This window comes from Xiphias gladius, unplaced genomic scaffold (genome assembly GCF_016859285.1).
Source record: "Xiphias gladius isolate SHS-SW01 ecotype Sanya breed wild unplaced genomic scaffold, ASM1685928v1 HiC_scaffold_1481, whole genome shotgun sequence".
Taxonomy (NCBI): Eukaryota; Metazoa; Chordata; class Actinopteri; order Istiophoriformes; family Xiphiidae; genus Xiphias; species Xiphias gladius.
In genome coordinates, this window is record NW_024401812.1 from 87,278 (window position 1) to 230,000 (window position 142,723).

Genomic DNA, 142,723 nt, shown 5'->3' on the forward strand with positions numbered 1-142,723 from the left:
AGTATTGCAGTAAGTGATGTGACAATCATAAGGGTCCTTAGATGCTATGTGTAAAAATTTATGCAAACTGGACTTGCATATTTTTTAACTTTGAGTAAAAGTGCCACCTAGTGGCCAAATTTGCACCAAGTTATGCACACAACCTCAGTGTGGCACAGCAAACTACTTGTTCAAGTTTTGTTTTAATCGGAAAGATTCAAAGATATGACATCACTTCCTTTGTATGTTTACAAGTTGTTCCTTTATATCTTTTGATTTTTTTGGGGTATAAAATCTCTTAACAAGTTGTGATCACAAGAGTACATAGATGATATGTGCATGCAGTTCATGCAGATTACACTGACAGCCCAAGAGTAGTTTGGAAAAGTAATTATAGCACATTTCATGATTTGCCACAAAAGCACCACCTAACTTTTGCCAAATTTTGCACAGAATGGATGATGGACCAGTAGATGGGAACTTGGACCAGTAGATGGGAAACTACTGGTCCGAGTTTCGTGTTAATGGGAGTGGTTGTTGTCAGCAACTCTTCCTGTTTTGACTGTAACATATAGGAAGTATTTAGTAATTCTACGGTGCTGTCTCTGGGCTATGATGCACTTTACATTCTGACCGAAAATCCTCAAATAAACTATTATATATATATAGTAGAAAGTCACACAACTGATTGATTAGAGACAGCTTTCTCAAGGAAGGTTAGATATGGGTCTATCATTGGATAAAACATCTGGATCAAGAGTAGACTGTTTAACAAGAGGCTTCATTACAGCTACTTTAGAGGCCTGTGGTACATAGCCAGCCAGACAACAATCCCAAACATACTGCCAAGGCAATCACAGAGGTGAGGATATGGAATATCCTTGACTGGCCAAATCACTCACCGGAACTCAGTCCGACTGAGCAGTGTTCCACTTAGGGAAGACCAGGCATAGAGACCCCACAACAAGGAAGAGCGAGGAGCAAGGAGGCTACAGGGAAGCAGGGAAGCTCTAGGAGAGCATCACCAGATAATAAGTGTCTGATGATGTCTGTGGTCATCATCAGTGCGTGAAGTCACGGACTAATTGACTGCAAAAGATTTTAGATTTTACACTAAATATTAAACCCCCTTAAAATTTAGGCAGTATGTCTTAAAAGGGCTACATCTCCCACATAGTTCTTTCTGTATTGATGTAAACCAACTCAAATTAAAGCTGAGACTTGGCACTTTATTGCAGTATCCATGATTTTATTTCAGTCTTGACTGTATATAATAGTCATCTGTTCCTACCTCTTCTGCCCATTTCTTGCGTTACATGTGACAAATTTTGCCTGTTATAATTACAGTACTGTGTAACATGTTTGTTTTGTGCAAAATCAATGCAAAATGCTTAACTCTCAATTTGGGGCTCGAAATTTCACTTTGCATGCAAAATGAAAATAACTAACAAATGAAATAATTCAGCTTACATTTCTTTTATCACAGCAGTGTTGTACATTTATCACAATCATTGCAATAGCTGTAATTATTCACCATTATACATATTAAAACACAAAAACGGTGTTCGTTCATGAACAGTTTATTGTGTTTGTGACTCAGGAAGTGAGCATGTTCGAGACCTGCTCTACATGGCAAGTGCCCTGAGATAACCTCTGTTATGGTTTGGCGCTATAAAAATAAAATTGACTTGAATTGAATTGAATGGTGTCTCAGATAGTTGTGCGAACAAGTGGAGCAAGCTGTCGACGGCTGTCAGATCGATACAGGACTTCCAGTCCTAGGAAAACAGAATGTTTGGTTGTTGATATTTTGGCATTATAACAATCCATCCATCCATCCATTAGCTTATACTGCTTATCTTTTCAAGGTTGAAGCGCAAATGAGCGGAGCCAATCCCAGCTGACATTGGGCGAGATGCGGGGTACACCCTGCGCAGGTCGCCAGTCTATCACAGGGCCGTTATAGAGACAAACAACCAATGATGCTCACATTCACACCAAACCTGCATGTCTTTGGACTGTGGAAGGAAGCTGGAGTACCCAGAGGAAACCTACGCAGTCACTGGGAGAACATGCAAACTCCACACAGAAAGGCCGAACTGGTTTCAAACCCAGAACCCATCTAGCTAGGTAGCATGTGTTATTGGTACCTAAGCTAATGGTCAACCAGTAGCAAAGCTAATGTTATCCTCAAGATCTTACATTAGCAAGTTAACCTATAACTAATATAAACTAATATATAACTTATAACTTATATAAATTAAAACTGTGTATTTTAAAATGTGTAAATTAATGATGTGTCTGATATCCTCAATAGTAAAGCTGTTGTCATGCCTTGGTTTTAGGAACAGTAACTCTAAATAATTTTAGCTATCATTTTTAAAAATTCAACGCTAGCTAACATAAGGTGCACTAACATATTATGCAGGTTAGCTTACAATAATATAAATGTCACCAACTGCTACTGACATTACAATACCTTAAATTACCTTTTGGCATAACAGTCTAACTTTTATAGAGTCACAGAGGTAGTTACAGAGATAAGTAAAGTTTTGAGGAGAAAACTGAGTTTGGTGTCGCTGACTAAACAAGTTAGCTCTTCTGTAAATTATGTTTACTTTGTATTTTTGGCAAAAGCCCTGAAAAAGTTCCTGTTAATAACTTCTCTCAGTTTAGGAACAGCTACACAGACCAAGACATCACGTGAGTCACTAGTTGTATTGTCAGCTATACAGTTAGGAGCCACTTTCTATTAATATCTTTGTTAAGAGGTAAATGGCTGACTTTTTTGGAAAATATTCACTGAATGTATAACTGGAAAGCATTTGGTAGCTGCCAAAACACAACATTGCACATTATTACCAAACAACAATATTTATACTTTTAAAATTCTTACCCTGCAGTTATTACAGGGTAAGAATTACATATTTCACCACCATTACATTGTAATATGGTGGTTTTTTTGTATCTATTTTGGGATTTTCTAAATACTGTATTGTCACTTTTATTTAATCTTACTAATACATGGAGGAATCGCTGTCTGTCTGTCTGGCTGTCCTTCAATTGTCTCGACAACCGCTAATCTGATCGACTTCAAACTCCACGTGCTTATTGTTGAGGACCCAAGGAAGTGCATTGTCAACTGTGAAGTTTTTTGGATGAGCAGTTCTCAAGAAACATAAAAAGAGAAATATTAAATGACAAACAGTTAGGGCTGGGGCGATGCATCCACATATCTATGACGATTAGACAATGTTGCGTCGCACAAATGGCTGTGCCCAGTCAAAACCTGGATTCCCCATAAAAAACGCTGGTGCTACAAAACCTTGTACAGGATCATCTAAAGTGTGGGACTTCCACTTTTCTAGTCTTATCAACCACTCAAAAGCTTTTATACTACTGGCACGTTCACACACACATTCATAAAGCACTCTTTTCTATACATACTGCTCGTGCTACACACACACCGATGATACATTGGGCAATTTGGGGTTCAGTATCTTGGCCAAAGACACTTTGACATCTGGACTGCAGGAGCTGGGGATCAAACCACCGACCTTCCAGTTAGTGGACGACCCACTCTACCTCCTGAGCCACAGCCTCCCCCAACAAGTAATTCATGCACTGCTGCTCTTATGTGGGTATCATAACGTAATGATAAAACAACGTACACAATGCGACATCTAATGTTGTTATTCGGCTGTTGTGTATTTTCTGTTTCCTTAAACGGCCATGTATGAGTGAGAAAATGGCTTAAACTAACTTTACAGACTGTTGTTACAGTCTGTAAATCATTTAAAATATTTTCCTTGCTCATGTAAAAGTACATTTGCCAGTGATGTTTTTAATCACTTAAGAAATTAAGCAATTAAGAAATACTGAGAGGAGTTCCTAATATTTTGTCAAACTTAATTAATATAAATGGGATGGGCAAAATATTAGGAACACCTCTCAGTATAACCCAGTACAGTTCAACAGCACCACAAATTACAGCCTCCAAAATGACCATTAAAATAAATCAACACTTCTCTCAAACAGATTCAATAAACACTGAACATTTAAATCTTCATTAAGGGAGGATTTACTGCAGGTCTGTTTTATTATACTGCATTTGTTTTATCTAGGTGTACCAAATAAATTGGCAAGTGAGTGTATGTATCACAGCAATCCTTTTGAATTTGTGGTGTAGTATTTTCTGATCAGGTATCTAACAAACTGGATCTATTATTATTATTAATGTCATAACACAGCATAGACCATTAAATTAGATGATGATGATTACATGATTGAATAAAATTTTTAAATATTAATGAGATAAAAAAAACACATTTTGAATGGACACTGTCAAGTTAATTGCATTTGATCTATTAGATGTATTTCCCTATATTTTGATTGCAGTTAGATACTTACGGTAGCCTAGTAGTAGTGTTAATATTGCAGCAGCAGTGGTATGGGCACTGATTGAAAGCATGACTACTGAAGCAAAGGAAGATACGACGAAACTGGAAAGTTGAATCCCCAAACTCTGCAAGGAGCAGTTGCCACTACTGAACCCCTGGGATGAGCTGGAAGAAGTTGCAGGGAGAGGGATGCCTGAAATGGCCCTGTTGCTACAGCGATAGACAGCAGGTGAATTGATCCAAGAAATGAATGGATAGCTGAGAAGATTAAGACGGTTGTCACAGTCAAAAGTGTATGGTACCATATGTATTTTAAGGTACAAGCTAGTAAACAGTAATAGTAGAATCAGGACATTACAGAAAATAACCACAACTCGCCAGGAATGTTCCTGTTAAGTTCAGATAATTTTCTATGAACCTCCAGTTGTGATGTTTGTGGAACACCTCAATATGATACTTTTTACAAACTACATTGTATACCGTATAGGGTGCTATGTTCAGTCTACTTTGAAAATCATTGAATTTAGTGTTGTTTGCATTTTTCTTTCATGGGCGGTTATTGAGCAGCACATGAATACCAGAACATGTGCACCATAATGTCAAATGGATTGATTTAAGCATTTTACAGCTTCTTCGACTATAAGCTTTTACTCTGAAATTGTGAAAAATGTTCTTTTACTCAAGCATGCAGAGATTTTATATAACAATATAATTATATCAATTCAGCTTCTTGCATAAAATCAAAGCAAAGATACTGTAGATTATGAAAGCACTGACAAGCTGACCAAATATCTGTTTACATCTGTTAACATTTATTATAATTGATCAGTTGTTACTATAGCAGTTGTTATTGCTTTGCTAGCAGACTTTAAATCCATTATTCTTGGGTACCAAATCCATAAGTTTGACAGAATCTTTGCAAATGATCCCTCACTCATTTACTAAAGGAAAAAAACCTTACCTTGTAATTAGGATTTACTGTCTCATAATTATGAGAAAACTCTTATTATTACGATAGCTGGATGCAATACTTATGAGATAAAGATCTTGTAATTAAAAGATTATTTTTTATGAAATATGTCTCAAATTTTTTCTTTGGTGACTGCAATACACTTCACTTAGATGTAGGTGGATTCTAGTGCTGTGAATCTGTGTGTCACTCACCGTTGAACATTCAGTTATTTTTTTTTTATAAAAAAAAAAAAACTGTAACATAAAAGATAAAGGTTACTTTACAAAAATATCTTCCATAGGAATCAGGCTAATTGAAAACAGTTTTGCCAATTTAATCTGACTATTATTAACCAGATTATTCCTTTCCATGATAGTCCTTTCCATGATAGTCCATGATAGTCCACTGCACCATATCTGGCTGCAGTGGAGTGTAAAAACAATTACAGTCAAGGAGAAGCCACGAAGTAATGGATCAGAAAATGTCATTTTGCTTAGCCCAATAATGTACTTTGGAAGATACTGTAGAGCTGAATGACACAAAAACATAGACATGGCATCATGACCACCTGAATGTACCACCAGAGGAACTGACCCTACTCAAACCAAGTGTTGGGTCCAAACTTTGTTGTTCACCATGTGGACCTGTGTCAGACAATTTTTGTAACTTTCCAACTCAACAGTCCAACAATCACACCCATTTTACACAGTGATTAGCCAGCTGTGTGGAGCATTTTAAAAAGTAATAGCATCTCAGCCCATAGCAGGTTTTTGCTCTGCCTTCAAGTGTGGCTGTTAGGATCACCTTAAAACACTTCTGCCTTCTGAATGGTTGGCCAACACTTCATAAAAACTACTTTGTTTTCAGGCATAAGCTGTTTTAAGATTGAATTTTGGCCTAGCTGCCTTTTTTGGCCAACACAGAAGATTTTTTTCCATAATTGTTTTTAATACACATCTTGATGGAATCAAACAGTTGGCACTCATGGTGGTATTTCATCTAGATCCAACTGACAATGAGTGTACCTGCTGTCAGGTCAGTTTGGATTTGGGTCTTGTGTGGTTTAATTGGTTAGATCCATCTGTTTCAGATAGGATAGTCTTGGGTCCTTTCTGGGTCAAATTTTCCAGTCTACACAGACCTCTGACCCACAGTCACACTACAGCACACACACCACTGTCTGCATTTAATCAGAAGTGAGGTAAACTTGCATGGAGGGACCAAGGAGGCCTCAAATGTCAGGAGAAAGTTCTACTATACCCCATTTCTACATGTTTCTCCAGCCACAGCTCTGCTAACTGCATTGTCGTTGCCAACATACTTGCTCTTGACCCAAGACACAGTTTGTTTTGCTTCTGCTCAAGACTTGTGTTGCAGTGGACAGGATAATAAATGTGGAAAATTCCTGGTCCATGTCTTCCAATCCCCACCCTAGGGTTGAGCTGTCAAACGCTCTGGCTTTTAGTAAATCACTCTTGAAAACACAGGTGATTCCAAAGCCATAATCTTGCCAGAAACCACTTTTCTTGCTGAGAACAAATTTGTTTTCTCTTTGGACTTTCTCAGCATACACTATCTTGGGCTTGTACTGACTAAAGACAAAAGGGAAGTAGACCTGTCTCCCTAGGACAGCGTTGTCTCTGCAGCATTGCAAGGCATCACCGCCAAAGATTAGATCAACATCACAGAAAGGTGTCATTATCAAGATGTGAGTAGCCCTGCTCCAGAGCCAGTCCTCGAGAAAAGTTGCCTGACATGGTTTTTACAGAAAGATCAGCTGTGGGATACTTCCTGTAGTAGTCTTTTATTAACCGAATATGTTTTCTACTGTTCTGATTGCTCCCATCGTCCACTAGAACAATGGAGAGCTTAACATTTTGTTTGGCTATCAAACACACTTTCTAAAAATTCTCCATAAACTGGACAAAAGTGTCATAGCGACCAGATAATGGGACAAGAATGTTGACTGTCCTTTGGCTTTGCTTCCACATTTCCCTGGTTGATTCATAGAACTGGAAAGATGACAAAAACTTCCGAGAGTTGGATAGGAAAGGCAGGGATTGGGATTCAGAGTTGATGGCAGCCACAAGTTCAACCACATCTAACTCTTCAGTTTCAGTAAAGAAGGGTCGGCTAAAGGGCTGCTGAAGGTAAGAATGTTCCCTCACAGGCACTGTTATTTTGTGTCCCTTATGTTTCTTGCACAGAAGCAGTAAGTCAAAGATGTATTCTGCACCATGCATTGGATCCACTCTGTAGTAACCATACTGAATCTCTTTAAAGTCAATTACACGACCATGTGTTTTCGAATTCTTATTAATCATTTCCATGACCTGCAGTATAATGTCTTCTAGTCCAAAGCAAGTTCCCAAGACTTTGCTGGGCTATCTTGTTTTCAACAGCAGGATAAATACGTGGCCTGTCAGGAAATCTCACTCAATTACATAATTTCTCTCATTGGGTGGTGGAAATCCCATCTGTTGGTCCTCCCAAAGTACTTCTGTATCACTGAGGTAACTCATAATCAGGCATTCATGGTGGAGAAGGATGGTGTGGTAACACAGCGTTGAGATCTCACGGCTCAGTGTGAAGCTGTGGAGCCGGTATTGGTAGGCAGGGTTTTTGTTAGGGTGGAGTGTAATGGCATAGTGGATCTTGCTACTGTGAAGTTCTTCAATGAAACCTTTCTTGTTGTGTTCATAGTTCTCATAGAAGAGCTGCTGCATCTGTGAAAAGAGTAGTAACACCATATTAAGAGCATGGATGATGTCCAAGAATGAAAGTTACTGGACTTTATTATTTGTAAGCCACAGAAGACAATTCACAAATGTGTACCATGATCCACAAATATTTCACTTTCCACGGATATGTAGTATTTATTGCTGTTGTGTAAAGTCATATCCACAAAAATGTGGAGTCATTTGCAGATATGCATAACTTACTCTGTAAACATTTACACGTTTGTGGATCCATCTGTACATGTGAACGGGTTTTGCAAATTTGTGGAATGCTTGTCGCCTGTCAGTTTGTGGGCAACATGACATTTGTGTCCACAAAATCCAATCCACAAATGCGAGGTGTCCACTGAAGACAATTTACACATGTGTACCATGATCCACAAATCTCAGTATCTACAAACATGTATTTTTGATTTGTGTTGTGTAAAGCCATATCTACAAAATTAGAGCGATTTGCAAATACACATAACTTATTCTGTAAACACGTTTTAATTTCACATAAAAATTATGTAGGTTTTAAAAAAAAAATAGTTTCACCACAGAAATACATGTAAAGTGATATTTACACATTTGGGGATCCATTTCTACATGTGAAACATGTTTTGCACGTTTGTGGATCGCATCTTGTCAGTTTGTGGGCCATGTGACATTGTGACTTCCCTCTTATTTGTTTGCAGATTTTTGTCCGATTCATACCACAGCTGATCTGTAGAAAAAATCCCAAAATTTGAGATGCAGTTATTAGCTACACCAGCAACTAGCGAGTCTACCTAGCATCCGCATCCGTACAACCGGAGCAACCCAGCTCATGGTGGGCAGCCATCTGCCTAGACCGGCTGGGTTGACAGATAAATAGTGAGGGAGAGAGAGAGAGAGAGCGAGAGAGAGAGAGAGAGAGAGAGAGAGAGACCAAACGGATGTCATATGTAATCAACCCTCACTTGTCAGTCGCTGAGGGTTGATTACATATGTCAATGAGCGCATTCCCGGATGACTGGCACATAAAGAGGGCCAGTAAAAAGACAGACAGAGCTGGTAAACTAGGATTGATGGATTTTTTGACGGTCCACTGGCCCACATTATTATTTATGAAACTGCCAATCAGATTTATTTACTTATTAATCGAAGGAGCTAGAATGCTGTTCCAGATTATTCCAGCCCAAATTAACCCCTGAACTAGGAGTTATTGACTACCCTAGAATCCTCCACCACGTTTAGACTACTATAGTACTTTTTCTACTCATTTTACGCTATTATGCTATTATGCTATTATGCTATTATTACACTTGTATCACTGCTACTACACTCCTTTTACACAGAAAAGGAAGAAAAGACAAACTATACTGAACTATTCTTGAACTATTCTTTAACTACAGTGCGGTTTTACACAATAATCACTACTATTTTATTACAGTTATGGTATTATGAAAGTACTACTACTACTGCTATTACATTCCTTCCAACCTATTACTACTAGTACTAAAGCAAATACTTCAACTACTTACACTCATTCAACAACTGCTGCTAAACCATGAGGGGCCCAGCAGAATATATATAAAGATCAGCTGGTAAGCTGGTCTCCCAAGACACGGCTCCCTTGACTGCAGTGTATTATAGCTATAAAACAACGTAATGTAAACAGTTGACATATTATTGCTCTTAATACCTGAGCAAGCCAAACATGGAACAGGAAGTCATGCCAATGAAGCCTACTTTTAACTACATTTTGTTAAAACCATTACTTTTTTTTTTTTCAGAGAGACACTGCAACTTCAGTTTTAGAAGATTTTTCCACATGACCACTGTACTAATTCTGTATTATAATTTAACCTGAGCTCACTGTACTTACACTGTACGAGGACATTAACTGGGAGGAAAGTCGCCATCCACAAGAGCCTGATTTAGGACTCGTTTTGCCAGAAACTGACATCCCCCTGAGCAGCCTACAAATGGAAATGCTCAGGGCGGCAATAAATCCACTCCAACACTCAGATTATAATGGTGTTGATGTGTATTTGGAGACAGTGGAATTTGTCCAGCCCCTGGTGCATGACGGGTATGATGTAACACCTTACAGTTGAAATACTTGGGCCAAATTGTGGCCCAAATTGGTCATAAGGTGTCGACAACAATAAAAAAACAATATAACAATATAAAAAGTTGTGTTTGTGCTCGTATTGCGCAGCCCCCCCCACACACACACCTGCTGCTTCGACCAGAGTTGATTCGTCCTAAACTTATCACCAGTAAAAATAAAATACACTTAAATGTACTTAAAATATGAAAAGTGCATTAGCTCTCTGTATTAAATACTTATAATAACTACATTAATATGCAGTACTTTTATAGTTGTACTTTAATGTATTCATTAAGAAGTGTATTACTTCTTGATACCAAGAAGTGCATAACAAGTACAATACCTTAAAGCACACTTTTCATCATTTTAGTCATTTTACATAAAAGTATGCTATAAGTACACATGAATGAAGTACTGTGAAGTAGGTGTTTGTGCATGTTAACGATAAATCCTCCATTCACTCAGAAGTTAGTCAGGGAGTTCCACAAGGTTCTGTGCTTGGCCCAGTTCTATTTACCTTATATATATTTCTTTTGGGCAATATTATTAGGAAACACTCCATTGTAAAATCCAGAATAGAATTTGAAATCCTCCTCCTCACCTACAAAGCCCTTAATGGTCAGGCACCATCATATCTCAAAGAGCTCATAGTACCCTATTACCCCACTAGAAGACTGCGCTCCCAGAATGCAGGCTTACTTGTGGTTCCTAGAGCCTCCAAAATGGGAGAATGGGAGGCCTTCAGTTATCAGGCTCCTCTACCTTTGAACCATCTTCCAGTTTTGGTCCAGGAGGCAGTCACCCTCTTTACATTTAAGAGTATAAATAAATGTATACTGCACAAGTAGTAAGTAGTAATCAATGATCATATGGATTATACTTTTTTCATACAAACACAATTCTCAAAAGTAGGCTCAAACGTAAAAAAATACATTGTGATAAAGTATTCCAGATGTTTAGCTGGAGATGAAAATCAGAGAAGAGTGCAGCTAGCCAGCAGCAGTATAATGCAGTGTTTATGGTGGGTTGGAGTCCAGTGATGGTAACTGCTGGGAGATGAGACCAAGGTGCTGCTGAGAAGACAGGGGGAAGAAAGGGATAAAAGGGTCAGTGATATCTCTGAGAAAATCCACAAGTCACATCATTCCCATAATCATGTAGCAGAAACACACCAGTGACATCATGGCTTACAAAGCATTTAACCATTAAATTACTGTCACTAGGATAATGATCATTTTTTCATTGATCAGACCAACTGTCCTACTTATGATTCCATCACTATGCAATCAGAGCATATATCAATCACCTGACATTGGTAAATGTAGGCTCTTGAATTGACTGGTCATTCCAGTTGTAGTGTGAATTACCAATTATTGTGAAATCCATTCATACATTTATTACATCATGTCAAAGCCTTAAGCTTAATGTCCTAGCCTCACACAGCCCTGCGACCTTGCCAAAACAGAGTGGCTAATGCCCACCCCCACCCACCCTTGAAAGTGGCCATGCAAGTTTAGAGTTGTCTGCATCTATTGCTACTACTCATGCCTCACATACAGAATCTTTCTTTACCTAAACTAAATGATCTGACGTGAGCTAGCTTGTACACAACTACTACTGAAGGTAATGCTAGTAAGTAAGCAAGCATAGCATAGCACACTTACCCGGACATGACAATGATGAAGCCGATCCTGAATCATGATCGTTAGGTTTATTCATTAAGGTGCTCCCCTTTTTCTTTCACCTCCTGGTTGAAGCCAGGCTGCTGTTGTTATCTCCTGTTATACGGCTGTGGAGGCTAGGTAAGACTCAGAGCTGATGTGAGGGAATCTTGCCACCTGCTGGTGTAGCTAATTACCGCACCTCATATTTTTGGATTTTCTCTACAGATCAGCCGCAGTACGAATTGGACAAAAATACGCAAAAACATTAGAGGGAAGTCACAAATCTCACGTGGCCCAAAAACTGACAGGAAGCAATCCACGAATGTGCAAAACCCGTTTCAAGTGTAGAAATCGATCCAAAAATGCGTAAATATCACTTTACACGTATTTCTGTGGTGAAACTATATTTGTAAAACCATAATTGTATTTTTATAACCTATAAATAAAGGTAAACAGTGAAATTATTACTCAAACTGTCCAAACATCCATCACAGTTCACAGATCCACTTCCTGTTTCAACTTTGAACTACTTACTATCGTTGTGTGCACACAGTTTTCCTTTCCAATTGTTATTTTAATTTCAGTCCAATCAATTTCAGTTTTATCAATAAATACAATGTCTTAGATAATCTGGTTCTGGTTGGATAATCTAGCTCCCATTTTTTGCCCCCCTGGACTTTGGTTTAGTGATGTCACCATGTTCCCAATAAACCCCAGCAGATGTGACTGTTCAGCATTTCAGCTCCATTGCAATGGATAGAGACCATTTGCTGGGTTGATGTCAGGTGACCGACTTGGCCAATGAAGAATATTCCATTTCCTTGCCTTGAGAAGCTCTTGGGTTGCTTTCGTAGTATGTTTTGGGTCATTATTCATCTGTACTGTAAAGCGCTATCCTATCAGTTTTGCAGCATTTGGCTGAATCTGAGGAGATAGAATAGCCCTATACACTTCAGTATTCATCCTGCTACTTCTATCAGAAGTCACATCATCAATAAACACCAGTGACCCAGTTCCATTGGCAGCCATACATGCCCATGCCATAACACTGCCTCCACGTTTGATAGATGATGTGATATGCTCTGGATCATGAGCCATTCCTTTTCTTCTCCATATTCTGCTCTACAAATCATTCTGGTACAAGTTAATCTTGATTTCATCTATCCAAAGAATTTTGTTTCAGAACTGGGCAGGCATTTTTAGATGTTTTCAAGCAAAGTCTAATCTGGCCTTTCTGTTCTTGAGTGTTACCCGTGGTTTGAACCTTGTGTTAAACCCATGGTATTTACATCAATGAAAGCATTTCTTGATTGTAGACTTTAGAATCCTGTGGTCATCCACTTTAGTTGTAATCCATGATCTTCCAGGCCTTTTGGTGTTGCTAAACTCGCCAGTGCATTCCTTTTTTTTTTTTTAATGTGAAAGTGGTCTCAGACTTTTGGACCCACTGTATATATGCATATACATTGGCACACCCTACACTACTGATGTACACATCCTACGTCTTAACAAATTTTTGAAACAGTGTATCTCCCATCTAGCCATTTCCATATGGGCCAGGTTATGACATATTTGGGATTTAAGGGGGTTAATTTATCATTTTTGGTAACATAATTACCTCGAAGACATATCTGTTTGTTGTTTTTTTCATTTGTCAACAGGATTATGCAAAAAGTACTGAACAGATTTTCACCACACTTGCGGGAGGGTTGTGGCATGGCCCAGGGAAGTACTCGTTAAATATTGTGTATCTTATTAAAGGGGCAGACCCAGGATTTTTTTTAAAATAACTTTCCTTAACATTGCGAGACCGGGCATGTTTGTGCCTAGGTGGAGGTATGCGGTCCTTCTGCATGGGTCTTGGACCAGCTTTCAAATAATAGACAAGTCGGTTTCAGGTTTGGGCCTGACATTTCTCGGTTCTGCATGGGTATGGGTCCCAGCTTTCAAGTAATAGATTGGTCTGTTTTGATTCTGGATAGTCCATTTCCACATTACAGTAGTACATTCTTTTTGGGTTTGGGCACAAATTTTTGGACCCATGAAGACCTCTACTCTGTGAAAGTGTTTTCCTCCTTTGCTTTACGTCATTCTCTCTTGTAGTGTTGTTACAACATGGTTAGTGTCAGTTGTCTTTGGATAACTGTCTTGAGTGCACATTTATCAGATTGTGAAAACTATACATATATTTATATATATATATATAAATTAGTGACCACTGCAAAATTATCAGTTTCTCTGATTTTACTATTTATAGGTATGTGTTTGTGGAAAATGAGCATTTTTGTTCTATTCTAGAAACTACTGACAACATTTCTCCCAAATTCCAAATAAAAATTGTCCTTTAGAGCATTTATTTGCAGAAAATAACAAATGGTCAAAATAACAAAAAAGGTGCAGTGTTTTCATACCTCAAATAATCCAAAGAAAACAAGTTCATATTCATTTTTAAACAACACAATACTAATGTTTTAACTAAGGAAGAGTTCAGAAGTCAATATTTGGTGGAATATCTTTCACATTGCTGTTGGGTGACTTTATGCCACTCTTAGCGCAAAAATTCAAAAAGCTCAGCTTTGTTTTATGGATTGTGACCATCCATCTTCCTCTTGATCACATTCCAGAGGTTTTCAGTGGGGTTCAGGTCTGGAGATTGGGCTGGCCATGACATGGTCTTGATCTGTTGGTCCTTAGTCCACCTCTTGACTGACCTAGCTGTGTGGCATTGTCCTGTTGGAAAACCAATCCTCAGAGTTGGGGAACATTGTCAGAGCAGAAGGAAGTACGTTTTCTTCCAGGATAACCTTGTACGTGGCTTGGTTCATGCGTCCTTTGCAAAGATGCATCTGCCTTATTCCAGCCTTGCTGAAGCACCCCCAGATCATCACCGATCCTCGACCAAATTTCACAGTGGGTGCGAGACACTGTAGCTTGTAGGCCTCTCCAGGTCTTTGTCTCACCATTAGATGACCAGGTGTTGGGCAAAGCTGAAAATTGGACTCATCAGAGAAGATCACCTTACTCCAGTCCTCTATGGTCCACTCCTTATGATCTTTTGCGAACCTTAGCTTGGCTCTTCTTTGCTTCTCATTGATGAAGGGCTTTTTTCTAGCTTTACACGACTTGAGCCCTGCCCCTAGGAGCATGTTTCGAACCGTTCTCGTCGTGCACTTCACTCGAGCTGCCATTTGCCATTCTTTTTGTAGGTCTCTTGATTGCATCCTGCCGACGGTCATCCCGGTCAGTGGAGAGTCGTTTTCACCCTCTGTCAGTCTGTAGCTTTGTTGTCCCCAATGTCTGCTGCTTGACCTTGTTCTTATGAACCGCCGTCTCAGAAATTTTAAGGATGAAAGCAACCTGACACTCACTGTATTCTTCTCCCAGTAAAGCCAGAATTGAACCCTTCTTTTCATCACTCAGAACTTTTCTTTTGGCATGGTAAATATTTATTTTTTGATTCCAATTACTTTTGAGGTACTACTAGCACTGTTTTTGCCACCCAGCTGGTCCTATTCCAAGAGGATAGTGAAGACCACAGAAGTGGTTTTTATACTTTTTCTTGTTAAATAAGATTTGGTTCAGGTGATCACCTAATCAGTACCTCATTAAGTAGAAGGAGGTGTGCTTATGTTGGAATTCAACAGACACTGGCATGGAATGGCTGTCATGTAGAGATTCTGATTTGAGAAAAATTTGCCGTGGCCCCCTCATGCCTATGGGGCTTGTACGAAACACCAATAATATACCCCTCTTTAACTGCAGACTGAAGATTTTTTTGAAACATACAGATGAGTGACAAATTAAAGTAAAAACCTGAATAAATTAGTGGAGAAACATAACATACAGACGCTTCCACACAGTTTCACTGCATGGTACAATTAAGCAATTAACATTCAATTATGCTCTGTGGCATGTATAAAAATTCTGAGCAGGCCCAGTTGATTCTTATTTTGTAGCAGGAGGGCAAGAGGTATAGATCTACAAGACTTTAGAAGAGGGTTCATTGTCAGGGCACAGATGGCAGTAGCTTCAGTCACAAAGACTGCTGAACTTGCTATTGTTTCAATAAGGTAAGTGAACTAAAGTGACATCTGCCTTTACTCATATGGGAAAGACATCAATAAATAAGGTGGGAAACTGTGGTCGACATTCCACATTTGTAGACCGTGTGCCCGGTCAACTCTCCCTCAGGTGACTGAGAATGTCAATGCAGGACATGATCATACTGTTTTCAACAATTACATAGAGATGGATATTTTATTAGGGTAATCATGCATAAACCCCTCATTACAAAGGACTACAGAGACTGCAAGGAGGTGATCAAAGTTTTATCTGTGGTGAATTGGCCTGGAGGGGTAGAAGGAGTGTGAGCAGGAGAACGGGAGAGAGATGTTTCTCTTGTTAGGCTGGTGAGCCTTCGAAGGTCCACTTTCCTGGTCCTTTTGCAACTACGATCAGGCGTGGAGGGAGAACCAGCTGGAGAAGCTGAGTCTCGCCAAGTCAGAATCAGATACTCTTATCACAGTCAGAATACAGCTCATTGCTTGGACTGCCAACTCATGGACCTGGGAAAGAGGAAGGCCTGGGGCTGGAGTGATGCCACAATCTTGGACTTGACAGTAAGAGATCTGGCTCATCCGTTAGAGAGCCGCTGCATAAAGGTAGGTGAGCACTCCGAGTGCCCAAGGAATTGGATGCAATCTCCTGCAGCATATCCGTGCTTGGATCCAAAACCTCATGAGAGGATGATGGTCTGAGTCAGACATCGGCTTAAATGATAACAACGAGATACAACACAGGGTGAACAGAGCGTATGCCATTCGCAGCAATTCATACTGAAATGAGCACTGACAGCAGAAGAGAGGAGAACAGATTTAAAGTTTGACCGCAACAACATGATTGACTGATTGACATAGGGGGTGAAATCTGATTGATTTACTGAAAACACCCATGGCTGATTAGAAGGAGCATGGAGAGAGAGAGAGTGAGAGAGATTTGTGAATAAATGAGGCATAAAGATAGTCTTCCTCATTTAATTTATGCTGAGCTCCATACCCTCTTTGCCATCTCATTTATAAGAAAGTAACAGTCTCTAACGAAATCGGTTCTTTTTTAAGTTATATGTTAATATACACCTGAAAAGTTCACCATAATTAATACTTGAATTCCCACAGAACTGATCAAATTCCCCTCTTGTCACTAAATACAGGCTCCATGATATTCCAGGAACCTGATTGAACAGAAAGCACATTGACTCAATCCATAACTCATAAGACCACACGCACTGTGTTCCTCTAAAATTTCGCACACAGTGGCCCACTTCCACATCCTCATGGGTGGTATACATCTCCCTCAGACAGGTAGTGATGTGAGGGACCATCCTGCGTAGCACCTCTCTACTGAAGATCATCCCGGGGCCTCCCATGCAGAAGTTCTCTCCGGGTTCTAGGGCCAATCTGCCCAACTCCTCAGCCATGCCCAGGCCTGTTTGGCCATGGTAAAGGGGCTTGCTGCTGTTCAGTGACCGCAGGAACAACTCTAGCTTCTCACCTGAAAGAGGGTGAAGTGGAAGAAATTAGATGGTCTTTTTCATTATACAGTCATCCTGGGCTAGGTAAGGTTTGAAACTTGTGGAAGATGTATTCTTTTTCATATATATAATTTTGCGCAGTATAAACATCTCTTTTTGCAGAAAAATACAGTTAAAACTAAGAAATTATCATACATTAGTATTACATTATTTATTTATTGACACCAAAAAATAATGTTGCAGAGGTGCAACATTTGTCAAAACTAAACACGAATCCTTACATTACAAAGAAAAAAATTAACTGCACACACAGAGAGACAAATAGAAATTAGGAAATTATTTAATAATTCAATGCCAATTTACAGTACTCAACGGGTTTCAATAATTAGTGTTATGGACGTTTAGTACTGAAAAAACACTGCGGTTCTATATCCAGCCACTGCTGAGCCATCATTAACGACCCTCCTGGCCATCATTTCTAATAACTATTATAATTTGTCCTCATCAAAGTAATTGTTTAGATCTGGGACAGGACAACTTAACTACAAAGTCTGACAGGGTAAGAAAGCAAGCAGTCAAACAATCAGACAAGTCGGAAACAAACCAACAGTTTAGCCAGTTTATGAGGTAAAACTGAATGTAACTGCACCTAAAACATTAGTAATAATCCCTCATTGTACAGGTAAACTTTGTGTACACAACTACAGTTAGTACAGTTGGTCATAGTTGACGGGGTAAGTGAGTCTGTAAACCTTGATGGAACGGACAGTTTGGGTGATAATATTACTGTTTACCTTTGTTTTCACTTGAACACAAAGTTTGTCTGACCTGCTGGTTTGTCCCCAACCTGTCTGATCGTCTGACTCCTCATGTTCCTTGACCTGTCGATTTCTTTTAACATCTGGGAACATGTGGCTGCATTCTCAAACTTTGTGAGCACAGTGTTATAACTCCCAATAGGAAGCATGTCACAGCTACAAAAATAAGCCAAGATTACCTAGCTGCAGACATAACGGTGTACCTCAGCAAGAGGCACCTCCAAAGTTGACAGGAAATCATGTGACCTCAGCATCATAAGTTCATCTTCTTCTTGTCATTTTTTTCCCGTGAAGTAACACACGGATTTAAAAAAAAAACATATACTATTTATCTATTAGAAATATATTTTTAAAGTCAATTGATGCTCTTGAGGTTTTATACAGTATTTGAAATTAAGTTTGCAATTAGTACAGATTTTTAAAATGGGCCAATATAAAGTTAATTCAATGAGTCCTTTAAAAAGGTGCCTTTTCTTTCAAGTGTTTTATGTAATGTTTAATCAAATCTATTTATTAACAATTTCTCATAAGCAATTTATTAAACAATGTAAATAGGCTATAATTAACTGGAAGATCCTGTGAGCTACTGATGAAAGACAATGACCCTTTTGTACTTTTACTGCATCTTCTGTTGCCAAAATCAAAATGAACCCAGTTATTATTTTAAAATAAACAGACATCTTTTATGTTTGGGGCAATTTAAACCTACAAAAAAACCCCCCCAAAAAACAAACAAACAAACTGTAACATCACAAGGAGCACATAATTCAGAATCAGAATACTTTTATTGGCCCAGTAGTGAATATCTGCTCATACAAGGAATTTAGCTTGGTGGTTGAATGTGTTAATTTAAAGACAGAGAGAATAAAACAAAATGTAAACCAATAAATACTGTATATAAAAAAACATAATAGGAGGGATAAAACGATCTCCCTCTGGCCACGGTGACCTCTGCTTGGTACTGGGTTTGTCCTTGGGTCTCCAGGATTTTTTTGGTAATCTGAAAAACAATTAGCAAATGATCCAATCATTTCTTGTGCTGTCTTAGGTGGTGCACTTTTTTCTAAAGGGTTAAAAGACTGACCACCTTAACCCTGTAATAACCTCCCAGTTCTCAGTAAAATTCCTGAAAAGACAGTTTACAAACAATTACTCTATTACTATTATCCACTAATAATATCTATAATGGTTTACAAAGCTCTAACTGGCCTGGCACCAAACACTCTGTACTCAACAGTACGGTATCCATTTTAAACTAATTTAAACTCAGTATTAATTGAATTTACACAAATATTTTTTAAAAAGTGCTTACACGACCTGCAACAACAAGACAAAAAATGACAACGTTAAATGCTGGGAGCCACCTATTCTTCGATATATTAAACTTTGATAGACAACTTTGAATAAAAACTTAGAGAAGCCAACAAACCTTTTAAAAGATCCTTAATAGACTCTGTATCCTACTGCTGTAAAGTCCTCCTGCCTTCTTGCTTTTTCTGCCACAAGTGGACTACCCAGATGCACAATGCAGATGTTTACGCAAGAACTACAGGAAGACCAACTTCTCTTGCTGAGATTACGTGATTTCCTGTCAACTGTGGAAATGCCTCTTGCTGAGGTCTGCCATTTTGTTTGCATCCAGGTCCCTCTAAAAATAAGACCAAAATTGCTATAAACTGAATTATCTTTTAAGTATGGCTGGATTAATCCATGAGCAGACCCATGGGTTAAAAATTAGCTGTGGGCCCCTACTGGCCCTGTGGTTGTAGTAATTTGGTTTAACACATTTTGGAATAAGCACCATGTACATTTTGACACGGAGCCCCTCTACAAGACAGGCAAGAGTGATCTGCATATCTGTGATATGCATCAAATCAGTCCTGCCTTTAATATTAGTTAAAATGAGGTTAAGAGTTTGGTAAGGGTTTAGGGTGATATTATTAAAAAAAAAAAAAAAAATAGGCCTTAATAAAATAAATAACCTACTGTGGTTCATTCCAAATAGTCAAAAAATGTTCATATATTTTTGACTACAGCAACATAATATATCCTTATAAATAAGAGGGAAAAACCCTCTAAATTCGGACTATGAGGATATATTCCATACTTCAGAAGGCTGTATTTCTCTCACTCTTACAAACACGTACTATCTCTCACTCACGCTAACACATTAACTCAAATACCTGAGCCATCAGCTTCACTCCCAGAATAATCACCTCTTACATACACATCATCATCTGCCCGCATGAACCACTCGTATTTATCTAGATAGTGGTCATGGATGTACTTCAGCATCATGAATCGCTTCTTCAGTAGGAGTCATCCACACCTGCCAGCGAAACCACGGGGACGGGCAAGTGGACAGTGCCAGAAGAACTCCACCTTCCCGGGTATGGAACTCGCCCAGGTCTTGTACGCAGCTACGGGGCGAGATCCCAGATATTTTTTGGCTGTCATCACGCCGACATAGAGGAAATGCCTTGGTCTGCTTACGGGTCTCTCGGTATCTCCGCTACTGTTTCCCGTACTGAATATCCCGTACGCCTCCTGACTGAACTCCGGGCTGTCCCGGTGTTTGTTAGTCGCGGTGTTACCGAGGATGGCAGGACCTTTACCGATGGAGGAGTCACTGTATTACAAACACACGGCAGATTTTGTCCTTTTACTCTCCAGAATCTGAGGTACAATGAGCCAAGAGGACGCGGTGAACCCGAGAAAGACGCCGAAAATTACGGTCGTCCACGGTCTTGATTTCAGAGCCATTACTGTTTACCCTGCAAAGAGTTTAGCTCTGCGGTAAATACATGAATGCTGCCGTTGTCTGGGGAGGTGCTGACGTGTATGGACATTCACCGCCTCGGTATAGCATTGGCCTATAGGTGTCCTACCTAATGTGGAAGGATACACTTCACCTCTGATAGCTTAATGCATGCGGCCAAAAATACATTTTTATCCCGTCTAGAATAGTCAGCCCCATCCTCAAGGCTCCCCTGTCCCATTTGAAACTGTATCTCACAGCCCCCTCCCCCAAGCTACAATACAGGCTACAGAATATAGCCAAGTTCCATTCCATCTTTTAGATGCCCGGACTCCCAAGTAGTGTCCTACTTTTTTGTTTTGTTTTTTGTTCGTTTGTTTTTTTGCATTATTCCCTGTAGTCTTAGGGCTATTGGTAACACTGTGTTTTACGTGGAATTAGCTAGTCATATAATTTGACAAGCATGTCAGTGTCCTCATTGTTCATTCAACAGTCACTGTGCTGTACCCCGCTTTAACCCGCCCCCGACTCGCCGTTGACATCATTTTTTGTGAGTACAGATGATTTATATCAAATTGTTGCAAGTCCCTTTTCAATTTTAGACAGAAAAACGCATAAAAACCAATAGGCAAAAGACTGCTAACACCCTAACTGTCAAAGACAAAACACAAAACACAAAAATTTCTCTTTCCTCTATAAAAAAACGATTTTGAAAATCACGGAATGTAATTTGGATTTAAATCTAAATGGCCTATTTTGATCATTCTGCATTGTTTTTGATGAGTTGTGGAACTGATACACCACCAGGTGGCAGCAGAGTCAATGTGGTGTTAAACTGAAACCCCAGAAAGAATTGTTAATTTGGCACTATCAGCAAAACTGCTTTCCAAGCCAATTGCCAATTCTTTTAGTGTCCCCAACCTCTCCTAAAGGGAAATTGTCTAAAATATTAGTGTTTTTGATGCAATTAGACCTACCTTAACTAAAACACCAGGATTCAAACTTGATTCGTGATCCAAATGGAATGGCCTTAGTTTTCCCTAAATGATGGGAAGTCAGGATAATAAAGCGTTATTGCAATATTCTGAGGCTCAGCACTCAACATATTCTCTACTGTAGTTTCATTTTTATGTACCATTATCAATTCTGTATCATCCACATTACGAAAGAGATCAGGTGAGCAGGCAGACTTTAAATCATTAATATATGATAAACAGAATAGTGGCCCAGAATGCTCCCTCAGGTTGTGAATTTAGAACTAACAACTACCCTCTGATATCTACCTGAAACATAGGATGGTATAGATTCACAACATATCCACATTGCCAATGCAATATGGTTTGATGATACTATATAAAGAACAATGTAAATGGGTCGCAGTGATGAACTTTCCAGGGAGCAAATTGCAGACACTGCAAGAAAAAATAGTCTTAGGTTGTATTAGGTGTAAAATATCTACTTAAAAACCTATTGCAGAGGGAATCTGTAGATAACCATTTTTACTTGAATTTCAATGTGTTTTTGTACATACGCCAAAGTAAGTACCACTTTCCAAAGTGCTCACCCTTTATAAAATTCTACATTTGTAAGTTGTAACAAATGGCTTTCTTAGCCTTAATAAACTGTTTACTAATGCTTTATAGATCAGTTCTGAGCCACTATTAAGAGCAACTTTTAGGTTATGGGGTTGTGATAAATTTCTTTAGCTTGATTTTAAGGACTTGGTATGCATTATACGAAAGAAGATAATAGTGCACACTTTCATACAGCCTCTCCAAGAAAGCATTCATTGCATTGCACTTGGTTGTTCACGTGAAAAGTGACAAAGGTAGTTGTGTGAAGAATGAAAAAAGAGCTTGACAGAAAAGTTTAAATGCTGTTGGATTGTCTGTTTCAGAAAAATTGTCAGACTCTACTGATTTTGTCAGCAGAAAAGGGGGATTCAGACACTGAAGAAGACTCCATTGACCATTTACTCTCTCGGAAAAGGCTGCAGAGCATCTGAACCAAAATTTTATTAACAACTTAGTAACATTTGCAACTGCACTAGATGAATTGCTGAAAAGAACAATTTATTAATGATATAACATTTGCAACTACAGATTTGTTGGCTCAATAGAAAGTAAGAATGTTTGGATTTATCTCAACCTGGAAACCCCAAAGATGTTCTTAATAATTGCTTATAACTGATCTATACACAATTAGTAAATAATTTAGCCATTTGTTACAACTTATGAACCCTTAATGCAGGATGGTGTATTAGAAAGTGGTACCACATTTAGGTACACAATAAACACTTTTTAGCTCAGATAAGTTTATTTAAAATGAAAATTTACAAAATGTACAATAACTTTTGCACAACTGTACAGTTCTCTCAAAATGATGCAATAGATATATCACAGTAGCAAAGTAAAACCCCAATTTCTTACTTACTTGTTCTGGGACACCATTGCATGGATTGAGTCGGTTTCGTTCAATCAACAAAGTACATAATGAGTACACTCTTAAAAATTCAATTACAGTATAAGTTTAAATATTCGTTATGATATCAAAATAACTAAATAACAGGGTGGACACTGCCCTAACAAGGGGGTTAAAAAAGTACAACTGTGGAGTTCCAACATGTCTGTCTTTTCAAATTAAATGTCAGTGGTTTAAATAAATGAAGCAACATTTTGCATTAAACAATATCAACATGAGTGAGTAATTTAGGTTTTTTTTTTCTATCTTTAACATGAACTCCAATTTAACTTGTGAATGTGGGAGAGGTCTGAAAGAAGAATTGAAGAAGAGGATGCAACAAAATGATGTAATTAAAAGACCACCAGTGAAACCTTGGGGAGTAAAAAAGAAATGTAGAAAAAATAATGTGGCATTATTAATTGTTTCATATATTCATTTGAGGAACGTTACATTCTCCTCACTGCTCCACAGATATCTGTTTTCCTCCTGTTTTGTCTCTTCAGTGGACATATAAGTTACATGCTTCATGTAGGCCTATGTCATGATTAATTCGTTTATGGTACAGTTAGACCAAAATTGGCTTCCCATTCATGTCTGTGTGGAATGGGGTGAGACGCATTCACTTCTGTTTGCGAATTGACATGTTCAATCAATCTGATTGAAATTTGACCTCTGAAATCTTAAGACTCTGCAATGTCCAGCTGTTTTGCAGAGGGGGTGGGACTAACTGTCCATTCAGGAAATATTGTTTGAATAAACCTCCATAGTGCAAAATCCCACTAATGAAATTCATATATCTCCAATTAAACAAACAAACAAACAAAAAAACGTTTGTATCAAACGTCATGTTGTTGATCCAACATCTAAAACAATTAGCTGTTAGATCAGGTGAAAGCCACCAACTGCCTGATGGCTTTCACCTGTTGACAGCAACTACGGTGGCTGGCTCCAAAAACTATAGCTGCCTTGTTATCGTTGCCTACGTTTTCATGACGTCAGAGCAAGTCGGGATCAAGTCGGGATTGAGTCAGCCAGAAATCTAACCGGCTGTATTGTGCGATGATCGCCATCGATTGATACTGCATAGACGTGGCTCATCTCGTGCGAACCTATTTTCATACTATTGAAATATGCAGGTCGATGACTGTCCGTCATTGGCGGAGAGGCTAGTGACGTCATGTAGCAGTCCGGCCAGTGTTTTGAGAATGGGGAAAGTTTTTCAGTGCGTTGACGAGACGCTGCTGGAGACTCCTCTCATCTGACTGAACGCTGTATAAACAGCGCGCTGAATGACTTCAGCTTAACGTCTTATGGCCTCTCAAATCCTTTTAAGCAGCACTGTTATTTTTCTTTATTAACTACTGGAAATATCACCATCACCACCAAAGGACGGATCCATGCGCCAAGGCAGGATCGTTATTTTCTCATAGATAAGGTAAACGTTTCTCTTCAAAAGTCAGCCAGAGTAGCCTACCTTTATGATCTGATTACAGACGAGATCATTTTTAATTTTTATATCTTTAACGCGTATGAATACAGATCAATTATCCGTCATTCATGAAAGACTTATATTAAGACTGAGGATTGGCATAAATGAAATTTCAAAAAGTGTTTTTGCCACCCTGAAAATTAACTTTTATTAACTAAGCAGAGGTGGAGGGGAAGATACATTTACTTAGGATTTGTAGTTAGGGTTTTTTAAATTCAAAATATACCATATAAATGTATATGTACATAAATGTATAATATATATATATACCATATTTGTATGTATACACATATATGTATGTATGGGGTCCAAAAGTCTGAGACAAGATACTTATATTTTGAATTTATTTCGAATGTAATCCTATTTTTTTCAATACAAATGATCATATCAGCTTAACAATTTGGGTGAAAAGTTGAATCTTGGAAAAATGTACATGAATTTCAGAATATCTTTGTATTTGGTATGTGCCCTTTTACTTAAATGAAAGCATTCACTCAAGCTCTCATGGACTCCACAAATTTGTTGAAAACCTGATGACCCACGTTATCCCAGTTGACAATGCTCCAAAGAGCTTCTTGTGATGTCACAGAATGCTTGGCTTTCTCAGCCTTCAGGTGCCCCCATAAATGTTCAGTGGGGTTGAGGTCACATGACTGTGGAAGGAAGTCCATGACAGTCAGGACTCCTAGGTCTTCAAGTAGTTCTTTAAAGTGTTTGGGGTCTTCATCCTGCTGAGTATGAATCCTTCTCCACAAAAGATGTAAACCAGAGGGTCTAGCTTGTCTCTGAAGAATGGAGTGGTACTCAGGCTGCACGTGTCCAACTCCAGAGAAGGCAAAACACTCCAAGACTTGAATATTCTCACCACCATGTTTTCACTGTTCGTTCCATACATTGAAGTACCGTGCTTTCTACTGTTTGTCTCCATACATACGCCCTTCTGCTACTGCCATAAATCTCAAACTTGGATTCATCAGTAAACAGGACTTTTTTCCAGTCACCCACTGTGAAATACTGATAATTATTAGCCCACCTCAAGTGTTTGGTCTTGTTATCCCTCCTGAGAAATAATTTAGAAACTGTTACTCATCCTCTGAGACCACTACAAGACAGCCTTCTTTTACCAATAATTTTGCTGATTGGAGTCTTGCGTTCTTTATTTAGCAAATTCTATATCTTTGATGAAGTTACTTTTCCATCTTTCAGGAAACTAAGCTAAATGTATTGATCTTCTGATGGTGTGGTAACTTTTGGTCTACCCTTTTTGTTCTTTGGGTACAGCTGATCCAGTTTCTGCAAAGCATTTTGGAGTTCCATGCACGGCCCCCTTAGAAACCTTTAGTCTCACCATGATTTGATACTGAGGAAGCCTCTCTTTGCTTAGAACAATTTGACTTCTGGCACTTTCATTTAGTTCTGATGCCATTTTCCCCACTATCATGATGCTATTTATCAAGCAATGATCTGCTGGAAACTTGAGGCACAGCCTTATTTATAACAGGTGAACACTGGCTTCAAGTTGAGTTACTTGACGGAGCCTCTGATGAGTACATCAAATCCACCTGAATCCATCTGAATGTATCCTTCAATGGAAGGGATTAAACTAAAGGAAATCTGAGCTCTGTACAAAGGAGTTAAGTTTGTCATTGCCCCAAATTTTTGCTTGAATTTGATTGCTGACCAAGAAATTGTGCAGAATCTTAAATATTTCTTCTTCATTTTACATGACATAACTTCTTGGGTTTTTAAATATTTCTGAATCCTCAAATTTTCTGATTATTTCAAGTTTTACATGAAAATATTAGAGATTTTTAGTGTGGTCTCAGACATTGGGACATTGGGACCCCCACTGTACACACATACACACACACACACACACACACACACACACACACACACACACACACACACACACACACACACAAACACATATACATATATATATATACATATATACATACATATACACACATATATACGTATATATATATATATATATATATATATATATATACGTATATATATATATATATATATATGCCTAGAGAGAGAACCTAAGATATAATCTCTGAAATGGACCTACATAATGAGAACATTTACTTTAGATGCTTTCCTTTTTTGTAAAAGAGTGTTTTGAAGTGTATTTTACTACTTCTATTTTAGTAAATAATCTCAAGTAATTGAACCCAGCACTGTCCAAATGCAGTATAATGATCTAAATGCTCCACACTAACAGGAATAACTTTCTGGTTGGAAAATACTGAAGTTATTGTCTTTTGGGTCGAAAAGTCAAACAAAACTGAGTGTAGAAATAATTAATATTACGTTTCAGAAACATTTAACTGTAATTCTAACTAAAAACTGTACCTTAGAAATGCAAAGCCTCTAAATTCTAAAAGTGATGATTATGACCTACATCCTACTACCTCTCTTATCCACTGACAGTTGGACAGCAGAGATCCCAGAAATGGTTACTACACCAATAAACAGAGACCAAACTGCTCTTTACAAATCACAAGATCTGACTATTTTAGGAGAGAGGATCTTGCCATGATGTTCTGGGAACAAAACTGGGTGCAGCAGTCCTTCATTCACTTTACAGTCAGGCAACACAGTGTCTGGATAGAAGACATGCCGATATTCTTCTGTAGTTTATGTTTGATATGCTCAGAGCTGTGGGTGCTAATACTATAAGTTCGATATTATTTTAGAATATTACATATTTATAGTTTTAATAAAGTTTGAAATAATGGGCACTACTTTGGTGTTGGTGGACAGTGTGGAATGTAGCATTGCACCGGCGTACTACCATTGACCTGGGGCACACTGAGATAATTTCCTTGACTGCACTGCACAATGCAACACAATGCAATCTGGGTGCCCTGGATGAGACTCAGGCAGTCAGCTGCCCTCCTGCTCAGAGCAGGTTGACAGCTGAAGGCAGCAGGTATCTGTTCCATCTACAGTCTTTAACTGGAGTCATGCTGAACCCTGTCAAGCCTCAATTATGCATGACAGATCTGCCTTTCCAATTTTGTGCAACAAGCAAAATAACCTGCTGTTGCAAAATAACCACAGAAACCTCTGTGCTTATCAAACTTGGCATTTTGATTCATTATTCTATTAATTCTATATCTACTGCAAATCAACTGATGTGTTGGAAAACAGTTCATACTATAACATGAAAAACTGAAGGTCAATTAAAAATTCTCACTCCGCTAATAACCCCCTCAGGACTGTCCATGCCTACAAGTCCTCTCCCTTTGTGTCCATCCAAAACACTAGGTAACCAGGGGCAATGGGTGCATGTTTCATCTTCTTTTTAACTATTCTGGCTGAGTGTCACCTGGAGCTCCAAATTTTTAATTACAATATAGGTACAATGAGAGAATACAAGTACAAATAGTTGTGGTGACAATTAAAATTGTGCACTATTACACACAGAAAAAATGATGACTTTAGGATCTCCAACTTGAGCAAAAAAGTGAATTCAGTTGAAAAAAGAGACAGTAAATTTGAGCTGCTGTATTCATATTTGGAGCTCTGTATATCGCAGACAACAACAAGGTTCCTGTGAGGAAAACATTTCACAGGATTCCCAAACTGAGGGTGTGTCATGACTGAGAGAGCCCTGTGCTTTAAGGGATGAAAGTAGCAATTGTGATAGGCCATGATTATTTCAGCCTCAAACATGCCCACCTATAATGAATGATAATATATTCTCTCTGTTCCCACCCCGTATCTTAGTGCACCATTGGTGAGTCTGTTTAGGACATTACCAAAACTGCATTTGGCAGGCCCCTAATATACTGGGCAGGAAACACTTATACACTTGAATGTGATCTACACTCCACTGCTAGGTTCACGAAAATACAGCCCGTATTCAATTATGATTTAATTATTTTCCAGAATTGCAACTTTTTTGTGTGTGGGTTTTGTTTTGTTTTTTGTAGCTATTATACTTGCAAATATTGTGAAGGTTTATTCTAATGGACCAATAGGCAGCAGTGCATGTTGTTTTTTTGTTTTTTGTTTCAAGGTATGGAACATATACTCACTGAGCACTTTACTAGGAACATCTGTACACCTGCTTATTCATGCAATTATCCAATCAGCCAATCATCTGGCAGCAGTGCATGCATAAAATCATTCAGATACAGGTCAGGAGCTTCAGTTAATGTTCACATCAAACATCAGAATGGGAAAAAAATGTGTTCTCAGTGACTCTGACCGTGGCATGATTGTTGGGGCCAAATGGGCTGGTTTGAGTTTTTCTGAAACTGCTGATCTCCTGGGATTTTCACACACAACAGTCTCTAGAGTTTACTCAGAATGGTGTGAAAAAGAGAAATCATTCAGTGAGCGGCAGTTCTGTGGACGGCAACACCTTGTTGATGAGAGAGGTCAGAGAATAAAGGTCAGACTGGTAGGACCTGACAGAAAGGCTACGGTAACTCAGATAACCAGTCTTTACAACTGTGGTGAGCAGAAAAGCATCTTAGAATGAACAACACATCCAATCTCGAGGTGGATGGTCTGTAACAGCATAAGATCTCGTCAGGTTCCACTCCTGTCAGCCAAGAACAGAAATCTGAGGCAACAGTAGGCACAGACTCACCAAAACTGGACATGGATGGTTGTGGCTCAGGAGGGAGAGCGGGTCGTCCGGTTAGTGGACAACATGTGGACTGGCTCCTCCAGTCCACATTTCGAAGTGTCCTTGGGCAAGATACTGAACCTTAAATTTCTCCATCAGTATGTGTGAGTGTGTAAATGGGTGATTGTGGCATGTAGTGTAAAGCACTTTGAGTGGCTGATAAGACTAGAAAAACACTATATAAGTGCAGTCCCTTGTCCAAATACAATATTAGTGCAGCTGAAGACTGGAAAGACTTAGCCTGGTCTGATGAACCTGGATTTTTGCTGAGGTACGCAATTGGTGGGGTCAGATTTTGACGTCATTAGCTTGAATCCATGGTTCCAACCTTCCTTGTGTCAACAGTCCAGGTAGTTGGTGGTTGTGTAATGTTGTGGGGAATGTTTTCTAGGCAAACCTTGGGCCTCTTAATACCAATCAATGATGGTTTGAATGCCAAAGCCTATCTGAGTATTGTTGCTGACCATGTGCATCACTTTATGGCCGCAGCTTGTGGAATCCATGCCACTAAGAATAGAGGTATTTGAGAGCAAAGGGAGGAACTACCCAATATTAGTACGGTGTTCCTAATGAAGTGCTTGCACAAGTGAGTAGCACATCATGTGAATTTGACCTGAAGTGACTCAAACAGAAAATGTGATGTGAATAAGTAAAACATAGTCAGAGAATACATTGTACTTTAATGAAATGCTTCTGTCCTTATGTAGTAGATGTTTGTCACAGACAGTGGTGTGAGAATGGCCAGTACATTGATTGAAGCCCAGATCATGATGTTACTCAGGGAGGTCTTGATCTATCTCAGCCACAGTATTTGTCCAGTTCAGCTGTTATTTTTAGGGTCGTGGGAGGGATACATCTTACTTCTCTTTTGGGATGTGTAGGCAAGCGTTGACAGTGGGTCATAATTTGGTTGAAAAATCAGCGTCTCCAACCTGATGCACGAGAATGTTTTAAAAAATTTGGGCATTAGAAACTTTTAGCTTTGGGGCATGGATTCTGCAACCACAAACCCAGAAGAAGATGGAGAATGGGGGGAAACGCCATAACCTCCCTGTAGTTCTTCCACCATCAATTGACATCAGAATATATCACAGTGCATGAAGCAGGATGCTAGCCACAGCTTGCTACAGAATCACAGCTCTCTAATAAAATTAAATGATGTAATTTATGTGGAAAGTGGAATGAAGCAGTAGGGAACATTAACATTAAAATAAACCTATAACTGAATGACAAAAAGCCATTATTTTAAGAGTTGCATGGGGATGCTTTCTGTGTTTACTTTTGGACTCAAAGACAAGCCGTTGAAGTGATTCATGTTTAAAAAAAACTGTTTTGCAAAATTCAGTATTTCCCAAATATAGGTGGCAAGTGCAAGATTTGCAATAGATAACAATGTTGGCCACAATTATGAGAATAACATCAATGTTTAAAAAGAACAGAATTTTCCTTTAAGATGTTACATGATAAAACCAAAGTGGGGCATTTTCTGTGACAAATTGTCACATTTCAGAGGCTCGTATTTAATTTCTACTTTTTCGCTGCTGTGGTTTCCATCTTTGACTTTGAATTTTCTGAGACTTTTGTAAGTACATGTCACTGGGGTCTTTTGGCAATCTTGAACTATAGACTTTAACCATGAATTGTTGTAGTTTACATTTTGTGCATGGATCCCTTGTAATTTCATTGCAGCTTTTCCAAATGTGCCACCTGTTCTTGGTAAGAGTAGTAAAGGACTCACTGGAGAACAAATATTGCCTGAGGGACTTTAATGGCACCTGCACTGGGCCATTTTTCCAGACCACCAAGCACAAGTGTTGTGAGATTTAAACTATGAGGAAAGGTCAGTGCCCATCAGGGGCAACCATGTTAACATGTTAACATGTTGCAGACCTTTGTTTGTTTATTTGCTTCTGTTTTGTGTCATCAGTATTGTTTTGAAAACTTGCTGGTCTGGGTAGGCTTACTATAGAATGAACCAGTGGTCCCAATATGTAATCTGCTTGTGAAATTGAGTTTTTAGTTTTCTATAATTGGTAACCCACATTTCTCTATACCGAGTTCACTTTTTCAACACTCTTCACACAGTTCTCTTTACTAACATGCAGCTCAGCACAACACTTAATCGTGCATCCGAAGTGCACTAAAGCATCTAAAACACTTTATACACATCTCAGGATAAGCTCTAATACCAGAACACTTGTCAACATTTGTCTCCCAACAAAAAAATTTGTCACTCAGAACACACTGACCTAACAAAGACGAACAAAACGTAGCATTACAATACTGTAATCACTGTTGTCTTTGACGTTTCAAATTTGGTCCAGAGCCATTAAGACCATCATAAGGTTGGAACTTACACTCCCATGGAAAGAGTCCATGGAGGAGGTGTTTGAAAAGAAGCTGCAGAAATACCAGCCAATGGTTGATGAATGTTTGCAGAAAGGGTGGAGGGCAAGATATCTGCCAGTGGAGGTGAGAGCCAGAGGCTGGATAAATGCTTGCAGAAAGGTTGGAGGGTAAGAATTCTGCCAGTGGAGGAGGGTGCCAGAGGTCTCATTTTAGACGCTTGGGATTGAACATCTAATGAAGAAGAGACTCATCTGAAGATGAGCCAGGGAGCAGCTATGCTATCAAGCTTTGTGCCAGTAGATTCCTCAACTGAATGTTCAGTGACTACCAGGAAGAAACTGGTTGGCATCCAGGAAAGCATCGTGACCGCTGACCGATAGCTAGCTGAAGCAGGCTGCCATGAGGGAGCACCCCATCACATTGCTATGGAATGTTATAATGTAAGACACCCTCACAGTTGCCCCGACAAGGAGGGAGGATAAGGACAGAACATGATACGGACTGTTCTTGGACAATCGATGTCGAGAATGGAGATGGACTCAAGAACATAAAGCTGTGGGAAGGTGTTAAACAATGAAAGAGGGCTTAGAATTCACCACACAAAGATTGGTTTCCTTGGAACACACCAGCCAGCTACACACACCAGGCATAGCCTTGATGAGATGAAGGAGGAGCCACACCAGGAGACAAGCCATAATGCAAGGAGCCTCCAGGAGCCGGTTGAGGTGAACACAGATGGCCCCAAGACCAAATGGCATTCCCCATAGGGTATACAAGAACTGAACCAGATTAACAAAAAGGCCCTGGAGGTTGCTATGTGTCATATGTCATATGGAGGAAGAGAGGCATGCCAAGCATGTGGAAGAGAGCTGAAGAATGACGAGGGATCAAGAGACCTTTCACGGTTCTGCACCATCTCTCCACTGAAAGTCGCAAGCAAGATATTCCTGGCCTCCTTTGCTCGCAGGATGACCCAGTACATGCTGGAATACAACTACATTGACACTACAGTGGTAAAAGGTGGAGTACTAGGAAAATTGGGATGCTTTGAACACATCAGTGCCTTCATCTAGATCATTGGAGAGCAAGAGAAGATACGGGGAACTTTGCTGTCCTTAGGCTGGACCACACCAGTGCACATGGCTCTATCCCACACTAGCTTCTGATCATCACCTGGGAAAAACTAGCTACTGCTTAAAGATAGTCTGTGACTGGGAGAGAAGAGTGAAACACATTATTCCATACAATCACAAACCTTCTGGATTCTACCACACTTACTACTATATCTTCAAGTTGAGACTGTCATCACGGAATGTGTGCTCACTAACACAGTGGAGTGTTTCCCACATGTTGAAAATTTCTTTGTGATGGGAAGCTTCAGATAACCAATACCTGAGATTCCGCTGCAAGATAGCTATCTTCCAGTCAGGGAGGCTGTTTTTCATTCTATACCACCATTATTTCAATTTTTCTTTTGCATCCTCAGTATGACAGTCATTTTAGCACATCATGGGCTCATTTTGTCAGACTCAGCATTATGTGGTCAGAGTTGTACTATAATCAGTCCAAGCTGTACTTTGTCAGGCTTGCTTAACATCCATTAGAGTCAGCTGTAGGCCTGCTTCATCAGCCTCAGCTGTTGTTGTGTTTGATACAACCAATGAGCCTTGATGGGAAAGTAAGAGTACTGCTTTTGACCACCCCTCTCTTGAAGAACCCCTCAAACTAAGTAAAAATAAAAAACAGTAAACAATAAACTACACGGTATAAAAAATGCTCCTGAAATTTGCTTTTAAAAATAATTAATCCTGAGAATTAAAGAAAAATGTCCCAGTTAATCGTTTAGAGTTTTGATTCTATTCGTAGCCTGAATAAAAATGTTAATGTGAACTGATTTTTGCACAGATGCTGTATTGGACATTAATATGTATTAATTTTTTTAGTTTCGTTTTAGTATCTTTAGCTCAGTTGTTCTTTGAGCTGTGCAGACCTCTTGCATTACATTAGCAAGGTGATGCATTATAACTAAAATTTGTTCTGACAAAGTAGACTTGTCGTTTTACTTCTTTGTATTAAGATGTGCATTGACAAAGGTGCGACAAACAGCAACTTTGGATTTTCAACGATTTATTGCTTTAAATTTGTTTTTGAAGCTGTTGGTATCTGTTGCATTGTGCAACAAAACTGCCCACCAACCATCCCCACACACTGAATTTAGTGTACTAACCAGTATTCCAGCCTGAAGATACTACGCTCTAAACATGGTTGCAATAGTGATAGAGTGTGGAATTGGGACACAAGCAAAGTGGAAGTGAGCCTTGAATGTCCTGAAATGATCATTATATCATCAGTAGCTGGCATGCTGGTAGGGAAAAGTACAACCCTATGTTTTTTATAAGCCCCATATTTTCAGTCATGTCACTGCTGACCCTCTACATACCACCACCAGGCCATACCTCTGTGAAAATAGTGGGCCCTGTGTTTTTATTCTTTTTTTTCCTGTAGTTTTGACCAAGTAGGTTGCAACAACTGAGCTTATTGCTGTTTTAAATACTGGATAGAAAGTTTTATCATACTGTTAATTCCTCAACTGCTGTCATTATTTCCACACAAGCTTCAGTTGAAAGTTTAAAAAACATTATTTAAATTCAGTTTTATGTTTATACGTTGAAAACACAAAATACACTGTCATGTAACTGGATGTATATCCGGCAGCACACATCATTGTAAATACGTTCCTCTGCGTATGGTTATGAACAGCCAACTCATAGTCATATTAGCCCTGTGAGGGGACAAACAACTCTCTGATCACTTGGTAGACATAAAAAATTCTTACCAAATACTAAAGTATTTACTGACATTGGAAAAAATAAGTAGAGAGCTAGCAATTAAAATCACACAACCTGTACGTCTCATTTAGCTACATTTGGATGCTTCTAACATTTGGGTTAGGGGCCCCAAAAACTGCATGTGTCTGCAAATAAATATTGGTCCATGGCTTGTGCACAGGCTTTGTCTGGTCCTGGAAGGACTTCAGACAGCAGGTCTTGGTTCCTGGCAGTCCTTTTTGAGTGGTCAGAGAGGTGTCAATACTGTGCTGCCTGGAACAGTGTATCAAAGTTGTGCAGCCCAGCCCAATCCGCTCCATTAGGGGTTGTGTGTCTGGAGCCTTTTCACACACACAGCATCGCCCTTGTTTGTGCAGCAGTGAAGTTGTCTTAGGGTGGGGAGGATTTCAGTGTTGGTGGGTGCAGCTGTGCCTACTCTTAGCTCAGTGAAACCAGAGAGGACCGACCCTGCTGGGCCATAAACCACATGCACAGACACACTGTCAACAGCCTTACAACCACTGGAGACATCTTACAGGCTTCCTCCATCAACCAACTTTGTAAAAAGGAGCCTAGCAAAAAGACACAGGACTAACCTTATTGGCCTCTTCAGATTCATCAAGCAGCTGGAGTAATAAAGTTGCCATATCATGTGCTGTAGTCACCAGCTGTTTCTGTACCATTAAGGAAGGAGACCAGACATACTGGGGACACACTGACAAATCCTAAAGATCCCTCCAGAGATTGAAGTAATACTTTTACAGTTGGTACTTTGGATTAGATTTTAGAACCTCTTGTGCACATCTCACATAATCTTTAACAGTGTACATGGAGTTTGGTTCATTTGATGTATAAACCCATCATTGAAGAAGATACCAGCATTTTTGCTGGTAACAATAATTTAAAAAAAAAGTGTGTGGATTTTTTCTTAGTAAAGTACTCAGACATATTTACTGTACACTGAAAGAGTTATTTGTCACTGTAATCATTCCTCTTGCCCGTCTTCACTAACTGTGAAGTGATGTCTTCTTAGCCTGACTCCAACAGCAGACAAAATCCATAGTCTCAGCCGAAACCAATGCGAGGCGTCAGCAATCTGAGTTAGACAAATCAAGTGGATATCTTTATCCAAGTAGTAGGATGTGGGATAAATGCTGGTGTTTTGTTCCAGTGGTGTGTTGAGGTCTGTTTGATCTTCAAATAGTATTTCCCATATTGCTATCGTCCATGTCTCAGGTTACAGCTTAATTTAGGTTGATGCGTAGGTGCCAATTTCTTGGATCAAACTACAACTCGTTAAGGACTTATCTCTGAATGACAGAAGTGATGCAGGAGGGAAAGCAAATGGGCTACTTATGCACCTGCAGAGATTTGACAGCTTTTTAACATTGGAAGTGGTGCGGATGTTTTTCTCTCTCACTGAAACAGTGAATGTGACACTGAAACACAGCAAACTTCGCCTACACAAAGCTGCGAAGAGAGGACATACAACATCTTTGTGAAGAAGATTTTGAAGACCTCCAACCGAGGCAGCGCATGAACTGGACCTGGAGGGTCCAACATTGCCCAGACCAAAAAATACCATGACAGCTAGATGATGGAGCGGCATCTCATGTCATTCAATCACCCAAATGGCTGTACAGGCAGCAATATTATGAAGTGATGGACTCCACATTAACATCTCTGGATTCACCTTTCAACCCCTCTGTGTTAAAACATGCAGGAAATCGGGGAATCTGTAACAGGACAAAACAACTTTGAACACATCCTGAGGTGTTTAAGGGATGATTTTGACAAACAGTCTGATACTGCATCAAGACATGTACATTGACATATCGAAACAAAGAGGTATTTCGCTCACTACCTTTCAAAACATAGTTGACCACCTGAAAGCATGGAGTTCCCTTGTGAACGATGTTACCTGAGCTGACAATACTGGTGAAACTCGCACTGACTGACCCTGTGGCATCTTGCACGTCTGAGAGGTCATTTTCAAGTCTATGGTCTCAGAAGATCGACATTCTTTCCACAATGTGGTAAGGGAGGCTGAACCATTTTGCTATGTTGAACTGTCACAAGAACCTCTCCAGAAGTTTAGATCTGGATGATTTTGCTGATGAATTCGTCAAGCGCACATCCTCCAGGAGAAACACCTTCCTTTTGAGGGACTAACAGCTGGACATGTTAATATGCCTATAAATTTATGAGTGTATGAATCATATTAACATTGGTTGCATTACTCTGCTTGTTGAAATGGCGATCAGCATACCAATAAGCATCATCTGTGTTGTATGTGTTGATTAACTGTGCTAGTTTCTCTATTTGACATTAAATTTACTTGCTTGGTGATAGAGGGAGTTGTTGGTTAATCGTTTTTTATCTGTATTGATGTGGTTGCTGGTTAGAAGAGTGACATCTGACCGACATTGGGTCTATAGTGATATGTCTTTGCACAGTTTAAAGCTTATTATGTTACATTCCAAGCCCCCACTGGGTAGAAAGTAAAGTCTGTAAAGTCTGTAAAGTCTCAAGTAACGGTTAGGTTGAGGTTAAACATACCATATTTGGTACATTTGGTACCCTGAACACAACCTTAACGTTTGTTTGAATATCGTCTATAGTCGTTTTATAATTGGTCACAAAATATTGTAGACATGGCAAAATACACATAAACTGCCATAACTGTTGAAAGTTTCATGTATTTGCAACCAGATTTGGCTCACCTGCACTGTGTAGAACAGTGGACAAGGCGGCACAATTTCATTTATTTTCAGCATTAGGGGGTGCTACAGTAAAAAAAAAACTAATTAAATAATACAACATGCTCATACTGCCACATACTATTAAGCAAATTTAAGGGAATAGTGTTTGTATTCATCATGTTGATATATGTTATCATTAATTAAATATTAATCTCTGGATCCATTCTAAATGCATTTAGTGGTCCTCATTGGGGATTGGATTAAATCATGAATATTTCAAATACTATACATGCTAAAGAAAAAATACTTTGTATAAAGGTACCTGATGGGGAAGTGCAAGGCATATTGAAACATGTTGCCAATAGCACCATCATGTGCGTAGTTATGAAGCTCTTAATCTGCAAAATTTTTAATCTCTCCTCCTTCCACATACAAACATGCTTCCACTTCTAACCATGGATTTATTTATGAGCTTGCTGCTTGTATTAATTAATAATTTGTAAAAACAGTTTTTCATGAATGCTGGTTCTGCGTGCATAAAATCATCAATATTTCAAGTACTGTACATTCTGCAGAGGTGAAACTTGTCACACAGGTGACCCATGGGGAAGTGCTCAACATACTTAAATGTGTTATCAATAGTGCCACCATGTGGCTAGTTACAAAGCTCTAATTCTTTAAAAATTACACACTTTACTACTCCCACATATTTGTAGCTAGAAACATTAATCCACTTCTAAATTATTCAGTAAGTTAAATAAATCTTCTAGTAGCAGCTGCTGCTACTTGCAGCAATCACACATATTTTCCTCAGGAAATGCACATTCCTGTTACGGATGTACTTTTCCTGCTAAGGAAAAATGTCTTCTGTGACAAAGGTCTGCTGGTTAGAGGTTTGTTCGCAAAAAATAAGTAGCACAAACACTATATGAACTCTGCTTTTTTAGAAGCCTAATGAATTTAAATTGAATATACTTTATATTACTGTTGACTATTTATTAAAGCATATAACGGTGTTTTAGATTTTTGAGTGTGTTTATACCTTCCAGGTTTCTATTGATTTCACTGTAGGATGAAAATCATCTTGCAGAGAATTTAAACTTGTTTGATTTTGTTCATTCATCACAGTGCACATACTTTCTTCTGTTTTGCTGCTTTGTAATCAAAGTTTTCCACATTGGTGGACAATAAAGCTGTATTCTGTTCTGTTCTATTCTATTCTATTCCATTCTATTCTATTCTAGAATTTTCTGATCAGTCTGCAATAACAACTGTATTACCATATTAAAAAGAAAGCTTTGAAACTGCTGCATGTATTGAATTGAAACCACTGTCTGTCTAGAATAAAGGAAAAACACATTCAAAATCGAAAATAATAAAGCATGCATGGGGTCACTTCTGCAAACAACACTCTGCCATTTACGAGTGCCAAACTCATCACAATAGACCTTTTTTAAAAGTTGATTTCACATGAACACACTGATATGTTTGAGGTAATCATCACTGCAATTGCTTTTCTGTTCTTGTTAAGTTAACTTTTTTCAACCTGGATTTAGTTGACTGCCCTCTGTCTCTCAGATTAAGTCCACACAGGTGATGTGACAGGACTACTGATGCTCAGGGTGTTTTGTAAGGCTGTTCACTAGGTATACAGAGAAATACGCTTTGCTGAATGGCTGAGAAAAACACACAGAGGCTGGGTTATAGGGCACACACACAAGGACTGGGTTTTTCTGTGTCCTCCTCCTCTCTGAATACACTTCAGCTCTGAAATACCAGTCAATCAAAGTCAGCTCACTTAGAGCAACACCAAATTCATTATGGTGGTTATAAAAAGATGAGACCCGACTGCCTTAGTTGAAGTTATGGCCAATTTAGACTAAAGGGGCTTGGTCTCACACGCCATCTTGGTTGTTGTTTCTAATTCTGAGTGGCAGTGTGGATAAAGCCCAGACTCTAGAGGAACACTGACTCAGAGCCTACAGGTGGATGCTGGAGCTAAAATGTTATATAAACAGTATCAACTGCGGCAGTAGTGACAGCACAGATTTCAGGTTAGCGGTGCAGCAGCAAAAGATTGAACAGAGTACTAACTGCTTAAGCACACTGACCGAATCAAAAGAGTGTGTTGGATTTATGTTGAGTGAGAAGAATTTGACATGCAAATGTAGCAGTCTGGCACTGACTGCCTAAACTAGCTCACAGGCTTTGCTACATTTTTAGTTTTTAGTTTTTTGTTTCCCACTTGAAACCCCCTCTTTCACTGAGTGAATTCAGCACATCACACAACGAAATTGAAGACTAGCTGATCTAAATTGAGTTTACAGTTCTCTGGCCCAGGTAAATTAAAAAAAATGAAACCAAGAAAGCTCAGTGTATATTGTGGCGTTAGAACTATTTGTGAGGAACCCCATTTGTCTAGATAGCAGATAGCGTAGATACAGGTATTTGTGATAATAATGACTGCACTTACACTAATTTCACCTTATCTGTATCACTTTGTAAAATCATGAGCAAAGTGATTTCCCTTGACATAATAGAACTGTAAAACTCAATTTAAATCAGCTAGTCTTCAATTTCTTTGTTCAGTTCAATGTCTGGGCTGACCAAATTGTCTGACAGCTGCTGATGGTGGTGGTGGGATCTGGGGTATCTTCCTGTAGCCATGTCTATGTGAAACAAATAACACTACACCGACGGAAGTCCCTCTGATTCCTTACTTATTGTCCAGCGATCTCATGTTGCTCATGACGATAGAAGGGAGATATGGCTCATATCTCCACCTCTCTATCAGCTGCTTTTGTGTGGACCCAGCTATCTTCCCTCGTCACTTCGTTCCTCCTCTGCATCCTCTGTGTGTCCTCCTTCTGATTTCTGGGGGATGTCCGTTTTTCTGGTCATCATGCCGGCCAGCTTCAGCGCAATCAGCTGATCCCCGGTGTAAACAATGAGGCAGTGGAGTTGCTGCGCAATGGTAGCGTAGCTGAATGGTAGCAATCAAAAAGGTAGCTGAATGAAAGAAGTAATCTCATTCAGTATACACAGTATGTGTATTATCCTGCAAATACTCTCACATACACACAACCCAGTGATGTGGACTTGAGTCGCATGATTTGGACTTGAGTCAGAATCCGTTGACTTTAGACTTGACATGGCAGAATCATAAAGACTTAATAGTCTTTATAGACTTTAATAGCAATGACTGGTAACCTCAGTTGGAATGGATTAAAGATTAATGACATACTAACTTGTTCACAATGACACTGCTAACATGGTGATGCTTAGCGGGTATAATGTTCACCATGTTCACCATCATAGTATAGTGTTTTAGCATGCTAGAATTTGCTAATTAGCACTAAAAGGGAATGTCATCGCATTGCACAAGCAGGAGCGAAAAGTGCATTTGTCAGTGCAGACAAACAGCAGATGAGACCTCAGATTATCACATTCAGACATTAAAACATTCTGGTACCTGACTTCTTATCAACTTGGTGCTAAACTCAAATTGGTAATTTTAACAGATTTAAATAAATCAGCAGTATTTCATATTATAGTCACAAGTTAATTGGCCAAAGGCTAAATGAAGCATGGCTATGTCGGTGCTCTGTGCTCTCTTCAGCTGCTGTTTGTACTTAGTCAAAGATAATTTGTGAGGTAAAAGAATCTCAGATCTCATTTGAATCTTTGAGTTTTAGTTATTTTTGGCTTTTGTTTCAAATGTTGAAAGCTGAATCCAAATGAATTAGTTAGGGATTTAAAACCAGATTCAATAAAAACACACCACAGCACACATGATCATTTTGCTTTTAAATGTTATAAAGTTTATTTAAAAATAATTAATATAATTTTTAAAAAGGTATTCATTGTAAGATCATGTTACTTTGTTTAGAATTTAGAATAGTACTGAATTTAGTGAAGGATGCAGAAAGACTTGTTCATGATTCAAAACACAAAGTTTAGGATTTGACTTGGAATTTGTTGCTCTTGATGTAAGACCTCGAAGCCAAGACTTGAGACTGACTTGCAAAACAGTGACTTTGTCCCACCTTTGACACAACTACACAATACGAATGTTTTTAGGGTTCTAAAACCCTTTTGTGTGTGTGCCTGATGATGATGATGATAATTATTTTTATAATTTGTTGTCTGCAGCAGCGGCTCAAATTGCGGTGAGCTGGAATTGCTAGAAACATGAAACACTGCGGAGTAACTGGAAATGATGTGCAAGTGCTTCAGAAAGAGACATGATTCCAAACGGCCAGATGGAAGCGCTGTTATTAAGGCCCAAAAATGCAATTCTGGAAAGGCCACGCCCCTCAAACAATAAGTCTGATTGGAACAAGGCAGAGACATTAAACTTGTCATCATAACTAGAAATGATGTGCTAATTCTTCCCGAGGAATATGATTCCACTCTGAAGTGATATTGTACACAGTTTACACAGTTTTCAAAAGCTAGCTAGATCCACAAGGCTACCACTCAATAGAGGCATGACTCTCATAAAGCGGGGCTGTAGCCTGCAATAGTTTCTCCATGTTTTCAGTATTTCAATCCATTTTTGACTAGTCTTACACAACCTTAAATACACGTAATACTTAATTATACAGTTGCGAAAATAACAATAATAACTGTAGCTGAAACAGGGCAAAAAAACGTTTGGCATCATAATAGCACCTTCTGTTGCATTACCCTTTTTAGCTTTTTATAAGCCTGTCATTATCTCCAGTCAAAGTATTTACTTTTGCTAATTCATTTTGAAGGAAAGTATTGATTAACAGCACTGAAGTAGATTTTTGCCATCAATGAGCTCCCCAATACATGTACTATATGGTAGACAAGATAAGATGTTAGTTACTACATGGCCACTTTCTTGAATTTAGAATTTTTCCTCTGCATACATTGTGATGATGAAAGTGTGTGATGTCAGGGTAGATGGCCACCCACCATGAGCCGGGTTCTGTTCAAGGTTCCTACCTGTTAAAAGGGAGTTTTTCCTTGCCGCTGTCGCCAAGTGCCTGCTCATGTGGGAATGTTGGATCTAACTATAAAGAGCATGATCTAGACCTGCTCTACCTGAGTGCCCTGAGATAACCTCTGTTATGATTTTGCGCTATATAAATAAAATTGAATTGAATTGATTTGAATTGATTGGTCTCACTTCCTCTTAAAACAGAACTAAACTAGCTGAATGACTTTGCTCGGCTTTGTCAAGCCTGAAACCTGCTCGTTGTGTCTTGCGGCTATATATACAGTTATTTTTTGGGGCAGTTTTTATATGCCTTTATCTCTATAGGAACAGGGAAGACACAGGAAATGTGAAGAAAAAGAGTAACGGAATGATATGCAGCAAATGGTCCGGCAGGCCAGAAATTGAACTGGGGACTTGGTGTGCAGGGCATTTATGTCCACATGGTATATGCCCTAACCACTTGGCTATTGGGTTGCCCAATATATGCATATTTTGATGTTCTCTTTATATGTATCATTGTTTATTTACTCTCTATTAAACAACTTCACTATGTAAATGTCTTTGTTATCCTTTTTATATTATTTTGTGAGATTGAAACCTTCTGATACATACAGTTAACTTGTGTCCTCTCTCGTCCTTCCTTATCTTAAGGTGCAGCTCTGACTGAGATGGCTGTGTTACTGCGCTGCCACAGGACAGTTGGCTGTTGGCTATTGGCTGTGGCCTTTTGTTTCCTGCCTTGCATTGCTTCCTCCCTAAGCCTGGAGGATCCCAACGTCTGCAGCCACTGGGAGAGGTCAGTCACAATGCTGCTATTATTTTTTAAGGGCCTTTGACCTCAGGGACCTGTGTCAAACCTGGCATTAACATGTATCTTGGGTGATCCAATCACAAGTGGACAGCTCTAAATGCAGGTGTGATTGTAACCAAGACACATCAAGAACGCATTTGAGATCCGACCTCATTTAGAGGTGGTCTGGGTTGCATATGGCCACATTGTTGGGGTGTGTACGCATATCTTTCCTGGGCCACAGTGAAGGACCGCCTACTCACCTAACGTCCTCTGCGTAAGTGGATGTACCTACTCTTTCGCAAACAATCATTGTACAAATCGTGTGAGTTGGCTTTGACCATGATTTCTGAAAATTTCTAAAAGCCCATATAGATATATTAGGCGTGGGTCAAACATCTTGGGTGATTTGATTTGTGTGGAACACGCCAAGGAATAAACTCAATCTGTAATATTTTGATTTCTTCTTTTTCTTTTAATTTCCAGCAGACTAGGCATGGGAAGTGCATTGCTGCCTCCCGCCGGTTAAAAACAACCACACATTTGGTCTTTGCAAACGCAATTGATGTAAATGTTTATTTGCATACAAAGTGGGAAGGTGAGATCCGTTCACAAATAGTCCCTCAAGACACATGTGGAGAAGCATTCTAATGCCTGGTGTGAACTGACATACTTAGAGTTATTCACGTGTGATTAGATCATCCAAGACGCATGTTAATGCCTGGTATGACCAGGACCACAAAGACAGCTCAAACCATATGAGAGAACCACAGGCCGCATTCAAACCTATTGTAGCCCTGTGTGAAAAAACACAGCCCTCTCAAAATGAAGTCATTCGGCAAGGCACTGCAACAGCCATTCACATACATACAAGGGCACGTTTCTGGTGGATTACTTTGTAATGTGAATTCTGTATTTCTACTGTTGACCTTGCAAAGAAGTGAGTTGCTGCCATGAAAACCTTCCAGAGTTGTAAAATCTTGTCTGTAAGTATTACAAACAGTTGTGCAGTATTTTGACTGATAAGCCTTTAAACACATTAATCTGTTACTCTGTTACAACTGAGCTTTCTAAATCATAGTTTATTGTCGGACTGGTACCTTAAACAACATATTGTCACTTACACAGCCCCCTGCACTGTTTTAACGCTGGACTGTTTTCAGTGTGAATCCCTGCTTAAGTATGAAGGTGGAGTCAGGACTTTGCCTAGTTTAGCATAATGACTTGAAGCAGGGGGAAACAGCTGGCTCGGTCCAAAGTTGAAAACATCATACACTACCAACACCTCTAAAGCTCACTTGTCACAATAATGACAATTTTTCAAGACAAAGGTGTTAAAAAGGTGAATTGATGCTCTTCACTGATTTTGAATTAAAAGGAAGCTTGGAAATCCATTAAGTGAGATGTAAAAGAAGAAAGGTGAAGGGAGATTTCCCAGCTATATTATCTTTCACTGACTAATCTGAGGAAACAGCTGCAGCATACATACTCAGAGCGTCCCTCAGTGTTGTTATTGTCCTGAAGACTGATGGCAGAGAAGGATTCAGTGGAAGACATGAGGGGGAAGAAGGATGGCCAGACACAAATGCAGTTTATCAAGTTAATGATAATGAGGCTTCATTAGAAAGTCTCAGTCCCATCAAGAGTTTAAGATTTTTGGGAACATTGTGGCAGAAAGTAAATGAACCTGCTGCGCCTTTTCATTTTAAAGTCAGCCAGCAGTAGCTGAAAAAAAATGCTTACTGTTCAAGGTACCTACTAATAACCATACAGTAGAATATAGTAATGAGTTCTTGTATGAATTGTAATTGTGGTATGAATCGTAAATTGTAGAGAATATTACATGTAAAGGTAATTTTTGCTGGTGCTAATCAATAACCACACGTCAACAGGCTGAGAAGAACAAATATAAAATACTAGTTTTTTTCTGTCATTCCTCAAAGTACACCGAGGTCTCAAAATTTATGGAAATGGTAACCCTTAATTTTATCTGTCCATAACTTATCATGACATTTCCTGAAAAGAACTATGTAAATAGAAACTTACTGTTGGGAAAATAAAAATGGCCTTGGAAGAAAATCTCTATTTAAAACCATCTAAATTTTTGTTCATTATTAATTTATTATTGGAAATGTTATTCTCTCTCTTTGTTCTCTGAATGTAGGCTTGCTTGCAGACACATTTCACATTTTTGCATGTTCAGTTGACTGGCTTTGTACTGACATTAAGACAATTAGTTGGAATTAATTAACTGTAAATGTACTAATTGATTACTGTCTCTATTTCCCCTATAATTAGAACCAAGTTCCATAGTAGAAACTTATTGGGAATTATAGAGATATTATTCAGAATTTAAAAAATAGAGCTTTACCAATTAAGGCTTCAAAAACGTTCATTGAATTAAAACCATCCGCTCTGTGCTGCTTGAAAAGCTTCTCCTGGAATTTTCTTCGAAGTTACCATTTAAATGTGAAAAAAAATAATTTTATAAAAATTTTATAAAAATTTGAAGAAGTATAAAAATCACAGTTAACTTAAAACTTAGCTAAGTTAAATTAAACCAGCCTTCAGTATGTAATTACCCGACTATTATTGACTATTATCATGAAAAGTAGATGTTGCTGTGGAGATTTTGCTCAATTTTTTTCATCAGTGGAGAAATTTTCCAGGAGCCTAAGATGTCTTATGCTGAAAATACTTATTGAAGCTTGGCCAAGGAGAATGGAGAAATTATCAATACGAGTTTATGTGCATGATGCCGTCTCCATTCTGAAGCTTGGTTCCCTTTGCTCAGTCTTTTAACCCCTACAGGTTATGCTGCAAATACTTTATGGCCAGAAATAGTCAAACTCAATGCCTCTACATTATGTGGAGTTAGTCTATTGGTTCGCTATTATGTAAACAGGGAAATGTTTTTACCCGTGTTAGTTCAGATCATGTTGCATGTAGCCTTCAGTATAAAGTCAGCGCATCCTGGTCTGGAGCCACTGTTATCTGGCTATGCCCATGGAATCCAGCAGACGCCAATCTGTGGTGTCTAGGGAGGCAGAAGCAGCTTTCTCCTTGAACTTGGCTACTAAAGCAACACTGCTTCACTTTTATCAGAATGGCTCTGTTTTCCCCAAATAACCTCAAACAGCTGCTCAACATCTCACGGAGAGAAGACAGTGTGCCTTTCAGAAAGATTTACTGCTGTTTCGCCTGAGACCTCAAGGCCCATGCTTTACCTGTGTAACCCAATAGAAAATTCCCTAACAGATGTGAATGGGCAGTGAACAATTCTGTAGGGGTTAGAAGACAGTAGTCTAGGCAGATAGTTAAACGTTCTGGAGAATGTGTTTTGCCCTGAAATAAGCCTGCAAGGTCCCAACAAGCACCAAAAACCAAATGGTTCATTTGCATTGTTAAGTTAGAGTTGGTTTATTTTACTGAAACAGTCTGAACTGGCGAAGCTTGCTGGAGTCAGATCTGCCTGAGCAGAAATTAAAGTGAGAGGAAGTAAAGTCTTTAGTATTTGTTGGGGCCAAGGTTGGATTTGATTTGACTCTGGCTTTTAATAGTAGTTGTATATTGGATGATTTTTATGTAGTAATGGTGATGATTGGTCAATTTGCAAGCATTCTTTGATTTTTTTTTTTTTTTTTTTTTTTTTGCATAAATGCTTGCAGATTCGTGTAGGAACTGATTAGTTTCAAAGATGTTATACTTATTAGTGTAACAATTAGTAAATAAAAAATTACTCAATCCACAGAAAATTAACCTGCACCAATTTTTATAATCAATAGTTATCATTGTATGATAGTTATATCATTATAAACTGACTATCTTTGGGTTGGGGTTATTTTGATGGGCATTTATCACATTGTCTGCCATTGTCTTGACTAAATGACCCCTAGTTTTACTCATACTAGGTGTGGATTTGAGTTCAGTCAGTTGACAGAAAATTCCTAACAAACAACCTAAAAACATTTTAGTCAGTGTGAAGATGTGCTGCTTTTCTCTGTTTCATATAATTTTTAAACTGAAAATTTTTGGCATTTTTGGCTGAATAAATAAATTATGTGAAGAATTTTTTTTTATTATTGACACATTTCATAGACTAAAGGCTGTGGATAACTAACCCTGCCTTGACCCACACACACACACGTTTCTTCCACTATCCCCATGGGGACAACTCATTGACATAATGCATTCCTTAGCCCCTTATCCTAACCTCAACCATCAAAACTAAATGCCTAACCCCAACCCTAACTCTAACCCTAACCTAAACATGATTCTAATCTGAACCCTAAAACCAAGTGTTAACCCTCAAACATAAGTTTGTGCAGCTATCTTTGTTGTAGGGCATTGCATTACTTCCGTTCATTATGGTCAGCGTAACCCAAACCCTAACCCAAACCATAATCTAACCTCAATTCACACCTTACCCCTAACCCTAACCAGGGCCTCAGAAAAGACGTTTTGCCTCATTAGGACCGGGGTTTAGTCCTCATGACAACTACTGGTCCCGCCAAGGTCAGTGTTTATTCCAGAAAAACTCCCAAAGAGGTAACAAAAACATGTACGCACACAAGCAGCTTAATTATACCCTGATTCAAACTGTCAGTGCTTAGTGAAGGCAGGGCAGAGGTGTGTGTCAGCTAATGGGAGTCCTGTGGGATAACCGTGAGTTTATGAAATCCCTGCACACACACACAAGCATACACTGATTCTGCTCCTCATATCTGATCTCTCTTTCCTCTCCCTCTTCCTGTGGTTTCAGTTACTCTGTGACAGTGCAGGAGTCGTATGCTCATCCTTTTGATCAGATTTATTACACCAGCTGCACCGACATCCTAAACTGGTTCAAGTGCACCAGACACAGGTAAGGACCACATCACTGAGGCCTGATGAAGACGAGAATGTGTATGTGTAAGTGTGGAGAGAGTGGTGCTTTGTTAAAGGACCATACCACTGTTTTTGACTGCTTTAGCCTACGTACCGTACCAACATACTGCCCCGATCTCTCAGCCATTTTCCATACCATACCACAGTGTTCTACCCACCTCCCAGGCTTGAAACTTGCTTCAGTCAGGAAATCCATCACAGTGAAGATCTTGTGTTCTTGTATTTTTGTCAAGCTTATGTTATTGTGGCCCGGTAATGCTGTATAGACAAATGAGTCTACTCATGAGCATGAGCAACTACATGACCAAACAGTGAGGACAAACAAAAATACAAGCAGACCGTTTACTGTCAACTATAAAACTAAAAATAGCAGTTTGACAAAAATTCATAAGGTCCACTGACTTATTTTTTTCCGGACCTTTCAGGCCACAAAAATGTGTCTTACACAGTAGTTTATACTACAGCCACTACAAGCACTTCCAGATGCAGTCTGAATGTAGTTGTAGGCCAGCATTGCATGTTGAAATGATACAGGCAACTCGGGTGTGTTTCCAAGTGACAATGTATTCATACAGCTTCTTATATAAAACTCTTCAAATGCAATTAGAACTACAAGCAGAATTTTTTTTAACAGCATTATAAGCAATAATACGATAAGTTATTTTATAAACAGCCAACATCTACTGCCATGTTTAACTTTATTTGTATGTAAGTGAATTATTTAGATATCCTGAAATTTCCATCCATGCATATTTCCATTCTTCTATCTACTACCCATTCATCATCTGTACCTGCTTATCCAGTCCAGGGTCGCAGGGGGCTAGAACCTATCCCAGCATGCTTTGGGTAAGATATGGTTAATGCATTAGACAGGTTGTCAGTCTATTGTAGGGCTGACACATTAAGACAGACAACTATTCTCACATACATTCATCGAACATGCAATTTAAAGTCTGTAGTTCCACATATCCTGCAAGTGTTTGGACACCACATAGAAATGTCCAAGTCAGACAGCATTTACATACACTCAGTGGGGACTTTATTAGATACACCTGTAAAATCGAATGCAATCCAATCAAACAGCTCAGCCATAAATTTTACTTTCACAAAGATAGTAACGTTCAGTTATGATTGACACTGTTTATGTTTATTACTGAGGTTGCAGTTTGTGATGTTTTTGGAATGCACTGCATTATATTGAAATGTGTTTCTAATATTCTTCTCCCCTCATGCTTGTGAATGAGGTGGGCAATGCATTAGAAACAAATTTCAAACAGCAACCTCAGTAATAAACAGAGTTAAATTAATACCTCTTTAACAGTATTAATTCAATTTCTAACTAAATAATTTAATTGTAAATCAAAACTGAGCATAAGTATCTTTATAAAGGTAGTATTTATGGCTAAGGTGTTGTATTGGATTGCAATAGATTTTACAGGTGTATCTGATAAAGCTAATTACATAATATAATTACATAATAATTACAATAATAATAACGGTAATTACTATCTTTGTAAATGTAAATTTTATGGCTGAGCTGTTGCATGAGATTTTAAAGTTGCCTCTAGGGTACCAAACTGAGGTGAAATGTTTCAAGGAGAGGGGGTGATACACAGTACAGGAGAAAATGCTTCACACGCATCTAAGTGGAGCAAGGTCATAATTACATAATATATTCTGTTTTATTTCCAGTTTTAAAGGTCCTGTATAATAAACAGCTTTACTTAATAATGCATGATTATGTTTTATAACACAGGTTGGTTTTGGTCTCACAGTGTCTTCATCAGGACAGAGTTAAAAGATTGACGATACGTGGTTCCAAATATAGACAATCCACTCTCCACTTTTCATTCCACAAATTATGTCATACAATGAACTAAGCACATAATAAACAACATTGTGTGCATGCATCTAGTAGAATTTCCTTTACTGACTCTATGATCCTGTGTTTGATCTCACTTCCTGTCTGTGTGCAGGGTGAGCTATCGGACAGCATATCGTAGAGGAGAGAAAACCATGTATCGGAGAAAGTCCCAGTGCTGCCCAGGCTTCTACGAGAATGGAGAGATTTGTGCTCGTGAGTATTGTCAATGAAAATGATAAAGTGGAAGAATATTATACAGACACAAAAGGTTCCAGTGGATACTGAAGGTACTGATGCAAAAACAACATACTGTATGTCAGTGGGCCACAGTTAAGATGTTGTTGAATACATTAAGCCAGAATTATAATCGATTGTTCTGCATCAATAGATTGATTTGACTGGGCTGTCTCTAGTCTGTTTCAAACAGACATCGTATAAAAGTACAGTAGTTTTTAGTAGTCTTTGTTATCATGCCAAAAAGAAAGTCTGCTTGTGTAACTATATGGAAGAAATACTCATTTTTTTGACAAAAAAAATTTTTTTTAAGCTCTTTTCACTCACAACTTAACTATTCAAATCTGTCAAAATGGATATACAGGATATGCAAACATGATTTGTTTCAGAGGTAAAAACAAATTGATTATTCAAAGGAAGGTATAACTGAAAACTGAAAAAATTAGTTGTTGAAGTTTGTCATTTTGTTACATAGAGACAGGTTACCAACTAAAGAAAAAACCTGGATAAATGATGGGAGTTATATAGCAAACGCACAATGCAGGTCACTGAATGGTTTAATGAGTATAAAAATAATGTGAATCATATGCTGTGGCTTTCACAGTCACCACACCTAAACCAGATTTTGGAAGAATTACATACTACTCCTACATAGGGAGGAAACTGGCAAACACGGTTCAACTGAATGACTGTCTCTAGTCAGAAAAACAGAACCTGTGTTTTCTACATGTGCTTTCATTACAGTGACCTCACTTGCCATTGAGGTTACTGTGGACCCCCCACTCCTCTCTGGCAGTAACCAGCAGGCAGTGACAGGTGTGAAGCCACAGTGGCCGGAGGCAAAAACAACAACTGTTGTTCAGCAGTACAACAGTGTAAAAGAAAGCATTATGTTAATACATAATATAAGAAGTTGGTGATAACAGACAGTCATAGTGTCTGAGTGTTTTGTCGGAGACCAAACACTGAGACCACAGTTTGATTCATGCAGGAGATGTTATAAAGTGCCCCGGGAGTTCTGACGGGAATTTATTATGGTGTGAAAAGGCTCTGTTGTATAAGAAACTATCACATGCTGATCTGACAATCTCACTGAGCTCTTCAACAAAGCACTACAGGAAGGCAGAATTGGCACATACTCTAAGCAACATGACATGCCCAAATGAGAAATTGCAGTAAGGTTAAATTTAGTGTATTTTTTTGGTTGGAGTCAGTTTGCTTGCGACACATTAGAATTTTAAAAGCTGCTGAGAAACCTAGTTATTGAAATGGATTTGTTTATTTCAAAGTGTGAATAGTGTGATTTTTCTTCTTGTTCTTCCTTGCCAGTGTTATTGTTTTTCCATGTTAGTGTTATTACAAAACAAACATTAGTGGTACACAAATCTGAATAAAATCACTGTAATTGAATATGATTTATACATCATCGTCAGTGCAAATACTTGTTAAAGTTAAAGTTGCATATATTAATATTTGTATTTTAACAGTGGATGAAAGACAATGTTTACTGTGAAGTTGGAGCTGGAGTTTGTAGTGATGAACCCACATAGTCCCTCCAGGAAGACATTCATAATGTTGCACCTGTTTATACACATGAAAAGTGGCACAAACAGTGTAGTTGTGTAACAAATGAAAAAAGAGAGCTAGAGACAGAAGTACAATGCCTGGGTCCTCTCTGCACAGCTGGCAAATCACAGCTTGATGTTGCTGAGTATGCTGGATCATTGGATTCAATAAGTTATAGAAATGGTCGAACACAGACGGAAAGGTGTGGGGGAAGGGTGGTCTGACATAACCATCCGACATGCACAAGGGGTATAAATCCCACTTTAGAAGCTGGCAAATTTAGCAGCTGAAGATCCAAATATTTTTCTCAGGAGTTGGAGGAGACCAAACCAGAGCTTAAAGGAGGGTAAATGTTGGACTTACATTCATCAGGTGGACACTAACACCACTCCTATTTAGCTGGGGTTTTCTTTTTTTTTTGTTTTGTGAACTGTAAAGCAATTTTTATGCCTGCTCTTGATTCAAGTTTTCAAGGGATTTACTTTCACATGGATTAAAATGCCATCATTGCATTTTCATACAATGAAAAAGAGTTTTACTCGCACAATGTTACAGAAGAACACTTCTGTAACATTGTGCCAGTAACTCTCAAATGAAAACAATAATTAAAAAGCTGAAATCAATAGACTTGAGTAATTAGAAAGTAAGGTACAGTGGGTTACTGACTACCGAGTAGAGTTGCAAGTCCTAATTTTACAATGCAAGTCAGATTCAAGAGCCATGTCATAACTCTACAGCTCTATTAAAGGGAAAATATAAATGAAAAGTTTTATTTATTTACCCCTCCATGACTAATTCTAATGCAGATATATTTTTAAAAGTCTTTGTGACTGTAATAATCACTAGCCTGTCTTCCTGTCGCCTCCATGTCCAGCTCATTGTGCAGAGAGCTGTGTTCACGGCCGTTGTATGGCCCCCAACACCTGCCAGTGTGAACCGGGCTGGGGGGGCTCCAACTGCTCCAGCGGTAAGTCCTCCAGCTGTTGCTGTCTGTTAGCATGTCTGTGAGTATCTCTGGTTTTCTGTGAAAGTACTCTGAACACACAAGAGAAAAAACAGACTGTTGTATTGTCTTACTGACAGAGTGTTTTGCCCCTGTGGCGTTTCTCACTGTTTGTGTTGGTGTGGTACAGTGCTACACTGTCGGAGCAAACACACGGCATTCATACATACATTTTGCGCAAGTACTGTCCTTAAGTAAAAAATATGAGATACTTGTACTATACTGTCTATTTCAACTGTACTACATTTCTGTGGCAAAAAAAAAAAAAAAATTACTTTCACAATTTCTGTATGTTAATAAAAAATATCAACATTTCAAAGGCAGATTGTCATGGATGTTGTCATGAACCTTCTTCTACCAACCCCAGCTGTCAGCTTGTGCTTCCATCACTGTTGTCTGGCTAAGCTTAATAAGCCCTCACTTGAAGCTGATATTACTTTTCAATTGAATTAGTCTGCACAGAAGCTCATTTACAGTTCTGTCTTTCATTCCGATATCAACATGATCCATGATACTCACACACACACAGTCTCTGCAGCAGTCCCCCATCAGATGCAATTTTTCACTTTTGGCCAGCTGCAAGTAGCTCCTTCATTTCCATAGCAGCATTGCATTATGGGGCAGCAGAATCCATTAACACTACTTTAACAATCTGTGGTTTTTTTTTTTCCAACTGTGAATGTATTGCATCCTCAACATGGGTAAAAGTGATGTCTTGTATGCAGTTTAACACAGCTATTAAAACTGTACTGGGCCACTGCCTCAGAGTTCATGTCTCTCCAGCTTGTTCATGTGGCTTTCTTCCAGGAAATTAGGCCCTTCTTGCCTGGTAACTGAGTTACCAGGCAAGAAGGGCCTTGCCTGCCTGAAGGACGACTTTCTTAGCAGCATTCCATCAATCAGGTCTTTATGGTAGGGAGGCTAGACAGAAGCTACTTTGATTAAAATTCATTTGACAGCCAGTTTTGAGTTTCACAAACCACATTTAAAGGACTCTGAGGGCATGAGGAAAAGATTCTCTGTCCAGATGAGCCAAAAGTGATCCCTTGGGACGAGCTCCAAACACTATGTCTTGTGAACACCAGGCACTGCTCATCACCTGGCTAATAACATCCCTATGGTGAAGCATGGTGGTGGCAGCATCATGCTGTAGAGGGGCTTCTCAGTGGCAGGGACAGGTAGACTGGTCAGAACTGAGGGAAGGATGAATGCAGCCCAATACAGTGAGGTTCTTGGAGAAAACCTGCTCCAGAGTGTAGGCGACCTGAGACTGGGGCGAAGGTTCACCTTTCAGCGCAACATTGATCCAAAGCGTACAGCTAAGACAATGCTGGAGTGGCTTCAGGACAAGTCTGTGACTGTCTTCAAGTGGCCCAGCCAAAGCCCAGACTTAAACCCCACAGAACATCTGTGGAGAGACCTGAAGATGTCAGTTCACAGACGCTTCCCATCCAATCTGACGGAGCTTGAGAGGATCTGCCAGGAAGAATGGGATAAACTGCTCAAATCCAGGTGCGCAAAGCTTTTCCCCAAGATGACGCGAAACTGTAATTTCTGCCAAAGGGGCTACTACAAAGTACTGAATTAAGGGTCCGAATACTTTTATAAATGAGAGATTTCAGGTTTTGATTTTTTAAAATTTGCAAAGATTTCTAAAAAGATGTTTTCACTGAATACTTGCTGAATTCACTGTACTCAAAGGAACAAAGAAATGTAAAAAAAAAAACATTGCTTTTTACTGGGGGATACCTTACTTCTTTCAAGGTCCCCTTACATAGTATGATTACATCCTTATTTTGATGTATTTATTTTGACACAGGATGTTCAGGGGAACATTAACAGTGACAAAGAGAGCACTCCTCTAGATTTATGAAGCGGGTTGAACTTCAGCAGTACACAGTTCTAGAAGCAAAAGTATAATTTTCTGCATAGACAGTGTTAGGTGACTGGGTAAAAAAAACAATGCTTAAAATATCTGGTTCTTTGATAAAAAGTCAAAGTGAAATAATAATTCCACTACAACACCACTTGAGCATTTGATAGGAAACATCTGATCAGCTTAGAATTCTGTTGTGTGTGCTGCTAAAGCTTACACTTATGAAACCTCATAACACATTCGGCATTTTAAATCAGTTCACTTTCTGATTCTGATGGATTCAGTGGCTATATAGCCGTGTGTTTTGTATCCACTTACAGCAATGAAGCATTCCGAATTTGCTACAGCTCAGATTCACACATCTGAATAGCTTCTTGCAGCCGTGTCCCTAGAAATTAAGTCCATATTGGCCAATTTATGGTCAATGCCAACTTTCAATACCAACACAGGAAGTAATGTACTATGTAGCAAACGAGAATGTAAGGTTGAGGTAGTCATGTAGCATGGCTCACATGCAGGAGACTGGAGTTCACATCCCATCTCAGGCTGCAATCAATGATTGTTTTTTTTATTAACCATTACTATGGTTTTTCCCTGACCTTAAACATCTGATAGTTGTCATGGACAAATATATTAGAAAGCAAGAATATAAAAAACGTGGTATTGGAATTGTTCAAAATTGACTTTCTTGTCTTGAGATGCAGTTGCTTTTTCTTGAAAGCAAAGATGGCTGAGGCTCATGGGTGTTCTCAGGACTGATTTTCAAAAAATAAACCTGCATTATAATTATATTTTCCAGGAGGCTCCTGTGCTTCCATGTTGAGGAATTTACAGTGAGATAACATACTTCTGGAACAGAGACACTCTCCATGGATCTCTCTCTGAGATATTAGTTATAGAGGGAAAGGAAGTTTGATTAACTACAACAGGCAAAAGGCAGGACTGTTGAAGAAACTGATGATTAATCTAACTTTTTAGTTATAACTACTAGCACAGCATGAGCTTGCTCCCATTTCATAGAAACTTTAAAGGGGCCAGTTTACTGATCATGGTTAGTACTACTCAGCCTGTGAAAACAGTTGTATAATATCCTCTGTGGCTCTGCTTTTCCAAATAGAGAAAATACCAGCAGGTGATGTCATAGTGATGTCATCAGGGTTATCTCAGCTTTGACTTGGAGACTTCAAATTTATGGAGACATGGAGTTTGAAAAATGGGATGAGAGACAGATAAAGAGACAATGTCCCCCCCAGTCTTGCTTTACCAGTAAAAAAAAGGTAGGCTAAAAAGTGTGCTAGGAATATTACACGGACCACACGCACACATTCGGGGTGCTGGAGTTTCCTTCCTCTTATACCTTGCTGAGGTGTCTCTGTCTCTGAATATAGTTCAGCACTGTTGGTGCTCCACTATAATAATTTTGCTGCTATGCTGTCCAATAGCAGTCCGCATGTCAATGTGTCTTTGGGCAAGATACTGAACCCCAAATTGATGATGACACCCTGATGTATCATCGGTGTGTGAGTGTGTGTGTGTTTGTGTGTAGAAAGCGCAGTTTGTATAGAAAAGAGTGCTGTATGTATGTATATGTGAATGGGTGAATGTGACAGTAGTGTCTGGCCAATCTGGGGCCCTTGGGCTGCAGCCTAGGCCAGCCCATGCATTAATCCGTGCCAGCAAAGAGATGCCGTTGGTTGCATTATGAGAAATGTAGATGGCAGTATTTTTGGCGCTTGAGTCATACTAGGGGCTAAAAGTCAACATATCTTGGCCTCTGTTGCTTTGATGTTGACCATTCTTCTTTTAATCTCTCTCTTTGTGGGTAGCACAATTTCATCGAAGTAAAATACTAAATCTCTGGAGAACCTTTATTAGTCATTTCCTCAATGGAGAAATATCCCAATGCTGATTGGGTTAGCACCAGAATTTATTTTGCATCAACATTTTTCTTTTTATTTCAGTCTTACTTCTGTGTTGCATATCTGTCACAGTAATAGCTTGAACTCATCAGCACATTGTTGTTTATGTTTGGGGCCTTTAATGTTCACTGGTTGAAACATGAGCTATTTTGTTTACATCAAACTTGCAGACAGTGTCCACACAGTGTCTGAAGGAGGTTATTTTTGTTTCTGCTTATGAGCTTGTGAATGTATCTCCATGTTAGCCTATAAGCTGATATGCACGAGGAGCCCACTGGGTGTGCCCCTGCTGTCTTCAGTTTCAGCGTGTAATAAAGAAGCTTATTGTTGTGTATGGGCCCCAGGGCTCTCCTGGGCCCCACTAAGCCTGGCCTGTCTGTCTGCTTTCACACACAAAGCACTCATCTATAAAAAAGAAGTTTCTCTTCTTTAACAGGAACTTAATGAAAGTATGAATGACTTGGAGATGTGATGCTTAATCATGGAAATAAGAAGTGTGTTTTGGGAACTGTGGGGTCATGACTGTTTTGTGTATTTCTTCTCATTTATATTTTCCATATTTTTCGCTACTATTCTGTCTTTTTTTCTTAATTTTCTTTTTCACTTATTTATTAAGCAATTAATGGTTGGTACTGTCATACATATTGTACAATAATCAAAGTTGGGATAAATGAAAAATATGATTTGATAAAAAAAATTTTAAGTTTTTATAAACAGAAAATGCAGAGGAGAAGAAAATGAAGAAAAGGAAAAGGATGTGGGTGACATTACTATAATAAAGGAATAGTACTGGTCTTATTAATCCAGTTAAGACAAAGACTCTCAGTTTTTTTAAGACTTGAATATGACTTAAGTATTGTTTGTTTTCATGGTGATGAAGCAACATGTCACCCAATGCAATGGTGTGGCTCACTGATGTATTTTTAATAGTTTTTGGGCAACAGTGGAGCTCTATGGCTCAGAGGAATAAGACATATCAAGCTTTGGATACACACACGATACTTGCTAGTAGGATACATTCTAAATTGGTTTGGCTCTAGATATGGGATTTGTTGGTGATAAGAAAAATATAGAATATCACCAGACTTTTTCTTAAAGGTCTCATTCAGCTGAATATGTTGAACTATTTTAAACTTTCCCATTTGGCCTAAATACTGCATCTTACTGTGTTTTCTAACTCAACTAGGTTCTCATATATCGACCAATAACCATGTTACTAGAGTAACCAAGTTTCTAAATTGAGGTTTTTCTGAATCTTATTTTAGCTCAGTACATCAAAACAGATGTACAGAGCACCATACCATCTTGTCTGTTAACTAGTACATGTTTTCTGGCCTTAGTGTCTCTTTATTGTGATCTCTTCCTTCCCAGTAACTACTGGTATGTGTCCCTGGGACAGTAAGTCAGTTCAGTCAGTCCACAGATAAATACCAGGCTGATGTCCAGACAAACCACCTGAGATGTGCTCTGTCAGTATCATTGTGCGACAGACAGGCTGAAAAGCTGCTTATTCTCCCACTGACTTCATGTTTGGGAGAGACGCGTGTGTGTGTGGGGGGGGGGGGGCTTCGGGGGATGTTCTCCCACTGATGTTCTCAGTCAGCCATGAGAAAACAGATTCAGTGGAACTGAACTTGTAATTATTCAATATTTTGGAAGTATTTTGGACATTTGGATAAACATTTTGTTGCTTTAGGAGGAATGAAGATCAATCAATATTCAGTACAGTGACAGCGCTCTAATGTACGTGTTTTTACCCGAAACGGTTGATTAAGTGAAGAACTGTATTTGTGTGTACATTTGTTTCTTTGAAAAAGCAGCAAATGTAGCTTTATTGTCACATAGAGCCATCAGCCACTGTTCATTCACCATCCGCTTCAGTAATGTGTTTAATTTCAGACTTCAATACATTGACTGTGCTTTTACAGGTCAGTGGGCTTCAACAATATGTCTGAAGATCAATTTGGGGGACAAGAACAGTAAATGGGGGACGGGTTTACTGATAAACAGAAATAATAGGAAGAGAAAACTGTGTGGCAAGAAATGACCTGGGGCACTGGAGCTTGTGATTTAGTACACATGATAACAGCACAAGATGCTCAGGCTGTCCTCAGGCTCAGTTGTGAGGATATACTGAACAACAGCACGTACTGTAAATCTTACAGAGTCTATGTGTAAGATCTTTTTTGTGTTTTAAGCTTTAAACCTACGGTACTTAACTTGTCATGATTTTGTGACTTGTTATTGGTCTTTACATCACAGTTTTTTAAAATTTAATTCAATATATATCCATCAAAATTACTCAAGTTGCACAAATTTTCTCCAGTATACCACACTTTATCCCCTTAAAGTTTTCAGCTTTCTCGTCTTTATCAGGTTGGTTTAGTATTGAGCCACAAAAACCAACAAAAAGGCAGTAAAAGGTTGTCAGAGGTGTTTCAAGCTAGCTGATCACGTCAATTACAGTCTAGACCTGCTCTATATGAAAAGTGCCCTGAGTTAACCCCTGTTATGATTTGGTGCTGTGTAAATAAAATTGAATTGAACTGGAGCTCACCCTGGTCTGCACCTTGTTGTTTGCATGTTCTCAGAATTAGACATTTTTATCCATGCATCCATCTATTCTTTTTCTTTTCCTTTACCTGTAACTTTATTTAAACTTTACAGCAGATTTGCTTAGTTATACTCAGCCTGTCAAACATTCTAGCCACTCCCCGGTCCCACACTTAACCCTGGACTTTCTCATGGTTTCTGTGTGGATCATGTGAACTTTAATCCAAGTTGACAGTGCTGCAGAGTCTGCTCCCTCAAACCTCTCTTTCTGAGTCACTCTCGCCCTTTCAATTCATAATCAACTCATTGTTTCTTTCTCCTTTGATTTCTTTCCAGTCCCAGAACATCTCTTCTTTTCAGTCTAGCAGGGTGTAAATTATTTTAAAAGACCTTGTGTAAATATTTAAGGTCTGTTAAAACTTTAAATATTTACACTATACACTAGAGTAAGTGTACAGATTTTAAAAAAATAAATATGAAAGAGTTAACATGTGCAGACTTAAAACTCTGTATTCTTGTGACTACATGAAGACCAGAAACCTAAAAAGAGCAGGAGGGAAAAGCACAGATGGAAGAAGAATAATGAGCTAATCCCTTGCCTCTCTTGAAGTTCCACTGCAGTTGTTGTAATTTCCATTTACAAGTGTCCAAATATATCTGGTGTCTCAGCAGTCTTTATGTGACATTTCCTCTTTCTTTTCATGTTGCATCTCTCAAAAGTGGGGATTGGTATCAGTTTTAATATTACATTGATAACAATGGCCATGAGCTTTACATTACATGAAATTCATTTACCAGAGACTTTTGTCCAAAATACCATTTAATAAGTTAATTATGATTATTATACCAAATAAACTACAGAAAGAGGCCTGTTTTTGTTCTAGCAATTTGTCAATTATCCTCTCAAAAATAAATTGTTTTCAGATAAAGAAATACATAAACTAATATTTATTTTAGAAACAAAGAGTAGAAAATTAAATGGCAAATGGCACTGGTTTAATGGCGACAAGCAGCAGCAGCTGTGTGTTGCAAGTACCCTGTTTGTTTTTGACCAGTTTTTACCATTTTTACAGTCACTACTTAGTATTGTTTAACTTGTTTGTGTGTGATTGATCGAAGCAATAATTACTCACCTCAGGCTGATGGTCTTTTCCTTACTCTGATGCTCTTTTGTCACTTTTGGAGAGGACTTTGTGGATATCGGCAGCCACTTCAGTAAAGCCAGGAGTTCCTTCTGCTACTTCAGGGATCGGGAACAGGAGTTGTGGACCCCGTGTCAACTTTCCCTACAGAGATCATTCGCCATGGTTCTTCCATGGGGAGTACGAGCTCCCCATGCAGCTCCCCATGGTTACGGCTTGGTCAGAGCAGTCTATCTAGTGCCTCCAGGATTGCTTTACTTGCACAGACTGGGATTTGTTTAAAGATGTTTGCTCCGATTTAGATGAACTTACTGAGAGTGCTAATGCTGATATAGGTTTTTGTGGAGATTTAGTAATTCCAAAGAAACTAATTTACATTTTCCCTAACAATAAACCATGGGTGTCCAAATCTGTTCCCTGTTAAGCACTGGTAATTCTCACCCTGCATGGGAGGGAATAAAGTCTATGATGGGCATGCAAACTAAGAAGTGTCCCATTAACCTTGCTGGCAAGTCTGACTCTGAACTTGCTATCAATCAGAACATAATTGTATTAATATTCATGATTTTATTGAAGAACTGTCTATGTACAGAAATGCTTGCCCAGAGCAGAAGGAGACATATGTGGATAGGTACATGGTTTTTAAACTCTTCAGCAGAGTGAAAGAGTGTGAAAGTCCTGGCTCAAACAATATTGGCAGTGGTCTTCTTAAGAACTGTACAGAGCTTGTGGCTGACATATTTTCTTTATCTTTATGAAGTCACTCCAACTTCAGAAGATTCTTCATCTCTGGAAGGATCCTGTAATCGTACCTGTGCCTAAGACTAAAGCACCAAAGTCCTTCAGTGATTTTCGGCCTAGTTATGAAAACCCTTGAAAAAATTGTAAAAGATTTGATTTTGGGAGATTCAGGCAAATTTGAACCCACTCCAATTTGCCTACAGGGCAGTTGGGGGTGTTGAGCATGCCACAGTCACCCTACTCAGCATGGTCCTGGGTCATCTGGATGGTACAAAGAATTTTGTATGGCTGCTTTTTATCGACTTCTCCTTGGCTTTTAACTGTATCAATTTTAGTGATTGGTGTAATCATTCCTTCGTTAGACATTAACGTGTTTCCAACAAAAGAAATGATAATTGACTTCAGAAAGAACTCCACCTGTTCATTCTGCTTTCATTAATTGCCAGGCTGTTGAAGTTGTCTAGGAGTACAAGTATCTGGGGACAATAATGGACAATAAATAAACATTAGACTCTAACATTGATGCTGTATGTAGAAAGGCCCACCAGCATATGTACTTTTATCATAAGCTGAAAATTTTATTTTATCTGCTGGTTTTGGTCACTTACCCTGAAAACAGAAACAGGTTGGAAGGCATTGTAAGAATGTGCAGTAAAATTGCTGGCACTAATCTGGAGGATCTCTCCCTACAGTACAGAGTTAGAGCCACAAAGAAGGCCCACTCAGGGATAATAAAGATTACCTGGACCTTGACCTTGATAAATAGGTAGATAAGTAAATATAGTGAATAAGTAATATAATTCATTTATTAAATAAAAACAAGCACATCAGATATACTGTTATAGTAACCTGGAGTGGGGGATTTTTCTGCTTTCTTGTCACTCTCTGACGACGACTTTCAGTCATCTTTATTGTTGAAGTATTTAATAACCACATTTTTTCTTCAGCCAAATGTGTTTTGAAATTGTTACATTGACACCTAAAATGAAGAATATAGCAGAGATTTGATATCATACTTCAAAAAAATTAATAAGTAATTTAGACTTCTTTTTGTATTCTCAAAGCCCACACTGAGATGGTATCCCTGACATCACTATGACATCATCAGGGTTATTTTCAGATTTAACAAAGCGCCTTCAGAGACACAGAAGACATTATACTACTTTTTTCACAGGCTGAACAGTACCAACCATGACAAGACAGCTGATCTTGATCTGTAAAACTGGTGGAGTTCCCCTTTAAAGATGCGCTTCTGTTTTTTAGCGTCCCGAAAAAGGACACTTTACAGTGTGTGAGTAATGATTTATGGTGTAGGTTCTTTGTTTTACATGTATAAAAACATGTTATCCCGGTGTAAAGACATTGCTTATCAGTGTGATAGTTTTATTGTAATATGACGATAAAACTCTGGAGGAGTACACACATTCCCGCTAAGCATGGAAAACTGGAAGAATGCTACAGATGTTTTTTTCTCATTGGGAAATCCTCTGTATCAGTGTGAAAGGCGTTTTCTGTTCCCATGAGTGCACCATGCCTGGTACACTGAGTAATCACTAAATAGACGGAAAAACTTTCCGGTCCCAATCCCTCCTTAGTGTGGAGAATGAGGGCTGAGCCAATCATCAACAACTGGCAGCTCAAGTTACTGGCTCAAGACCTTTTGTCTACTTGACTGCCTCTTTTCCCAATGAAGTCTTTCTTGGTGTGAGTTGTAAAGAAGCTTTTTTTATGACTTGTTGTGTCTGCATGGATTCAAGTGAAGATACACGTATGTAGAAGTTTCACTGTCTAGTTTTGTTCATAGCAGTAGATAATGACACACAAGCTCTGGAGAACATTATGAGGTCTTATGGATTTTTTTCTCTAAAAAGCATGAGATCCTGTCTGAGACTGGGATGCATCCAGCCTTGTGATCAAACCCTGGCACAGTGCAGTCTTTTTTGTTCATGACCATCTTGAATAGTCCAGTGAAAGAGAACAGTTTGTTCTCCAGCGAGTGGTTGAGGAGCCTCAAGCTCCTGGAGTTTGGCCTTTCTTCAATCTAGGTCAGGTTTCTCAGAGGTACCAGGATGGCATACTTTAATGCAGGAAGGGTTTTACATGTGTATTTTAGTATCTCTAATCTCCTCCTCCTCTTTTTCCCCCACCCTTCCCCCCTCAGTCCTCGCAACTGTTTGTCATACAGAGCCAGACTGCCTGAGGAAAAGGAAGTATGCACTTTTTATCAGGTCAGATTGAAGTAGGCTAATGCAGGAGAAATAAAAGGAGCCTGTTAATCACTTGAACACATTCAGAATGGTGGAATGGTCTGAGATGGCTGTGTTACTTTGCATGCTGGGCACATAAACACCAGACTGTGTTGATGTAGTAGAAGAGAGTTTCCTGAGCTCAAAGGAAATTCGTTGTTATTTAAATAAAAATACCATCTTTATGGCACTGTTTGTATGAGTAACTGTGGCCTACAACAATAATGTAAGTGACCAAAACCTAATAAAGATAAACAAAATTAAGTTTGACAAAAACAAACAAACAAACAAACCTCAAATTAAATTCAGCTTTCAAGCTTTTTCTGGAGGTTTCAACCTCATTTCATTGACAGCAGATATCACTCAGTGCCACAACTTAAAGCTCATCAATAGCAAATCAGTGTGTTTTTTTTAAAATTAACAATAGATCAAATGACTAAGTCTATGTGTATAGTGAAATTTGTATGGATGAACCCACAGAGAATTATCACCAACGCTATGTTATAATTAACCTGGTTTCCAGCAGCAGGCAGCAGGCAGCTGCTTTCAGTGAAAAAGCTGTGATAAAACCAATGTACACTACTTCTGACACTTTGAGTGGGGACTAAACAGCAGACAGACACAGTCAAGACCATCTGTTGAACATAGTGGAGAATTTAGCAGCTAAAGAGCCTCAGGAGCTGGTAGAGACCAAAAACAGAGCTACTGTACTAGCAAAGTACAGGTACCACATAAAAATGTATAACAATAATGAGAATAATAACAAAACTAATAATTGTGATAATAGGGTGAATAATAATACTAATAAAACTAAATATACTCATAATAATGATAATCATAATAATTGAAGCAGTGGGTGTTGAGTAGGATCATGGGAGCAGTAGGTGGTTTGCAGTCACAGATCCAGACTCTTCAGCACCAGTGGCAGATATACCACATAAAGATGTATAATAATAATGAGACTAATAATAAAACTAATGATTATAATAATAGGGCTAATAATAATAATGATAATAATTATAACAAATGTAATAATAATAATGATAATCATAATAGTTGAAGCAGTGGGTGTTGAGTAGGATCATGGGGGCAGTGGGTGGTTTGCATAAAGAAGGGTGTGCAAGACTGATTGACTAGGCAAAGAACAAAGCTTCCTTGGGGCCCCAAATCTCCATGGGCCTTAGTTGGTTTGTGGTAATTTAACATTTTTAATTTCAAGATCAACTTAAATTAAATGGACCTTAAGACTTTGTCTCACTGATCTACCTTTATGTTATGCATATTACAAAATATATTTTGTTAAATTAATTTACTTGAAGGCTCCACAGCTCATTTTTGCCCCAGGACCTCCTTGCAGGTAAATCCAGCAATAGTCATGTTTTCTTCCTTAAAGAACATGCATGACTGAACTCAAGGAAATTGAGTTAAATTATATTGTCAGGGTTAGAAAATCAGCCCTTTAAAATAGAATTTCTTTTCTACTTAGTTAGATAATTTAGAAATATTTTTATACTATTTACATATAAAATATTCTGCTTTCATGTACTCTAATTTTAGTAGCAATCTAACATTTAGTTCATAGACATAATTTATTATTTCACTGAGGACAGGTTCAAAAGACTTTGATTAATTTTATATTTTCTACCTGGGGTCCTTCTCTGCTGCTGTAGCTCATGAAGTGACTGACAGTGCATCTGTTCTCTGCATTACACGTTAAACACATATCCAGAAAGAAAGTCACATGTTACCGAAAACCACAGGGACACCATCACTACAATCACTTCATTTTTACTGCCCTTGCTGTCTGAATATTCCCTGAATCCCAATCAGCTGTAGAAGTCAGTCACAGACTAAGCAGTCAGGAACCCACGGAACAGATAGGAAATGGTTTGAATTATTTAGCACACATAATATGATCAGGATCAGAGGTGAAGCTCTGAAAGCCTAAAGATGAGGTTTGATGACAAGAGATTAGAGATAAAAACATTTTGGACCTAGGATTTACAGGTGACGAAAAACACCCTGCAACTGGTTCACATCTTGGAGAAAACATATTTCTCAGATTATCTGTGGTTCAAATAAAAAATTAACAATGTTACCATAGCATAATTAAAGGTTTGAGAGCAAAATTTATTCTTGACCTCAGAAACAGCAGTCAAATGCAGAAAAAAAATCTTTATTCAAGCTCCGCTTACTAGCTTTTTCTGCCACTTTCAACTCTCTCATGGTCTTCATCAGTGGATGATGTTTGCTCAGAATTTTAAAATCATCCTGCTAAAGGAATTTTCCAGTTTATTTAAACTTGGATCTCTAGGATCTAGTTACTGAGATCTTGGAACATGGGGACATCACAAAAAAAAGTCAGATGGGTCAGAAACATGAGCAGTCTGAAAAAGTCGTAAACAAACCCCAACATTAGCCAAATGTAACTGGAAGATGATACAAAGATGAAAGGTCAAATTATTATTTCCACTCTATTTTTAAAATTCCATCACAGTTTATTGACCCAAAACTGACTTAGACTACTATGATGAAAAGGGTGTGTTGGATATATGCTGCAGTGAGATATGTATTTCATGTAGAGTGTGTAGCAGTGGACTCAAATGACTGCCTGAATTTCCTTGTAGGGATGGCCTCAATTTTCCTGTGCTAATGCTAGTTACTTGAACACAAAATGTGCCTTTTAATTTTATCTATGAACAGACATAGCTGTTTCATACCCTTTATGCACATGTTTTGACCATTTTCAAAGTGTTTTTTCGAAATTTAGCATTAAAGCAGAAATATGAGGTTGTCTGAGTTTATGCTTTGATTGGTGACTTGAAAGAAATCATTTACTTTGTTGAGTACAATGCTATCATAACCAATAAAAATGTTGTTCAAAACTAGGAAAATAAGACCCAAGTTTGAATAAACTGGGATAATCCTCTAATGCTAAACCTGCTAGACAGTTAGCTGACTACAGTGCTATAGTAGTATACACACAGTAGGTTATAAAGTACTTGTTTTTTTTCCTAGTGAAAAATCTCACTTTTCCCTGAACTCAATATAGTCTTCCATGACACAGAGTCCCATAATTAAAGGTCTGGCACTCACTGTAAACCTTCCTGACTCCTTCCTATTTTGTCCCCAGTCATTACTAGGCCCTAAGAGAGCAATGGTCTCCTGATGTGTTCTTTTGATGATGAAAGACATCTAGAATAAACATGTGGTCAAATACATTGTCAGGTTTACCAGTTTACTATGGTTACACATGGCTAAATTCCATTACAAATTGTGATGGGAAGGCCAGATACATACCAGAGCTTGCTTATGTGTATGAAGTGTGGTCTTATTAAGGCTGAAATGCAACAGCCAAAAGTTAATGAGGTGGGTTCAGGTCATAGCCACACAATAATGGAGTCTCTGGCTGCTTATAGAAATTGATGGTTTTCATATCAGTGATATGAGGAGCAGGCTTTGGTTTCGGTCTCAAGAGTTTGTTCAAGTGGGTTTGTTAACTTAATGATGTGATTGTACACAGCCAGGCTTGGGGAGTAATGGAATACATGGAATGGTGTTACGTAATTAGGATCCAAAAAAAAAGGTAACTGTATTCCGTTAAAATTCCAGAAAAAAAAAAACATTTAATAAGATTACCAATACATTTAGTAAAAATCGGGATTATTATCAGGATTACAATTTTAGAATACATTTTAAGATAAAGAGTGATACACTACTATGCACATGCGCATGCATTATAACACTTTATGAGTCCAAAAAACCAGTCTGGTCTCAAGTGAAACCATAGCTAATCTTACAGTGGCCAATTCATTACTATGGCCTCTTCCACTGGCCTCTTCCACTGTGTGGAAATTTCACCACTATTTTGTCTTTAAAGCAGAAAAGGGGAACAACATTACAGTACAGTGCAAGTTATGCCTTCCAGCTGTGAAATTGCTCTCATCATCCAAGGACTCGTCATCTAATTTAAAGAAATATTTACAGGTAAGACCAATCAGATAATGTTAGCAACACAGAAATCCAGTTAGCTAAAGTTAATGTTAGTTAGCTAGCTAACTTGTCAATACTACCACTACTACTTCTACTACTGAGAAATATTTTGGGACTTTAGGTGGTGATGCTGGTGACCGGGATGGTGTGTGGGCAAAAACACAAGCCCAAGACCGGAATAAGTTGAAGTTTGAGTGTGAAGTGTGAATAGCATACTTAACAAAGTACATTTAAATGCGCATAATTACTGCTATTAATCGAAACACACATTCTTGCATAACAAAGGAAGGAATAGCTGGACAAACAATAAACCTTACAATGAACATAAAACATTATATTAGGCTAAATAATTTCCTGAGTATAAATATGGAATTAACAAAGAAAACTACTTACATTTAAAGAACGTGCTTTACTTGAGATTTGTAGTTTAAAAAAAGGGAAACAACAGCTCTGGTTTGCAGTAGCGCTTGGAACGTATGGCCATTCAACATTCATTAAAGTCGGCACCTGTTCACTTCATGTTGTAGGCATCAGGGCAGGGAAATGATGTGTAGGTAATTTTTCGGCATGTCAATACAAATTGACAAATGTATGGACAACAATGTTGTGTTGACTTGTGGACTGCACATAACAGAAGTTTCTTTGGAATGACATGCCACTGGACTGATAAGGACATTATGGAGAGGAAGTCTGCAGGATAGGCCTGTGCACCATTGAAGGGACCACATAGATGTCTTTGCTGAAAATCTGTGACAGAATACATGCAGAGTACAAAGTACAACACAAACTAAGGTCTACAGTTGCGGACAGCGGGATTAACTTTGTAAAGGCTTTCCGTGAATTTGAAACAACTGAGGAGGAGGCATCAGACGAGTTTGATGATGGAATAAGGTTCTTGGATATGGATGCAGATCTGGAGATGGAGCGAGATGAGGGGGGAGAAACGAGGAGAAAAAGTGCTATCTTGGATTCCTTATTCCAACAAACTAAAGCCCTCAAGTCTAAGCTCTCGGACAAATTCCCCCGTGCCCTACACAGCAAACATCATTACTGCAGTCACTGAGGAACTTGACAGTTGCTTTGGCGCCATGCTAAGCAGCCATGATGCAAAAATGGCAACGACCACCAGGCCAAAACTTCGTTTGTGTTGGCTCCCTCCGAAGAAGGAAGAGGTGCAAAATGTGCAAAACACTGGTTCAAGAGGCAACATCTTTGGAATCAAGGGCATCTAATGTGGCTGAAATGAACATCAGCTCTCAGACTGGTGGATCAGATGAGTTTTTTTGTGCTTGGGAAGACAAATAAAGGCACAGAGGAGGAAGAGGTTTAGCAGTTCCTCGATGATACTGTGAAGAGAATGGATTCCCTACATGCATTTCCCTTGGATAAGCAGCTCTCCATGAAGTACAATACTACATGGCCTTCTAATGCTCCAGTCGAACATCTGTTCAGTTATGCAGGAAATGGACTTACCTCATCTCGTAGCAGAATGTCCGATGAACACATGGAGCAAGTCCTCCTTCGTTATAACAGAAGGTTTTGCCTAAAGCTAGATTTTGATTGAATGTAGGCCTACTGTTGGGATGCACATGTATTAAGTCTTTGGGTTTTCCAAATAGTGCCTACACACTAAACTGCAATTGTTGAGGCAGAAAATGTTCTTTTTGCCTTGTAAACCCTGCTTTATGGTCTTAAATTGCAGGTCTGTAATTTAATTTAGAATCTTCTGCCTGAATTTGATTTATAGTTTTTTTTTAATTTCTTTTAGAATAGTCAGTAGTTGGATACCTGATTTGTTAAAAAAATATAAATGACGCTCTTAACCCATGTACTAAATCAGAGCATTTTTTGTTTACCTTGTAAAAGGATCATATTTTATGTTTGTTCTTTAAACAATACTATTCCGTAGCACAATACATCAGTAGGCATACTGGCTAAATTGGCTTTATGGTTTTCATTTTCTTTCATTCTTTTTCTTTTTTTTTTAATTAATTGATTGCCATAAAGGGTTAATTGTCATTATGGGTGGTTGATAGATTTATTGGTGAAAACAGCAATTTTATCCATTTGAACTAACAACACAATGAACCACAGGGGGCCAGTGCAATGAGGAAAGAATGGGATGTGATCAGATTTCCTAGAGTTTTTTTTAAAAACCCCAGCAGCAGCATTCTGTATGGGTTTTGAGACAAGCAACCAATTTATGGCTTAGGCCACAGTAAAGACTTGCAGTAGTCCAGGTGAGGGGAAAATAAAAGAATGAATTACTTCAGAATCTCAGATCAGAAACTTTTAAAAACATTTTTCTTTTAGCTCTTGTCCTCAGTTCAATGAGCATGATTAAATTACCTTGGATACTTGGTCAAATCAACATGAACAGTTTCAAAATAGTAGGACTATGGACTGATTTTTTTTGTTGTTGTTGTTGTTTTCAATTCAATTCAATTCAATTTTATTTATATAGCGCCAAATCGTAACAGAGGTTATCTCAGGGCACTTTTCATGTAGTGCAGGTCTAGACCATACTCTTTATAATTATATTTACAGAGAACCAACATTCCCACATGAGTAAGCCCCGAGTTGGGTTGAGGGGGGGATAGCACAGTAGATGTATAACATAAACATGTGTAACAATAATGAGACGAATAATAAAACTAAAAAGTATAATAATAGGGTGAATAATAGTACTAATAAAACTAAATAATAATTATAGATATTATTATAATGAATAATAATAGATGATAATCCTAATGTTTGATGCCATATGAATCTGTGCAGATGGAGAGGAAGAGGAAGAGAGAGGAGCTCGGTGCATAATGGGAAATCACCCGGCAGTCTAGGCAATAGGTTACTATGAGCTCTTTCAGATATGATGGTGCCTGACCATTAAGGGCTGTGTAGGTGAGGAGGAGGATTTTAAATTCTATTCTGAATTTTACAGGGAGCCAAAGCAGAGAAGCTAACACAGGAGAAATGTGATCTCTTTTCCTAGTTCCTGTCAGTACTCGGGCTGCAGCATTCTTGATCAGCTGGAGAGTATTTAAAGAATTGTTTGTTTGCAGAAAATTGCAACTGTGCTATCCAACTCTTAATAACAGAAAGGGAAGTCTGGAGTCTGACCACATTAGCATTTTCACCAGGTTTAGGGGATACATACAGTTGTGTATCTGTTTTTAAAAAGATGGTCAAGATAGGGAAGTCAGAAAGTTTTGAGAGATGGGTTAACATATTCACAAAAAGAAAAGGTTCCACGCATGGTTTTAGAAATACAAAGGTCCAAAAACCAAGCTTGCTAAGGGGGTTCAAGGGCATGCCCCTGATCTACATATGTGCTTTTTAAGACGTTTGGAGGGCAAAATCTGGAAAACAATAGCTTTAAAACCCTGTCAGACAAATTATGGAAATTTGTCTCAAACAGTACATAAACGTAAGCAAAATGTGTTTATAAAATAATACATTTATACAATAATACTATATTATTACACTACTTAAATTGAACCTATGGGTTCCACTGTAGTTACCAAAAAAACATATGTCTCCTCATCTTGTCCCTTATCTATTCCCTTCCCAAAGCTGAACTTTGATTGAGTCTTTTCATTTTCGTCTGTGTCAGTGAAGAAAGTAATCACAGGGTCAATTGATATATATATATATGTAAATGTCAGCTGCCTTCGCTAGGATAATCTTATAATGAAAATAAAAATACAAAGGGGTAGCTCATTTTAACATGCAGCCCTTTACACAAACTGAATTGAAAGAAAAGCATTTCAAGTGAATCTAACCAGCTGGCATCTTGATGGACGGCCATTGTTTAATGTAGCGCAACCGCAGAGGAGCAATTCGTCAGATGATGTCCGGGGATGAACTATGAGCCATCCATTAGTAAAGTACTCTAGTTACCTGTGTTACGTTGCTCCAGATTCGGCTGCCATGACATAATCAAAGATCCGCAGTGTTGAGTAAAGATTTTGTAGGCAATTATTTTGTGACTTTTTATTACATATACCTCGGAAAAAATACCAAGGTCTGGACCTTGGTGACCTCAATGGTGGGTACGGCCATTAGAGTCTCTAACAACCATTTCAAAGTCCAGTGTTATAGACCCATGCAGGCCACGCTCTATTTTGCATACATACTGTATACTCAACGAGATTCTAAAGCACAAAAGGTAAAGTCAGTTATTTCATAAAATGTTATTTCAAATTAGACTGTGACAGTTTTATTTATATATAACAAAACAATGTTTTTAGCCCTTGATTGTTGGTGACTCAGCATTTTGACTTAGCTAGTCAATTAGTGGTACATGTGTGTTCTTCACATCTGACCGGCCAGGTATTTCAACTGGACCATTTTCACAATAACAGCGGGGGGTGGGGTATCACATGGGAAGTTAAAATGTGTTTTCAACTCATATTTCTATGTAGATGCATAAACTGTATTGTCAGTAATATAGGTCAGTAAGTAAATTGTCGTAATTGATCCCATTTAAGGGTCAACCATAGACCTTTGCATGACCTTGCATGGCCCTAGGCCTTGGGCTTGGGTCATCTATACCCTTTTTTCCTGCCAGTTTAAAATGGTTGTCCTGTGTCTCGGTCCCACTTCGAAATTAGGGTTGCACTTCTTTATGGGTTTTATGGGTTTTATGAATTGTGGGTCACTTGGTGAAAAAGAATCGCTATGCAACCAGTGATTACATGGATGATAACAAAACAGACAACAATATAACTCATCCCAATCCTGATTACATGGTGATATTACATTATTATACATGTCATCAGGTATGGTGTAAATAAAACCTTTTTAAGCTTTGCAACCAATTAAGGATGACAAATGACAACTGTGCAATGATGAATGTAACAGAAGATCAGAAAAATCTTTATTCTTTTCCTTCATTTTCCCTTCAGCTTGTGACAGTAACCACTGGGGTCCCCACTGCAGTAACAGATGTCAGTGCCAGAACGGAGCACTGTGTAACCCCATCACTGGAGCCTGTATCTGCACTCCTGGATACCGAGGTTGGCGCTGTGAGACCCAGTGTGAAGTGGGCACCTATGGAAATGGATGCCAACAGAAATGTCAATGCCAGAATGGTGCTGCCTGTCAACATGTGACTGGAGAATGCCGGTGCTCACCAGGATATACTGGAGCTTTGTAAGTTGGAGAGAATGTGTGAGAATCTGTTTCCTGTTTCTAATCCCAAAAATAGCTTTAAAGTAAAAACCCAGTGCCTACATAGAAATACTTTATATGTTTGGGTGGCCTTCAGTTTTGTGCTCTATGTTGCTCGATATGTTTACACGGTTTCTCAAGTGCCTTTGTTCTGGGCCAGAGTATGAGCTTATCAGTTTCCATGGCTCAGCTGAGAACCGAGTTACTAACGAAACCAGGTCAGTGAGTCGTGTGATCAGGTCATCTTTAATAAGACCTTACAGAATAGCTGTTGTATATATCTTGGTTTTCACTGTGCCTTTGTATATAAAAGATTTATCCTCTTCATACTTTGCTTTTCCAGTTTGCTGTAAGAAATTATTTCTTTATCTCCAGATAATTTAATTACCTTCAATTTCCATTAGTAAATGGAAATGGAAGGGACTACAGGCTGACCTTACTCCACTACAGATTGTCATGGTAATGCATCTGAAACTGTTTGGTAACAGCCAAAAAAACTACCAGAAGAAGGATAACTTGTTTAGTAATTTAGCTATGATAGTAAGCTCATTTGAGAAGAGACAGGCCTGTGCACAATCAGTCACAAAGTTCTGTCCGACCAACAACAACCTGAAGAGATCAAGACAGCTGCAGGTTTCAGAGCAAGGTGCCACAGTTCCTCTGGCTGCAAGAAGTCTGTGCATGATGGAAAACACCTCACTATCCCCCGATCAAGAGCTCATTGTGACCAGCAAGACAACGTTTATAGAAGGTTTATTTTATCAGTCTTACTTTGTACCAGAAATGTTGTGTAGTTGATGACAACTTTATCACCACAGAGAGGCGGAATAAATTCAATCCAAATATACCAGGTACAATAACAGAACCTTACCGCTATTTAATCATTGAGAAGCAGCAAAAAAACTTTTGGGTAAGACGTGAGGATACTCAAAATAACATTTGACAATCTGATTATGTCTGACAGATAAATAAAGGGAACTTGTATCATTGACATTTGCTTTTTCTCTCCCCATTTATGTATGTAACTGTAAGGATATTTTAACTAGTAACTTTAATTTCTAATTTCTTTACGTCAGGACATGAATAAGTTTGAGGTGAACAGGGTCTTTAAATGAAATTTCTATGTCAAATCATTTTAAAAATGAAGGTTAAAGAATAGATTCTGCCATGATTATTGTATATATACAGCATTTTAATACCCTACAACACAGCATTGTTTAAAAAAGAGTTATAAGTAAGAAAAAAGTTGAAGATATTAGACAGATGAATAACATTTTATTCTTTTCATGTTTAATAGGTCACGTTTATGTGACAGGCTCCAGGAAACTGTCTGAGCACACTTTTATGTCACTTTTTTTTAACATCCACTCCCATTGGCTGATTCCAGCGTCCTAAATATAAGTATATGCTTCTTTTTGTGTTTTTTTTTAATCATTTTAAATTAAATAAATTAAGTAAATTTATCAGTGAATTTTCATTTATAAATTTATCATTATCAATAAATTCATAATGAAAATAATAGTTAATTTCAAATTGTAATTACCATGCAAAATAATGCTAGTTGGAACCAAAAATAAAAGTGACACAATACTTACTTTCAAAGATTACACACCCCAAGCAAGTTCTAAGATTAAAAAAAAAAAATTAAACTTCCATTTATGACCTTCAAAAGTGGACAGATATTAACCTGACAGTTTTCTTTTTCATCATAGCTGTGAAGACCTCTGTCCTCCAGGTAAACATGGGCAACAGTGTGAGGAGAGATGTCCATGTCAGAATGGAGGAGTGTGTCACCATGTGACTGGAGAGTGCTCCTGTCCTGCAGGATGGATGGTACAAACCCCCAACTGTTTTTGTTAACTCTTAATAATGGCTTATTTTCATTCATACTCCAAATGATTATTTTAAGAGTGTGCTGCGGCATAACACATACAGTACGTTGCATGAGCAAAAACACCAAAAATTTACAAACATTTACAACAATACTACAATATGGAACATAGAAAGTGTATCCATGATTAGGAAAATTAATTAATCTTTTTATCACAAATTACACACTTCAGCAGGCCTGGAAAACATAGAGTCATGTATAAAATATTTGAGGAGTAAAGGCTGCTCACATGATTAACAGCTTAGATACTGTGTATATGTTACTGTTGTCAATGCTGTGTGCAGGGTTCAGTGTGTGGCCAGCCGTGTCCAGAGGGGAGATTTGGACAAAACTGTTCCCAGGAATGTCAGTGTCACAACTACGGCTTTTGTATTTTGTCCACTGGACAGTGTCTCTGCACCCCTGGATACACAGGAGAACGGTAAGAGCTACTTTTGCTGTGTACCAGTATCTGTACAAAAAACAGTATACAGCAGCAGCTTGCTTTCAAGGCACTAAATCCCCAAGAACTCAACCTGGATTTCCTGGAATAGCACGAATGAAAAGTATTATGGTGTGCTACTAATATATAACAAACAAACTAAGGAATATTAAAGAATATCAACGTTTCACTGTATCTGTCTACACATTTTTTATTTAAAAGTGTTGTAGAATATACTAGTACCATTTGTCCCAGAGTTCAGTTGGCAGCATTAATCAAGATCGATCTACAGTCCACTTTGTTTGAAAATTCAACTGTAATCGTGCTACAAATGGGATCCAGTTTTTATACGTATGTTGTTTCTTCTTGTGATTTAAAGTGGCAGTTGTGTTTGTAACAGCAAAAGTTGTTTAATACTACAGGTCCCACAATTCTGGGGGCAGTTTTTGTCACTTTAAACATGTAGAGGTTGTGTTCATTTCCTGACACTTATAGACATGCTTTTCAACTGCCACTGTCCCAACATGATAACAATTTAGGAATCAACTGAATTCGTCTCTGCTAAAATGCAGCAATTTAGCCCAGGACAGGACTACTTTTTATGAGAATATCACAAAAACCAAGCCAGCAACAGCTAGTTGCACACATTCATCTTATATTACTTTCTGTTCTGATTATTAAATAGCTCGGATGTACACAAATTGGATAGTGAGTGTATAATCATGTTTGATAAATAAGTGAAACATAGTGACATTAGGCGCTAACTTCCATCTATAACAGGCACTTTTGGATGGGCCAAAGGAATTTTGGCCTAGCCTTTTAATTACAGAAGTTAATATTGTTTGCCTTCTATTGATGGTTTCCTACAGGTATTCTCGCTAAAACAGAAATGACTGATGTCAGGCTGTGGAAGGCAAGTAGTTTTTAAATCTTTTTCTAAAAGATTTTCAATGCTCAGATAGGTTATTATTTATCCACCACAGTTTGTATTTATTACACGCAGCACATGCCGGTATATTGCTAAATTGCGTGAAAATGAAATATAATCTATCATTTTTATTTTTTGCTGTGAATTGTGTAGACCAATACATCCAACCATTTAGAGGTATGAAATTTGCAGGTATGAGATTCGACATTTACCTTATCTGCATTCTAAACCGCTGATACATGCATTCTACACAGCTGGAAACCAACATCTTATTATAGTGATAGCAGGCAGTGGAGGATTCTGGTGTCTCCGCTGTAAATCTTTTAAGGTATTTATGAATCAGTGCCTGTTATTCCATAACAATGAATTCATTTAGCTGTAGCTTACAATTACATATAGATTTTTCGTCATCCGGCCATCATCTGCTGCTGCACAACTTCTTTAGAAAGGGAAACTATTTTTAGAGTCTTTATCGTGTATTCAAATGTTAATTTTAATGATTAAAAATAAAAGTTAAGAAGAGACATGTTCTCTCAGTCCGTTAGGATGGGCCAGTTGTACAAGCGCTTGGGCCCATGCCTGTTAGGCCCATTCACTACTCCTCGCCTGGTCTACAGGGTTCAGCTGAAGTACTAGGTTATAAACACAGCTGGTGTCAAAGCTTTCATGGTTGTATATTAGCATAACAACTAATTCTTAAGGTTCAGCTGAGGTGAAAGCTTTCACTAGGTTAATGAAATGTGCCAGAGCTTCTGACATTATATTGAACTTAGCAAAGCAACATAACCTTAGTAATGTTTTGTCACTCTTTTAGTAGCTGGTAGCACTAGTATTAGTATTAATGCTGTTACACCACAGTATCATAGCGTGAACGGAGCAGCTCAGCTAGCAGACTTAGCTAACATTAGCTGATGATTTGGCATATGGACAATAACCTTAATATTTTAGGTAATATTCTGATTTAACTAATCGCTCAGCTTAGTTTCACAGCAGAGGATGATCCACCTAGATGTCCCGTCATGGCTTACTTGGGTGGGCTTGATCTTCTTTTCGCAAATCTACATGCTTGACGTGACAAAATCGGTACAGTCAGTGAATTTGAAGTTGCCTCAATTAAAGCCAAATGACACCAGAACACGAATATCCATGTAAAAAGATGTGTCGCGTGATCCGTGCAATCACATTTAATAAACTGTACAAATATTGATGAAGGTTTTTTGTTTTTAGACATAAGACATTTACAGTGCAATGACAAAAGAAACAATTAACAGAAATTACATTTTGTTGTAGATGTTCATATGACTGTATAAATCTAATTTCTTTCATAATTCTTCTGTATCTCACACACCAGCGTTTGCATCATAATGCATTTCAAGAGTAAAACATGAACTCTGTCAGTGTCCCCTGTATGGTTATAACCAACCAGTCTGATGTGTGTAGAGGTGTGTTTAGTTATTTCCTAGCAGGGTGGTGTCATTTGCAGGTGATTGAATCAATATAAACACAGTGGATGGCTGTGCATAAAGGTGTTACACTCTGGTGCAGAAATAAAAAAAACAGGGCTCTTAATGTGCTTTAAAGTCAGTGTGATTTATTTAAGACAAATTTGGTATTTTATATTCAAAAAATGTTTGAAGCTGAAATCCCCGATACTTTCATGGTTTTTTGTGTTGCCCCGGTATCTGCTAACTTAAACAGCACTTTGTCCTTTTGTCACCAAAAGGCAAATGGTACTGCAAAATAAACTGAAAATGAACTGATAATCTTACAATGCTTTGAATTGTTGAAAATGTTACAGGTATGGAGTACATGTAATATTATTTCATAATTTTTCTGTACAGTAGTTGTACTGTAGTGTTACACATTGCAGAGAACATAGCACAGTACAGGTACAACATAAAGATGTATAATAATAATGAGACTAATAACAAAACTAACAAGTATAATAATAGGGTGAATAATAGTACTAATAAAACTAAATATAATAATAGTTATGATAATCATAATAACTGAAGCAGTGGGTGTTGAGCAGGATCATGGGGCAGTAGGTAGTTTGCAGTCACAGATCCAGACTCTGCAGCACCAGGGTCAGAAATACCTGCAGAAAGCGACAGGAAGAGAGAGGAGAGAGGAAAGAGACGAGAAAGCACAAAACTACGGGAGAGAGAAGAAGTCAAGTTAGTAACGAGTACTGATGTGATATGAATGCGTACAGATGGAGAGGAAGAGAATGAGAGAGGAGCTTGGTGCATCATGGGATTTCCCCTGGCAGTCTAGCCCTATATCAGCATAACTAGGGGGTGGTTAGTTCAAGCCAAGCCTAAGTCAGCTCTAACTATTAGCTTTATCAAAAAGGAAGGTTTTAAGCCTAATCTTAAATGTGGAGAAGGTGTCTGCCTCCCGGACCAAAACTGGAAGATGGCTCCACATTAGAGGAGCCTGATAACTGAAGGTCCTGCCTCCAATCTACCTTTGAAAACTCTAGGAACCACAAGCAAGCCTGCATTCTGGGAGTGCAGTGTTCTAGTGGGGTAATAGGTCACTATGAGTTCTTTCAGATATGATGGTGCCTGACCATTAAGGGCTGTGTAGGTGAGAGCGACAATTTTAAAAAAAATTTCTGGATTTTACAGGGAGCCAATGCAGAGAAGCCAACACAGGAGAAATGTGATCTCTTTTCCTAGTTCCTGTCAGTACTCATGCTGCAGCATTCTGGATCAGCTGGAGAGTATTTAAAGATTTGTTGGGGCAGCCTTACAATAAGATGATGATGATCCAGCCTAGAGGTAACAAAAGCATGGACTAGTCTTTCTGAATCTTTCTGAGACAGGATGGGCCTGATTTTGCAGTGTTACGTAGGTGAAAAAAGGTAGGGCCTTGAAGTTTGTTTTACGTGGGAGTTAAAGGACATATCCCGATCAAAGATAACTTCGAGATTCCTAACAGTGGTGCTGGAGGCCAGGGCAATGCCATCTAGAGTGACTGTATCATTAGATAATGTGTTTCTGAGGTGTTTGGGGCCAAATAGAATAACTTCAGTTTTGTCTGAGTTTAACAGCAGAAAGTTGCTGGACATCCAGGTCTTTATGTCCTTAAGGCATGCTTGAAGTTTAGCTAACTGATTGGTTTCATCGGGCTTCATTGACAAGTTGTGTATGTGGTATGTTGCAGCGGCTTGGAGGCTTGGACAGTGTGCAAAGCGGAACGGTGGTGTATCAAAAGTTCAAATTTGTTGAACTTGGATCCGAGCTACACTGAGCTTTCGGGGCTCAGCCAGCGACTGTTAACCACTGCTTGAAATGAGAGATGGATTAAAAATGTATTAATTTTCAATTACTTATTGTTACAATAAGAGGTTGTCCTTGTATCAAGACCAGACAATCTGGCTGAAGCAACTATCAGGTTTCTTACAAAAACACTGATTCTCTGAAATGTGTGTGTACATAAGCATTGTAGCTAAGCCGGTGCTGTTTAGTACAATGCCACTGCCTGTTTCAGAGTGGTAAAAACTACTCTGACCAATGCAGAACATGCAGCACAAGAACCTTGTTCTTCTGCTGTAATGTGAATATTTCTTTAAGATGCTTTCAGACGGCGAGCGGTTGCCACCATCATCTCCATTGTTTTCAAAATAAACAGCAGATGTGCCAGGGGCACCAGCAATGAGAGGAGGGGCAGCTGCTGCTCTTGTAAATGCACACAGCTCTATGCTGCTGCCATCAGAGTTCACGATAGTAAATGGACTGCACTTATATAGCGCTTTACTAGTCTAGTCCAGTCTAGTCACCCAAAGCGCTTAAAAATTACTGCCACATTCACCCATTCACACAAACATTCATACATTCCTTTTATCTATACAAACAGTGCTTTTTCTATACACACACATACACATACACATACTGACACACCGATGATACATTGGTATCATCTGGGATTCAGTATCTTGCCTGACACTTCAACTGGAGAAGCTGAGGTATATGGTGGATCAAACCACTGATCTTTTGGTTAGTGGACGACCGCTCTACCTCCTGAGCCACAGCCGCCCCCAAAACTGGTTCAACTTGCTGCTGAGGCTAATCGTGTGACCATGGCAACCACAGAAACTGCAGAAAGGGACACTACACAGGAGCTATATGTCTGAATGACACACCTCCTCACCACCAGAGAACAGACAGATCAGTGAAGAGAAACTGTATTGGAGCAACATCAATCTCAAAGTCTGATTATCCAGGCCGGAACAATACACAACCTTTATGATACTAATTAGCAAAACTTGCAAAATTTATTGTGTTATATCGCTAACCAATTCCTGCATTTTAAGCTATAAACCACTCTACTTAACTGCATGATCACATTATAAAAGGAAGATACCAGCAGCCTGTGCATTGTGTACAGGCTGATGGGATCAGAATTAGCCTATACTTACTGTTTGTTTCTGTGTTGTACATGTATGCCCCTTAGCTTCAATATCGGTTTATCCCTTTGTGGTCCTGCCTTGAAAACCTAACACAGGAGTATTTTCAGAGAGGCAGCCCACCTGAGATGGGATGGCTTGGGTAATTTTGTGGAACTTGTTGACAATAAGAAAAATATATAATAATGCCAGCTTTGTTCTTTGAAGTGTTAAGATAAGGTAGTGACTGATAATTATGCTTACAGCTGATTTCCACCAAAAATGAAAGCTGCATCTATTAAACTGTATCTGTAATTCAGGGAGATTAAAGTCTTCAAATCCTCCTCTAAAGTACAGACGATATGACCATGTTGTCCTCACTGGACCAGAGTATGACATGCTGAAATGTGAAACAAAAAAATCCAAATGAAATCATCTGTATCCGCTTAACTCCTCCACATCTTCCAGAGAGAAGAGAGAAAACACAACCAGGAAGCACAGTCAGTATTTTCACAGACAAATGTTAGCAGAGTGCCACGCAGGGCTTTAGGCCCATATAATTAGCAGTATAAGAGAGCATGCACCATATACTTAAGCCGACCAGTGAAGAGACAGGAATAGCCCTTCCAAGTGCACTTTTATGAATAAATAAGGGTTTTAGGTAAGCCAGACATTACGGTATAGTTCGGCTTGGAAACAGGCTGGCCATGCCACACCCAAACCCACTGGAAATCATTTACAGGAGGAGAAAGGAGGCTGGGAGGAAAGTGTATGTGGGGGGGGGGGGGGGTTGCTTTGCAGAAATTTCCTTTTTCCTGTTTTGTTGCATTACTACCTGGAATTAAAATTGATTTTTATTTGGATTGTATGTAATCTAAATAATATTCAATTCTTATAGTCCACATTGTTGAAGTGGAATGAAAAAAGGTAAAAACTGAAAAGTTCTGAGTGCATTTGTATTCACCCCCTTTGCTATGAAACCCCTAAATAAGATCTGGTCCAACCAATTAATTTCATAAGTCCCGTAATAAGTTAATTAAGAAGTATAGATCAGGGTTATAAAAGAATATCCCAAACTTTGAACATCGCACGCATCACATGAAATCCATTATAGCAAAATGGAAAGAATATAGCACCACTCCAAACCTGACAAGAGAAGGCTACCCCCCAAAACTCACAGACTGGGCAAGGAGGGCATTCAACAAATACACCAAAGATAACTCTGTAGGAACTGCAAAGATCCACAACGGAGATGGGAGTATCTGTCCAGAGGACCACTTTAAGCTGTACACGTCTGTATGGAAGATTGGCCAGAAAACAGCAATTGCTTAAAGAAAAAAAACAAGAAAAACACATTTGGAGTTGGCCAAAAAGCATGTGACGGACCCCCCTAGACAAATGGAAGAAGGTTCTCTGTTCAGATGAGACTAAAATTGAACTTTTTGGTCATCATGGGAAACGCTATGTGTGGCGCAAAACTGACACTTCTCATCACCCAGAGAACGACCTGTGTCAGTCTGCCAGGGATTAGAGAGTGGGACGGAGGTTCACCTTCCAGCAGGACAATGCCCCTAAACATACTGCTAAAGCTACACTGGAGTGGTTTAAAGGGACAACTTTTAAGTGTCTTTGAATGGCCTAGTCAAAGCCTAGACCTCAACTGAGAATCTGTGGCATGATTTGAAGATTGCTCTACACCAACACAACCGATCTAACTTGAAGGAGCTGGAGCAGTTTTGCCTTGAAGAATGGGCAAAAATCCCAGCAGCTAGATGTACTAAGCTAATAGAGACATACCCCAAGAGACTTCTTGCTGTAATTACAGCAAAAGGTGGCTCTACAAAGTATGGACTTTTTTTATTTTTTCACAATAAAAAATATTTTCAACTTTAAAGTGCTAGGCATGTTTTGTGAAGCAAATGGTACAACTCGCCCCCCAAAAAAATCAATTTTAAATCCAGTTTTGAATGCACCAAAAACAGGAAAATCACCAACAGGCTAAATACTTTAGAAGTTACTGTATAGTGCCTTGTTTAATGTTTTGCATCTTGGTCCCAGAGATATGTTTTTTCATTCTGCTATTTACAGAGATGTATGGTAAAATGGCAAGAAACTTTGATTTGATTTGACATACATACACATAGTACATCCATTCATATCATTTTTGTGCAAGTGCTTTTTAATTGTTAATGCATAATTTGTACATGAGCATAAAGTACAGGCCAGGGCATGTATTCTGATATATAACTTAACAATCAAAGAGGAATTATACATTGGCTAAAATTCTGAGACTCAATTCAACTCAGTATATGAGTACTGCATAGAGCATAGTCTGTGTTTCCATGTAGCTGGTATGACAATTAAATGCTGCATTACATTAAAAAACTTTTTGTACCAGAATTTTCCCCATTCTACCTTTAATGCAAGATCTGTAATCTTAAAGTCTGACCTCAAAATTTTAGCACTGTTTTTACAGTTTAGTAAGCCTTGTGAAGGGTTAATTCAAAAATTGTTAAACTAAGTGTCCTGTGTATCATTAATTTTTTTCCAACTTAAAAAATCATTGGCACTGAACATTTTACAGATATGTTTAATATGACTTAACTTAATCGGACTATCAATATCCTAAAAGTATATTTTTGCTCCACGTGAACATGAATTTCTTAGGAGAAACAGTTGCAATAACATTAACAACATAGACAGGTATATAATTAAGGCTTTTAATTAAAGGTGCTCATTACTAGCTTAGACAGCAGGACTGATGTTGTTTTCAGCTGAAACAACACCAGTGTGTGTGTGAGCGCATGTGCGCGTGCGTATGTGTATGTGTGTGTGCGTGTGCGTGCGTGTGTTATTATGGCAAAATGTGAGTCAGGAGACACCTACTGTAGCAGGAACTACCAGACAGAAGATTTTGAGGACTTTACCAGGTGGTTATACTGTCTGTCTGTCTGACTGTCTGCACAGATTTTGTCACAGCAATAGCATTGCAACCGTGCAACATACAGTCACGAAACATTACAGGTTCAAATCCAAATGAAGGCCAAGTTTGAAGATAGGTGTTGTCCGAGCGAGGGTGACCGTAGTAGGGGGGTTGGAAGTAGGGAAGTAGCCATTGCCTCCCCCCACTTTACACCCCTGGCCCACATTCGTTTTAAGTCGCGGATCACTGTATCTCAGTTTCAATCATTCCCATTCACTTTGAGACATTAGATAAAACTACAGACCTTCTTGCAAAGGGATTACACCCGCGACGCCTATCAACAATGCAGTAATGACTACCAAGTACTTGTGTATTAACTTAGTAATGACTATCGAATACTACGGAGAATCTCATGTAAAAATGTATTAATGACTGCTGAGTCCTCATGTTGAAGGCCGTCGCAGCTGCTGTGATCCAATCACAAGATGGTCTGTAGTTAAGGTTTTTTAATTAAACCTCCACTGCCACATTTTCAAAATTGATCATGGATGTCACTGTGTCTCTTGCTGTGAACAGGTGCCAAGACGAGTGTCCAATTGGTACTTATGGTGCTGGCTGTGCAAAGACTTGTCGCTGTAAGAACAACAGCAAGTGCTACCACACCAATGGAATGTGTCTGTGTGAGCCAGGATACACAGGCGAGATCTGTGATGTCCGACTATGTCCTGAAGCACACTATGGCCTCCGGTGTGATAGGAAGTGTCCATGCTACACCCAGAACACACAAAGGTATGCAGTAAATACGGTTCAAACTTTTTCCTGCATATAGTCGATATGGTCAGTTTAATGTTGTCATATTTAAACATCTTGAAAAAGACCTCAAATTTATGTCAGTTTCTTAAAGTATTCCAAAGTATTATTCACAATGTTCAAATCTGTGTCTGTTAAATTAAAGTATTGAGGAAAGAAGTATTTGTGTGATCTGTATATGTTTGTTACGGTGATTTTTGACCCTGTAGACAGCTGACTGTTGTGGGCCAGTAATCAGTAATTAGTTAGGCTGGCACAGCTGGCAGGCAGCATGTGTCATTGCTGAGAACAGCTGTTCTGCTGCTCCTCAATGGGACTGCTGTGTCAGGTGGACCAGCTGTCAGTCAAACACAATCACTAACAAATTCAGGCAGATTCCACCTGTCACACTGCAGATAACCCCTACTTTGCTGGCATGGAAAGAAAAACATCATGGAGACTTTCAGTCCTTTGGTATCAGTCAGATTCAGTAAGCTCTTGCACCTACACAGTTTTAAGAAAACAGTTTTTTTTCACACCAGATTTTTTTAAAGGATTTACAGAGCCTCTGTTAGACTTCTGTTACCCAGAACAAACTTGATGGGTCCCACAAAAATATTGGGGTCCCAGTTTGACTCAGGTCATTATGCTTTGTTTCAATGTAACTGGGAAATTTCTCACTTTCTCTCTCTGGCTGTGCCAATGGTCTGCTTCCATGTTTATATCATGAGTAGCAAGTAGATACACGATGGGCAGAGCAAAAGAGACATAATGTAGCTGAATGTGTTTCATTAACCTGGCTAGACACCTGTCGGGAATGAATGAAATAAAGCAAACATAGAGCTTTGGCAATAACAGCTGGGTTCAGTTGTGTCTTAAAGATGTTGGTTCAGATTGTGTCCAGTACGTTGCTGGCATGTCACTTGTTACATAGGCACTAGGGTTGGGGAAACCTAGCTAAATGGAGTGCGGGTGGCATACGAGGTGACAGGTCAGATGTTGAATCTCTCATCAGCTGATTGTCAAGTGGAAGGGATTCTGTGGTAAAGACACTACAGTTCATTTTCTAATCTAATTCATCCAATATAAGATGCGCGAAATATGTTTTTATTAGACTGTATGTTTACACTGCTGTTGGTACATGTGGTATTTTGTTTATTTGCCACAGGGATCCACAGGGATATTTACTCAGGTCAATATAAGATGACGTGCCTTTTTTGAGCCAAATAAAAATGGAGGGGAAACCATGTCCAACTAGTACTCACTGGCACGGTGCACCCACTTAGAACAGGCAGAAAAAATTAGATTTTAGATGTGGTTGGATGACATTTTATACAAACATATTTGTTTGAAGCATACCAAACCCCTTAGCCCCTGCCTAATGATTCAGTTCCTAAGAGGTAGGAATCCTAGATTTGAGAAGAAGTAGCATACCTATAGTATGAGCGAAAGCTAAGTAAGATCAAAGTACAATCTGTAACTATACTATGTTTCTCTCTTGTCACCAGCTGCCACCCAATGTCAGGGGAATGTACATGTCAGCCTGGTTGGTCAGGCCTCTACTGCAATGAGACGTGCACTCCAGGATTTTATGGCGAGTCATGCCAGCAGGTGTGCCAGTGCCAGAATGGTGCTGACTGCCACAGTGTGACTGGAGAGTGTATCTGTGCTCCAGGCTTCACGGTAAACCATTTTGTCAGAAAGTCACTGAATGCTAAAAGTCACATCATGTTAATTCATGAGGTTTATACAGTACAGTATGTGGTTGACTGTGGGCTCAACTCCTTTGTCAACTGCCTGACTCACAGCCAACAAACACAACCTACATCAAGGTTCAATGTGCTCATTCAGTAAACCTTAAAGGTGCTATCAGTAAAAATATGGCTCTTTAGTAACATCTAGTGGCAGCAGTTAGAAACTAACTAACTAACAATTTCAGCAAATGATGATTTCCTACAATCTTTTTTTTTCTCATTTGGTTTTCTAGCATGAATGAATGAAGAAATACATTTATTCAGTGTGTGCCCAGTCCAGATGGGCTTATAGGACACTACTTACATTACATACAGAGGTATGGAAAAAAGCAAGCAAGCTTAACAAACTAAGCATTCACTAAATTGTCAGTTTATTAGGTACACTAAAACGATTCCAACAAAAACTGAACATTACAACCTTCATGGGGGAAGATTTATTGCAGGAGTGTATTAGTTTTAGCTGGTGTTCCTAATAAACTGAGTGTACATTTCATATGTTGATGCTAAGCCTTTAACAAACATTGACTTCAATACCTTGTATGTCAACATGCACTGTAGTGTATATTCCAGGGTCAAGTCAAACTGAATTTGAAGTATCTGGCAGACTGGAAAATCATGATGGATAATAGAAAATAAAATGGATTTCATTCATAAATTCTGTCACACCAGTGACACTTTCTGTTCTCCCCTTGACTTGAAAATATTGTTTTGGAATTTCCCCTGAAGGAATAGTTCAATCAACATTTTGGGAAACACCGTTATTTTCTTTCTAAGAGTCAAATAAGAATATCTATATAGCTGAAGTCATGCTGTGGTTAGCTTAGCTTACCATATGGACTGGAAACAGGGGGACACAGCTAGTCTGGCAGTGTCCAAAGTTCAGTAATTAATTTGTTGTTGTTGTAATCTGTTGCTCACTTGTTTACTGTACACAAAAGCAGACATGTAGGGTTTAAAGTTTGTAGTTTTAGGGGCAGTAACATGCTAGAAGAATTTTTTGAACCACAGTTTATCCGTCCAACCAGTATTTCTGTGCTGTGTTTCCAGCTATAGTGCAGGTTGGCAGATATAGTATGGTCAAAGAGCACAGGTTTTGCTTTGGGCTCTGTATGGACATGATTGTACCACCCTCAAAGTGACGGAAGGAAGCTGCACACTGTGGCACTGTGCCTGGCTGTTGTTTGACAATAAGTAGTTCAAGTAAGTAACTCCCCCTGAAACCACAACTTGTTGTTTTTTACATTTCTATTTGTTCATGGATTAAATAAACAAAATACAACGTGTTTATTAGTGAGCTTAAGAGTTGGTGGTTGGTGTGTTTTTTTAACTTTGGGCAGAGCCAGTCAAAATCTCCCCTTGCTTCCAGTCTTTATGCTAAGATAGGCGAACCACATCCTGATTTTATCTCTGTTCTTAACACACAGACAAATGGAAATAAAGCAGATAAGCCTCTCCCACAATGTTGAACTATTTGTTTAACTAACATGTAATTTTATTTGATTAAAACAATATCATAAAACCTCATGAACAGCTACTATAAGACCAAAAGAAAGACATTATCATAGAAGTTGAGATTGCATTCATTTCATAGAAGAAGCTTCTTCTTCTAATTTTAGTTCAGTGAGATTTGGGCTCATCAGAACACATTCAGGTTTCAGATATCCAGAGCTTCATACCAGCCCATGTACACAGCACACACAACCATTTCCAAGTATGGTGTTCTGAATTCAGGAGTAGTAGACAAGTCCTCCTTGTTTCCATGTGCACTGTATCTGCTAAAAGTATTTTTATATCCCTCACAGTAGTGTTTGTCATGGAAACATCACTACTCCATGGGAAACCAGTATATCTCTCAAAGCAGAGGTCTTCAACATTCACGGTGACAAAAAAAGGATTTCCCATTCTGGCTGCTTGAAACTTTTAAGTTTCTACCCGCAGAATGAGGTTTTAAAGTTAGTTAATATGAGCAAATGAAGTGAATATATATTAATGAGATAACTTTTTTGAAACTGGACTTGGTCTTGGACTTGACTCTTTTTCTGTGATTTTAAATAGATATTTAATTTTTTAAATTAATATAAATTTGAGATAAGATTCACATGATAGATTTTGAAGAAAATGTTACAAGAAAATAAATGTATAAATACCTGTAGGTAGTGTGCTGCTCTGTTTGAACCAGCTATCTGATGTAAACCAGAGACCCTGCAGCTCTGTCTTTCTTTCATTTTGTTGATTTGACCAACACAACTCATGAGTTTCATGACAGAGCCACAGCTATGGTCAATCTCATATTTAAATTATATACAAAAATGTCTTCTTAGACTATTTTTCATTCAGCTCCTGAACTTATGGCAAGATCGTTAACTGGGACATCAGAGCTCACCTGAGAGCCTGCAGCTCACCTGTCTGTTTGTTTGTGTTGCTCAGGCTGCTGCTGACGGGATTTTCAGAATAAAATGATGCCTGACATTAACAAACAAATCGGTTGGACGAGCTGTGGCTAATTTACTTCATAAATAATGTTCATATGGGTCTTAATGACCCACAAGCAGTAAGAAATCTGCTCCTGTTCCACTCATGGAAAGGGGGAGGGTGGTGTTAAAAAGTAAATATTTCTCCCACTAGTTTCAAAGAAGAAGATTACAGAACGTTCTTATTAGCTAAGCTCAGTTACTTACTTACTTACTCGTTACTTACTTTTCAGTTTTTCTTTAAAAAGGACCTGATGTCTTAATTTGCTTTGGCCGGCATTTTTGCCTTGACCGATAAAGTTGTTTTATAAAAAAACATCAACAATCACAAATGTGCTAACAACACTAACCTGTGAAATTTGGATATACTAATCACATCTGATGTCCATTGGAGAATTGGTTGTTACAAAACACAAAATTATGTCTAATTGACATTGACAACTAGAGAAGTAAAGGAGATGTGGAAAGGACTACATTGATGCACTTGTGGATGGAATCCAGTCAAATACAGCAGTTGAGCTGATAATGTCTCAGAAGTGCTTTTGATGGTCACGCTGTACATTTGAAGAATGAGTGATATCCTCAAAGCCAGTAGTAACCATTTATCTATTGACCTTCTCAGGGTCCCAACTGTTCAGTCCCCTGCCCAGCAGGGAAATATGGTGTGAACTGCTCCTCCAGCTGTAACTGTAAGAACAGAGCTCAGTGTTCACCTGTGGATGGATCTTGTTCCTGTAAACCAGGTGAGCTGAGTTGAGAGAGGAGGAGAACTGCAGGAGAAAAGAAGAGAGCATATAGATATGGATGATATTAGAATTCAATTTGAAATAAATAAATATGATATGAATCTTTAAATGAAAGTAGTCAGTACTAGGTATTGCATTATTGCACTGTATAATATATTATTGCAGGTTACTTTTTATTTCATTTCAGCAGTGTTATTTTAAAAGTCTGTTTTTATTTCACAACACATGATAATGTTCTACTCAAATAGCCTCAGTTATATTATTATTTGTTGGGTAGCAAGTCTTTTCTTCTCTGTCATTTTTACTCTTGCTTTGCTTGGGTGCCTCTTCCGACAAGGCTGAGTAGAAGGACTCCATGATGAAAGACAATTATTTTCTTTTCAAAAAAACTTTTTGGTAGTAATTTTTACAAAGCCATCATAACTTCTCCCTTGGTAACTTTTGCTGTCAACATAATTTCAAGGAAACTGTTCTAGAGGTATTTTGATATTTGTGTTACACTGAATAATAATTATGATGCTAGCTACTGTTTATCAAAAGTAAGGTATACTGTATGTGTGTTTGATTGTTATCGACCTTGTTTAATCAGGGTGGCATGGAGTGGACTGCTCCATCAACTGTCCCAGTGGAACGTGGGGTTTGAGTTGTAATCTCACCTGTATGTGTGGGAATGGAGGTTCATGTAACGCCCTGGATGGTCACTGTACCTGTGCTCCTGGCTGGAGAGGAGAGAAGTGTGAACTCCACTGCCAGGTGAGAGGATATGGATGCTCTGAGAGCTTTGTTTTATATTTTACAAAATACATGTTATTTTTTGCGTGCAATATACTTGTGTTTGGGGTCAATGAGGAAATGTGGAAACAGCTCTTGTCTACTGAAAATCTCTGTTCTAATGCTTTCCTACCCAACTGCTGTTTTTGTATGTACAGTATGTTTTAGTACTGCAAATAACATAGTTTTGACATTACACCCTGACATTTTTCATTAGTATGCAATAGTGTTGTTTTGTATCTGCAATTATAATCTAAAAATGTCTCCTATAACTCCTGAAAAAACTCATGCTATATTACTCTTTACATCAGTACTTATAGCCTGTACAAATCTAACACTCCCATACAAGTATCCAACATTTTTGTGCATCACACTGTTAGAAGGAGAGTCGACCTTGGGGTTATTCTGAGGCTAAAGATATTGATAGTGGCATAGCTGATCTCATACTGTACACTTCTAATATTATTATTGATGAACTGAACATATTAGTACACATGAAGGTGTGGAAGTAAAATAGGGCCTAAAAGCATGAAAAGTTTCTCTCTGAGGACTGAATAACTGCTGTGCACATGTCCACATGTCATGTGAATGGACATCTTACTGTTCATCCTCCTTAGGATGGTACCTATGGTCTTGACTGTAAAGAACGCTGTGACTGCAGTCATGCTGATGGATGTCACCACTCTACTGGTCACTGCCGCTGTCTGGCTGGATGGACTGGTAAGACATTTTAACATTGTCCACATGGCTGTGTATATCTATGTATGCACAGCGTACCAAAAATATCACAGTTTCCATCACTTCCTGCTCTCTGTGGTTTTGGGTTCATTGCATTATAAGTTGCTATGTGAATAAGGCAATTAGATAGGGACTATAATGGCTATAATGTAATTGTATACTTTCAGGTTTTTGTTACCATCATTATATGCAGTAACTAATAACAGACACTAACCCCTTCACACACTTTAGGAAGAGAAAGCAAATGAAAGAAATGGAGAAAGTGAGATTAGCATAATAATCACAGAAGCCTAGAGGATAAGGAGGGTGTTAGTTCAGACATTTTACTAAATCTCTCCTAGTCCCTGGAAGAGGCCTACAATTTTAAATAAAATTTAAAAGAATAGTTCAACATTTTAGGGAATATGTTTACTGCCATCTTTGCAAGAGTGAGATGAAAGGACTTATGTAACTCTCATGCCACATGTTAAGTAGGAAACTGGAGTCAGGACATAGTTACCTTATCTTAAAAACTAGAAGACAACAGCTTGCTTGGCTCTGTCCAAAGTTAAAATATACACCTACCAGCAGCTCTAAAGCTCACTGATGAACATGTTTTATCTCATTTGCTTAGATAATTTGTGGTTTTGGGTAGAGCTTTACACTGGAAATATTTCTCAGTGAACAACAGCTGGGTGCAATGTGATACGTTTTTTTGTCACAGTTTTTTTGTCACGGTTCCTGGATTTGGTACCATTATATCTTATATGGCAACCTACTCTTTAGCCAGAGACACTGTACAGAAGTACTGGGCAGATGAATGAAATGTTGTTTGTCAAAAAACAGTTCCAGCATGAAACCTGATGTGTGGTGATTTATAATACTCTGCATAAAGGAAAAGAAAATGTTCTTAATTTTTCTTTTCCTTTCTTTTCTCTGAGTTCCGATCCATATACAGAATATAGTCAGTATACTGATATCTGGTGATCATCGCATGCTTTCAGGGTTTTTAATCTGTCATTATGGAGAGCATTCCAAACTTGCTTAGGAACATGCATACAGAGGCTTTTGTACCTGCTCCACTGGGCTCCTCACTACTTCTGCCTGTAGCTCAGTGACAAAAGAGGAGAGCAGAGGGAGGAGAGGAGGAAGAATCAGAATCCAAATCCAAACAAGAACACCTTTAATGATGCCCGCAGAGAAAGACAAATTTTCTTTCCACATAAAGAAGAACAGCAGATCTGAGCTTCCTGCTAAAAGATGCAGTTCTGCTCTGCTCTCAGATTGTAAACTTGGGGAATCACATTGTGTTGATGTACCACCCTCAACCTATGACCAACTAAAATGCAGAGAAAGTAAAAAAAATTTTTTTTAGTAACTTCACAAAACAACTTTAACTGTGGACAAGACCAGAGTCTGTTAGAAGCAGGAGTATGTCTACAGTCCAACAGGCAACACTAAGAGGACCCTGTGCCACATCTCAATCTTCCATATGTACTCTCTCTCTCTGTATTCTCTCCAAAAAGTGAAAAGTTGTAATTTTATATATCCGGTCATTCATTTCCACCCACTCTTGTCTAATATATGCACATGGAGATATATAGTGTCTTACAGCTATACAACTATAATTGCACAACCACTGTTTAACTACTGGGTGGAGATCATTTCATGTTTCGTTGTGAAATCTACAAAAATGGGAGTAGGGTAGACATTTTTGTTACAGTTGTTTAAATGACACGATATTCTGCTCAGTTATAAACAGTGGTGAAAGAAGTATTCCTTTCCTTTATTTTAGGTAGATCCTGTACAATACAGCACTGTACTATGCTACAGAAGCATTAGCAGCAAAATACTTAAAGTATTTAAGTACATCTTTGCTTTTATCTGCAATGATGAATAATTTGACCTTTTGGTGCCTCAAACAGTTATTCAAACTGAACTGTCTGAGAAGTTTAAAGAGAAAATCACTCTAAGAAACTCCTAATAAATCACAGACGTATAAAACATGTAAGAGGTAAGGTCACATGTCCAATACAAGCCAATGTATTGTATTTTATAAGCTCATCGTGTTTTTTATGTAAAGTCTTCATCCTTATAGTAAGTAGTATTTATATCTGTCGACTAAATGTAGTGCAGTAAAAAGTACAATATTTCCCTTTCAACTGTAGATAAGTAGAAGTATAAAGTAGCAGAAGAAGGAAATACTCAAGTAAAGTACAAGTACCTCAAATCAACTTGTACTTGAGTAAATGTATTTATTTATTTTCCACCACTGATCATAAAGCAAAAAAAGTGTAGTTATATATTGTTTGCAGCCTGCTCAATATGATTTGCTAATTCTGTACTTAATGGTGGACCAAAACCAAACTGTTATACCCTGCACTTTACAAGCTGTTTGAAAAGAGATTCCCCTACGATATGACTGGTGCGGAAGAATAGTCAGAGGTGTACTCAGTGAACTTACTTTTGAATGCATTCACTACACAAAATATCCTAAAACGTATCTGTATTTGTGTGTGTATGTGTGTGTAGGTATCCACTGCGACAGTGTGTGTGCAGAGGGCCGCTGGGGCCCAAACTGCTCCCTCCCCTGTAACTGTAAGAACGGAGCTTCATGCTCTCCGGATGAAGGAACCTGTGAGTGTGCTCCAGGATACAGAGGCACCACCTGCCAGCGGAGTAAGTCCTACATCGGCACTAACATCATCACACAGCTGGTGCTGGTTGCTTCTGTCTTATTTTTATACTTTTTTCCATCATTCCTATTAGTAATAATAACATTGTACTCTGCTAATTAATAGTTGGCATCTGGGAACATGGTGACATCAGACCACCAAACCTTCAGGTTATTTGTAAGAGGACACAAAGGTGAACAGTAAAATAATCACCCAAACTGTCTGTTGTAAAAATCCATCACAGTTTACCGATCCATTTATTGCTTTAAAGTTGACCTACTGTACATACTGTATTGTAGTTCACAAACACTTTTCCTATGGGATCATTATTAACATTTCACTCTCAGTTAGATAGTCTGGATAAACTGTTGGTTTGTGTCCAAGTTTAGTGAATGTCTGTCCACTTATGTTTCTGACGACACGTTGGATTTTGTTGGATTGGATTCCAGATTGACCTGTGGACAGTCTTGAAAACCCAAAACTTAATCAGCATTAAATCCACAAGTAAACTAGCAAAATCTACAAAATTTGACATAGAAGAGGATCTTTAAATCTTCACCAGATGGCTGACAAATAAGCAACTTTTGAAAGTTCTCCCAAGAGTATTCTACTATAGAAAAACCATCCAAACCACAGGGGCAACCTGTGGGTGTTTCTGCTCCTGTCCAGGTGTGAGTGTCGGGGTGGGGGGCAGCTGTAATACAGTAGCTGGGATGTGTCGGTCTGGGGAGCAAATGTGATGTAATTACTGCTCTTCTTGGTTGGATGTGCATCACATCAACCATCTCCACCCGTGTGTGGGCTTACATGGAAAATTTTGCTGAGCACAATGTTGTCATTTACAATAGAAATGGTCGGCAAAACAACGTAGGTAAATGATAAGCCAGAATTATCCTTTAAAGTTATTGGTTAAAGAAAAAAACATCTTGTAAGCTTTTGAAGCTTTTTAATTCTCATCAAGAAGTAAGAAGCTGTAAAGCAACCCTCACATACAAGGGACGTTTTTAATACAGCCTAAACTTGAAAAACAATCCCAACTCAGGGTTCTTTTTCTAGCTTTTTCTGGGGCATTCAGTTGTATCACACATTCATAATTAGTAGATGAAGGTTTCTTGTCATGACGATGGATCTGTGGTTTGGATCATGAGTGTTATGATTTTATCCACAGAAATTTTGGGACTTCTCATCCACGATCATTCTTTCCCTTAAAGGTATTGTAGTAGTTTGAGATAACAATTGCAACTCAAGTTTCACTTACAGTATATTTGCTATTTCTAGAGCTTTCAACTGTATCTCTCTCTCGCTCTCCCTCACACACAAACACACACACAGTTGTGTTTCCATCACTTCAGAGGACATTACATCGAGTTACATCCATTTTCTTGGGACTTAACCTAACCATAACCATAACTACTACTTGCCTAACCCCAATATCAACCAAAACCTTTTAACCAAGTCTTAACCCTAAAATTTAATGATTGCTTTTTGTCCCCAAAAGGAGGTCGAGTCCCCAAATTGTAACTCTGTAAACAGACATATGTCCCCACAACATGAGTAATACAAGTACGCACACACACACACAAAAACTAACGCGTGCAAACATCAACAGATCCATCTTCATGACAACTGAACAACCAACCTGCACTGGACATAACTGTTTACCCATTATGAGATGAGCAATTTAGGTGTTACCAGTGAAGTAGTTCTCTTTCCTCTACATTACTGTACTATGAGAATTGTAACTAATTATTCAGTGCTCTGAATGTACCATTGTTTGAGCATATTGTTAGGGTCAGTTTGGCGTGGAAAACTCAAATCCTCTAAATGAAAGATAAAAGTGAAAGATAAAAGTCAGAAGCTAGTGGTGGAGAACAGTAAATGTAAAAAACCTGTATTCTACAGGAATGTGTCTCATTAGTACAAAAACAAAAATAACATTTTAGAAGGAAAATAAGAAATTTGTATACTGTGTAATTTCATGTATATATGAATAAGGTAGCAATAAAATAGTTATCTGTTCCTACTGAACCTAAATGCAGGTACAGTGGAGGAAAAAATGACTAAGGCTGAACAAGGAGCAAGAACTGGGCATTTTAGAGGAAAGGAGAAATAAAGTATACTCTAAGCTGAAGTTTGGAGAAAATTGTGGTAACAACTTTGAGATTCTGCAGAACCTATAAAGTAATTATGGAATAACATATTTCAAAGTTATGTTATGCTGAAACTGCAGGGGTACATAATGGTAATGAAACTTACTTGTAAGTCTCACAGAGGCCACAATGTTAAATGTGTTTGTTTCAGGATAGTTTTAAATGTAAATGAAGAGTCTATCTAAAACTCCCAGTATATGCTGAAATTTTTGACTCTGTATATTGCTGCATTCTTCCTCCTCTGTCTGGCAACCTGGAGAGTGAGTACATTTGTACACGGGGTTATCACTGAATGACATATAGTAGTCTGATGTTAAATCCCACCCTGGACTCTTCCTGACTCTTTCACTCCCAGGACACTAAAAGACAATTCCATTCGTAGATGACGTAATTAGCTGTTACCTCAGTAAATTATGTTTAAATTATGTACAGATTACCTTCATTTAGATTAAATTACGTCCTCTTTGTGTTTCCTCTGGTTTGCCTGCAGTCTGCTCTCCAGGTTACTTTGGTCACCGCTGCAGTCAGACATGTCCACAGTGTATCCACAGTAATGGACCGTGTCACCACGTTACAGGACAGTGTGATTGTCTGCCGGGTTTCAAAGGGGCGCTGTGCAACGAGGGTGAGCATCATACCACAGCAGATTCAGCCAAGTTATCCCGCAGCACACTGTTTCTACTGTGTTACAAATGCTTCAGGGTTCAACCCACGAGGATTTTTAAAGGCTGATACTGGTCATAGCTCCCTGTTGGTGTTAGTCTCAGACTTGTAGTTCCAAGAATATTCGTCAGGTTATGAAATTTCCTCAGAATTTCCCTGACAAAAGATAAAAGCTGTTCAAGAATGATCTGGCCTGAAGACAACTGCTAGCATGAATATCCCTTTGATGGCACACACATCTGTGTCATCATGACCCATACATAAATTAGATTTCACTGCAGGGCATTATATACTGTAAATTTTTAACCAGAATAATTTGGTCATATGATGTGACACACTACTCAAGTTTGACAGCTTAACCCATGAGAACAACATTAACCATTTGTGTGCAACAAGAATGTCACAGTGACCTAATCAGCAACCACGATCCCCAGATGCCAATCCAGTAATGCCACGGATGATATCTGAAATGGCAGTGATACTCAATAAGTGGGAAAAGGTCCAGGTTGAGGAACACGAATGATTAACACACACGCCTTGTGTGCAGTGTGTCCCAGTGGTCGCTTTGGGAAGAACTGTGTCTGGATTTGCAGCTGCACCAACAATGGCACCTGTAACCCCATCGATGGCTCCTGTCAGTGTTACCCAGGATGGATTGGCAGCGACTGCTCCCAGCGTGCGTTCACTCATAAAATTATAAATATACATGGTGGTTCTGGTGTGTTTTATAATGTTACAGTCCTGTAATGTACTTGTTTCCTCATGAAATAGCTTATTCTGAAGAATTTAGAAAGAATATTTTGCTATGAACTTGTATGACTAAAGATTACAAGCACTAACATTTTGTAGTCACTGTGTTGCAGCGTGTCCGCCAGGTCAGTGGGGACCCAACTGCATCCACACATGTAACTGTCACAACGGAGCCTACTGCAGTGCCTATGATGGAGAATGCAAGTGCACCCCAGGATGGACCGGCCTCTACTGCACACAACGTTAGTCACAGATACACACACATACTGACTTAGTATGTCTGTTTGCGGCAGGGGTTGTATTTACCTCTTTTCACTTCAAAAATCAACAAAATACTGTACGTCATATTCCCCAAACTTTTGCATTCAATTGTATATTAAATTGCAGCTGTATATGATAAAACCAACGATTGTAGTTTATTTCAGAAATAGAGTATTTTGAAACTATATCATGATGTATGATGAATTCCTTCCAGGCTGTCCTTTAGGTTTCTATGGGAAGGATTGTTCTCAGACCTGCCAGTGCAGGAATGGAGCTGATTGTGACCACATCTCTGGACAGTGCACCTGTCGCACTGGCTTCATGGGACGTCACTGTGAACAAAGTATGTTACACTGTCTTGCATCCTGTCTGCTCACCATACCCTCTTCCTTTCTTTCTTTCTTTCTAGACAAGTATGTGCTTGCTTCACTGATGCACACTCTTACACTCTTATTTACTTTTCAGCACTTCTCTCAGTGTTTGCCTATACTGTGCCTACAGCCATAACTGATACTCCAACTCCTTCAGTATTTGTAGTTCAAACGACTCTTCAACTCCTTTCAGTGAATGCACTTCAGCACTCTGTCCACTTCCTTTCAGCAATTTAAACTGTCTTTGTAATTCCTTTTTATTTTAAAACACAACTTAATTTTCTTTCAGTGATTCAACTTCAGCAAGTACTGCCATACAAATACTTTTGGGTTAGAGGTATCCCCACTTAAATAGATTTAAACGATTACCTGTTTACCTGTTTCATATTCTTATTTCCAGAGTGTCCTCCTGGTTCATATGGTTACGGCTGTCGTCAGGTCTGTGACTGTCTAAATAACTCAACCTGTGATCACATGACTGGTACATGTTACTGCAACCCAGGCTGGAAGGGAGCTCGCTGTGACCAAGGTAAAGACTTACTTCAATACAAATGGAATAAATCGATGTTAATAAAGAGAAAGATCAGTTCTCAGATCTGTTTATGAAAATGGTTACTGTAATCAGATTACCTTGGTTTACTAATCATTGGCAGTCATCTCCTTTTGAAAGAACTACTTTTTCAAGTTTTTATTTTCTGACTCGAGATCTATATTTCTTCCTCCTTGTGTCTGCAGCTGGTGTGGTGGTGGTGGGCAGCCTCAACAGTTTGACGAGTGCAGCCATGCAGGTGGACACCTACCAGATTGGAGCCATCACAGGAATCATCATCCTGGTGCTGCTGGTGCTCTTCCTCCTACTCCTCTTCATCATCTATAGGAAGAAGCAGAAGGGCAAAGAGCAAACAATGCCGGCTGTGACCTACACTCCTGCTATGAGGGTCACTGCTGATTATACCATCACAGGTACATTACAGGTTGACCTGCTTTAAACTGCAACCAGCTCAATGACATGAAATGTTGTCGGCATGTTAGTCAGGTCTTTCCTCATGTGAGTGACTGACTTCGTTTTCCTTCTAAATGGAATCCATAATAATTCTATGGATGCTACTTTTCTAACAGTAGCTTCAGAGATTATTAAGACAACTTCACTTTTTGCCCTTTATTGTGTTGTACGTTTAATTTAATATTGGATAAATTGCCTTTTTTGCACATCAGTCTACACTCAGTAACACATAATGACAAGGTGAAAACATGTTTTTAGATATTTAATAAAAATCAAAAAACTGAAATCTCTCATTTACAAAAGTATTCAGACCCTTAGTTCAGTACTTTGTAGTAGCCCCTTTGACAGAAATTACAGTTTCGAGTCATCTTGGGGAAGTCTCTAAAAGCATTGCGTACCCGGATTTGGGCAGTTTATCCCATTCTTCCTGGCAGATCCTCTCAAGCTCCGTCAGATTTGATGGGAAGCATCTGTGAACTGACATCTTCAGGTCTTTCCACAGATGTTCTGTGGGGTTTAAGTCTGGGCTTCGGCTGGGCCACTCGAAGACAGTCACAGACTTGTCCTGAAGCCACTCCAGCATTGTCTTGGCTGTAGCTTTGGATCAATGTTGCGCTGAAAGCCTTCGCCTCAATCTTAGGTCGCCTACACTCAGGAGCAGGTTTTCTCCAAGAACCTTAATGTATTGGGCTGTATTCATCCTTCCCTCAGTTCTGACCAGTCTCCCTGTCCCTGCCACTGAGAAGCCCCTCCTCAGCATGATGGTCGTCCTTTTGGCAGGTTCTCCCATCTTTGCAGAGGACTTCTGATGCCCTGTTAGTGACTGTTGGGTTCTTGGTCATGTCCGTGACCAAGGCCCTTCTTGCCCAGTTTCTCAGTTTGGCCGGATTGCACACTCTAGGAAGAGTCCTGGTGGTTCCAAACTTCTTCCATTTCACAGTTATTGAGGCCACTGTGCTCCTGGGAACACTCAAGCTTTAGCTTGCTTTATGCCTTGCCACAATTTTATAATGGAAGTCTACAGAGTTCCTTGGACCTCATGGCTTGGTTTTTTTCCTGACATGCAGTGTGAATGGTATATGTGAAATGGACTGCACTTATACAGTGCTATTCTAGTCTTATCAACTGCTCAAAGCACTTTACACTATATGCCATGTTCACCCATTGACAAACACATTCATCAGATACACACATACACTCACACATGTTTGGGGGGCACTTTGGGGTTCAGTATCTTGCCCAAGAACACTTCGACATGTGGACTGACGGAGCCAGGGATCAAACCACAAACCTTCTGGTTAGCGGACGACCTCTCTAGCTCCTTAGCCACAGCCACCATTTGAATTGTGGGACCTTAAATACACAGGTATTCTAAACTGTGTCCCGTTAATCAATTGGTGGACTCCAATCAAGTTCTAGGCATAACTCAAGGATAATTAAAGCAAAGAAGATTCACTTGACCACACTTTAGAGTGTCACAGTAAAGAGTCTGAATACTTTCTGAAGCCACTGTATAGCAACACTTAAAGTGAATGCACACAAGGCTGCTAAAAGGCTACTAAAGTGTCTATGGTGCTGGAAAGGCTGGTGAAATAATTTTACAGCAGATTTTATGCCATGTTTAAAATTAAATACACAGATGACCAGTCATTAATAAAGCAATTAAGGCCATAAAGCAGTTTACAGTATATGCTCAGAATCATTACATGGAAAGGAGCTGAATTATGAAAATATAGATGAAAGAACACTTAAGCTGCAGACCCTCTGATCACTGTGAATCACTGGAATTAAAGTATATAGACAGGTGTATCATGTATGATATACGTGTTTAGTGTTTTGGTTGTGATATCAATCGTTGAAATCAGAGCCTAAAAACATATATATAAGGAAGTAAATATACAAATCTACACCACGTTGCAGCAACACGCTACACATTCCTAATATGTAATATAATAATAAAATGGGTTCCAGACTTGACTTGTGTTGTTGTCTTGACATTGGTGTTGCAAGGTGATTGGTCATTGAAACGTCAAAAACACTGAAACAGCAAAAGCAACAAAAGCCAAAAAAAGTACAGCAGAGTAGATCTCTCTTTTGTTTTGGTTGAATTGCTTACATAGGAGGGGGTAAATATTGTAAACAAGGATATACAGTGTATACAGGCAAGAAAGTTCTGTGGTTACACAATGTGATTAATGTTTAATTAAAACAAATAATTATATTCTGTTAATTGGGGCAGTGAGTACTGTCGCTGTTAACAAAAGGAATAAAAATCCCAAAGTCCGACCCACACTGACTGAATGACAAGTGCAGGGCAAATCTCTTAGGAGGAGACAAAATACAAAGAGAAATTTGTATTTTATATGTAACATACCCTGAAACTGAAACCATGGTCACAGTTTAGTTTTATGGTATGACACACTTGATTCATGATCTGTATGACACTCACAGATTGAGATTCTTTTAATTTTGTCTCATGCTCTGAAAGCGCTGATGAACTGAGTCATTCAGTGCATCCTGGTAAGAAAGCTTGTCACCTTGTCATCTTTCAGATGCTCACCCACCAATATGTGAGGCCCACCCCAGTAACTACTTCTCCAACCCAAGCTATCACACTCTGACTCAGTGCATCAGCCCCCCACATGTAAACAGTGGTCCATATGGAAAGGTATGGAAGTTGACTTTTTGAGAATCTACAGAGAGATGGCCGAGTGAGAATTCAGTATGAATGTGTCTATTAATTAATATTCTAACAACTGATGTTTGTCCCTGTGATTTTATACAATTTTGCATTTTTAGGCCATGAACAAAAAGCTGTTTGTGAATTTGAAGAATGTGGATCAGAGAAAAGGGGTTCCTCTAGTGGAACATAGTGGCACACTGCCTGCAGACTGGAAACAAGGAGACTGCTTCAATGAACTGGGTGAGTCATGGAATATGTTATAGTGTACTTATAGATATCAGTAGTAATGTTGCAAGTTGGTATCTCTGTGTATTGTTGGCTTTAAAAGATAGTGAGCCACTATCTCACTATAGATCATCACTGTTTAGTAATGTTTAATGTTTAGTGGATTCCAAAAGCTTAGTGGCATTCTATTAAGTAGGTTTATATCCCACCTCTGTGGAGACGGGATATAAACCAATAAAACTAGGAGTCACACACCAGATTCAAAACTCAGTCTTATGGCTGTAAACTGCAGCAGCTTAGGTAGCTGCAATTAAGAAAACACATACAAACTGTAAAAACACAAGCTAATAAAAAAAATGATCTTACCACTTTTACAATGCATGCATGCATTTTGGAAAAAAAATACAAAAATAAAACACAAGCAAATGTAGAAACTATGAGTCAAATTCATAGGCAGGGCATAAAAATATGCTGCAAATACAGAAAGCACAAGAAAATACAGAAACTGTACAAGTACACAGTAAAACTGTACTTGTCAAACCATAGCACAGAAAAAGCCTCAGTAACTGTGGCTGTGCTTATTCTTTTTGGTTCAAGTGCTGCATACAACATCAATCATAACATTTTCCTCAGAAGACTTGAGAAATGTTTCCCATGTACAGTGCAGATGATTTTTTTCTTGTTGATATTAGTATTAAGATGACTTGAAGAACATTTCAAATTAACTTAAGTTACGTACAATCTAGGTTATGTTCACATTACAAGCCTTAATACTCAATTCAGATTTTTTAGTCAGATCCGCCCTTTTGATTTGCTGTTTCACATTCAAGTTCGTAAGTGGCATGTATCCGACTTCAGTGTGAATGCCATTGAGGTCCCTAAACTGCTACGCATGCGCAGATTTAACTGAAATCTGTATAAAGTACTTAGCACCAGTATGCTGATAATGATGAGGATGATAAGGATGTCCAACAAATTCGAAACTACCTAGTCTCTCCATTGACCCCCGTCACTGTTGTTGCTCTCCTCCATGTTTATTTTTACCGAACTATGATGTGCAGACACTGAATGATGATTACAGGCAATATGTGCATGCATAGAGAAGTGCGATGTTAAAGAAGCCACATGAATCTGATCTGACTGTTCTGACAGTGGTCGCAGAGCCAGAGATCGGACATGAATCAGATCTAGGACCTGATATGCAAGTGGCCGAGACCTGATATGAAAAAAATCAGATTTGGTTTGTTCACAGTTCCATGAAAAAATAAGATCTGAGTCACTTGGAGGCAAAAAAAACAAAAACTGAATTACGCAACTTCAGAATGTAATGGGAGTGCAGCCATAGAGTAGTGATGAGGGCGCACCATTGCAATGGAAAAAGGCATAAAAGAGAACAGCATGTTGGCCTTTATTAGGTTGGTGCAGAGTTGAAGGATATTGCGTCCCTACCACAGCAACCCCATTGAGGTGTCACAAATGTTGGTAAAGTATGACACTTTTAAATTCTGCCGCTGTACTATCGGCAGTCCAAAACCCCACTGCTTCTGGGTGGAGATGTGTAGTTAGTTAACAGCTTTCTGGCAAGTCGGGTTTTTTTGCATCTTAATTGGTGTGGATGGGAGACTTTTCTCTATAGCAACCCCTGTTCTTAATTCATGATGATATGGAGAAAATGTTCTGTCAGGTTCAAACAACCTAAAACAGATATAAGCACAGTAATGAGGCAGGACACAGAGTGGTGAGGTTATATACTTGCAAGGAGAACGGACAGAGAGTGCTCAGTTACAGTCTCCAACCCGCTCTGAGTTTCTCAGCCGTCTACCTCGCTCTTTTATTTCCATAGGGTGGTTCTTTGTCACATAAGCACGTTCTTTGGAAAAATTTCTGCATGATCTAGCCATAACAGACTCTTACGTCATTTTTGCCTCCATCATTCACTGACCTACTCCATTTCCATTTTTCTTTATACCAGGAGCCTATGGAATTGATAGGAGATACATGGGGAAATCGCTACGAGGTGGGCTCTGGCATTATAAAAATAAATGTGGAACAGCAATAGTTTAATGCTGGTATTCACTTCTCACTGGCTCTTCTATCCATGTCATCCAGATCTGGTGAACGGTACACCCTATCATGCCAGTTCCTGTTCCCTCAACAGCTCTGAAAACCCATATGCCACGATAAAAGACCCTCCCCTACTTACAGCCAAAAACACAGAGTGTGGCTATGTGGAAATGAAGTCACCAGCCAGACGGGATTCACCATACGCTGAGATCAGCAACAACAGCCCCAACAATAACCGGAATGTCTATGAAGTTGGTGAGGCACTTCAGTTTACATATATTTTGTTGTCATTGTGAGTGCTTTAAAAAGAAGTATGCTTCAGTTGCATTAACTGCATAGTGCAGTGCTATGTCCAATTAGGGGTGGGCGATATGGATAAAATCTTATATCACAGTACAGGTTATTTCACATTGCACTGTTGATACATACTGATATACTGCACTTTTATAGAAATTCAACTGAGAATACTTTTTTAGATAAATTAATTTATGATCTTGGCTAATCTAGTGAAAAAAATCAGTGTACCTCATCACATTAATGTCAAATTCCTGTTAAATCTATTATTTCCTGCTCATTGATTTGCATTTCTCGCAAAGACCTGTTGCAACCAGAGTTATTAAAGGGATACCTACCACAGTCTAAATTGAATTTGAAGTCGCTGATGATTGACAAATTTCTATTATAATCATATCATGCATACAGTGACACAATTTTTGCAATTTTTGCCTTTGTACACCACAATGGATTTTAAACGAAGCCATCACGATGTGAATGAAGTGTTGACTTTCAGCGTTTATTCAAGGGGTTTAACAAAAATATCACATTGACCATTTAGGAATTACAGCCTTTTTTATAAACAGTCCCTCTTTTTAAGAGGTCAAAAGTAATTTGACAAACCAACATAATTGTAAATATGATGATTTTTTTAATACTTGGATGAAAATCCTTTGCAGTTGATGACTGGCTGAAGATTTAGAACACATGGATATCACCAAATGCTGAGTTTCCTCCCTTCAGATGCTTTGCCAGGCCTTTACTGCAGCCGCCTCCATCTGCTACTTGTTTGTGGGTCTTTCTGCCCTCAGGTTTGTCTTCAGTGAGTGTAAAGCATGCTCAACTGGGATTGAGGTCAGGTGACTGACTTGGCTATTGAAGAATATTCCATTCCTTTGTCTTGAGAAGCTCTTGGGTTGCTTTCGCAGTATGTTTAGGGTCATTAACCATTGGGAAGGGTTTTCCTCACCAAGCAAAGAATTCTGCAATCATCATATTTATCTTCGGTGGTCTTCCAGGGCTTTTGGTGTTGCTGAGGGCCACTGAGTCGCCAGTGCATTCTTCCCTTATTAAGAATGTACTGCATTGTTGATTTGGCCACTCCTAAAGTTTCTGCTATCAGTCTGATAGGTTTGTTTTGTTTTTTCAGCCTAATGAGAGCCTCCTTCATTTAAATCAACACCTCTTTGGACCACATGAAATGCAAATCCAAATGCAAATTCAACACTTGGAATCAACTCCAGACCTTTTAGCTGCTTAATTTGTCATGAAATAACAAGGGAACAGGCCACACCTGGCCATGAAATTGGTTGTCAGTTGTCCAATTACTTTTGAGTCTCTGAAAATTAGGGACAATGTATAAAAATGGCTGTAATACCTAAACGGTTAATGCAATATATTTGTTAAACCCCTTAAATTAAAGCTGAAAGTGTACACTTCAATCACATTGATGGCCTTGTTTCAAATCCACTGTGGTGTTTTACAGAGGCAAAATTCTGAAAATTGTGTCACTGTCCAAATACTTATGGACCTAACTGTATAGATGGGGAAACAGGCGGGCTCCAAAAGAAAAACCTTTTTTTAAAAACAACCTTCTCCAAACAAACACACTGAATCTTTTTAACTCTTAAGCCAGTCACCAATGCATTTAAGTAGGGAAATGACAGAGCCTAAATCTGGCAATCCCTCTATGACAACAGTCTACTTTGTTTAATACTGTGCCCAGCAAATTCAAAAACTCACTCTTAAATTATCTGCTCAGTATAAACCACAATTTATTGTTTTGTTATTGTCAAATTTTCACTAATCCTTTTTTTTTTATTAACACTCGATCAAATGTAATGCAAAAGAAGTCGATTCAATTCAAACTAGAGTTTTACCACCAACACTTTTTAGCTTCTTTTAGCTCATTGTTTTGGTTTTCTGGCCCACAAATTCAAATTTCATAACCTGGTTTCCTGCTTCCGCAGGAGGTAGAGTGAGTCATCCACTAACCGGAAATTCGGTGGTTTGATCCCTGGCACAGAAGTGAAAATGTGTCAGTGTTGTGTTGCTTGTTCTTCTGTTCCTAAGTGGGCAAACAAATTAATTAATAAAGCAACTTCTGGAGGCTTCACATGTGACAGAGCTTGTTGGCCCTGCTTTGCAGTCCCTGTGCTAAGCTAGGCTAAAAATGTCCTGCACCACTGGATGCACAGAGGAATTAAATGTGATCTTCTCAAATTTTCCAAATTGTTGGACTGTTCCTTTAAGTTTACAGCTTTATATTTTTTTTACTTTACTTCTTGCAACTGTTAACTCACCTGTCGTTGATTTCAGAACCAACTGTAAGCACCGTCCTGCCCACTGGAGACAGCAATGGCCACTTACAGTTTGGTCAGGATCCATACGATCTACCAAAAAACAGCCACATCCCCTGTCACTACGACCTCTTACCAGCCAGAGAAAGTCCATCGTCAGAGCTCAAGGACTTGGACAGTGAATGATGGCACACAGACTCCATACAGATATCCGGTCTTTCCTCCAGTCAACAGCTCCAGTGCTGGATGTTCCACAAACACTTTATACCCATGTCACTTGTTTTTAACTGTTATACTTTGACATTATCAGTTTAATTATGTATTTTGACTTCTTTCTCAACAAAGTGGGTATATAAGAGTTTGAAGGTTAGTTTGAAGGTATAACTGTTATATTTTGTAGCAATTTCTGAACTGCATCGAAGTCTTCATAGGTCATTCCATATGTCTGGGAGGTAAGCTTTGTTTAAGGAATGCTTCGAAAAAAACAGTTTGTATGATGTGTTGTCTAACCTTTGCTAACAGCAAAAGTGTTTCAACCATTCCAAATGGCCACACTCAAAGGCAGGCAGAAAAGCCTTCTTTCACAGCCTCCTTCTGATTGCCTCCCTGGTCTCTCTCCAAGATCTCTATGTCTTTTGCATGTCTTGTAGTCTCAGTGCAACACATTGTACAAATGGCAATAACGCACGCATTCAGATAGTGGCAAAGCATTTGTCGTGATGAACTTGGTTGTACAGATGAAAAGTGACCTGCCTCCTTGTCATACCTCTGAACACCTGGCTAATTGCTGCATAAAAGTGATTGTTGGATTGTTTGATTCGGAAAGTTAAAAAAACTGTCAGAGGCAGCCACACCCAATTCCTATGTCATAAAAGGGGTTTCAGATGCTGTTCAATGATCACAGCACTTGTTTCAAGCATACTGAAGCCTTTATAATGTTTGTGTATAACATTCAATACCAATCCAATCTCTACGTTTGTAACAACCACATTAGAAAATGGTTAATTTTACTGAATATTAGCAATTGTATCAAAGATTAGATATTTGTTTTATTTCATGAAGAAGAGTATCAGAGTCAAGCTGCTGACCACAATAAGCATGAAGGTTAGTGCTATGTACTAGCATTCCCCTACAGACACACAAACTGAGTTTCTCATATTAGAGCCACTGGCCAAGCTACAAAACAGGCATCCATACAGAAACTCTCTTAAAGGTCCATAAATGTTCTTCCAGTGACTGTCAAAAACTTTCCAGCAGACACAGAGAGTCTGACCACTGGCTTTACAATCACTGTCCATGCTATACTGTGCGGTGGTCTCTCCTGTGTCTCCTGACCCTCCGTTTCACACACTACCTAGCCACAAGACCACAACCCCTAAAGTTGTTGCTCCCTCACTCCTCTGTTGCATTTTTTAGTTAGTTTAGTTTAGTTTTAGAGTGTAGTTACCCTTTAAGAAAACAAACTGCGGAAAAAGTTAAGAAGTCATCTAACTCCACCTCTTCCTACTATCTCAAGCTGCTTGTTAAAAAGCTACAGATAATCCGTGCCTCTGCGATGGAAAAATAAGTAGAGCCCATACGGCAACATTGCCTGAAGAGACTCTTGAGGGGCACTACAGCAAGCAAGATGAGTCAAATGATAGTAGCTGAGCTACCTTCTAACAGTACAAATAATGTCAGCCTGGTTAGCAAGGCTACTGAAGAGTAGCGTGCAGATAACCTTCCCTCTGTCACATGACCCATGTCTTGCATGTTGTGGTCCTGTATAGAGTATCCCACATTGTTTTTTTTTGGCTGGAGACCATGTTTTTTTGACAGTCTGCCTAATTTGTATGCCATGATCCAATTACACTGCTGGCACAAGATAGAATAAATATAACAACAACACCCACTTTTCAAGCATTTGTCCCAGCCTCCCAATGGGAATGCTATTCAGTAATTATAATGAAAGTCCCTTTTGATATTCTGAAAATAAACACTTCAAATTGGTATTTGTAAAATTTTGCCATGCCAGAATTTAGGCTACAGGGTCTGACACTAAACACTGAAATTATCTGGTTAATCGTTTCATGTATAAAATGTCAGAAATTTGGTAAGAATGCTTATCTCTATTCCCCTATATCCTGATATATTTCTGATGAAGTACTGAAAATAAGTTAAATACATTTTTTTGTTTTGTTTGTTTGCTCAGTGTTGATGTACTGAATAACTTTGTGTTATGCATGAATGGAGTGTTATATAATACATTATTTTAAGTTCTGTGTGAAAGTAGACAGAGCATGCAGCATGGTGAACATTACTACTACAAGATGGTAGCAAACATAGGAATTCCAACCAATGTGTAGATCAGCCCAGTGTTGTTCAGAAGGCACTTGTATCCCTTTCCAATGCAGAATCCATAACCTCGGGCTACACAAAATACAACTTAAACAACCATGTACAGTTCCTTTTATTTCCACGGCAATTTGCAAACTGGGAGGATTCAGATATATACCATCAGAAAGGCAAAAGTGACACTCGCCTCATCATTTTTGCAAGGAACTTAACCACCCATAACTTGGGGCTTCCCCTGATCTAAACTTTTAAGAGCCTTGTGAAGCTTTGGTACTAGGCTCTTCCTTATACAATGGGGTCCAAAATTCTGAGGCCACTTTCCAATTGAAAGTTTTCTCATACTTTCGGACCCCATTGTACACCCACTGTATTTAACAAACCGGGGACACTTTTAAATGGCCAAAGCAAAGGAGGTAATTGGTTGTTGGACAGACAACATTAAAAGGGGAGGCACTAATATTGTTACTGATTTTCTTTCTTATTTATGTGAAGATGTTTATTGCTGATGAAGAATCCATGGCACTGTGGGACAGTCACAAGCCATTTGATGGCCCAAAATGGCAAAACCCTGCACACTAAACTACATTTTTTTGTTTGGCTGTGTATGTGGTTCATCTTTTGGTTTCTAACAGCTGACTCCAGCTCCTTTTAAAATGCCTCCTTTCACCACTAGTGAGAGCATGGACATGTTGGTTTGTCTAACAGGTGTTTCACTGTTTTTGGTAGTCCAGCTCCTTACAGTAGTGAAATGGTGGTTACGACATATGGGCTTGACCAGTCACAACTGACAGCACTGCCCCAATAAGTGCCTTAACCTTGTATTTAGTATCACCTTCTGAGCAGATTCAGTATTACAAACAGTGGAAATAAAAGCAGTGCTTGTGACAATGGCTACATGTTAAAATACATTATATCATATTAAGTTTCAGCAGTGTTGGTTTATCCAACGAATATTCTCCGCTGTTTTTTCTCCTTTCACAAAAAGTATTAGCTCCATACAAATGCAGAGGTAACATGGTGGCTATTGTTATGTTTGTTGCTTAACCAATCGCGACTGACATCACTGCTGACAATTCCTGGAAGTCCCTTGAACAGTTAGTATCACCTCCTGAGCAGTGCCCAAATTTAGCTCCAGGGACTTGTCCCCAAAGCAGGCATTCAGTCCACAACTAGGATTCATGACCTGTTAGTTTCCACCATTGACTATATTTAGGTTGAAGAACCCGACAAAATATATTTGCTCAGTGTGATAAGAATTCCACAATAACATGATCACATCTTCATCATGTTATTACCACTTCAGTATACATCCTCATGTCACCAGATTAACACAGTCATCTGTACATTAAGACTAAGTCAATGACACAGTTGCTGATCTTTATTACACTGCAATTTAAAGGGCTCAGCATATCTAATGAAAAGCAAGCTTAAGCTGGACTTTTGCTTAATTGCATAATTGTAACAGGAACAGTTCACATTAATCAGTTATACACATGGTCATATTTCACAGAAAATTGTTCAGAAAAATGTCACTTTTAAATTTTAGTTTGATTGTGGTTTTTCTTTTTGTCTTTCCTGTATTCTGAATGGCCTAAAATAGCAAAAAATCTTAAACTATTCTGAGCGTATTTGTTTGTAAAATAATGTATATAATTTGATCAGTACTGATGTAAAAATGTTTATATCACCCAGTGTCTTGTGTCTGAAATTGAAAACAGGAATAAATATGGCATTTGTGTTAATGATTATATAAACTTGGAGACTTGAGACTCTTATCCTCTATAGATACAGGATTTTTTTGTAATCTTTTCTCTCTCTAATCTGCCAGAATACTGTATATTTAAATGACCACTAAAGATGTTTGCTCTGAAAGGAATGGTTGAGATTTTTCCAAGCATCATCTATTTTTTGGCTCTTAATTGGTACTTTAATCCTCCAGTTGGAGAATAGATTAGACACAAGCTTCCACTGCACTCTTCTCAATAAGGTGACAATGATTTAGCCACTAACACCATGGGATTCTATCTATTATGCTTTTTCGGGTCTTGTTTTTCATTATAGAGCTGTTTCTGCAAATGCTTTGGAATAAAATGACAATATGATGAAAGAGTTTGGCATCTTGTGGAATTTGTGAGCTCCTAACACTTTAACACAAGTCTGCAAGATACCATCTTCATTGCAGACATTATGCATTTTTGGTTTAGCACTAAATAATACTTTGGGAACTACTTTTTTCATCTTCAAAATGGCCTATCCAGCCTAGATTCATACAGAAACTGCCACAGGGAAGTGTACTTTAAATTCAATTTTATTTTAATTAAATTTTATTCATATAGCACCAAGTCATAACAGAGGTTATCTCAGGGCACCTTACTATAGAACAGATCTAGACCTTGCTCTTTATAGTTAATTAGTTAATAATAGTTAACTTGAGCTCTACACATACACACACACACATATATATATACATACATATATACATATACATACACACACACACACACACACACACACACACACACACACACATATATATACACATATACACACATATACATACACATACATATATACACACACATATATAATTACACACATATACAAATAAATATACATACATATATATATATATATATATATTTATATATATATAAATACATATATATATATATATATATATTTATATATATATAAATATATTTATATATATATTTATATATATATAAATAAAGGAAACTGAAACAGTTCTGGTGGAGTTCGATATAAATGATATCCCGAAGGAACTACAGTCAGGTCCATAAATATTTGGATAGTGACATAATTTTCGGAATTTTGCCACTGTATACCAACACAGTGCATTTGAAACAAAGCCATCAAGATGTAATTGACGTGTAGATTTTCAGCTTTAATTCAAGGGGTTTAACTAAAATATTGCATTAACAGTTTAGGAATTATGGCCATTATTATACATTGTCCCTAATTTTCAGAGGCTCAATAGTAATTGGACAACTGGCAATCAGTTTCGTGGCCACGTGTAGTCTGTTCCCTCATTAATTCATGACAAATTAAGCAGATAAAAGGTCTGGAGTTAATTTCAAGTGTTGAATTTGCATTTGGTAGCTGTTCATGTGAACTTTCGGTCCAAAGAGGTGTTGATTTAAATGAAGGAGGCTCTCATTAGGTTTAAAAAACAAAAGAAACCTATCAGACAGATAGCAGAGACTTTAGGAGTGGCCAAATCAACAATACCAAATCAACAATACCGCACTGGCCCTCAGCAACACTAAAAGGCCAGGAAGACCACGGAAGACAGCTAAAGTGGGTGATCGCAGAATTCTTTCCTTGGTGAAGAAAAACCATTCACAACATTTATCCAGGTCATAAACACTCTCAAGGAGGCAGGTGTATCATTGTCAAAGTCTACTATCAAAATACGCCTTCACGAATGTAAATAAAGAGGCTTTACCACAAGGTGCAAACCAAGTGTAACACTCAAGAACAAAAAGACCAGATTAGACTTTGCCTGAAAACATCTTAAAAAAAAAGCCTCCCCACTTCTGGAAACAGATTCTTTGGACAGATGAAACCACTTGTACCAGAATGATGGGAACAGAAGAGTATGGAGAAGGAAAGGAACTGCTCATGATCCAAAGCCACCAAATCACCTGTCAAACATGGTGGAGGCAGTGTTATGGCACGGGCATGTATGGCTGCCAGTGGAACTAAGTCACTGGTATTTATTGATGATGTGACTTCAGATAGAAGTATCAGGATTAATTCTGAAGTGTATAGGGCTATACTATCCTCTCAGATTCAGCCAAATGCTGCAAAACCTCATAGGACAGTGCTTCACAGTACAGATGTTTAATGACCCTAAACATATTGCGAAAGCAACCCAAGAGCTTCTCAAGACAAAGGAATGGAATATTCTTCAATAGCCAAGTCAGTCACCTGACCTTAACCTAGTTGAGCAGGCTTTTCACTCACTAAATACAAAACTGAGGGCAGAAAGACCCACAAACAAGTAGCAGATGAAGGCGGCTGTAGTAAGGCCTGGCAAAGCATCTGAAGGGAGGAAACACAGCATTTGGTGATATCCATGTGTTCCAATCTTCAACCAGTCATCGACTGCAAAGGATTTTCATCCAAGTACTAAAAATAATCCTCATATTTACAATTATGCTGGCTTGTCCAATTACTTTTGAGCCTCCAAAAATGAGAGACTATGTTTAAAAATGGCTTTAAATCCTAAACAGTAAATATTATATTTTTGTTAAACCCCTTGAATAAACGCTGAAAGTCAAAACTTCAACCACATCTCAATGGGTTTGTTTAAAATCCATTGTGCTGGTGTACAAAGGCAAAATTTCTAAAACTGTGTCACTGTCCAAATACTTAAGTACCTAACTGTATATTTTTGTTAAATATAGTGTAAGTGAATATATTTCAAAACACATTAAATGTTTCAACTTCCAGGTATTTGGTTGTGTGGCAAAAGTGTGCAAAGGAAAGAGAAGATGTGCTAGGTGTGTAGGAGATGATGAATATGGAAAGTGTGGAGAAGGGATACAGCCAAAATGCTGCACTGTGTTTGCAGGCAAGACAAGGATCATGTATTGGTTGATAATTATAACAATTTTAATACTTCAGTGGAATGCAAGAAATTTGATAGCCAATGGAAAGGACTTCAAGAAATTTATAGGTAGTAGGACGGGGAAACCAGACAATCTGTGCATAAAGAACCACTGTTGAAACCAAATTTGGACTTTGTATTTTATGGATATGTAGCAACTGGGCAGGATAGGAAAGAAGGAAAGGGGTGGGTGGGTGGGGGGGTGTCACTTTTGTGAAACAAGGGATTCCATATAGAGTACCTTGTATAAGGAAAGAAATGGAGTAGTGGAAGTGTGGGTTGAGAGAATAGAATTAAACAAACAAGGTAGAGCAAGTGTTATATGGTGGGGGGATTTCAACACACATAACACATTATACCCCTATAATGGTAATAGTGAGAAAAATAATGGCAATGGCCAATCCATGAAAGAATTATTAAATGAAATTAGCCTACAAGATGGAAGTAAAACAAGGATAGATTTCAACACAGGAAAGGATTCTGTACTTGACCTAACATTGCTTTCTGATAGTGTTACCCATAAATATGACTGGAAAGAATATCATGAAGGAAACATAGGCTGTGACCACTAGCCAGTATTTTGTAAAATAAACATTCATGCATCAGTGACAGACGTAGACAGGGGTCGAAAATGAGTTTTGGGAAAGCTATCTGGGAGATCTTTAAGGGAGAGTTATAGCTACCTATAGATAAGATTAATGGTAATATGCCTATAGAAACTTTTGATGGTAGTATAACAGGAGGTAACTATCCCCAAAAGTAAAAGAAAAACAAACAGTGCCATGGTGGCACAATACATGTAAAAAAGCTGATAGAAACAGAAACAGGTTCATTTAAATTAATGAAAAGAACTCACAACTTTCAGAACATTATACAGTTCAAAAAAGGTCAGGCATTAGTGGAAAAGACAATAATGCAGGCAAAAAGGACTGAGAAAGTTTTGTGACACAATTGGGGACACAACTCAAGTAGGAGAAGTGTAGAGGATGAGTAGAAAGATGGGAACGGAGAGATGGGAGTTGTTTTATCCTGTGCTAACAACTGAAAAAGAATTAGCAGTGACTATAAAGAGAAAACTGAGCTATTGGTTAATACTTTTGTTAAGATACACTGTTCTAACAATTTATCTGATGAGGGATGAAGAGGTCGAGAGGAAACAAAATCTGAAAATATGGATGCATTAAGGAAGAAGAAGATTACTGAAGATGAAGTGTATGTTCCATTTACGATGGGAGAGTTAAAAAGAGCGCTTGTTAAAGCTGGAATGACTGCTCCAGGAAAGGATGAAATATGCTATTAAATATTTAAGTAGAGAGGGATTGAGTAAATTATTAACATTGTATAATAAAAGTGTGGGAGAAAGGTATCATACCAGCAAGTTGGATGGAGGCAGTTATTGTTCCTAGAAGGAAGCCATGAAAGATGCAAGTAACCCATCAAATTGTAGGCCAATTGCCCTAACATCGTATCTATGTAAACAGATGGAATGCATGGTAAACAAAAGGTTAATGTATTATTTAGAGAAGCAGCAGCAGTAGGGTGTCAGAATGGATTTTGAAAAGGTAGGGGTACTTTGGATTCAGTATTATGTTTAGAAGATGAGGTAAGGATGAGACAAGTTAATAAAGAAATTGTAGTAGCAGTGTTCTATGACGTTAAAAAATGCTTATGATATGCTGTGGAAAGAAGGACTTTTGATTGATATGCATTTGTTTAACTGGATAATGGACTTTTTAAATAGGAGAGCTATTCTGGTAAAATTAGGAGCTTAAATGTCCAGAAAATATGAGGTAGAAAATGAAACTTCACAAGGGAGTGTGATAAGCCCTATACTATTCTCAATTATGATAAATGTGTCACCAGATATGGGAATGTGGTTATTTGTGGATGATGGGGCCTTGTCAAAAAAGGAAGAAAATTGGAACGTGTAGTTCAAAAACTGCCAGAGGGAATACAATAAAGTTGAAATGTGGGGGAAGAAATGGGGATTTAAATTCTCAGTTGAAAAAACAGAAGTAAAGTTCTTTACGAGAAGGAAAATTAGAGAAAATTTTGTTCTTTTAGGTGAATAATCTTTTTGTTTTTCATTTGTCTACTTTTGAAAGCAGATTAGCATGGAAAGACCACGCTAAAAATGTTAGATAAGTATAAAAAAGTTAGAAATGTGATGAGATGTCTGTTAGGGTTGGACTGGGGAGCAGATTTTGTATCCTTGAAACACATTTACATAGCTTTAATCAGATCCAGGTTAGATTATGGTAGTGTAGCATATGGTTTAGCATCAGAAACTGGATTTAGAGGATTAGATATTATCCAAGCCAGAGCCTTAAGAGTATGTATAGGTATAGTAAGAGCCTCCCCTGTGTGCGCCCTCCAAGTATAGACAGGATAAATATCATTGTGTCTACGCAGGAAACAAATATTGGTTAACTATTGGATAAATCTGAGTTCATGAGTAAATTTTATTTGCTTAAGGGATACTCGCAGGTACCGTTGATCAAGAGGGCACGAGAGGTTTCTGCATTCATAACTCCATGTGACCTGTATTCAATGGTGATGCCATTTGGTTTGCGGAATGCACCAGCAACATTCCAACACTATGGTGGTTGGTGATTTGGAAGGTTGTGCTGTAAATTTGAACGATGTTTTTGTCTATAGTGACGACAGTCATGCTGTTTTGCATTTGCTCAACCTTTGAATGTTTGGGGCCTGCATGGTTTACAGTTAATCTGGTGAAATGGGATTTTGCCAGTGCAACAGTTAAGTACCTTGGATATGTTGTGGGCCAGGGCCAAGTGTGGCCAGTGCAGGCAAAGGTGCTAGCTGTAGAGCAGTTTCCTTCAACAACAAAAACGGAGCTAACGTGGTTCTTGGGGATATTAAGATACTACCGAAGATTCCGTAGAAACTTTTCCTCTGTTGTTGCTCGCCTCACTTATTTGTTAGAGGCAAATGGTAAATATGTGTAACCAAATCAGAAAAGAGGCTGTCTCTTATGTGTTTCAACTGACAAAATTATAATTCACTAACACTCTATGGCTCCGACCTCCTGTCTCATGAGACTGGTAAGACTGCTTGAGGTCGGAACTATAGCTCCCAACTCGTCCTCTACCTTGTATGTGACCAACCATTCGTGGATAGTAGCACCAGGTTCTGTGATGAACACCATGGCACCCACCTACCTTCAATACTCAGCTCTAGTCAGACAGGGCATGCAGAACAGACAGTGTGGGTCACTTTCAGCAGCTCTCACTCAACGAGTATTTAGTTTGAGACTCTAGCACGGACTCTGGAAATTCCTGGCTGCATTGCAGACCACCTTGCTGGTGCCAATTATGTTTTAGATAAAACGTATTCCTGTGATCATGGATCTCCATTCCGTGTTCATTCACATTAGCACTAATTAAATGATTATAGCATGACTATGAGGTACTCACTGACAATCAAACATCTGTGGAAGCAGTCTCTTGTGGCCAAATCTCTGTGGAAAAGCTCAGAGAGCTTCAACCACCTGTTCAGCACTGATCAGTGGCTACTGATTTTTGTGAGGCCACTGGTAATGGCTACGCTTCTGGAAAAGAAGGAAATTGTACCCCAAGGGTACTAGGTTTGCTCACAGCAACCTTCATTTCATACTGAATTTATTTATTTTTACTTATAGCTGGATTGATTCCTTCCTAGTCCCTGTCTCTCTATCCCAGCCTGCATCAGTGAAAGGCACCAATGTACATGCTTTTCTTTTTGTAAACTTGCATCTTAATAATCTTAAACACATTGTCTTTAAACCAATGATACTAGATCACCTAAATGTAAATCTCTTTTGATCAAATTTTTTGGGCTCTGTCAAACTTGGCTCAAATCTAAGCACTTCTTTTCAGTTTGAAGGATAGGTTCATGTTATTTCATGTATCTCAAACTAAAACTCACATGTCCTTATTTGTACATTGAAAGAGTTATTGGTCACTGTTATCATTCCTACTATCAATACTGACTGCGAAGAGATCCCGTCCAAAGATTTTATCGTAAATGATAGGCGACAAAATCCACACTTCTTATAGTAGCTTCAATCAATATTTTATACATGAGCAATCGATCACAGGACTACTACAGTGTGAAAGGGGTCGCTCACTGTTATCAACCCGCAGATAATTATTACACAAATCTGCAGTTCCCCTCAGCTCTGTGGAACTTTATAGCATCTTTCAGTTCATTGTTTTGTTTTTCCCCCACTCACAGCTCTCTCCAAGCTAGTTTACAGAAGCAGCAGGCAGCTGTTTTCAGTGAAAAGGATCTGAAAATTGAGAGTACACTACCCTCCGAGTACCAAACAGTAGACAGACGAACATAGTGGAGCATTTTCGACCTGGTTATTTCCCTCAGGAGTTAGTGGAGACCAAAACACAGCTAAAAGCAGAGGGAATATTGGATTAAATCATTCTTAATCAGGTGGCCAGAAACATAACTACAAATGAATGCTAATGTTGCTCCATATCCGCTGGATGTCTAAGTTTACCAACTTAAAAGGGTGATAAGTCAGTGTTGTCTTAACCACTTCCCCGTGGCCAAAAATGACTGGAGATTTAACTTTATCTGAAGTTAAATAATAAAATATATTTAGAAAAAAAAAAAACGTACAATAAGGGGTGGCATGGTGGTGTAGTGATTAGCACTGTCACCACACAGCAAAATCTGAAGCAAGTGATTGCCTCAAAAATTTTAAGTAATCGATAATGGAATCAACTTTTTGCCGAACAATTTTGCACAGCATTTGAAGTTAAACTGACTAGATTTTACAGTTTTAGTATGTGTTCCTTGAGTCAAATATTTAAGTTGAGACAACTAAAAATGTGTATTGCTGTACTTTTATCAAAATTTTATTGAAAATGACATAACAATAAAACAATAGCAATAAAACGCACATTGGTCTTGGCTTATACATACAAAAAATTTGATGTACCATTTCCATCCGAAAATAATATACTATGTCAGCTCAGGCTGGACCTGCACGTGGAAGCTGTATATTTTGAATTTTCAGTGTCAGCTCACTTGTACCCAGGCTCAGCAGCACCTGTTGAATAAAGTTAAAATGTCTGTGATGCACTTTGAGTATTCCAGGTACAGTACACTCTTGTCTGGCCCAGTTTGTCCCTGCCACCACTGCCTTCCAAGATGATCCCTGCTTTTGATGGGTTCAGGTGAGGTGGTTTTGGACTAGGTTTTTGACCACATCTTCCTGAAGGCACAGGCTTTCTCATCAAGGTCATAACAGTGTGAGAGACAAGAGAGAAAGGACAGAATATTTCCTTTTAACATTTCTAAGTAGTACTCTCATTTTACTAGTGAGCCATTTTGTTTGCAGGATCTGACTGGAATCACAGAATATTAATAGCTTAAAATGTAAAAAGAAAGAAAAGAAAAGAAAGTTACTCACAGAGCTACTCTTGAAGAAAGTGGAAGAACCCACATAAAAACGTTCTTAATTCTTTCTTAATTATCTAAAACAAGCCAGGTTTTAAAAAGTACTGGTTGAAGGTGGCTAACATTAATGACATTACTTAAATATGTTGATATTAAATCTGGAATGTCATTTAGTCACATTAAAATTCAAACTTAATCTGAAGTAATTTGGAAACCATTTATCAATTAAGCCTTAATTTACCAAATTTCATATTAAAAAAAGATGAATGGAGAATGTGGCGTAACCTCCTTAAATTCCTTGCTGTCAGTGGTCTGACTGGTCCGTATTTGTCAAATGATGGTGAAAAAATGTTAAATAGCCTAGAGAAAATGGCAGTGTTCTTAACTGTAGATAATTTGGAAAGTCCAGACAACTTATCCACTGTGGAGGCGAAGGCAATTTTAGTGAGATGCAGTTGTTGTCTTTGTCATGAAACAAGCAACTCTTAGTTGCTGGTGAAAACAATAAGCCTGTCATAATAGTACAATAATAAATATATTAGTTAAGTTATGCAGTCAAATTCAACATTTTGTAGTAATATATACTTCAATTGATTAAGTAGAAACAAATTCCATGCTAACGGTGTGTGGAGTTTGCATGTTCTTCCCATGCCTGCATGGGTTTTCTCTCACAGTCCAAACACAAGCAGGTTAACTGGCCTGTATAATTTGCCCCCCCCCCAAACAAACTTCTCTTTGACGCCTAATACCTAATTAATTATGAAATTATTTTCGGAAGGACCACCACAGCACTGATTAGAAGGAGTGAATTTAGCTCATACCTGGTGGTATGAGTGACTTGTGGAAAAAACGTATTGTATTAGTATGTCATGAGAGAAGTTGACACTTTTTGAATGGGAGTGTATTGGAGCCAGCCCCTAGCGGCCATCAGTGGTATTGCACTTTAAGGCACTTGCGCATTGGCTGCACGTTTCAGACCCGGAGATTATGTCTGTTTTTATATACAGTTTATGGGTTTACCCCATACACTGACTGTGTGTAACTGTTAGTCTGTCTATGGATGAAAGCAGGTTTCCTCACCAGCTCAGTCGGGACAGGCACTCAAAGTAAAGGGGCCAAGGTAAGCAATAGTTCATTTACAATATTTATCGCATCTTGGGGGTGGGGTGTGTTTGTGTGTGTTTGTGTGAGCTCACAGCTCATTCGCTGTCACTATGCTGCCATGAAACAGCATGAAGAGTGGGCTATCAACTTGACTGCAGGTTTTCTTAAGTTATGCGCGACTGCAGCTCGTTTTTTAAAGTGTTGGAGCAGTCCTGAAGTGAGGTGTGGTGTTTTGACATCAAGATGATAACTCTGGTGTTCACCAGCGTTTTAGCGGGACTGCTGGCTCTTGTTCTCTATCAGAGGATGACTTATCCCTTCTTCTGGTTGGATCTGATTTATTACTTGAAACTTTGGCGGTACAGAAAGACGCTGCAGGCTAGTATGCAACAAGGAATCATCACGTACCTCGACTGTTTTCTCTACCAGGCGAGGAATAACCCGAACAAACCCTTCATTATTTTCGAAAACCAGACTCTGACATACCAGGATGTGGAAAGCAGAAGTAACCAGTTTGCCAACGCGTTCAGGACGGAGAGCTCTTTGAAAAAAGGAGACATTGTTGCTCAGTTGATGTGCAACGAACCGGACTTTATTTGTGTGTGGTTGGGACTGTGTAAACTGGGCTGTCAAATCGCCTTTCTCAACGTCAACATTAAAGCCAAATCTCTGCTTCACTGCTTTCAAAGTTGCGGGGCCAAGACGCTTGTTGTTGGCGCAGGTATTGCACGTTTTCTCATATGTTCTGTTGTGACGCAGGTTGGCCAGTTACTTTAATTGATCAGTCTTTTAGTCAGACCAAGGACTCCGTCTGAGGTCACATAGTGGTTTTTTACAGCCTCTCCCCACACAAGTGGGAGTGGCTACGTTTTAAGATACACATCAGACTCAGACATAGGACATAACGCAAACTGCCATTTCAGAGCCCTTTTCAACCCCTAATTTAGGGATCCTAGAATCTTAGAATTTAAAAAGCACACTCTTTCATATTGAAAGTATACAATTGCACAATGTACTTTGAAACAAATTTGATTCAAAATACATTAAAAAGTTAACTTTGATTTTTAATTGATGTTTATAACCAATGTTTATCGAAGAACAATTTTTTACTTTGCCCAATTTGCCCTTTCACACCATGTCAGCAGAACAGGAAGAGAAAACCTCACATTCTTCTGAATGATTCCAAGGCACTTAGTCCTGTTGCTAGCCTTCTTGTAGTCACATCAGTCGAAATCAAGTCTAAAATTTAAAAATTATTCAACAGATACACAATCATACAAAGAGTCATGTTCAGTGACATACTTAGTTACAATAGCGATAGACTATGCAGAGTGCAAGTATAATAAAAATACAAAAATATCTAAAGAAAGAAATGAAAAATTTCAATTTGTAAATATAGACAAAAGAAAATCATAACAAGCTAAAGTATGTACAATGCAGTAAGAAGTAGAGTGTAAGTAATTAAAGCTGTAGTTTAAATGCTCCTTGGCCCTGATTCTTCAAGTCTCTGGAACTTTACTGGAGGGATGGAACGTCATTCATCTAAAAGATATTCCCCTTATTTGGTGTTTGATGGTGCTGGTGGAGAGCGCTGTCTATCACTTCGGTTGAAAATCTCCAATAGGTATTCAGTTGGGTTGAGATCTGGTGACTGCAAATGCCACAGCATATGATTCAAATCATTTTCATACTCATCAAACCATTCAGTGACCCCTATGAATGGTGGCATTGTCATCCTGTTTAGCCACTAATTTTTCAGGTTTTTCTTTTCATTTGTCACTTGTCTGTAATACTGCGGACTAAAATGTGAATATGGTAGTGGCGGAAGAAGTACTCAGACAGAATGCAGAATGCCTCCTTTCAGACTGTGTATATTAAATGACCGGGTTATCATTTCTATACTTTTGGATAGTTAACTATCCAAAAGTGATGACTGATGAGTGATGATGATTGTTACAGATTTAAATCTGTAACAGTCATCATCACAGATTTAAATCTGTAACAATCATTATCACTCATCAATCATTTAAGATGATCAAAGGTTCTGTATGTAAAATCTTTATTTGTAAATTAACTAGTAACTATAGGTGTCAGATAGTATAAATGTAGTGGAGTTAATAGTAAAAATTTCCCACTAAAATGTGGTGGAGTAGAAGTGCTCAGTAGCAGTAAAATGGAAATACTCAAGTAAAGTACAAGTACCTCCAAATCTCTAATGAAAGTTTCCTAAAATTTGAAATGCTATCAGCCGAACTGATAGTTGACAGGTACTATGCCATGACTTCTCCCATCAGTAAGTACACCTATGTATTTGAATGGTGGGAAATCCCTGAATCAGAAGGAAATGATTATATTGCCTTTTTACCTAAAGTCTTTCAGTGTTATGGTCTGACACATAATCACATCTGTGTGTAGCGGAGGACAAAATAACAGGAACGCCTTGGAATATAATTTTGTCTAATACAACACCACAAACTACACTATCTAAAATGACCATAGAGTGCAATCAGCAGCTCTCTAGACATGTTTGTCTGTCTGATGAAGCAACAGAGAGATAATCCATTTTGTCTGTTTATACAGATTTGGTGCGTTTGGTGGAGGAGGTTCTGCCTGATATGAAGAAGGACAACATCGCTGTGTGGGTGGTGGATCACACATCACCCTCTGAGGATTTCAACAGTTTATTAGATAAGGTGGAACACATGTCTGGAGAAACCTTAAGTGAACTTCCTAAAGTTGACATCATGTCAAACTTCCTCTTCATTTTTACTTCAGGCACTACAGGTACTGCATGAGCATTGTGTTATTACGTAACCTACAATTAGCCAGACACATTACATTGCAAAAAAATCATATCTAAACAACTCTAGTAGAGACATTATAATTATTATAAAAATAAAAAAAATATTATAAAAATTATTATAATTATAAAAATCAGTGGAGAAAGTGCTACTTTGATCTTACAATAATGAAGCACAACACAGTGGCTCCTGATGCACCAATAGTAATAATAGTGTCCATAGGTTAAGGCAAAAGAATCCCTAACAAAATCCAGGCGCACTGCTTTGTTAAAATAACAAGACTAGGTCAAAACCTAGTCTGTGGCTGGACCGCCCTTTATCTGTTGGCTTCTCTCCTACTCTCTGTGCTAACATATACAATGTTTTAATGCAGATGAACTCCCAATAAAGCTGTTGTCATTTACACATTTTTCTGTTTCTGTTGTCAGACAATTGAACATGTAAGGAATAGTGACTGAAACAGGGCCCAGAAAGGCTACTGTTAACCAGCAGTCACTTCCAAGCCATTTCCACGCTGCTGCACTGCACTGCTAAAATCCTGATTTTATAACCACGACGTTGTCTGACAAAATCACCATACATATAAGTTAAAGACAATGGCTGTGCTATTTCAGCTACATTTACCTGAAAATGATTACTCAAAGAGAAAGTTAGAAGCTCATTCACATCTGTGTCAACTGCTGTGCGGTCAATTGAATGGGACGCATAGAGAGGTGTGTCTGTGGAGGGAAAGCCCAACCTTGCGCTTGCCAGGCAATACAGGGGACTCTTCTAAGGAAAGTAGATGAGGTTTTTCCAAAAAGTCGCTAGATTTGTCGCTAGTTGCTTTTGTGAAGAAAAATGGCTAAAGGGGTGTGAAAATTATGTAAATCTAGCAACAAAGTCACTAAGTTGGCAACACTGCCTGTAAATGCCCCCCTGATGACTTCATAGATACTGTTTGAACCAATTCATTTTGAAAGAGCAACAGCCAATAGGGAAACTCCAACACTTGGCTGGCCGACCAATGGTTTAACTTCAGCACTCAGTCACTCACTGACTCACTCAGATATTCGCATTTATAGGGCTGCTGTTGCGGTTCAGCCAAAAAATAAAATGAAAAACTAAAACGATGTTGAGACGTGCACACACACGGTACATACGGCATGGTGCACACATCATGTGATTACCTTTTTAATTATCTTATTATATTTCCATTTTTTCTGACTACATTTTATCCATGTTGGCTTAATTGCTGAGCTTAAACGTTCATTCTTGACCTTGGAAACAGAAGTTGACAAAACAAGCTCACCTCAAGGACCATTTAGTAGCTGTTCTGGAGCTTTTAATAACATCACATGATCTTTCTCAGCAAATGCAGTTCTTAAGTTATTGGTCCCCATGCAAGAACATTTTTAGCCATGCTAGTGGCATGGCTCTAGGAATGGGAATGTTGGTCTGTTTGCCGGTTGGTCAAGTTCAGGTTCAGGTTTCTGTCATTTCCAAAGACAGAAGGCAGAATGATCAATGAGGTAAAAAACGAACTCATAGTAGCAGCTTAAGGCTTAAAGGAATCATTGGATCTGGCTTACATCTCTGTTCATGAGTCTACCAAACACAAATCATGGTGTATGGTTGCATGGAGCATGGAGTCCATGGCAGGACAGGACCAGGAATTATTGTAGGATTACTGCATCTGAAGTTTGCCAAAGAGCAGTTTGACACTCCACAAGACTACTGGGAAAATGTTTTGTGGACTGATGAAATAAGTTTGAATTATTTAGAAAGAAGATGAAGCACTACGTATTTTGTAAAAACAGCACTGCATACCAACATGAAAACATCATCCTGGTACGGTGGAGGGAGCATCATGATTTGGGGATTTTCTGTCTCTGGGCCTGGACAGCTCACAATCATTGAGGGTAAAATGAATTCCCAGGTTTATCAAGGTATCTGACTTGATAATGTCAGGGTGGCTATCCGCCAGCTGAAGCTCAGAAGTTGGGTGATGCAGCAGGACAATAACCCTAAAAATGGAAGTAAATCTACTACATAATGACTTCAGACAAAGAAAATCCAGTTTCTTGAGTGGCCCAGTCAGAGTCCAGACCTTAACCAAACAAAGATGCTATGGAATTAGCTCAAACAGCTGTTTACACGAGACATCCTAAGAATATGGCTGAGCTGAAGCAGCTCTGTAGGAAGAATGGTCCAACATTCCTCCTGAACAATGTGCAGGTCTGATCCACAGCTACTGGAAGAGCTTGTTTGAGGTTATTACTGCCAAAAGAGGTTCGACCAGTTGTTAAAATCACTTTGATTTTCCACCAGCACTGTGAAGGTTTAATGGGTGTGTTCAATAAGGCCACAAAAGATTGTGTGTTATTAGCTTAAACACATTGTCTTTGTCTGTACATATATTTATTGCAGTCTGGCCCTGCACTGATTAAAAAAACTGGTATGAAAAATAAAATTTTGCTTGATTCCACCAATATTCAGAACAGCGATGGTATCATAAAACCAATTTCAAGGTTAAAATGTCATAGATGAGCTTACCAGATGTAACTTCAACTACACTTGGAAATACACAGCTTGTGGACCATTTTTGTGGTAACCGGTGCCCTTCTCTTTCAGGTCTCTCCAAGGCAGCCCGCATAGGTCATCTGAAGGCCATTGTGAGTATGGCCTTCTTTCCAATGTGTGGAGCCACATCTGATGACGTCATCTACATCACTCTTCCTCTTTACCACATGTCAGCTTCCCTGTTGGGAATTGGAGGATGCATACGCATTGGTAGGAACAGCTGTACTTCAGTCAATTTTGAATTAAACTCAGTCTTATAGAGTACATTTTTCAAGGGCACTCCCTTTACCCCCAGTGTGCACGAATTGCACTGTGTTGCGTTCCGCTTCCGCCTACAGACAGACCAAAGTAAGTGGGTCAAGCAATACAGAGGGACCATCACACTGTATTTATTGAAAACTGATTAATGAAATAATATTTAGCTATCCATATGGCAAGTTTTTCGAAGTTTTTCTTGTTTTTTTCAAGTCACTTCTTCAAAGTCCATGAAACAGGAGAGGGAATGTTGCTCTTTTCTAGATTTATTTTTGAAGTTTGGACAGAGCCAGGCTAGCTGTTTCCCCCTGCTTCCCGTGTTTATCCTAGGCTAGGCTAACCACATCCTGATTCCAGCTCTGTACTTAACACACAGACATGAGAGTGGCATCAGTATTCCCGTCTCACTCTTAGAAAGAAAGCATATTAAATATATATACAGTAATACTGAACTATACAGTACTTTTAAGGGTTATACTGTAACTGCAAAATATCTTTAGTTCCTCACAGCTGTTACTTGTAAAGTTGGAAATCGTATTATAGCCTATGTTCCATTTGTAGTATCAGGCTTAACTATGAGACAAAAACGTTGCGAAAACAAAGTTCAGATTTAGTTTCTGCAGCTTTTAGTGTTTCTTTATTTTATAATTTTTTAGTTTGCTGGACTGTTTTTCCACAGAGTAAACACAACTTTGAGACTGTGGCAGCATATGACTGTGACAAACATAAACAATTACTGGATGTTTTTTCCATTTATATTCAGTATATAATCAGGTCTAGTGCAAATGCTGGAGGAAGCCCGCATGATGACGGATATCCTCTTTATAGGTCTATAAGGAATTCTCACTTCCTCACATAGCAGGAGAAAAGGCTGAAACAAAGCAGAGGGAAATTTCTCACTACAGTTTCAGCTATAAATAATTTGTATTGACATTTTAAGACATGCAGTATGTATAAAAATCTGAGTTTTTAGAAGCATATAGTCTTACACTACTTATTGTTTGCCTTTCCTTCTTCACTCTATCTTCTCTGGATCCCAGGTGCAACTTGTGTGTTAAAAAAGAAGTTTTCTGCCAGTCAGTTTTGGAAGGATTGTGTGCAACACAATGTGACTGTGGTGCAATACATAGGCGAACTCTGTCGATACCTGGTCAACCATCCCGTGGTAAGACAGCTTTTAAAACACAGTTAATTTTCTTCATCTTATATTATAACATTAGACTAGAAGTTTAAAGCCACAGTACAGGCCCCCTAGAGGCTACAGTGTTTGTTGCAGCCAATTATAATGATATTATGATCATTCTGGATGGTTTTGAACATTAGCGTCCATGATATTTACAGAGAACCCATTTAGCCCCTCTACTAATAATGTTCAAAAATTAGATTTTACCATCCAGTATGATATTTGTTATTTGATGTTTCTTGTGTACAGCTGTTAAGAATACTTTTCCTTCTTATCTTTAGAAAACGTTTTGAACCCAAATTAGCTCTTCATCAGGTACAGAGGCATCAAGCTAACTCACATGTATGTCATTAAATAAACAGCCAATTCCCTGTGGTTGTGGCTACAACCTCAGAATTAGTGCACATCTCTGAGCCAAACTCAATCAAATATGTTAGGTACAACTTGAAATTCTGTCCTGATGGTAGCAACTAGAGGTAAGGTCTAGAAGTCACCAAAAAAATCCTCCTGAGATGACCATGAATGTTTGTGATGGGTGGATGGGGCCTTATGAAGCTTTGAAGCTTTCTTCCTACTTCCGCCAAAAAAAATGTCCAGTGCCCGTAAAACATCATTTTTGCGAGAATATTTCTTGACATAAGTACTGACCAATACATAATCATCTTTCCCAAGATGAGGGCTGTACCTTTAAAAAGTTTGATGCTGTTTTTTCATCAAAGTCCTTCCCTGCCTCCAGGTTCCAGAGGAGAGAGTGCACAGTGTTTGGCTGGCAGCAGGAAGTGGTCTCCGGTCAGATGTTTGGAAGGAGTTTGTCAAACGCTTTGGTAGGATCAAGCTGAGAGAGGGTTATGGTTTGACTGAGGTCAGCATCGGCTTCCTAAACTACACCGATGAGGTCGGACCGATTGGGAGGGCGAGCTATTTCAACAAGGTCAGGAATAAACATTTAGTTGTGTTTCCTTCTGGACCTTGCCACACTGTGCATTTTGATATATCTTGTGTTTTGGAGATACAGTATATTCATTTAGATTAATGCTTTGTCATATTGGAAACAGTAGGGCCAGGTTACTCCTTATCCTAGTTTGGTCGAATTAAGAGATGCTATTGCTTACATTATGTGAAATTTAAGATCCAGTGTTTTTGATAGCTTGACCCATACTATGGATTAAATCTAATGAATCTATGTCCAGTATTCGATCTTTTACTTCTGGTTTGGCCTTCACCAACTCCTGAGAAAAACATCACACTCTTCAGCTGCTAAATACTCCACAATGTCCTCTAGCTGGTCTCTAACTGTCTGTCTGCTGTTTGCTGCTGAGCAGGTGGTGGACAGTGGGTTTATCAGAACTTTTACACTGAAAACATCAACCTGCTGCAGCTGGGAGACTGAATCAAAACAGTGACATAACTTCACTTCCCATAGACTGTAAAACCAAAACTATGGGATGAAATATGCTAAAAAGCTCCATAAAACTGTGAAGTCAGTAATATTTAACTTTGGGTTCATCATATTTTACAAAGTCATTTTATTCATTGTTAATATAAATATGCTGAATGAATTCAAATTAAAATCAAATTAAAATTTTTATTTTTTATATTTTACTAATTTTTTGCTAAATTTTTACACAATTGTAAAGTACATTGTGCAGTGAAATGCTTGTTACCATCTCCAGTAGATGCAAAATTAAGTTGCTAAATGGAGCAAAAACATTTTTTTAAAAGAAAAAAAAGGGAGCAAATATGAAAGGTACACTAAGTAACCATAATGTAAAGTGAGTCTAACAGTATGTATGAGGTCAGCATTGATATAAGGTAGGTAAACATAAAAGGGGAACATTATAAGAATAAACTATAAATATTTCTTAATTCTCGATAAAAACTGAGAATTTCAGAGTGTTAAATATCTACTATATATAATGTATTGCTAAAGTAGTGGTTCATCAAGTCAAAAAGTATTGTCTCTTTTCTTTCTCAGCTTTCGATGCCATTTGAGATCCTTAGATATGATCCACAAACATACGAGCCAGTCAGAGCAGACTCTGGAAGATGCATACGAGCAAAAATAGGTAAATGAATCACATGGCAACTCCTTTTACATTAAAGTCATCCAGTCTGTAGTACATAGCTATATGTACAGAGGAAGAGCTGACGTGTCCTCTAAATGTACATCCTGTTTCTATGCACAGGAGAGGCAGGGATCCTGGTAACTCCTCTGACAGCTATGAACCAGTTTCTGGGCTATGCTGGGAACCAGGTCCAGTCTGAGAAGAAGCTGCTCAGGGATGTGTTTAAAGCTGGGGACATCTATTTCAACACTGGAGACCTACTGCTCCACGATCACAGGGACTTTCTGTATTTCCTTGACCGCATTGGAGACACCTTCAGGTACCATGACTGTCTGTATAATTAAAACTACTAATGCAGCCTTGCTAAGGTATTTGCATTTCAGTTGGCAACTTTGTTGAGAGTGTATGTTTGACAGAACAGATACGATTCAGTTTTAGACAGCACAGCTGTCGGTGTGAATTTACACCTCCATTCATTTTAATAATTTCTTTCTAATCCAGATAAGATATCCAGATAAAGATCACATATTAATACAGGGGTGCTTCTCATTTGTCTTTTTTCTCTCTTTGTCTTCCTCAGTTGCATATCTAACTGCTCTCCCTAGCTTCCTTGCTCTCCTTTGAAAATATAATATGACATACTGTCCTAATACTGTCCGTAGCATTGGCAGTTATCACAGCAAATTGTATTCAGCTATTTAAGCCAATTTTTATTGACGTCATTCTACATAAAAAAACAGAACATTGAATATTAGTTTCTGTATATTGTTCCTTTAAAATTAACTGTCTGACAAACATTTCCACATGCACAACAAACCTGTACTTAGGCTGTATAGATCAGTCAGTCAAGAGTTGCCACTGCCCAGATATAGGATGATATTTCACCTTTTTCCAAGTCTGTCTTAAAGAAATCCTGACATGCCCATGTCGTATGTACAGTACATCGCAATCATTCTTCGGGGCCACATTGGCCCTGAAAACATCCTTTTCTAAATTAATTTCAGTGATGGAGGGCTGTGTAAGTCCATTAAAACACTTCTGCAAAGGATGGTCTCATGTATCCTGACTCGAGCCCCCTCTAGGAAGCCTCTTCTCTGTCTGAGCTGAAATAAGGAAACTGAGACGTCCTTAATGATAGTGGACCAGATCTATTTTTAGGTCCCCAGAGGAGCGATGAAACATTAAAAAATAAGACAAATAAGCACCCCAGGTGAAGATCAACTTTGTCATGGAACCACCACAATAAAAAAACCACGAAGACATCTGTCATGTATACAGTTGCTTCAGAAAGTATTGAGACCCCTTCACTTTCTGCACTCGATTGGAGAAAGGTTTCTCTAATAGTGATGAATCTACACAGAATTATCATTACATTCTGCAGCTCCTATTGGCTTTATAGAGCTTTATGGTGAATATCTGCTCACATTGTTTAGCTGTGTGGCCCACAGCCTTACTGTTTTGGTTTACTCTCAACGCTCTCACAGCGTCATTTTATGTTAGAGAAAACATAAAGAAAAAGCTCCAAAAATTACCTGCTCAGCAGTAAACAGCAGACAGACACAGTTAGAGACCAGCTGGTGAATATAGTGGAGCATTTAGCAGCTAAAGAGTCTGATGTCTTTGGAGTTGGCTAGTTAGAGACCAAAAACAGAGCTAAAAGAGAGTGAACACTGGACTTAGATTCATGAAATGGAAACAAAAGCACTCCAAATGAATGATAATGTAGTTCTATGTCTGCTAGATGTATAAATAAGCAGTTGTTTGCTAACAAGTTCACCATATCAACTTAAAAGATTATGTTATATCAGTGTTTTCACAGCTTTTTTTCTGCACTTATTGCAAGATTAAATGCATCTACCCTTGTGTCCTACAGGTGGAAAGGAGAGAATGTATCCACTACAGAGGTGTCAGACGTTTTAGGTCTTCTTGATTTTATCAAGGAGGCCAATGTCTATGGAGTCACCGTTCCAGGTCTGTGGAATCTAAGTGTTACGCTGTGATTTATAATAATGCATAATCCACAGTAGCCCTGTAGTGCAAGTCAGCACTGTCTGATTTGTGAATGTGTTTTGTGAAATTTGGTTTTGATTTTGTTTATTTGGTATAGTCATGGAGTAGTAGAAGCTATTTCAGCTATTGCAGGGATTGGAAGTAAAAGCAAAATCAAATTCTAAAGTTAAGCTAAATCTTATATGAAGCAGTCTCAATAAGACAAAACAGGTGAGCATCTTCATCCTGTTCGCCACAGGTTAAGTTTATAGTTGGTGCTTCTTGTCAGCATCCTATTTGTGACTACCAGGATATCTTCCTTTGCTGCTGCTCGGTAAGGAAACACTGTGGAAACACAAATAGGAAGTTTTGTACTAAAAATACTATATGTTTGGAAAGCACCCACTTTATTTCTCTAATTCAGGATGCTGAAACCTCATATTCGCTTTAGCTTAACAGAATCACTGTAAATGGTCCTTCAGACCAAAAACAGCCATGCATGAAACAATGATTGCGCTTCAAAACCCCGCACAGTGCTGGTGGTTGGATGTGGGTTCCACTCCATTTGAATTCGGCACACAAAATGGCACATGCTGCCTTATGTTGACCTGAAATGATAGCTCTGTGTGGCAAGTAAACAAAACATCACATGTACCAACACCATCACAAAATATAGAGACTAATAAAAAACATTTTTCACACCGAATCCAAATGGTGAAAGTCCTGTTGTGTCTTTGCCAACACTTAAGAGCTGTAAAAAGATTAGCAAAGTTAATTACACCATCCCCACCAGATGCTGCTCTTTGATTATCCATTTTTGATTATCAGCTCATACCTCATGTGCTGTCTGCACACCATTGAACCAGGCTAATTGGCACTCTGGCACAACCAAATGGAACAAAGCCAATTCGATGGGCTGCATTGATGGGGGCATACAAGTGAAAGGATTAGGAATTTTAGCCATGTTTCTTTCTAAAAGGTTCCAGTATGAAATTTCCAGTATAAATAGCTTCAGATACTGACAAATTAAATGGATGAAACAGTTTTTTTAAGTATGTACAGCCATACCTAATTGATGAAAAAAAAACTGGTTTCACAGAACCAAATTTTAAATAATTCAAGCCGATGACATTAACACAATGCTGTTATAGTAAGGTAAAATGTTTAGGAGACTCCTGTGTTACTATGTTGAGAAACATTGAAGAAAACTTTGAAGTGGGAGTTTACAGAGGAGAAAAAATACTTCCAGAGCCAGCAGCTCCTTCCACTTTGCAACTCTATATATGCATGTATGCATGATGCACCTCAGGGCTTACCAAGTCATATATCATAGACAACTTAAAGGAAGACAATGGAAGTACTGCAGTTAATTTGCTCTTGCTCATTGAGTATGACTTTGGGACTTTTTCCAATCTTTGTATGCAGGATATGAAGGTCGAGCAGGTATGGCTGCTCTTGTCTTAAAACATGATCACAACTTAAATGGAACAAAACTCTACACCCATTTAGTAAAAACACTTCCTGCATATGCCTGGCCACGGTTTCTCAGAATACAGGTAAGTTATGCAGGTTTTCATTACCTTCAGTATCTATGTAAATGTCAAGTTATATTCCTCATTTGTATCCATGCCTGTGTTTTCAGACCTCTCTGGATGTGACTGAGACATTCAAGCAGCAGAAAGTGAAGCTGGTCCAGGAGGGCTTTAATCTGGATATCACCCAGGACCCTCTGTATTTCTTAGATGTCTCTCAGAAGGACTATATTCTCCTGACTGTATCTATATATCAAGACATTGTGTTGGGAAAGATCAATTTATAAACATCTTAAGACAAGCTTATTCCAGAGTACTGACAGACATCTACAGTACATTTAATGATAAACTAAAGATAATCCGTGTCATGGCCACATTTCCAATTGTCTTTGCCGAAAAACCCTGAGTTGTGATCAGTGCAACAGTGAGTGGTTCCCAGCATTTTTAATTTGCAAACCCATAAAAAACAAAGCTCTATCTACTTGGGACCCCTTCTCACAATTTGCATATGTCAGCGAGTCGTGAGCACTTACACCAACAACTGAAGCTTCTTTCTCAGATTGTTTTCAATAATTTATATCAGCCTGAAAGGAAAGGAAAAATTGTAAAGTACTTCAAAATAAAAGAATTAGATTTTTTTTACTTAGTTAGTAACTGTAAATTTTAAAATATTTACCTCGACTACAAAGAGAAGCAGGCCTTTATTAGAAACAGGTTCAGACATGTCACTATTTCTAATTTTCCCGTGTTTTGCACAGTAAATATATTTGATCACATTTTAGTGTTCCTCCCTGTATTGTGGTCTAATCATATTTTAGTTTGCTGTTTGCAAAGTCAGCATTTCCTCTGTGTTTACCCGTTGTCTTGATAAATTCAGTACCATTTATCATACCTGCCTTTCCACAGCCCTAATTCAGTCAGTACAACAAAAACATATCATACCATTCTACTGCTCTCCCTTTCTCTTTTTAACAGAGAGGCTGTTTTAATTCACTTATTATTTCCACTTGCATCTGCTTAACTATTAATAACTGTTAATGAAAGTAAGCACTGCATGTTTTCCACTAAAGAGAAATGTGCATGTTGAAATTCTTACTGAATTTATACTTAACATTTCATGGACATTAAGTTTTAACAAGTTAATATATGATTTTGTACAGTATGTTTCACAAGCTGTGGGGCCAGAAATTCAGAGAAAAGGTAGGTGTTTTGATTATTGCTCTGGAAAAAAAGCTTTTTTTCACATTGTGTCACATGAAAAATTGCAAGGGACTGATTCCTAGTCCCTTGGATGCCAGCCAGGGTCAAAATTTGGATCCATATTTATTGTTGTTAAACTTACCTACCGGCTGTCCCTCCTGTTACATTAATTGGTCAAGAGTGCATGATCCCTTCCTTTCCTTGTTGAGTTTCATTGACAGTAGCTTTACAGTGCTAAAAAAACAAAACACAACAGAACAAACAAACAAAAAACAACATAAAACTGTGTGTTAGTGCTGTGGAAATGGATATTATACTGAATTTATCATGTGAGCTATTGTACTACAAGTAATTCCGATCCCCCTGTGTTTTTAATCTATCCTTCATTAGTGACCAGCCATTATAGTAATAACTCATACAGTAACACTTTTATTTAAGAATTTATGTTATTTAACTTTTCAATGCCTGGGAGAAATTGCATTTTCAAAAAAAATGGGACTTCTTAAGGATAAAGTAGCATAAGTAGAAATTATACCTTAGCATAAAGAGGTAACACTACTAAAAATCTAACTGTTCTCCATATAGTAGCTTTATAGCAAATCTTAAATTTAAAACTTAAAAATTAATATAAAATTCACTTAACGTACAACAACTTTGTAACTTGAAAATGAACCAATTTTACTAGAACTGCTGTAGGATCTGGAGATGACATTTTTTTAAAGTTTTGAAAATGCATATAAGTTGTAGCCCCATAACACGTTTGATTTATAAACTCAAAACAACTTCCTTTATATATAAGGTAATTTTTGTTTAAAATTTCCACAAAATTAAACGGAAGCAATGGACATACAAAAGATAACAAGATAAATGTTAATTTATCTTCAGTTAAAATGTTAGCATTTTTTTTTAGGTATTTATTAATTTTTTAATAGCTTAAGGAATATTAGACTGAGCAAGTTATTTAAACAATTGGATGGGAATATTTTAACACTGAAATTGGAAATATGATTTTTTTTCATTTCAGATTTAGTTTTTGTAATAAATCAATAAGCTTTGTATTTTTTTTTAATCTAATTTTTTCCTATTTTCCTTTTCACACTATAGTACCATCTGACTTTGCAATACAAAAAAGTGTAGTGGAAATTTCAATGAAAATTTGTTGATCTTGCAACTCAGAATTGACCAATTTGTACCACCTTTGAACCTTTGATTCTGTCGTTGGTGAATTGCTTTAATGTAAAAATAATTTTGTTTTTGTTCTGTTGACCTATGCGTAGCCACTCGGGGATGGGGCATTTTTTTTTCGGGGAGGCTTCGTTGGTCACGTGGGTTAACGAAGTTTGTCCGGGCGCTCCCGGTAATGGGAGGAGTCACGGTCGAGCAGACGTGGCAACACATGACGTCATCACAGTGGGTCGGTGGTTTATTCATGGTTGTTCTGAGTAACGTTAGTCGAGCTAGAAGGTGAGTAGTCAAGCTACTGGCAGAGGGACATAAATCATTCACTGCCGCATATTTCCTGGAGAATTAGTTAAAAATGTAAATGTAACTTTTTCCGTATTCATATTTTTCTTTTGCTTGAGCTAAGTATGTTTGTACACGTGTACAGCTGAGCTGTAAACTGCAGCGTTCTGTGATAAAGGAAGCTATCGCTGAATTCAATTCAAACGCCAACATTTCGATGTTGCGTCGCTTGTAAACAAAGTCACGTACATGGTTACGCGTTGCTTTTAGGAATGTCTACATCAACGTTAGAAAAGCCTACCATTAGCTTAAACAACTACACCATTAACCTGTTACAACTAGAAACAGAGCTGTGATATGTTTTCCTTTACAAGACTGAATAAAACTGCTTATAAGATTGAAAAATATTGTTACATTTTAACCAGGGAGCAGTAAGTGACATGTCAGTCAGTTATGTATGTGCTGTTTGTCATTGTATAATGGAAGCAAAATAGTTCCTCCTTGCAATGTTAAAGCATTCAAACAGGAATGTTGGTGCATGTCTTCAGTGGACCCTGGGGCTAGAATGAGATTTTTGCCCCCACTCACCCCCTGTTCCTCCTCCACAGCTGCGTGTTAGTTAGTATGTAATAATTTGATTAAACATAAATTATTCAGGATTATGCACAATGTGAGAACAGTGCTAACTGAAGTGAAGAAGTAAAGACTTTAAAACTAGACACTGAGAAAGGGTAAACTAAGTATTAGGTAGAAATGTAGGTACTATTGGGTCCTGATCAGTCATCAGGTTTCCCTGGTTGGTAATTCAGCCCAAAGAGTGTAAGCACTGTAAGTGTATGTTAGGGGTGCACGTGTTTGAATTTTGCTCAGATACCAATTTTCATACCTCAGCTCTGGGTATCTGATAATACTAAGTGCGGAACTGATACCAGTGCTCTGTTTTTCCTTGATTGAAAATATGTGTACCTCACTGCATGCAACTTAATGGAATAATTTTTATGTAAGGTAACATGAATGCCAGGGGTTGCTATGGCACTAAAAACTGACTTGGCGGTCTGCTTTGACTGAATTCATTCACAGATAGAGGTAAAACTAAAATTTATATTGACATTGAAGAAACTGTATTTAATGTAAATAATGCTTGCTGCACAGGGTTTATTGGATTGATGCATCCTAAGTGTATGTCTGCAAGCATTACAATGGACTAGTTAAACAAAATTTGAACACATCCTAATTCATCACATCCGATTGCAGCTATATTTTGGGTTGAAGTGTAGGTATAAGGCAGAGAAGATGATGGAAGAGAGTGGGATTGAGACTACACCTCCAGCCAGTCCAACACCACCTCTGACTGTGGCTGGCACAGTCAGCGCCCCACCAAATACCACAGGTAAGAAATCATATATAAAGTGTTGCTATGTGAGCAGAGCAGGTTCCCTCTGCTGCAGTGGACTTTCAGTCAACCTTAGTCAAGAGCAACTTTTAGGCAGTCATTTGTTATAGTTTATTTCAGAGCACTATGAAAGAGAAGTTGTAGAGACAACATTCAGATTGGTAATCTATTTCAGAGCTCCATTATTATGCAGTAGGCATGCTGACATCCCAGAGTATAAAATAGGCTGCCAGAAAGCACAAAATTGATGCGCTATGTTGTAGGAAAAGTAAGTCCACCCAGGAAATTAATATGGAATTAAAGCTACAAGCAGAGACGATTGGGCCCTCGCACCCCTGTGCACACCTGGAGTGCTGGCTTGGGATGTTACTGGTGCCTAACAAATGTTGTACATCTAGGTGAAACGTACCACAAGGGAGACTTCATTGAAATTTTGTAGGGGAACAGAACCCGGCTCATGGTGGCCTCGGCCGGCTGGTTTGAGTGAGAAAGAGAGGGAGAGAAAGACAGAATGGCAGAAGGAAAGAGAACACGGCACAATGCAGGTTCTACAGATGTCTAATAATAATAAGATTAATAATAAAACTAGTAATTATAACAATAGGGCTAACAATAATAAGAGTAATAATCAGAAAAAAAAATCAGACTAAATAAAAGACTAATAATAATAATTGAGGCGGTGTGCGTGTTGAGCAGGATCATTAGGGCAGTAGGTGGTTTTGCAGTCACAGATTCAGATTCTGTAGTTCCAGAGGCAGATATAACTCCAGAAACTGACAGGAGGAGAGAGACGAGAAAGCACAAAACTACGGGAGAGAGAAGAAGCCAAGTTAGTAACAGGCATTAATGGGATATGAATGCATACAGATGGAAAGGGAGAGAGGGAGAGAAGGAGAGAGGAGCTTGGTGCATCATGGGATGTCCCCCTGAAATCTAGCCCTATATAACTACGGGATGGTTCAAGGCAAGCCTGAGCCAGTCCTAACTATATGCTTAATTAAAAAAAGGAAGGTTTTAAGCTTACTCCTAAACGTGGAGAGGGTGTCTGCCTCCTGGACCCAAACTGGAAGATGGTTCCACAGTAGAGGAGCCTGATAACTGACGGCTCTGCCTCCCATTCTACTTTTGGAGATTCTAGGAACCTCAAGTAAGCCTGCATTCTGGGAGTGCAGTGTTCGAGTGGGGTAATAGAGTACTATGAGCTCTTTAAGCTATGATGGAGCCTGACCGTTAAGGGCTTTGTAGGTGTGGGATTTTAAATTCTCTTCCTGTCAGTACTTGCACTGCAGCATTCTGGATCAGCTGGAGAGTATTTAGAGACTTGTAGGGGCAGACTGATAATGAGGAATTTACAATAATCTAGCCTAGATGTAACAAAAGCATGGACTAGTTCAGTCTTTGAAGTTTGTTTTGTGAGGGAGTTGAAAGATAGATCCTGATCAAAGATAACTCTGAGGTTTCCTAATGGCTGTGCTGGAAGCCAGGGCAATGCCATCTAAAGCAACTATATCATTAGATTATGTGTATCTGCTGGTCATCCAGATTTTTATGTCCTTAAGGCATGCTTGGAAGTTCAGCCAACTGATTGGTTTCATCAGGCTTCACTGAAAAGTACAATTGGGTATCATCTGCATAAGAATGGAAGTTTATGGTGTGTTTTCTAATAATAATGCCTTAAGGAAGCGTATATAACATGAATAGAATTGGCCCAAGCACAGAACCTTGTGGAACTCCATGACTAACTTTTGAGTATATGTAGGGTTTATCGTTAATGTGTGCATACTAAAATCAGTCTGATAAATAGGACCTAAAACACTTGGCTTTAAGGCTTTCTGAGAGGAGGTTTAATTACAGCCACTTTAAAAGACTGTTGTACATAGCCTTTTAATAAAGACAGATTGATTATATCTAGTAAAGAAGTGGTCACTAAAGGTAAAAATTCCTTAAGTAGCGTAGTTGGGATAGGGTCTAAGAGACAGGTTGATGGTTTAGATAAGAAAGAAAGAAATTGTTGAAGTTAGTTGGTGAAGGCCAATGGGATAATAAAACTCTCTAAATTGGTGCCGATTAGAGGGCAGGAAATGACAAATTTTTTCTCTAATAGTTATAATTTTATCATTAAAAAGTTCATATGACTATAATGGAATATCGGCATGTAGATGTTTAGGCCAGGAGTCTTATCAAATGTGATGGCTGGGGCAGATTGAACAATGGAAATTTCAGTTACACCAACTTCGTGTTTCATGGCGAAACATCCAAATTCACCTTGCGGCCACAAACACAACACTCAACAAGAACTCAAAAGCTTTGCAATTTAGAAAAGGTCTTTAGATTAGACTGACCATGTGATGTCCATCTGATTAATTGTTTAGGAGGAGTTTGTTAAAGAATAAGGCCTGTAAATGGCAAAGAGTGTGCCAAAATTACACAGTAAATTCAAAATAGCTGACTTCCTTTTGGGTTTAGGATTAGGCTCCAAGAGGCTTTTTTGTAAGTCTTGGGATGTTACATGTACCTACCAAATGTTGTACATGTAGGTGAATTGTACTCTGAGTGCTACGCTGTTGAAATTTTGTAGGGGGTGCTATCGAGCCATTTTGCGAAGACACATAAAACATGTACCTTTAGCCACTCAAAAATTAATTTGTCCTAATAATAATAATAATAATAATGATTAGAATATATTAATAATATTAGAATAACAATATTAATAATAATAACAATAATACTAATACTAATCAAAGATGCAAGCAACATTAATCGGGCCCTCGCACCATCGCACATGTCTGGGGTACTGGGGGATGCCAGTTGATGCAGTTGTGCACTTTTGTGACCATTTGAGCCCGCGCAAAGGAGTAAGATGTTGTTATTTCTTGCGAGGAGTGCGTTACAGCGGACATGTCGTATTACATATTCTGTATTAACTCCTGTGTGCAGAATGTGGTGCTAGACAACATGCACATGCAACATGCATTATGTTGTTGTACATCAAGTGTAGACAGGACCATGAAACTTTATTGTAAATAAAATGATGATTGTCACACGAGCCTTACTTCTGAATGTCTTCAGGCCGGAACTCTTTTCAAACATATGAAGTTTGGGAAAGATCTGATGATGTGGATTTGAGTTAAAACAGTTTCTGTTTTAATGTCAAAACATCAAAATTCGGTGCACCGCCAGGGAAACACTGTTAATTGAAAAGTCATAATCTTCACAATAAATAATGATCAAAGTCTTAAGGCTTTTCAGGCCACTTTTGGGGTGGATCTGGTCAACCCACTACAAAGAGTACATCATAGTATGAAACGTGATTTCCTTTTGCTAGTAGGTGGTGCTATGACTACGACTGAATATTGATAAGTAGATGTCTTCAGGCTGGGACTCTAATCAAACATGCAAAATTTGTGGCAGATTGGACAATGTATATTTTAGTTACATCAACTTCCTCTTATGGGGAAACATAGAATATTCCTCATCCTGCCACAGACACACCGTTTTAACGAATACTCAAAAGCTTCGCAATTTAGCATCACGGACGTCTTTAGATTGCCCTGACCGAATTTGAAGTCAATCTGATCAATTCTCTAGGAGGAGTTTATTAAAGTATAACAAATGTAATTGACAAAAACTATGCCCACATTGCAAAGTAAATTCAAAAAGTCTGACTTCTTGTTGGGTTTAGGGTATGGCTCAAAGAGGCTTTTTTGTAACTCTTGGGATGTTACACAAAATTCATACATGTAGGAATGAATTTCGTATATGTAGGTGATACGTAACTCCATGGCTACTTTGTTGAAATTTTGTAGGGGGCTTTGTAGGCCTCGCTACCGAGCCATTTTGCCACACCCTGTCCTGAGACCCATAAAGGATATCAATTTCCTCTACTTCTGACACCTGTACCATGTTTTTATGAGTGGCTAGCACCTCAGCAACAGCTTCCTGTTACATGGCAAAACATTGGCCTATGCCAAACCACCTAGGCAACGCAATGAAAAGTTACTATTTTCACAATAAAGCATCATCAAGGTCTTTAGGATTTTCTGACCAATTTGAGGTGGATGTGGTCAACCCACTATTACAAGTACATCAAAGTATAAAACATGTCGTTTTTCTGTTGCTAGAAGGTGGCGTTATGACTATATCTGAATATTGGCATGTAGATGTCTTCAGGCCGGGACTTACGACATCAGGGTACAATAATAATAACAGTACTAATAAACAGCAGTTTCAATAGGGTCTTCGCACCGGTGCTGAGGCCCTAAATATGGATGTTGTGAAAAGCCTAATATGAGTTTAGTTGTTTCTTTAAAAAAGAAAAAAGCTCAGATTTGGTATTGACCTTAACATAAACATTGTGAGTTTATACCTGGCTTGAATTGAATATCATATGGTTTTCCCACTGCGAGCTCCTGTTATTTGCCATTGGTTAAAATGTCACCTGTAATGGTGACTTAAATTGTGGAGAAGCAGGACAAATATTCCATTACTGACTAAGAATGATCTTATAACAGATACCTGTGAAATTATGCTTGGTACACATCTTAGTCAAAATTCTTTAAAAAACTAATTTAAGGGACTCTTATCAAAAAAGTTTGTTTATGTAAAATAAATGAAGGATGATGTAGCATTACTGGTTTGAAAAATTATTGATTGAACAAGTGGTATCTTTTTCAAATATCCAGTACTGGTTGAGCTATATTATTCTATCCCGTTGTAATATTAGTTCTGATAGGAATGAATAGGGCTTTAGACAGTGAAAAAATGGAAATTAATAGCTGATAATGGTGGAGTGTACAGATAGAATTGCATAAGTCTCTCTAAGTTTTTTATTATAGTTTTCTGAATGTAGCAAAACCAATAACCAGCTGGAAAACAGTAGATTGAGTTCTTGACAAACGACAGTGAGAAGTAGCTCTGAGGTACAACTTTAGTTCTTTGTCTTTCAGGTCTGTCCAGCCCTCTGTCCCTCCCAGGCACCAGCTCCATCTCCATCAGTTCCCCCTCACTCTCCACCACTCTCCCCCCTGTTCCCTGCCTCCCTGCCTTCAGCAGCCCTTTGGCCACACCCTCCTCCCTCTCGTCCCAGTTTCCCCCTCCCTCCACACTCGCATCTCCCTTCACCAGCGGCTCTCCCTTCCATCCCTCCGTATCCCCCTCTTTGCCTCCTCTGGCCTCCCCCATCAGACCACCTCAGCCCTCAGCTCTTGGCATGTTGGCCCCTCCAGTTGGCCCACCCAAATCCAGCCTCTCCATGAGTGCAGGATATGATATCACACGGGGTCACGCTGGTCGAACACCACAGACACCATTGATGCCAACATTCTCCAGTCCTACCACCATGCCAGGTAAGAGGGGCAGGAGGGAGGAAAGAGAACATAGCACAATACAGGTACCACATAAGGATGTGAATTTGTGAGACTGATAATAAAACTAATAATTATAATAATAGGGCTAATAATAAGACTAATAATAATAATAATAATCAGACTAAATATAATGATAATGATAATCATAAACCAGGATCATGGAAGCAGTAGGTGGTTTGCAGTCACAGATCCAGACTGCAGCTCCAGAGGCAGAAATACCTGCAGAAAGCGACAGGAGGAGAGGGGTGAGAATCACAAAACTACGGGATAGCAAAGAAGCCAAGTTAGTAACAAGCATTAATGGAATATGGAGGAGGAAGAAAGGATCTCTGTGCATCATGGGAAATCCTCCGACAGTTTAAGCCTATAGTTAGTGCTCCAATGAGCGAGCAGAGCTGTGTGTCGAAGGAATGTCCGAGCCTTAAGGCAGCAGATGTTGCTTAAGTTGCAATAAACATCACAATCCGATACGCTGAAGTTGCAAAAACACAATAACAACATAATTGTTGATCCAAGATACACTGAGCAAAAGACAGCAGGAGAGTGAGAGGGAGAGAGAAGCAATCACTAACTGCTAAGCTGGAGTAGCAAACAGTCACTGAAAGAAAGAGAGAGCACTCAGCTCTATCTGAATGAGAACTAGTGCAAGTTTAAATGTAAAACAGGTAATTAGCTGCTCTATTGAAGAAAACAGCCAAAATCAGCTGGGTTGACATAGAGCAGCAAAAAAGCTACCAGTAACACAGAAATGCTGGCACCCGGAAATGAGACAATACACTTACCGCAACATGTCAGCACATGAATGGCCACTCTCTATTGTTACTTAAAAGTGTTTTTCTCAAATAGAAGTAAAATCATTTGGGAAAAAAGATTTTATATGATGATAACAATGATAACAATGATATATGTTATAACTATTACATTAAAGAACATCTTTATGCTACCAGCCATATATGCATTGGTATTTTTCCCAGGTGAAAACCACACCGGAAGCAACCAATAAATTCCAGTCAAGTACTTTGCAGCGTGGGCATATCACTGATAAATACAATATACACTCAGTTGGCAGTTTGTGAGGTACACCTAGCTAAAACTAATGCAGTCTAATACAACGGGTCTGCAATAAATCCTCCTTCATGAAGGTTGTAATGTTCAGTTTTCATGAAAATTGTTTTAGAGAGTTGTTGATTCGACTGTATGATCATTTTGGAGGATGTAGTGTGTGGTGCTGTTGAGCATTATACAGAGAGGTGTTTCTGTTATTATGCCTACCTTCGGTGGTATAAGTAGGGGGGAGAAAATAATAGAAACACCAGGACACCATGGCGGGTGTCCATGGACTTCATTTAGCAGAAATTTTTTGTTTGTATTTGTGTTATTCTTAATTTTGACTCCAAGATTTTCATTTTTACTGCAAATGCATATCGGTTCCAAATATCGGTTATTGTTCTCCTTGAATATTAATAATCTGTGCAATCGCCCCTCAAAAATAGATTTCGCTTGACCCCTACTTGCAGCATCTAATCCTAGCTTGAAGGGTTGGTGCAAGAGATGTAGTTCACATATTCATTGATAGCCATAGGCTCCCACACCTGACTTTGGTCTTCTCTGATCGGTTAGAAGTGCGAGGCTCACTTAAAAACTTTAGAAGGGAACAGCCTGTACCTTAAACTACGGCTAGGCTATTCAATGAGTCTGGATCCCAGGAGCCTTTGATAGCACCTCTCCACATTAAGATCTGTTTTGCAGCATATTTCAACTAAAACATGTTACAAAAAAGTTACATAATTTATCTTTAAAAGCTGAGGATTAAAGCTCATTCTAGACCTTGAAAAAGCAGTT

At 38.5% G+C, this 142,723-nt stretch overlaps 4 protein-coding genes across 16 annotated transcripts in view; 3 read left to right on the forward strand and 1 right to left on the reverse strand.

Moving 5' to 3' along the window:
- Positions 1-6,569: 6,569 nt before the first annotated feature.
- On the reverse strand, positions 6,570-21,084 carry chsy3 (chondroitin sulfate synthase 3). The gene is given in 9 exon segments (XM_040123220.1): positions 6,570-6,739; positions 6,742-7,022; positions 7,024-8,057; position 16,866; positions 17,078-17,360; positions 20,375-20,470; positions 20,473-20,528; positions 20,530-20,739; positions 20,812-21,084. Coding segments are annotated over 9 exon segments (2,241 nt in total). The 5' UTR covers positions 20,922-21,084.
- Positions 21,085-24,459: 3,375 nt separating this feature from the next.
- Positions 24,460-109,972, forward strand: megf10 (multiple EGF-like-domains 10). Of its 5 annotated transcripts, XM_040123221.1 has the most exons (25): positions 24,460-24,814; positions 43,025-43,169; positions 47,926-48,027; positions 50,027-50,127; positions 52,589-52,681; positions 72,095-72,341; positions 74,072-74,192; positions 74,535-74,671; positions 83,492-83,704; positions 85,213-85,387; positions 88,552-88,672; positions 89,265-89,428; positions 90,064-90,166; positions 92,696-92,842; positions 95,479-95,613; positions 96,199-96,327; positions 96,515-96,643; positions 96,877-97,005; positions 97,434-97,562; positions 97,769-97,996; positions 100,589-100,704; positions 100,836-100,959; positions 102,917-102,961; positions 103,054-103,263; positions 105,601-109,972. In XM_040123221.1, exons 2-25 carry the CDS (start codon positions 43,042-43,044, stop codon positions 105,765-105,767), a joined length of 3,393 nt encoding a protein of 1,130 aa, XP_039979155.1. In that variant the 5' UTR covers positions 24,460-24,814; positions 43,025-43,041; the 3' UTR covers positions 105,768-109,972. The 5 variants fall into 5 exon arrangements, 4 of the variants coding, with proteins under 4 accessions (XP_039979155.1, XP_039979156.1, XP_039979158.1 ...); XM_040123222.1 differs by lacking the exon at positions 96,199-96,327; XR_005706947.1 differs by lacking the exons at positions 100,589-100,704; positions 105,601-109,972 and having other exon boundaries at positions 103,054-103,119.
- A 9,191-nt stretch (positions 109,973-119,163) lies between these two features.
- LOC120787524 (very long-chain acyl-CoA synthetase) lies at positions 119,164-132,991 on the forward strand. 3 transcript variants are annotated; one of them, XM_040123227.1, is made up of 11 exons: positions 119,164-119,791; positions 121,651-121,854; positions 124,485-124,643; positions 125,729-125,853; positions 126,608-126,802; positions 127,847-127,937; positions 128,058-128,256; positions 129,811-129,908; positions 131,352-131,369; positions 131,476-131,482; positions 131,569-131,705. In XM_040123227.1, exons 1-11 carry the CDS (start codon positions 119,314-119,316, stop codon positions 131,582-131,584), a joined length of 1,590 nt encoding a protein of 529 aa, XP_039979161.1. In that variant the 5' UTR covers positions 119,164-119,313; the 3' UTR covers positions 131,585-131,705. The 3 variants fall into 3 exon arrangements, with proteins under 3 accessions (XP_039979161.1, XP_039979160.1, XP_039979162.1); XM_040123226.1 differs by having other exon boundaries at positions 131,352-131,482; positions 131,569-132,991; XM_040123228.1 differs by lacking the exons at positions 131,352-131,369; positions 131,476-131,482.
- Positions 132,992-133,082: 91 nt separating this feature from the next.
- Positions 133,083-142,723, forward strand: part of prrc1 (proline-rich coiled-coil 1) — a 34,938-nt gene continuing 25,297 nt past the window's right edge. The window contains exons 1-3 of one of the 7 annotated variants that reach the window (XM_040123229.1): positions 133,083-134,122; positions 135,400-135,512; positions 140,462-140,860. In XM_040123229.1, the coding sequence (XP_039979163.1) occupies positions 134,019-134,122; positions 135,400-135,512; positions 140,462-140,860 (616 nt within the window). In that variant the 5' untranslated portion in view covers positions 133,083-134,018. Of the gene's footprint in view, positions 134,198-135,127; positions 135,209-135,376; positions 135,513-140,461; positions 140,861-142,723 lie in introns of those variants that run through there. The other 6 variants (XM_040123231.1, XM_040123230.1, XM_040123234.1 and 3 more) reach the window with 6 other exon arrangements.

Excerpts from the sequence above, each read along its gene's own strand:
- megf10 (XM_040123221.1), top strand. The coding sequence starts at position 43,042 with ATGGCTGTGTTACTGCGCTGCCACAGGACAGTTGGCTGTTGGCTATTG. Across the intron at positions 74,193-74,534 it reads CCTGTCCTGCAGGATGGATG|GGTTCAGTGTGTGGCCAGCC; the intron begins GTACAAACCCCC and ends TGCTGTGTGCAG. Across the intron at positions 83,705-85,212 it reads TACACCCAGAACACACAAAG|CTGCCACCCAATGTCAGGGG; the intron begins GTATGCAGTAAA and ends TCTTGTCACCAG.
- LOC120787524 (XM_040123226.1), top strand. The coding sequence starts at position 119,314 with ATGATAACTCTGGTGTTCACCAGCGTTTTAGCGGGACTGCTGGCTCTT. Across the intron at positions 121,855-124,484 it reads TTTTACTTCAGGCACTACAG|GTCTCTCCAAGGCAGCCCGC; the intron begins GTACTGCATGAG and ends CTTCTCTTTCAG. Across the intron at positions 129,909-131,351 it reads CTATGGAGTCACCGTTCCAG|GATATGAAGGTCGAGCAGGT; the intron begins GTCTGTGGAATC and ends CTTTGTATGCAG.